Source organism: Myotis myotis, unplaced genomic scaffold (genome assembly GCF_014108235.1).
Source record: "Myotis myotis isolate mMyoMyo1 unplaced genomic scaffold, mMyoMyo1.p scaffold_m19_p_8, whole genome shotgun sequence".
Taxonomy (NCBI): Eukaryota; Metazoa; Chordata; class Mammalia; order Chiroptera; family Vespertilionidae; genus Myotis; species Myotis myotis.
Genome location: NW_023416390.1, coordinates 552,115 through 696,293, shown reverse-complemented (window position 1 = coordinate 696,293; position 144,179 = coordinate 552,115). Strand labels below are relative to the sequence as shown.

Below are 144,179 nucleotides of genomic sequence, written 5' to 3'. Positions count from 1 at the left end.
CAGACCAAACGGTGGGTGCTAGAAGTTATCCTATGAAATAGCAGAGACATTTTGATAGATAATAATATAGACTTGAATTATTAGATAAAATTGAGATAGGGCGGGGGAAATCCATTAAAGAGTACATCATCATGCCCCGCCAGTGTGGCTCCGAGTGTCCATCTAGGAACCAGGAGGTCACGGTTCGATTCCTGGTCAGGGTACACACCCGGGTTGCTGGCTTGATCCCCAGTAGGGGTTGTGCAGGAGGCAGTCCATCCATGATTCTCTTATCATTGATGTTTCTATCTCTCTCTCCTTCTCCCTTCCTCTCTGAAATCAATAAAATACACATTTTAAAAAGAGTAGAGCATCAAGAAAGTTATACTATACTAGAGGTCCGATGCCTGAAATCCATGCAAGAGTAGGCCTTCCTTCCCCTGACTGCCAGCACCAGCTTCCCTCTGGCACTCAGGACCCAGACTTCCCTTGCAGCCCTGGCTTTGTCCGGAAGGTCATCTGGAAGGACGTCCAGTCTAATTAGCATATTACACTTTTATGATTATAGATGAGAGGTAGCATAAAGCTTACGTCTCAGAATCATTCAACGGATGGAGCTCTGAGCTTTGCACCGGGTCTGCCACTCACTGGGGGGCTGGTGGGGAACGTTTCTAACTCCTCACAGTGTCCGGCTTGTCCTTCAGCAGGTGGTACGCCCCCCTTGGCAAGAGAAAGCCTTATGCAAAGAGGGTGAGTGCTGACCACTGGGCGTCACTACTAAATGCGGCCTCTTACTTATCACTGCTAGAAATATAAATGGGTTCAGATAAAATCAGAATAAATGCTAACACATAAAACCTTGAACCAAAGAAAACATATGTGTTAATGTGTGGTTTAGGTATTTTATTTATTTATTTATTTATTTATTTATTTATTTATTTAATCATCTAAAGTTTTCCATATGTCTCCTTTTCCTCCTTCCCCTCCCCCAGCCATTCCCACCCGGGCCAGCCCCCACCGTCCCAGTGTCTGTGTCCACTGGTTATGCGAATGTGCATGCATACAAGTCCTTTAGTTGCTCTCTAACCCCCCCGCTCCCCTACCATTTGTCTCTGGATCTATTCTTTTTTTTTTTTTAAATAAATCTTTATTGTTCAGATTATTACAGTTGCTCCCCTTTTCCCCCCCATAGCTCCCCTCCATCCAGTTCCCACCCCACCCTCTGTCCTTACCCCCCCCCCACCCACTGTCCTCATCCTTAGGTATATGCTTTTTGTCACCAGGTCAAAGGTCATACACATGGAAAATGTAGCTAATTCCATCCGCAACATGCCCCTGTGTTCGGAAAGGTCTCTCACAACTTGTTCATACTCTACTCAGAAAGGGTATGGAGACACATAACGGCTTTTTAAAATAATGTGTCCTCTTATGTTTAAAATGAGGATTTCACTACCAAAAGTGAGGAGAAAGCAACACTACAGCTGCTCTCGCCCCTCTCACCCTTTGGGTGATAGTTGTGCTTGGGGCTGCTCGCTGGTTCGCAGGCCGTCGACGAAGCCATCTGGGTGGCTTGTGCAGTTCCGCCAGCTTATCAGGGGCCATCACAGCCTCGCAGGGGCCGTAGCAGCCTCACAGGGGCCGTCTCAGCCTCACAGGGCCTGTCTCAGCCTTGCAGGGGCCGTCTCAGCCTTGCAGGGGCTGTCGCAGCCTCACAGGGGCCGTCTGAGCCTTGCAGGGGCCGTTGCAGCCTCACAGAGGCTGTCTCAGCCTTGCAGGGGCTGTCGCAGCCTGGATCTATTCTTGTTCATCAAATTATGTTGATCGTTATATCCCACATATGAGTGAGATCATGTGATATTTATCTTTCTCCGACTGGCTTATTTCACTTAGCATAATGCTCTCCAATTCCATCCATGAGACTTCCGGCCTTTGCTTCCTCGGAGTGCAAATCTGAGGTGTTAAACAAAGTGGCTTATTGTGATAAATTATAAATTGCTCAATGTGACAGGATATCAAGATCTCAAATTCATTCCCATGTTGCTCACCTTGCCCACCACCCCCACCCACCCACTCCTGTCCTGGGAACCAAAGGGTTTGTAGTGCGTCCATGAGACTATTACCCTGAGCTTCTGCTAGCAACAACCACTCTTGGAGTTTAGCTCTAAGCCAGGGAATCCGACTCTGAAACTTAAGGATTTAGACATGAGGTTTGAACAAAACCAGGAGAGGATTCTCTGGGACTAGCACAGGAATTTGCTCACGGGCGGGCACCTTTGGACTGACAGGAAGGGGTAACTTGCTCAGAGATGGACATGTAGGGAGAACTGCTAACACCTGCCTGTCACATCGCATCACTAAACCCAGGGCCTTCGCCGAAGTGTCGTGGGTCCCTCAGCAGACAGAGCAGCCGATGTTCCTAATTGCAGAGTTTATACTCCCTCATGTCTTGTCAGCCTGCCCTCACTTTGCCTGTAAGGAGACGCAGATGAATATTCTAAATTCGTGAGTTGTCTTAAGACCCAATCCATTTCAATGTCTTTGTAGTTAACAAAGTCATTAGTTAAAAAGAGAGAGAGACTGGTTGGTCTCGCAGTTACGGTCCCATGTGGCACCAGACATCACCTTAGGAGCTGGTTCTGTTCAGGAATCCCCCAGCATCTGTCCTGTAGAAATGGTTCCACGCGGTCATACATATGCATGTCGGCTCTGTGTCCTTAATGCTCACATGAGAAGTTGCTGGTTAAGGAGTCGGGATTTTTAAACTTTCCATTCATTCCTGAGTATCGTTATTTTCAGGAGGGAGGAGGGAGGCATATTTCTTTAGAAAGAGTGTCACTGATCGAACTTGTGAAGAATCCCTAGAAACATCTGGCCTCCATCTTACAAGTGCTCAAACCTCCTCCTTGAAGAGAGTTATCCTTCTAGAAGAGAGAGAAGCTGGTGCAATCTTAGTGATCCCCCTGGTCACACTGATCGCTGAAACGAGCATCACTGGATCACTCAAACACTTAACCAACAGGAGACAAGCACCAACAAATAGGTCTGAGCTTAACATTGTCCAGATGAGCGTTTCCCTGCAGTACAACCTATGTGTGCATTGAAATAACAACAGCTGTGACCGCGACCACTCGAGCAAGCCCAGAAGTAATTAATGTAGCTGCAGGGAAAAGCATTGATCTTGCAGTAAAGTCATTTTTCCTCATTTCAGCAACTTTAAGCCTGCCCACTGTATCTATCTGACACCTCCCTGTCAGGAAATACGTATTTCCCCTCAGGATTTTTAAATGCATTTTGCATGTTTATTCAAGTAAAGCTGTTAAACATAGTTTGACTTGCACAGGAATGCATTGCAAGTATATTCTAGTTTGTAATAGAAACATAAAGGAGACCAGAGCTTTCTGGGTGACATTCAAGTTCTGTGGGACCACGAGGGATCACTGCTGCCTTCCTTTCCCCAGGAAGCCAAGAGCTGGAGGAGGAAACCTAGGCTCACCTCTGTGAGCATGCGGACGCAGTTCATTCTTGTCTTGTTGTTTATTCACGATTGTGTTGCTTTCCTTAAGAACAGCTGTAAGCCTCCTTCTGCCCACCCCTCTATCTATTACGCACTAATTTGGGTGGCCCCGATTGCTAATGTGATGAAAGAGGTACGGCATCAATACCGAGGCCTGGGGTAGTTGTTAAGGAAGCTTGAAAGCTCTGTCTTCAGAGGGGAAAGGAGATGGAGAAAGATATTCTGATTGTGGAAGCGGAAGGCAGAAAGCTAATTTGGTGGCAGCTGAAAAAAAAAAACACAAAAATAAATGGAGGCCAGATGTTTCTAGGGATTCATAGGGACTTTTCAGGTCAGTGAGTCACGTGATGGGAGTTCAATTTCCAGACTCTCACTGTGGCTCTGGGACTCAGGGTGGGGGTAGGAACAGGGATGTAACATTCTTTCCTGAAGGTGTGACCCTTGAGGGCCATCATAGCTAACCTGGCAGTCCTCACCTGCAGGTGGGGTGTTGGAATGCAGCTGCTGACCTTCTGCAGGAACTGATGAGGGAGTGAATGGGTCGGAGGAAATATCACAGCCTGCTCTCATGTCCGCCTGGTGTGGAGCCCCTGGAAAGAGCATCATCCTTGCCCTAATGATGAGAGATGAACCGGAAAAAGGTAGCAAATGGTCTTGAAACCCTAAGAAAGCCAGGTTTGCAGGGGCCAAGTTGTTTGAAATCAAGGAGGGGAGCGTTCCTTCCCCCGAGGAGCCTCACTTCCTCAGCCGAGGGGGGCGGAGGGGAGGGGAGGGGAAGGCAGGTTAACATGGGAGCAGAGGAGACTACCAAGGACCCCATGGCCACGTGCTGGCTAATTTGACAGCACAGAAGCATGGACAAGAGAGGAAAGGGGCTCACTCCCTCACAGCCCCTGCCCTCAGACCCAACTGTGTGCTCATGAAAAAATGAAAGGCAGGCTGGCCACCAGCAAGGGCTGCCCTGGGGGGGGCAGGGACAGAGACAAGGACCAGCCCCAGAGAGTGAAGGGGCTGCCTCCTGGAAGCACTAGCATCTCAGGGAGGAGGAGCCAGTCCTGATGGCCCAGGGCACAGGGAGCCCCTAGAGATAACAAGGAAGATGAGCACAAAGTCCCGCCAGGGACAGTGCCTCAGAAATGGTCTCCCCGAAAAAAACCGGCAGGAACACAGGCAGGACTGTGGAGGTCAGCCACAGGGGGAGAGACAGAGAGGCCTGGGGAAACCACCCTGCAGGCCCCAACCGAGGCCGGAACAGCAGGTGAGTCTTCCATGGCCTCAGCAACCAGCAGAGCTTGGCGGGCACAGAACTGCCAACCTCAGAGGCTGCCACCGGGAAGAGTTACTTGTCTTAAGAGAGAGCAGGTCACGCAACCAGCGTGGCTCAGTGGTTGAGCATTGACCTATGAACCAGGAGGTCACAGTTCAATTCCTGGTCAGGGCACATGCCTGGGTTGCAGGCTCAATCCCCAGTGTGGGGTGTGCAGAAGGCAAATGATCAATGATTCTCTCTCATCATTGATGTTTCTATCTCTCTCTACCCTCTCCCTTCCTCTCTGAGATCAATAAAAATATATTGAGAGAGAGAGAGAGAGAGAGCGCGAGCAGATCTGTTATCTGTTGTGCGAGCATTTGTGGAGGATTGAAAACTGAGGATGGAGCACCCTGGGCATCCCAGCCACCCACCTAGGTTCAGGCATCAGTGGACTAATTTGCTGCTTTTGTTGCAGGGAAGGAAGACAAAACCTAACCCCAGCTCAACTCCCATCAAGGTTGATTCAGCTTCCCATCCTGCTACAGGAAGAGACCTGTTTCCTCGTCTCTTCTACTGCATGTAAGGTGTTCAGTGTTCAGTCAACATTTATTCAGTGCAGGCACACACACACACACACACACAAAACAATACACAAAACTCACTGACAAATAACTGACAGACTCATCCGCAGAGACAATCCCGGCATTGGAATCAGCAGTGCGGGTTTTAGAATAACTGTGAAGAACAGGCCTGGAATGTAGGGAAAATCATGAGCCGGGTGAGCATGGGGGAGGGAAGCATAAAAAGACAGCACGTAGAAGGTTAGGCCTGAGGATGATGATGGCAGAGGTGGAGGACTGACTGCTCAGGAGAGTCGGCAGTTGGGTAAGTGATCAGGGGCCTGGAGGGTGAGTCTCAGGAAATCACTCAGATGCATACACAAGAAGACAGAGAGTGAAAAACCCTCAGAGCCAAGCAGCTCGGGTGCACAGCACAAATCCTCTGCACTGTCAACAGTAACAACTCCTGCAGCGCATCCACAGGTAGACATGTCATGTTCCAATTAAGGAAGGCAGGACGAAGAAGAAAACCCTGAAGGCAGCCACAGAAGAAGACACGTTGATTATGGATGAGCAAAGAGACAAATATACAAGCCTTCTTGTCAGAAACAATGTAAGCTCAAAGGCAACACTGCAACAACCTTAGACAGTGGAAGGAGGAAAACCAAAACCACCTGCCATCTGCACCAAGTAAGAAGATGTTTATAACTGAAAGGAAAACAGATTTCTCTGGATAAATAAGAGCCACACGAGATTATTTCTATCAGACCTGTGCTACAAGATGTGCCAAAACGGATTTTCAAAGCACGAGGAACAATGCCAGAGAAACACGTCTACGGAGACAAATGGCATGCTCTGCAATTGGTCACAACACAGGTAAATACAAGTCCTCGTGGCTTGTTTTTAATTGCTCCAAGAGGCAATTCACTGTTAAAGACAAAAACACGTGCTGAGTATGGGGGCAGGTAACAGATATAAAAGTAAAATATGGGGCCAGGACAAAGGATAGGAGGGAGAAATCAGAAGATGCATAGACCACATATGATGTGACATAGTATCCAGGAGCTGACTGTAATAAATGAAGACACATACTCCAAGTCTAAAGAAACTTCTAAAATAGAAGTTAGCAAAAATGGATATAAAGACAACAGTGAAGATACAACGCAATAATAAATTGCACTCAATCCAAAAGCAGTTTGGGGAATAAAGAATGAAGGGCAGATTAGAACTAGAAAATTGCTACAAATGCAAAATCAAATTTGATCAATAACAATGCTAAGTGTAAATGGGCTTAACAGCTTAGCTAAAAGTAGTGATTGCTAGATTGACTTTACAAGAGATCTAAATATATTCTCTTGACAAGAAGTCCACTTCATATGTAAAGACATAGATAAGTTAAAAGTTACAAGATAATATATATATATATATATATATATATATATATATATATATACATACATATTAATTAAATTAATCAAAAGAAATCTGGAAAAGCTATATTAATGTCAGAGAAATGACTTCAGTGCATACAATTTATTGCCAGAGATAAAGAGGGATATTACATGGTGATTAAAAGGACAAATCGCAGAGAAGATGTAACAATCCTGAATACGTACGTGTGGCAGGCAGTTAGACAGACATGAGCAGAGCAAGGTCAACGGGCAGGTGTCGCAGGTCACCAGGTGGGAAGCCTGGAAGCCTAGCAAAGGTCAGTGTAGGGTGGGACCTCATCTGGTGACCTTTCCTCCCCTAGCATATGGCTGGGCATGTGCTTTGGATGACCCCCTGACCTTTCACATCACCGGTCATTTAGTTTAGACCTCCTGACCTTTCTTTTTTTTTTTAATTTAAATTCTTTATCCTTGAAAGTATTATATGTCTCCTTTCCCTCCCATTGATCTCTCCCCGGCCACTCCCACCCCCCAGCACATGCCCTCTCCTCCCTACATTTGCGTCCATGGATTATGCTCATATGCATGCATACAAGTCCTTTGGCTGCACTCTAACACCTCCCCTCCCCCACTCCCGCCTTCCCTCTGAGGTTGGACTGTCTGTTCAATGCTTCTTTGTCTCTGGATCTATTTTTGTTCATCAGTTTACGTTGTTCATTATATTCCACAAATGAGTGAGGTCATGTGATATTTATCTTCCTCTGACTGGCTTATTTCGTTTAGCATAATGCTCTCCAGGTCCATCCATGCTGTTGCAAATGGTAAGAGTTCCATCTTTTTTACAGCAGCATAGTACTCCATGGTGTAGATGTACCACAGTTTTTTAATCGACTCATCTGCTGATGGGCACTTAGGCTGTTTCCAAATATTAGCTATGGTGAATTGTGCTGCTCTGAACACAGGGGAGCATATATCCTTTCTGATTGGTGTTTCTGGTTTCTTGGGATATATTCTTAGAAGTGGGATCACTGGGTCAGCAACCAGTTCCATTTTTAACTTTTTGAGGAAACGCCTTACTGTTCTCCACAGTGGCTGCACCAGTCTGCATTCCCACCAGCAGTGCACGAGGGTTCCTTTTTCTCCACATCCTCGCCAGTACTTGTCATTTGTTGATTTGTTGATGACAGCCATTCTGACAGGTGTGAGATGGTACCGCATTGTCGTTTTGATTTGCATCTCTTGGATGATGAGTTTCTTTGAGCATGTTTTTGTATGTCTTTTGGCCTTCCTTCTCTCCTCTTTCAAAAAGTATCTATTTAGGTCCGTTGCCCATTTTTTGATTCGGTTGTTTATCTTCCTTTTGTTAAGTTGTATGAGTTCCCTGTAAATGTTAGAGATTAAATCCTTATCTGTGATAACATTGGCATTGATAACATATGTTCTCCCATGCAGTGGGCTTTCTTGTTGTTTTATTGATGGTTTCTTTTGCTGTGCAGAAGCTTTTTATTTTGATGTAGTCCCATTTGTTTATTTTCTCTTTAGTTTCCATTGCCCTGGGAGCTGTATTGGTGAAGATATTGCTTTGGCATATGTCTGAGATTTTTCTGCCTGTGAATTCCTCTAAGATTTTTATGGTTTCCCATCTTATGTTTAAGTCCTTTATCCATTTTAAGTTTATTTTCATGTATGGTGTAAGTTGGTGGTCTAGTTTTATTTTATTTTTTTGCATGTCTCTGTCCAATTTTCCCACCACTGTTTATTAAAGAGACCGTCTTGACTCTATTATATGCTCTTGCCATGTTTGTCAAACATTAATTGAGCATAATGGCTTGGGTTGATCTCTGGGTTCTCTGTTTAGTTCCATTGGTCTATACATCTGTTCTTGTGCCAGTACCAGGCAGTTTTGAGAACAGTGGTTTTATAATATACTGGTAGCTTGATATCTGGTGTTATGATCTCTCCAACTTTGTCCTCTTTCTCAGGATTGCTGCTGCTATTCGAGGTCTTCTTTTATTCCATATGAAATTTTGGAGAGTTTGTTCTAGGTCCGTGAAATATGCCATTGGTATTTTAATGGGGATTGCATTGAATCTATAGATTGCTTTGGGAGGTATGGACATTTTAATGATGCTGATTCTACCAATCCATGAACATGGTATGTTCTTCCATTTGTTTATGCCTTCCTCTCTTTTGTAAACATCCTGGAGTTCTCTAAGTGCAGGTCTTTTACCTCCTTAGTTAAGTTTATTCCTAGGTATCTTAATTTTTTTGTTGCAATGGTAAATGGGATTGTTTTTTGTTTGTTTTTGTTTTTTTAGTTTCTCTTTCTGTGAATGCATTATTGGTGTATAAAAAAGCCATAAATTTCTGGGTGTTAATTTTGCATCCTGCTACATTGCCAAATTCATTTATTAAGTCTAGTAGTTTTTGATGGAGTCTTTAGAGTTTTCTATGTACAATATCATGTCATCTGCGAATAATGACAGTGTTACTTCTTCTTTTCCAATTTGGATGCCTTTTATTTCTTCTCATCTGATCACTATGGCTAGCATTTCCAGGACTATGTCCAACAGGAGTGGTGAAAGATGGCATCCTGTCTTCTTCCTGTCCTTAGGGGAAATGGTTTTAGTTTTTGCCCATTGAGTATGATGTTGGCTGTAGGTTTGTCATATTAGGCTTTTATTATGTTGAGGTATGATCCCTCTAGTCCCACTTTGCTGAGAGTTTCTATCAGGAAAGGGTGTTGGATTTTGTCAAATGCTTTTTCTACATCAGTTGATATGATTATGTAATTTTTGTCTCTCAATTTGTTTATGTGATGTATCACATTTATTGATTTGTGGATATTGTATCAGCCTTGCATCCCTGGAATAAATCCCACTTGGTCATGGTGTATGATCTTTCTAATGTAATGGTGGATGCGATTTGCTAGAATTTTGTTGAGGATTTTAGCATCTTTGTTCATCAGGGATATTGGCCTGTGATTCTCTTTCTTTGTAGTCTCTTTATCTGGTTTGGGGATTAGGGTAATGATGGCTTCATAGAAAGAGCTTGGAAGTGTGCCTTCCTCTTGAATTTTTTAGAATAGTTTGAGGAGGATAGGTTTTAGTTCTTCTTTGAATATTTGGTAAAACTCCACTGGGAAGCCGTCTGGTCCAGGGCTTTTGCTTGCTGGAAGTTTTTTGATTACTGTTTCAGTTTCATCAGTAGTTATCAGCCTATTCAGGTTTTTTATATTCTTCCTGATTGAGTTTTGGAAGCTTGTATTTTTCTAGGAACATGTCCATTTCATCTAGGTTGTCCAGATTGTTGGAGTAGAGTTGTTTGTAGTATTTTTTTTTTTATAATCCTTTGTATTTCTGTGGGATTAGTTGTTACTTCCCCTCTTTCATTTCTGATTTTTTTTTTTTTTACTTGTGTCCTCTCTCTTTGTTTCTTGGTGAGCCTAGCTAGAGGTTCATCAATGTTATCCTTTCAAAGAAGCAGTTCTTGGTTTTATTGATCTTTTGTAGTATTCTTTTTGGTCTCTATGTCCTTTATTTATGCTCTGATCTTTATTATTTCCTTCCTTCTTTTTACACTCTCCTTTTATTATTGCTCTCTTTCTAACTCTTTGAGTTGTAGGGTTAGATAATTTATTACCATTTTTTCTTGTTTTTTGAGGTTGGCCTATGAACTTCCCTCTGAGGACTGCTTTCACTGGATTGTTGTGGTTTCACTGTCATTTGTTTCCAGGATGCTTTCTATTTCTTCTTTGATCTCTTTGGTAACCCAGTCATCGTTTAATTGCATGCTATGTAGCCTCCAAATGCTTGATTTTTTTCATTGTTTTATTGTAGTTGATTTCTAATTTTATGCCATTGTGACCTCTGAAGATGCTTAATATTATTTCTATCTTCTTGAATTTGAAGAGACTTAGGCCATGTCCCAGTATGTTGTTTATCTTTGAAAATGTGCCATGTGCACTCGAGAAGAATGTACTATATTCCATTGCTTTGTGGTTAAATGTTCTGAACATGTCAATTAGTTCCATCTGATCTAGTGAGTGGTTAAGGTTGCTATTTCATTGTTGGCATTTTGTCTAGAAGATTTATCCAATGATGCCAATGGGGTATTAAAGCCCACTACTATGATTGTATTGCTGTTGATCTCTCCCTTGATATGTTCCAGAAGTTTTTTTTTTTTATGTATTTGGATGCTCCTGTATTGGATGCATATATGTTTTCCAAAGTTATATCCTTTTGTTGTACCAATCCCTTTAGTATTATGAAGTAGCTTTCCTTATCTCTTATTATGGATTTCAGTTTGAGATCTATTTTGTCAGATATAAATATTGCTACTTCAGCTTTTTTCTTTTTTTTTCATTTCCATTTGCCTGAAAATTTTTTCCCATCCTTTCAGTTTCAGTCTGTGTGAGTCCTTTGTTCTGAGGTGGGTCTTTTGTAGACAGTATATATATGGGACATATTTTATTATCCATTCAGCCACCCTATGTCTTTTGATTAGAGAATTTAATCTATTTACTTTTAAGGTTACTATTGATAGGTACTTGTTTGTTGCCATTTTTATCATTTATGGCTGTGTTCCTTCTTCCCTTTCTATTTCTTCTTTTTACAACAGTCCCTTTAGTATTTCTTGCATTGCTGGCTTGGTGGTAATAAACTCCCCTTAGCCTTTTTTTTTTTTTTTTTTTTATCTGTGAAGCTCCTGATTTCTTCTTCAATTTTGATTCATAGCCTTGCTGGATAGAGTATTGAAATCAGTCCTTTGCTTTGTATCACTTTGTATACTTCATTCCATTCCTTTCTTTCCTGATGTGTTTCTGTTGAGAAATCTTCTGATAGTCTAATGGGAGATCCCTTGTGGGTAATTTTCTCTCTCTTGAAGCCCTTAAGATTCTTTCTTTGTCATTAACATTTGCCATTGTAAGTACAAAGTGTCTTGGTGTGGGTTCATCTTGTTTGGGACTCTCTGTGCTTGGGTGACTTTTTTCTTCCCCAAGTCAGGAAAGTAGGGAAGTTTTCTGTCATTATTTCTTCAAATAGGTTTTCTATTCCTTGCTCCTCTTCTTGACCTTCTGGCACCCCTATTACGCAGATGTTGCTTCATTTCATGTTGTTCCAAAGCTCTCTTAAACTCTCCTCCTGCTTTTTAATTTTTTTGCCAATTGCTCTTCAGATTGGGTGTTTTTTCAACCCTGTCTTCTAACTTGCTGATTCAGTCCTCTGCTTTTTCTAGTCTACTGTTGAAACCTTCCATTGTGTTTTTTATTGCAAGTTTTTTATTATTCTTCATTTCCTTTTGATTCTGACATATGTTGTTGATTTTCCTATCCAGCTGGTTTAGGAACTTTATGACCATTACTCTGAATTCTTTCTCTGGCATATTGCTTGCCTCTATTTCATTTAGCTCCTTTTTTGGGTGATTCCTCCTTTTCTTTTCTTATGGGGTTGTGTCTTTGTTTCCCCATTTTTGCTGTCTCTTTCTGGCCCTGGGCATCCTGCTTGGGGTTTGAGGTTAAAAATCCTATCAGGCCAATGGTACAGAAATCATTTGCCCAGAGGCTGGGTCTGCCTTGAGTCTCACACCTTTATTGTCTCTGCTCTGAGTTGTATCCTCTTCTCCCATGGTCTGGTCCCTCAGTTGTCAGCTTCAGATGCTTGAGATGGTGGGAGCATGGTGTGCAACTCCCTGTGAAGACCCAGAGCCCTCTGACATGCAGTTTGCTGTGTGACCCCAGTACTTGTGGCAGGATGGCACCCTAGGTCCCTCTGGCAGCACATTTGAAGTGCCATCCTGTGGCCCCTGGCTGGGCACCCCAGATTGCTCTGGGTCAGCCTGGCAGCACTCTCCTGTGGCCCAGAGTGGGGCGTGTGCTGGGTTGCTCTGGTTAGACCCAGAGGGACTGTCCCAGGAGCTGGGGTGGCACAGGTGCGGGTTACTCTGGGTTGCACAGTCTGAGCTCTCCTGTGGCCTTGAGTTGGGAATGCACTGGGTTACTCCAGGTCGCCTTGGCAGCAGGTCCCAGGGCTCATGGCGAACAGGTACCAGGTGTGGAACAGGTACCACAGTTCTGAGGCCCAGGGTGGGGGATGGGCCCAGGAGTTCCCTGGATTGTACTCAGTGAAGGGTCCTGGAGCCGGATCCTGGGACAGTGGGTCCTAGCGGGTGGTGTGGGAGGTCACTCTGGTGAGCACTCACTGCAGATGTCTGGGAGCTGCCAAGAGGTACTGTGCCACTCACTGCCAGGGCACGGTGGTGGTTCCACACAGGTTATGGCTTGCAAGTAGCATTCTCTTGGCGTCCTCTGTTCATTCTTACTTAAAATTGTCTCCACACCTGTTTCTAATTTGTGAATTCTGGGTGGATGTTCTCCAATTTAGTTTCATTTCCAGCCTGGCCCCAGAAGGAAGTGCACAACACTTCTGCCTATTAGGCCTCCACTTTGAAAATCCCTGTACCATAGTTTTTAATCCACTCATCTGCTGATGGGCACTTAGGCTGTTTCCAGATCTTAGCTATGGTAAATTGTGCTGCTATGAACATAGGGGTGCATATATCCTTTCTGATTGGTGTTTCTGGTTTCTTGGGATATATTCCTAGAAGTGGGATTACTGGGTCAAGTGGGAGTTCCATTTTTAGTTTTTTGAGGAAGCTCCATACTGTTCTCCATAGTGGCTTCACCAGTCTGCTTTCTCACCAGCAGTGCACGAGGGTTCCTTTTCTCCACATCCTCTCCTGCACTTGTAGTTTGTTGATTTGTTGGTGATAGCCAGTCTGACAGATGTCTCTTGGCCTTCCTTCTGTCCTCTTTCAAAAAGTATCTATTTAGGTCCGTTGCCCGTTTTTTGATTGGCTTGTTTATCTTCCTTTTGTTAAGTAGTATGAGTTCCCTATAAATTTTGGAGTTTAAACCCTTATCAGATGTCACATTGGCAAATATGTGCTCCCATGCAGTGGGCTTTCTTGTTTTGTTGATGGTTTCCTTTGCTGTGCAGAAGCTTTTTATTTTGATGTAATCCCATTTGTTTAGTTTCTCCTTAGTTTCCATTGTCCTAGGAGATGTGTCAGTAAATGGAACCCCTGACCTTTCACATTGCTGGTCATTCAGTTTAAGCACCCTGCCCTTTCCTCCCTGGAGATAACATCTAGGCCTCAATTGTATTTCAGCTCTAGGCCCAGAAAAGGAGCAAAACCAGACCAGCAACCCCATGGCTGACCTCAGGACCAGCTGCATTGGATAATGACCCCTTGCCCTTGTGCCAACCAATCAATCAGTGGAGACCCCAACTCTTAAAGGACACACCTGGAAAACTGCTGAATATTCTATGGAGACCCTCCCCTGAGACCTCCCTTAAAATCCTTAGGCCAGAGAACCCAGCATTCTCTCCTCCCTATAGCAGACCCTCACCTTCCCCCATTCTCTCCCCTTCCCCCCAGACAGGTCACCTTTACTTTCCTCACTTCTAAGCTCCAAGGGTCCTTCTTTTGTTGCTATAATTTGTTGCCTATGCCCATTTGTTCTGTGAATTACTTCTCCCACCTCTGTGGTTTCCTAAATAAATGTTCTCTTACAGTTTGAGTTTTGGCTCTGAATTCTTTCCCATCAGAATTCAACTATGGAGGTCGCTGAACCCATGTCCGGTCTGACCCCTGGGGTCTAACACCTGGTACCACTCCCACAGCCGCCAACGTAAGCACCTAAGACCAGAGCTTCACGATGGAGATAATATTAAGTGAGTACAGCAGCATTAGGCAGATGCACACTCTATATTAATCATGCCATTTTATTTCCTGTGTTTTTTGGATGCGTTGACATCTGGGGCCTTGCTAACTCTGGCGAGACTGTCCCTCAGGCCGGTCAGTTCCCAGAGATGGTGAATGACTTGTGTCCTGAGCACAGTTTTCACATGCAAACTAGCTCATCCAGAGCCCACACCCTCCACAGCCTCCATTGCTGGGCTCTGACACTCCTCGGGCAGGTATCGGGCAGCCAGGCAGCCCTTGTCCTCAGGGGCCCACAGAAATCATCCAAACTAACAGATCCCACACCAGTTCCCCTGCCTCCGTTTCCTCCTCTGTTCCTTCCCACAGAAACCACAGTGAGGGCTCTTGTCCACATTTTCCCTGTGCTCCTGGAGTATAAACGCTCCTCAGTGCCAGTCATGGCCTGGTCTGTGGGCCTCACCAGGCAAGAATAATAAATAATAAAACCTAAAAGCACACTTGTACTCAGTGATCTCAGCATTTGTCCCTCATGCACTGAGAGAAAGAAACAAATATGAGTAAGTCTGTAGAAGACCTAAGTGACACTGTCAGTGAACTTGTTTAACTGACGATGATAAAATACTCCAGAGGCAACGGAATACACATGCTCTTCAAGTACAAACAGAGCATTCTCCAGAAGCGTAAAACAAACCTAACACATTTAAGAGAATGAAAATCGTACAAGGTCTTTTCTCTGGCCACAGTGAAAAGTAATCAGTAATAAAACGATATCTGGAAAAATCCCCAAATATTTGTGTTACCAGAGAATTAAACGTCTGCTGTGCACCTGGCAGTGGGGTTCTTGTGATATCTTTAGAAAATGAATTTTCTGAGATTCCAGTGGGAGAAGGTGATGTGGAAGGAGGATTTATTTGTGTGACTTTACATTCCTGGAGTTCCAAAGTCCCGTCCCCCTTGAGCCAGTCCTGGAAGAGGTGCCACTGGGGTTCCAGGAGAGCCAGAGGCAGGGCCATGTCCAGAGTGTCCACTCCATGGTGCAGCTAAGGTAACTCGGCATCCAGTCCAGGTTCAGTCCACTAATCAATTGTGGGGGCCCCGTGTGGCTGTGGCCAGGTGGGCACAGGGACGTGCCCCCTGCCCCCTGGACTGGGAGTCCCAGGAGCCCAGCACCCTGGGGCCAAGAGCAGAATGGCACTCCGTTTATTTGGAAGTTGGTATATTCGGGCTTCACACACTTGCCGTGGCCACGCCTATTGTGGCCAATGACCTGTTTCCAAGTGTGACTGGCATTAAGTCCCTTCCCACATCACTCAGACTTTACTGGGCATGTGGCTACACTGCCTTTGTCCAGTCCCCCCCCCCCCCCCCCCGCCGCCCCACATCAAACAGCATTAAACGCGGCTTTAGACAAAGACATATAAATGGCATGCCTGTATCTAGTCTCCCCTGCCCTCCTTTCTTGTTACAGAATAACCAGGTAATTACAATGGCATCATTTAGAAACTAGATCATACACCATGAATTAACTCCTGGGCAAATATAGTCACAAGGAAAATTAGAAAACATTTTAATTGATCAATAAAAACATAGCATCCGCATCTGTGGGATGCAAAGCGAAGCCGTGATTAGAAGAAAACTTTGTAAAAGCACAGAAAAAAAGTTTATTGGGAGCTAGCAGAGCCCAACACTAAACACGGATTATTACAGTTGAAAAATATTTCCTGATGAAGGGGACCGGACCATCCAGGAGAATGGGGAGTTAATGGTCCCAGAGGTGATTGCATGAAGGTTACAGATTAGATAGGACAAAAATCAAAGGGCATTGTGGGTTAGAGTTTCAGGATCATGCTGAGAGCAGATTGGTCAGATGTGAAGTAAGGGCAATGAATCATTTCTTCAGGTCTTGAGGGCAGCTCTGAGGTCAAACCCGTGAGGTGTGGCTCTCATGGTTGGTTGTCGTCCCCTGCAGGGAAAGGCTAATTACTGGTTGGATTCCCAGTCAGGGCACATGCCCAGGTTGCTGGCTCCATCCCTGGTTGGGGGCCTGCAGGAGGCAGCCAATAGATGTTACATCCATGTTTCACATCCATGTTTCTTTCTCTCTCCTTCTTCCTTCTGCTCTCTCTAAAAATCAATAAAATATACATTTTTAAAAAACGAAAAAGAAGAGAGGATTAAACTCAAAATAATTTAAAGAGAGAGCTTTTAAAACATTGATTTCTACAAGTCTGGAGGTGGAAGTCCAAAACCTTTAAGGGACGCTGACCGTCCTGAGAGCCAGGAACGAGGTGCAGCCCAACTCCAGGCAGAAATCCCTGTCGATCGGGTTGGGTCAGACTTTGTTCTATTCAGGCTTTTGACACATTGTGGGGGATGATCTCTATTCCAAGTCCATGGATTTTGGGGTTTATCTCATTCAAAAATACCTTTGCAGCAACATCCAGAATCATGATGGACCAAATATTGGAGCAACATGGCCCAATCAAGTTGACACATAAAATTAATATCACACGAACACTCGGCTCACATCCTTTATACCTTACATATGAGCAATTACTCCATAAGTAGTACAATTATATTTATCTTCACATACCTGTCATTCAAATGGTATTAGCAGAAAAACCGCACCAGGTGCTCGCCTGGGTTCAGCAACCTTGGTTCTTGAGTTCTGGCTAAGAATTCAGAGACAAGACACAAACTAAAAGAAAAAGTTTATAAGTCACAGGGTAGAAGGAGTGAGCAGTAGGAGAAATGGACACAGGGCATAGTTATAGCAATGAAGGGCCCTTGGAGCTTAGGGGAGAGAGAGCACACAAATGCGATACGAGCTCCTTGAGAGCTGAGCGAAGAAACAGAGGTTGAGGGGTGCTTCAGAGAGAGAAAGAGGGTGCACTCTGGAGAAAAAAAGGGGTGGGGTTAGGGTTAGGGGTTAGGGTTAGGTGTAAGGGTTAGGGTTAGGGGTTAGGGTTAGGTGTAAGGGTTAGGGTTAGGAATTACAATTATGGTTAGGAGTCAGGGTTAGGGTTAGGAATTACAATAGGGTTAGGGTTAGGAATTAGGGTTAGGAATTATGGTTAGGATTAGGAGTTAAAGTTACGGTTCTGGTTAGAAGTTAGGGTTAGGATTTGGAGTTAGGGTTAGGGTTAGGGGTTAGGGTTAGGAGTTAGGTTTAGAATTGGATTAGGGTAAAGTTTAGGATTAGGATTAGGAGGTGGGATTAGGGTTTGTATTAGAAATTGGGGTTCGGTTTGAGTTATTGATCAGGATTAGTTTGATATTTTAAATGGGGCTTTTATCTGGTGGCCTTGGGGCAAGTTCTCAATAAAATGTTCAACATATGAGTTGGTGTCTTTATTTTTGATAGTTTTAGAATACCCTTAGGAAGAACATAAATATTTCTTTCTATGGAACGGGCCTAGACTTGTAAAGAATACCTTCTTTCCGAAGAGTACACAATCTCTTTGTCTCTTGCCCTCTCTGTACCATGTCTCAAGCTCTCTGCCTTTTTTTCCCCCTCACAACTTAAAACCCTAACCATAACCCTCAGCCAAACCCTAACCCTAACACTAAAACTACCCTACCCCTAACACTAGCCCTAAACCTAACCATAAAACTAACCTAATTCATAACCCTAATTCATAACCCTAATCCTAATTCTTAACTCTAAACCTAATTCTTAACCATAACCTAAGCCTAATTCCTAACCCTAACACTAACCTTAATAACCCTAAACCTAACCCTAATTCTTAACCCTAACCCTAATTCTTAACCCTAACCCTAATTCCTAACCCTAACCATAATTCCAAACCCTAACCCTAATTCTTAACCCTAACCGTAATTCCTAACCCTAAACCTAAAGTTAATTCCTAACCTTAACCCTAACATTAACCCTAATTCTTAACCCTAAACCTAATCTTAATTCTTAACCCTAACCATAACTCTTAACCCTAACCTTAATTTTTAACACTAACCCTAATTCTTAACCCTAACCCTAATCCTTAACCCTAACCCTAACTCTTAACCCTAATTCATATTCCTAACCCTAACCTTAATTTTTAACCCTAACCCTAATTCGTATCCCTAAACCTAATTCTTAACCATAACCTAAGCCTAAATGCTTAAACCTAACACTAAGCCTAATTCTTAATCCTAACCCTAAACCTAATTGTTATTCTAACCCTAATTCCTAACCCTAACCCTAATTCTTCACCCTACCGCTAATTCCTAACTCTAATGTTTAACCATAACTCTAACCCTAATTCCTAACCTTAACCCTAATTCTTAACCCTAACCCTAATTCCTAACCCAAACCCTAATTCTTAACCCTATCCTTAATTCCTAACCCTAATTCTTAACACTAACCCTAATGTTAATTCCTAACCCTAACCTTAACCATAATTCTTAACCCTAACCCTAATTCCTAATCCTTAAGCCTAACCCTAATACTTAACCGTAACCCTAACCCTAATTCTTAACCCTAACCCCAACCCTAACCCTAATTCATAACCCTAACCCTGATTCCTAATTCTTAAGCCTAACCCTAATGCTTAACCGTAACCCTAACCCTAACCCTAATTCTTAACCCTAACCCTAATTCCAAACCCTAATTCTTAACCCTAACCCTAATTCCTAATTCTTAACCCTAACCCTAATGCTTAACCGTAACTCTAACCCTAACCCTAATTCTTAACCCTAACCCTAATGTTAATTCTTAACCCTAACCTTAACCCTAATTCTTAACCCTAACCCTAATTCCTAACCCAAACCCTAATTCTTAACCCTCTCCTTAATTCCAAACCCTAATTCTTAACACTAACCCTAATGTTTAACTGTAACCCTAACCCTAATCCTAATTCTCAACCCTAACCCTAATTCCAAACCCTAATCCTTATCCCTAACCCTAATGTTAATTCCTAACCCTAACCTTAACCATAATTCTTAACCCTAACCCTAATTCCTAACCCTAACCCTAATTCTTAACCCTAACCCTAATTCCAAACCCTAATTCTTAACCCTAACCCTAATGTTAATTCTTAACCCTAACCTTAACCCTAATTCTTAACCCTAACCCTAATTCCTAACCCAAACCCTAATTCTTAACCCTATCCTTAATTCCTAACCCTAATTCTTAACACTAATCCTAATGTTTAACTGTAACCCTAACCCTAATTCTAAACCCTAACCCTAATTCCAAACCCTAATTCTTAACCCTAACCCTAATTCCTAATTCTTAAGCCTAACCCTAGTGCTTAACCGTAACCCTAACCCTAACCCTAATTCTTAACCCTAACCCTAATTCCAAACCCTAATTCTTAACCCTAACCCTAATGCTTAACCATAACTCTAACCCTAACCCTAATTCTTAACCCTAACCCTAATTCCAAACCCTAATTCTTAACCCTAACCCTAATGTTAATTCTTAACCCTAACCTTAACCATAATTCTTAACCCTAACCCTAATTCCTAACCCTAGCCCTAACGCTAATTCCTAACCCTAATTCTTAACCCTAACCCTAATTCCTAATCCTAAAGCCTAACCCTAACCTAATTCCTAACCTTAATTCTTAACACTAACCCTAATGTTTAACCCTAACCCTAACCCTAATTTCTAACCCCAACCCTAAATTTAACCCTAATTCTTAAACCTAACCTTAACCCAAATTCTTAACCCTAATTCTTAACCCTAACCCTAACCCTAATTCCTAACCCTAGCCCTAACGCTAATTCCTAACCCTAACCACTTTCCCTCCCTAACACTAACCTTAATCCTAACCCTAACCCTAATTGTAACCCGCTCTTCATCCCCCCGTGTGCACACTCTCTCTCTCTGGAGCCCCCATACCCCTCTTTCCTCTCTCATCTCTCAAGGAGTTTGTATCTCAGTCTCACCTGTGGGCTCTCTCCCCCCGTTAGGCTCCACTTGCTGTCACTTGCTCCCAAGCAGCTAAAGTTTTCCTCATCTTAGACTCCATTCTATTCACCTCTGGACTATGGTGGTGGAAGGGAACAGCATCTAGGAATTCCAGGCAGGACCCTCCAGCAGTTCCAGGGAGGGATGTGTATTTCTCTGGAAAGACCAAACATGTCTCATAGCCTTGGAATGCCAATGCCTGCAGCTCTGAGCGCCTGTGGAATTGGAGCGGTGACCAGGAAGAGCGGTCTGTTCTGCCAGTGCCCTCCCCGGCTCACGTTTGAGAACATGTCGTGTGTGCTGAGGTGGGAATGGCAGTCAGTATCTCTCAGACTAGGATGGAGATGTGAAGGGACTAGGGGGGCGGGGGGCACTTGAGAGCAGGAGATCCTGGTTAGGAGCCAGCACATGGGCTTCCTGGGAATAGCTGAGTCATTGCCAAGGGCAGTCGTCTGTATTCAGGGCCTGATGCTGACATGTACACTGTCCCTCTGTACTCCTCTATCCTCTCAATGCCCCAACCCTTCCATTCATAAAGGTGCAGGTGTTGCTCCTGCAAGGCATTGTGGGACAGGGTGCCCAGGGCAGTGTCACCTGTCCCATTAGCCTCTGGGTTGAGCCTAGAGAGAGAGAAAAACACATAGTCCAAGGGACAAGGCCCATGAGTCTGCAGCTCAGTGAGTGGTCCTGGAGGGAGGAGAAAGCTTTCAGCACATGGAGCAGCTTCCACACTCCCAAGGAACCACTCGAGAGATTAAAAATAATAATCCATTTTACCTCCCTAACCCCCAAACCCCCAGTTTATATGTGGGTTCAATTTAAATCTGTGGATGGGGCAATAAAGTATTTTTTCATGTAGAGAGAGCTTTATGTTTATCATCCATCTATATTCCCTTTTGAGGCCCGGTGCACAAAATTCGTGCATGGGGGCAGGGGGTTCCCTCAGCCCAGTCTGCACCCTCTCCAATCTGGGACCCCTCGGGGGATATCTTGATTGCCAGTTTAGACCTGATTGGACATCCCTCTTGCAATCCGGAATTGCTGGCTCCTTACCACTCACCTGCCTGCCTGCCTGATCACCCCTAACCACCTCTGCTTGCCAGCCTGATGCCCCTAACTGCCCTCCCCTGCCAGTCTGAACACCCCTAACTGCTCTCCCCTGCTGGCCTGATCACCCCTAACAGCCCTCCCCTGCTGGCCTGAACACCCCTAACTGCCTTCCCCTGCCAGCCTGAATACCCCTAACTGCTCTCCCCTGCTGGCCTGATTGCCCCTAACCACCTCTGCCTTGGCACCCCCCACCATGGCTTTGTCCGGAAGGACGTCCAGAAGATGTCCGGTCTAATTAGCATATTACCCTTTTATGAGAATAGATTTGCAGGCCAATCTGTATTCATGGCTGTTTTAAAACACACCCTTACGGCTAGTAAACTGGCCTTCCAGTCCGAATGTCCAGGCCAGTGCTTGCACAGAGGGGTGACCAGTGAGGGTGACTCCACGATGCAGGGCATGCAGACACCTTTCTGCAGAGTCTCCCAGGCTGGCAGGTCAGGGCAGAGACTGTCTACCCGAGAGAATGATGTGCATCTTATGAATCCCCGAGAGGCATTCTGAGCCTCAATCTTACAAGTCCATCTTTGTTTAGCGATTGGAAAGGATAATAAAGCAGCCTTCTATGCTAGCTGAGCAGGTAGGCCAGCACGCCGGCAGCTCTCGGGCGTGTAAAGTGCAATGAAAATCGCTCATGTCTAAAGGCCTTTGAAGGCTCCCTTCTGCTTCACGCCACCTGAGGATGGTGCGGCTGCTCAGAGGTCAGGTCCGGACAGTGCATTTAGCGGGGAAAGTAGGTTTCTCATGTCAGTAGGACACAGCATGGCTCTCACTTTTGTTTCAGTCCAACTGCTGTGGGGACGGAAATCATTCAATATAACCCATGACAGTTTAGGCTTATCATTTTAATAGGAAGATGAATTCCCTGCCAATATACAGAAGTTAAAGTAATAGCCACTTACACAATCATTTTGATTAAAAGAAAAATAAGTTTAAAGCAGTATGCAGATTAGTTGAAACTCACAGCATTCATCTGAATCTTCGTTATTTTGAGAAGTGTGTGGGAAATGCAATGTGGGATAAAAAATTAAGGCAGCTGAATGTTAGATTTTTAAAACGCACGCTCCTCGAGTTTACGATGTTCTAACTGGGCAGGTCCAAACCGGAGACCTGATGGGAACTTGTTAAAAAGGGGTCATGTGTAACATAAGCATTTGGGACTGACCTATGACCTCAAGCGCAGAGGTTAACTTCGATGAGCACGGCTCAGAGGGTCAGACACAGCGTCCAGCTCGCAAGGCTGGGCAACAAGAAGAGCCTGGGTCCATCGGGCAGCACAACGGGCGACCACAGGCCACAGGGCCATTTCCAGAGCACAGTGTCCTGCGGACGGCAGCTCAGAGGGAACCTGAACCTGCTAGTGGAGACGGTGAGCTAAGCAGGTGACCCAGGAGCCTGTGCGTGGAGAGGGTTTCCAGGCGGAAGCCCCGTGGAGGAGCTAAGCCAGTGAGGCAGGAGTCCTGGCTCTCGAAGGGCCTGCTGGGAATTCAACTCTGGGTACAATTCTTGGTAACATGACCTGACTAGTGAAGAGAACAGGAGAACCTACTTGGAGAAGTTCTGTCGTAAAAACTCCTTTCTTTAGTAGGTGAGCACTCCCCAAATATCTTACGCTTCCTGCCTATATGATTAAATATACAAAGAGTAAAATGAAATTAGTATTAAGTGAAGGAATTAAAATAGTCTTAGACATAATCAATGCAAATGTGATATGGAAGATAACAACACTAAACACGTATGATTGATTCAACTGAACTGAAAGGAGATTTTTTAAAAAAAATCTAAAATATACAATATTCTAAGAGTGAAGACAATGAATATGTAGAAAATATATTCCATAAAAATGTTAGGAGGCACTCTTATCAACTTAATAAAATATTAAAATGCAGCAGTTAAAATCAGAATTCTAAGTAACAATATTAGTACAATTCATATACACATATAGTCAAAATATTAGCATAAAATATCATTAGTGAAAAGAATGTGGTTATTATTAAAAGATTTAAATGATTGAAAAACTCGTCATTTTCTACCGGGAGCTTCCGGGTTCAAGTAGATCCCACAGCTCATGTCCCCAAGGGCCAAGCGCGGGCAGGTGCTTGTCTGCAAGATGCTCTGGGTCCACAACAGGGTCTGGCCCTGGCGTTGGGCTGTGAGCAGTGACGGCTGCGTGTGCAGGAGACTTGGGCCCTGTCTCTTACGAGGCAGCCAGGTGGGCGGGGGCACAACCAGGGGTGGGCAGGTGTGGGCGAGATTCCGTCCTGCTCAACACCCCACAACATGGAGGATCTGTTACTGCGTCTCTAAGCGAGACCTTGAGCCTCAGTGGATGGTAGAAGTGAGCCTAAGCCTTGGTCTGCTGTCATCTGTGAGAGGAAGTGAACGGTTTATTGGACAGCATCCCCGGTGGCAACCTTCCCTCCCAATAGTGGCTCAGCGGGCAGCCAGCAGAGGGGAAAGTAGAAACAAGAATGAGAGATGCGGCCTACAATACAGTGGGCGGAGGGGAGGGGAGGGCATTGGGGAATGCAAATTCAACCTATTTGATCGAATAACAATGAAATAGCAAGAAACAGCAAACTTTAGAGAGAAAACTGTGAGGTTATGCTCACGGGGGAGGCGGGCGAACCCACTCTACCAGGCAGGCAGACGCTGTCTAACCGGGGGGCAAGGACCGGGCAGGTGCACGTGGAGAAACTCTCTGGGCAAAAGGGTGGTGTTTCCTATTAAGTAACCACAGTCCTCGGGACACACAGAAGCACTTGGTGAATCCAAATGCCGGGGTCACGAAAAACACAGCGGATCTGGAAGGGCGTTGTGAGGACTTTGCGACTGTTCCCGCGATTTGGAAAGAGGACACACATGACCACCAGCAAGCCTCACGGAAGGAAACACTGTTTGTTTATGCTCCTTCCCGCCTCCACGTGCTCAATGAAGGGTCTAGCTAGACACAGACTGCGTCGAGGTCATTCTTTCTAAGATGTCACAGAATGGAGAGTGACTTCTGAATTAAATCTATTCCTTAAGCCGTGCTAAAATCCTTATAAATGTATATTCCCTGCAACAGTAGAAAATAAATATAGTGAAGCTGAGAATTTTAACATACAAAAATGTTATAAGAACTTACTATTTGTCTACTGGTTTTACAGTTCCTGGAAGAATACTATGTACTTTGCATAGGTTGAGTTAATTCTATCTCCAAATACAACATTATTTTCACATGAATTTCCATGTTTATTGTCTAGAGAGCCAGTTGCTCAGGACATTTAGAAAACTCTGAGTGTAACAGCATTAGAACAAACAGAAAAGCAGATGGACCCGCTACATTTATTCTGAAAGAGCGTGTCGAAGTTGAAGTACTGATTGAACTCTGGAGAGACTTTGCAGAACTCTGAGGGTCAGAAATGTCTACGGATAGAAGAAATAGTATAAGTCTGAAACCGACTGTTACTATACATTCCCTAACAGTAAAACCAACTAAAAACAAAAGTTTGTTTTACTTAAATATTTAACAAAAATTTATTGCAAGATATATTTTTCACTGAATTTCCAGTTTCAAGGAACATGGTACAAAACATAGTGCCATCAGCTTTGTCTAAACATTAAATAGGTGCAAATACACAAAGATTAAAAAAATAAACAAAAACCAAAGAGCATACTTTACAACATACATTACAGCCCTATAAATATATTTTATGTACATTATACATACTCTTAAGACATCGACTTAATATACAGCATATATTGTATTGATTTTGAAATGACTCAGTGCCTTGATAATATTCTATGTCAGAAACTAGGAACTCATTTGCATCCTTGGACTCACAGGAAGGGCTTTCCTATCCGCGAGGCATGGTTTGGCCGGCTTCTCCCCACCATTCAACGGGCAGCGACCCCCTTGGATGAGCACCCATGCACACAGCCACCGTTTTCATTGATTTCTTTCCCTTTGACGGTGTGACTAGAACAGGGGCTGGAGCGGGATGACGGCGGGGTGGGGGGCGAGCAGGGAGGGGAAGAGGGCCTGGGGCAGAGGGGGGAAGGCCAAGGGGCTGGGATGAAGGACTGAGGCTGGAATGATGGGCATCGGAGGAGGTGCGACTAACGTGGGCGGGTTCCCGGGACAGAGCCTGGTGCCCAGGGGTCCTCTTGAGATGGCAGTTTGAGGTAAGGATGTCCTGGTGAGAGACGGGACCTGGGACAGGAACCGTTGGTGCGGCTGAAGCACCTTCACGGTGCCCGTCTGATGGTGCAGGACGGTGTGGTGGATGGTGGTGACAGAGGTAGAGCTTAGGGGCTGCTGCAGAGGCAGAGGCTGCAGAGGCGTGCTGGGCGGGGCCAGGGCCGCTGCAGGGAAGGCGAGCTTGACCTTGTGGGCCAGCAGGCCTGGCTGGAGGATGTGCTGGTAGACCTCGCAGGGGAGAGCTTTGAATTTGTCAGGGGTTTCTATGGGGATCAGCAACGCCTGCTCGGGCAGAGCCAACGGAGCCAGGATTTGCTCCGTGGTGACCAAGGCGTGGCCACTGACCTGTGCTTCTTTGAAGGGCAGCGGTGGGTGAGCGTGAAGAATTCCTGAAGGCAGACACAGCCACTCGGGGGAGGCCTCGGCCGCGGCCACCTTCCCCTGGGGGAGGGCCTGGGCCAGCTCGTGGTGGCAAAGGAGCGCCTTGGGCGGGGGCTGCTGGCAGGTCTTCTCTGCAGGAGGCACCTGCTTTTCCCTGATCGGCACAGTCTGGCTTCCCTCCTGGTGCCCCAGCCGGACACCGGCCACTCCTTCCTCTGCGGGGGTGCCAGCTGCAGGGACAGAGGTGGGCTCATTGGAAACCTTGGGCCTCGAGCCAGAGGGGGCCTGGGCGACCACACGCTCAGCTCCCCCATCGCTTCCTGAAGGAAGGGGGCTGCTGGGGCGTGAGGTCAGCTTGTGTGTTACGGGGTCTGTTTGCTCTGAGCTCCTGTCGACATTTGCCATGTCTTGTGGGTTTAGTTCCTCTTTTGTGTCTGCGCTCATCAACCTGCCGGGCTGTCCTATGGGAGAAGCCGCCTTCCCGGGGGGGTCTGCTCGCTCCCTGAGCTCCAGGGCTCCACGTCTGGGGCGGAACCGGCCTCTTTTCCTCCTCCGTCTCCTTCTAGGCGCGAAGGGTGCAGGAGCTCGGGGTGGCGCCCCAAATTCTCCTGGTAAAGCATGCTGTGCATTTAGACTTTCATCCGAAGAGGGAGAAGATGAATGTGGTCTTCGTTTTCGATAACATCTTTCGGTTTCATTGACGAGAGAATTATAGCCTCGCTTGACGGCCTGGTTCGGGGGCACACCTCTGGTGGCCTTTGGAAGAAAGACGCATCCGTGGTCCTGACCACAGCTGGGCACCGTGGCTTTGCAACTGCAGGAAGTTCTGGAGGGTGTTAAACTACATTTCCCAGAATGCATCATTGTAGGACTGGACTGTCCATTTAAAACAGCCGAGTTCTTTGTCCAGTGATTTTTAGAACTGATGTCGTCCTTATGACTGTATTCGGCGTCCCATGTTTTCCACGTTTCTTTATTTTCACGTAAGAACAGAAATGCTGATGCGGGCTCTTCATCAGGCGGTGGATGTGCGTCTAACGGTGGCTCTTTAGCCAAATCCCGCTTATCTGAAATCGCTTCCAGGGGGTTTTTCTTAGCTGTGTCAGTGCAACTATCTCCTGTCTCCATTTTGAAGGGAGTTGTTGATTCTTTGGCTTTCTCCCCACGATGGTGGTGACATAACTTCCTTCGTTTTTTCTTTCTTCTACTTTTATGGAACCGGTGTTCATGCGTATCTTTCAACCTTGTTTTGTGGCATTTCTCATGAGTATTCTGTTTTGTTTGTTTTTGAATAAAATGATATCTTTTTGTTTTTCTGCTCCTACAGGAACTATGTTTATACCTCTGATCTATATTCTCATTTCTTCCAGAATCACAACCATTGGAGAGAGAATCTTCAGCCAGAAGAGGAGTGACTGGGGCAGGTTCGTTTCTGCTTTCTCCACCGTCATAACCTGTGGGGCCTGTGACAGCGCTGCCCTTGCCATCCCAAGCCGGTCTCTTGCAAACGTCTCCCCCCTTCTGCTGGGAACACAGGCCACTGCAGGGCGGCTTGTTTTTCTCCAGGTGGTTGTTCACTTTAGTGGACTTAAAGTCAAAGCAGAGAGGGTTGCAGCTGTAGGAAACGGGTGGCTGAGCAGTTGTGTAAACTAGCATTTCCGACGGCCACTGAAGAACGGTGGACCCGTCTCTGTTAAGCACAGGAACAAAGGGCTCACAGGGCCTTTTGGAGAAATCTGGCGTTTTACGTGAAGTTACAGTGCCCTCTTCAGAAAGGGAAGGGGCCAGCCTCTCAGGACCATGGGGTTCAGTTTCAGCTTCGATGGCGGGTGCTTCATCGTCCTGCGCACTTTCCGCTGGGGCCGCTGGCAAAGCCGTGCGGTCGGCAGCCCGATCTAGAGCTGCACCCCTACTTCCTGAAGACTCGGAATCGGCAAGACCCTCAGGTATGTCTTCATTCATAGCAACATCTTCCGGGGGTGCTGGATCTGCGGATGCCCCCGAACTTTGGCAATGGCCTGCATCCGAGGACAAAGGGAGCTGAAACTGGCAAGGGGAAGGTAATAAAAATGTATCTTTTTCACAAGCAACTTCTGTCATCTCTTGCGTTGGAGCCTTTTCTGTGCAATGGCATGTTCCCTCGGGTGGAGGAAGAAAGGGAGCCTTCTCCTCGGGGCTCAAGAGCACGTCTGTCGGTGAAGGCAGCTGCAGATGACAAGGGCCGGGGACAAACCGACTTCGCCTACCCAGCCCTCGGTCCAGGGAGGCATCGTCGCTGCTCTCAGCGAAGGCTGCGGCCGAGGACTCCAGCCTCAGGGATGCTTTCTTGGGAAACGCGAAAGAGAAGCCAGTCCTGTGTCCCTGGACGCCCTGGGCGCGCTCCCCGAGCTGGTGCGTCTTTGCAGAATGACGTGCACTCCCTGGGTCTGCAGCCACAGCGCTCACCTCTTCCGCAGGCTCTTCACTGGGACCCCAAGGACACCTGACATCCTCCTGGTTGTGAACTGAATCCACAATTGCTCCCTGGGGCAGGCCATTACGAGTGTCTCCCACCGTCACCGTCGTGGACTTGAACATGGGGCCACTTCCGGGAGCACTGCAAAGAGCAGCAGGCGTGTACGTTAGAGGGGGCGCGTTCGGGAAATACTTAAGCACGTTCACCTGGGAAACGTCTCTGTAACGTTTTCCCCAACCTTCTGAATCTCAGGGAAGGAATCACCGCCATCGGCTCAGGCGGCTTCCATGGGGCAATCGCATGTCTCGTCACTGTGTGGGGCAACGTGGAGGTGCTGGCAGGAAGGAAGTGGGATAGCTGTTTACAGCAAAGGCCAGCGTAGCCCCAGGCTCTCAGCCAGTGCCCTTGGCCAAGACTGTGTACCCCTGTAATCTCCTCAGTGACACTGCGAAGTATTGCAGAATTTTCTAAAATGAAATTACTTTTAATTCACAAATACTTAACATCAGTAATACTACATGGAGATTATGGAGGGAATTAAAGAAAAACCCTCCATTATGTATTTTTATTTATTTTAGAGAGGAAGGGAGAGGGAGAGAGAGATAGAAACATCAATGATAAGGGACAATCATTGATTGGCTGCCTCCTGTAGGCCCCACACTGGGGATCCAACCTGCAATCTAGACACTTGCCCTGACCAGGAATTGAACCGAAACCTCCTGGTTCCTAGGTTGACGTTCAACCACTGAGCCACGCCGGCCGGGCAAAACAGGCCTTTCTTTCCCTTTGCTGTGACTTCCCACAATTTATGAGAAGTACCTGGTAATTAAACCCCAAGGGAAGCAGGGGAATGTGAGTCTTATTCTGATACAGAAATAAATGTCTCTTTTATGTCTGTATTTTCCTCTCTCTGTTTTTGTCATTACATTTAGGAGCAGGTGCCCGCGCCTGCACACTCACCGTGCGGCTTCCTTCCTCAGCTCGGCCAGCCGGTGGAGGCGCTGGAGGGCCTTCGCCTGCTTCCTTTCCTCTTTCCTGGACTTGGAGGCTACTTTTCGAGCGAATTCCCTTTGTTTCAGTTCTTTGAGCCTCTATTGAAAAAACAGGGAAAGGCGAATAGTACTTGGGTCGACGACAATGTTCAAGTTGCTATTGTTTCTACTGTTGAACTTTTCCAATACATCACTTTGTTTCACCTCATTTAAGGAAAACACCACATTTGTGACAACCCACTTCAGACAAAAATCTTTTCTGACCCTTCCGGCTTGAGAAAATGCCCGAACATATTACTGTATTATATGAAAAGATCTCCCCAAGCCGTAGGTGAGAGGAACCGAAAACTTGCATTGCTGCTCCTTGACCGTTTCCTGCCAAGGTTCTCCACCTAATTCAGACAAACGGTGGGAATCCTGCAAACCCCTGATTATCAAACAAAATTAGCTTGTGTATTTCAGTTATAGAAAACATAGGCATCTGGTAGTTTTATATGTTCTAAAAAGAGTAAATGCCTTACATTAACTCATAAGATAAATGGCCTTTACTAAGGGCATTTAAAACAATCCTTCCTCTCACATATTAGGTATATTTCCCAAATAATTCTAGATATGAGAATAAAATTAGTAGTGTTTTGTGTGAACTCTTTTTACATTAGGTGTATTTTTCATCTGTATTAACGGGCTCATTTGGGGGGTTTAAGGCTAGAAAGAGTACGTCAACTGGAACAGAATTGATAAACAGCATGTGGCAGTATTTAAGAGACACCAAAGTGATCCCATGTCCCAAATATCTCACTACAGTCTTTCACAGTCACAGTGTATCGTTATTAAAAATGATTAAGGTACTATATCTTCTCATGAAGCTCATGTCATTATCCAATTGTGGTGTTGTGTAGCCTTAGAGTAAGACTCTAAGAGAATAAAACATATATTAATCACATTAGGAAGTGATTGAATAAAGTTTTAATAAATGCCTTATACATATACGCTGATGTGTGCCAAGGCTTAGGGCAATGCTTGGTGTATTATATGACTGCTTAATAAATATTTGTTGATTTATATATGAATCCTTTTAGATCCTTCAAGTGAGGAATTTTCTTCCCTCAACAATTGAAGTAATACTAATGAAATAATATTAGACTCTTGGGAATCCTGAATTGTATCTGCTTAATTTCACCTGCGTAGTATCTTACCTTAAGCTTCAAGTAAACTTTAATATTTAATTGATGGGATTTCTATAAGATGTGCATAATTATTTTAAAAATTATTTTAAATATTTTAAAATAATGATTTAAAAACAAAGTGTTCTGTTGATCTCAGTTTTCCTCTCTGTACACAATTCCCTCATCTCAGTGACAGCCTTCCTGATAAAGTGAAGCTGCTTCCCTCGTACTTAGGGCATAGCCAGCAACTGAGCTCATAGGCCTGTCCAAACACATTGGTCAGTTTTAGGCTAGAATTTATCCGTCTTTGTATCCTTTCTTGTATTTTTCTGCAGCAAAAATAAAGTCCTACGTCGTATTTTATATCCAGGAGAGTAATTTTGAAAAGTAAATAGTAGAAACCAAGTAAATTCTTTTGAGAGTGCCAAATAGAAAGAAAACTTAAGTTCCACACAAATAAATATACAAGATAATAGCAGTGAGGCTTTATGGAAATGTCAATGCTATTTCTAAAGCTTCCGCAACAATTTATTGAGAATCACTCAAAAGAAATCCTTAGTGATAAATGTCAAGACAGGAATGGCAGTCAGCAAGAATTAGAAAATTAGAATGCTGAGAGGAGTTAGTAGAAGGAAGTGGTCTAGCTACTGTATCACAAATTACAGTGTAATGCACACTGGCAGATAATTCAATAGATGTGCATGTAGAGAAAGGAAAAACCTAAAGAATCAATATTCTCTGGTTATGATGCCATCTCAGAAGGCCCACTCCCCTTCCCGCTGACTTCCTTCTACTAATCTTTAGAGAACCAAATGCCACAGGGCACACACGTCGTCAATCTCAAACATGGTCTCGGGAAGTCCACGGTGTCAGGTGTTGGATTGCTGGCAAAGTTATGATGGTCCTGTCTTTACATTAGACTGGCAAAGGTTTAATCAACGTAAGAAGAGGGACAGAGAGAGGCACTGACTCATTTCGATAACTCATCATTAAACTTTTAGGTAAATTACTTTGCTTTACAACTGCAAACCAGAATTTCACCAACATTCTTATGTCTATATTTTGTACATCTATTTATACCCAAAAGGTAGGTGGTTGCTACAAACAGAACTATTGGAATAAAAGTTACACATGTGCACTTTTTTAGGTTTTCCAAAATGCTGTTTATAACTTTACACCATTTTAAACTCCTCCCAGGAGTATATGAGTATACTAGAGGCATGGCGCACAGATTCGTGCACTGGTGGGGTCCCTTGGCCCGGCCTGCAGGGATCGGGCTGATACCGGCTCTCCAACATCCCTGAGGGGTCCCGGATTGTGAGAGGGTGCGGGCCAGGCCAAGGGACCCCACCAGTGCATGACTGGGGCCGCGGGAAAGCTCCAGGGCATGTCTGGCCAGTCTCGCCCAGTCCCGATCATCCAAACCACAGCAACAAACTAACCTACCGGTCAGAGCATCTGTCCCCTGGTGGTCAGTGAGCTTCATAGTGACTGGTCAAATGGTCGAATGGTCGGACACTTAGGTTATTAGGCTTTTATTATATAGACCAGTGGTTCTCAACCTGTGGGTCGCGACCCCTTTGGGGGTCGAACGACCCTTTCACAGGGGTCGCCTAAGACCATCGGAAAACACATACATAATTACATATTGTTTTTATGATTAATCACTATGCTTTAATTATGTTCAATTTGTAACAATGAAATTAGGAGTCACCACAACATAAGGAACTGTATTAAAGGGTCGTGGCATTAGGAAGGTTGAGAACCACTGATATAGAATATCATATCCAATGTTGGGTAGCATCACTGTTAATATATTTAATTGATAATCAATAAGTGATGTATCTCCCGACCAGTGTGATTCAATGGTTGTGCATCAACCTATGAACCAGGAGGTCACGGTTCCATTACCAGTCAGGTCACATGCCCGGGTTGTAGGCTCAATCCTCCGTGTGGGGTGTGCAGGAGGTAGCTGATCAATGATTGTCTATCATCACTGGTGTTTCTATCTCTCACTCCCTCTCCCTTCCTCTCTGAAATCAACCAATAAAAATATATTAACAAAGGAAGTGATGTATAATGAATACTTTGCCTATAATTCATGTGTTTAACAAGATGGAATATTTTATATACATATTAGCCATCTGTAATTATTTAGAACTGATGTTGTTTGATAGAATTTGTTAAGCAATATTATATTCATTACTTTTATTGAAAAAGAAACATATGAGCAGCCAAGCCAGCATTGCTTCCTTATTCAGAGAAGACAACACTGAAGCTAAGGACATTATAGAGGCGTGTCCTGAGCCACACGCGAGTGGTAGAACAGGCTGGGCCCTTGGTCAGGGTCTCAGCAATGCGGACCTTCACTCACCAGGGGCGACCCGCTGAGTGCCATCTGCCGGCAGCAGAGACAATCCAGCCCCACCCGGCACCATTAGTGAAGGCATCAGCCAGTCGCCCGGAGGCAGGTGATGGCATTGGGCAACCTCCTTCCTGAAAAGGGCAGCATTTTGGTCTTCCAGGAATGGACATCAACTTTGGATACAGACTTGTCTTCCCTCCATGCGATGCTTCTGTCAAAACCGCAAGCGTACGGATGGATGGAATGCCGTACCCATCGTCAGGGGGTTCCACGCACACTGCTCTGATCGAAGGGTGGGCGGTCTGACTGTGACAGTGTGAACACTGCCAACTGCCTTCCCTGATTACACCCTCTATTTCACTAATAGAACTCAAGCATTGGGGGAGAGAAAGGTACTCAACTAAAACAATAAAGATCGCAGCCGCCTGTGTAAGTAAGAGTGGCTCTGTGACCATTTTCACTAACTGAATGATAAGCAAATATTGCTGAGGCGGATAACCCTAAAAAAAAAAAAGGCAAGTCTCAGAAGAGAAATTCCCTTTCTGTTTCTTTAACCAGGTTTGCTTCCTACCGATGTGCCATTGTGAGTCCTAGGTGAGCAGCAGCCAGCTTTCTGCTGCGAGGCTGCTGTCTGACAGCGAAGGCCTGGATGTTAAGGTTGACAGAGGAAGACAAACAAACTCCCTGCAGCATCACTACAGACCCAGGCAGAAATTCGTGCACAGGCAGGGTCTCTAGGCCTGGCCAGCGATCAGGGCCGATCGGGGCCTTCCTTCGTTCCGTGCCGCCCCCTGGTGGTCAGCGCATGTCATTGTGAGCGATCGAACTCCTGAGGGGACAATTTGTTTATTAGCCTTTTATATATATAGATTGGGCTCCTGCATCAGAAGCGCCTCGTGCACTGTAAGTGCCCATGAATGCTTTTCGACTCAGTTGGCACAGGAGGGCGGTGATGAACTTTCCTATGCAATAGAAGACTTTACAAAATTGTGAACAGAAATCTCAATACGATCTCTGGCAGTTCAGGGAAAGCGAAGGACGCTCGAGTATAAGAATACTGACACTTGCTTCATCCTAGGACTGACTACCTATGTCACTTGGGAGAGAAAAATAAAACATAAGCCAGCTATACTTGAGTTTTCCCTGACTGGCACTGACTATAATCTTAACTTATATACCCACTTAGGAGATGTGAGACTAGATGATTCACTTCATAGTCTTAGACCACTTTCTCCTCCTCTGAAGTCTCTGATGTTATCTAAGTTCCTACTAATTTCACATTTTTAGATCAATGTTTCTATTGCCATCTTTTAGGATGGATTTAGTCGGTATTGAATAAAATATGTTTAGAGCAATAAGAATGGCCTTGTTAAGTGTTTTTCCTTCTACAAGTAAATTCATTATTCTTTTGAATGGTTCCAATACCTACATTTCTAGTTATATGCTTCTTAGTAAGTTAATATATTACCCGCTATTACTGTTTCCACAGGCTTGAAATTTCCCTTGAATTCCCAAGAGCTGCTTCTATCAAGAACTATTTTCCATGGCTTTTGAAAAAAATCTAAGTATGCTTTCTATCTTGCAGAGAAGTAATATCCTCAAAGAATTACAACTCAATCACCAACTCTATTTCCTGAATCAATTTAGCCTTCTTGGAAGACAGCATTCAGTGAGCGCTTTAGAATGTCAGCAAATGTATTCCTTCAGAGGAGGTTAAGGTATGCGAGTGAACGGATCACACTTCACTGTGTGATTTCCTTCCAGCCATTATCTAATCAATGCTATTATGCTGAGTGACCTTGTGGAGGACTCTTCTTACATTTCCTTTCCCATTACCATCACGAATGCGCAGCATTTGGACTTCTCTCCTGGCAGCTTTAAAGGAATCTAATCTCTTAATGCATATCAGATCTGAACATTATCTCTCCCCCAGGCCGCTCCTTCTTTAAGTTCCATTAACTCAAGTTTCTCTTTGTGGACAGAAATCTCATGCTAGTTTGAATAGGAAAGTCCTGCAATCTGTCATGTCTAGCACGGACTCTTCGGCCATTCGGTTCGTTTTCCTAAGTGCTGAGTCAGAAGCACCCCGTGCGTTGTAAGTGCCATGAATGCTCGTCAGATTGAATCGGCACAGGAGGGCGATGATGAACTTTCTTACATGATAGAAGACTTTACACATTGGCTCACAGAAATTTCAGTACGACCTCTGGGCGTACAGGGGGAGCCATGGAAGTGCCAGTGTAAGAGTATCGACACTTGTATTTTTAAAAAACGCAAAAACAACCTGAGTGGCCAGAAACTGAAGAACAGTTAAGAATTATGATTCAGTTTTGTAAGGAGGTACTAATGTGGCTGCTACCAATAGTGCTAACAGTTGTAAAATATTAGAAATATTGTTGTATTATGATAGTAATTTAAAAAATAGCATGCTAATAATTTTACAACGTCATCAACTGTACCACCATCTATAGCAATAAATGCACCAAATACATCCATAGATGCATTATCAAATGTATCTGTATCTATAGAAAAAAATGCTAGAAAATACACAAAATGTCAGTGCTATTTCTTTTTGTCAGGTAAATCAGAAGAACTGCACTTTTATTTTCCACTCTATGGTATTTTTCCATTTTTCCTTACGGGTATGTTTCTTTAAGAATTATTCTGGCATAAGAAGAGGTGTACTTCTGTGGTGAACGCATACGTCCTCAGATGGCAGTTAGCAGCCTCCTGACCCTCGCTACCTCCACTCTCCTTCCCTGGCCTCAGAGTCTAACCGGGGACACACACGTCTGCTGCGGCCACACCACACTCTGGGGTTACTATTCTTTTTTTTACAAATATATTTTTATTGATCTCAGAGAGGAAGGAGGAAGGGGGAGGGAGAGAGAGACAGAAACATCCGTGATGAGAGAGTCACTGATTGGCTGCCTCCTGCACACCCCACACTGGGGATGGAGCCTGCAACCCGGGCCTGTGCCCTGACCGGGAATCGAACTGTGCCCTCTAGGTTCATAGGTCGACGCTCAACCACTGAGCCACGCTGGCCAGGCAATTCTGTCTAATCTTTTTATATGAGAGAAGCACTTAGAACATACTGAACTGAAAATTAAATACAAACTGATTCTTTATGGGTGAGCATACAGGCCCTAACTATGCATGACACCTGCTGACACAGAATTTGTGAATCTGAGATCCAGAAAGGCCAGTAAAAGCCACCTGTCCAAACCCTCGTTTGTGATGCAGACCCAGGGCCCTGGGAAGGCAGGGATGAAACATACGGAGAGCAGAGCTGAGAGCGGAAGGGACTGGCGTTTCCAGGGCGCGGGCATGGGCTGGGCCGGGTGAGAGGGGTGAAGGGAGTGAGAAGTGTGACTGGCAGGTACCAAGTAGCCCCAGGATGTGAGGTGCAGCACAGGGCGCACAGTCACTCATATTGTGGTGACTACGGACCGGCTGGCTGGGCACTGGGACTATCGAGGGGAACATTATGTAGCGTAGATGCCTGTTTCGTCACTGAGCTGTGCATCTAAAACCAACAGAACTAATATCGAAAGAAACACACACACACAGCTTCTGCCATAGCAGATGCTCATGATGGAGCAGCCCCAGGTCCCCAAATGCTCTCAAATACACATGTAAATGCAGGTTCATACAGCTTCAAAATGGACGTGTTAAGTGTGCAATTTTAAGTATTTCCAGCTACTACAGCATCGTCTCACGTTTAATGAATTGCGCCTCAGCTCTCCACCAGAGTTCACGGTGATTTAGATGGTGTGTCTCCCTCTAAGGTCCAATGCCCCTGGGTGTTATCAAAAGTGACCTTCTGGACCAGCCTGTGTTGCTAAGTGGTGAGCACTGACCTATGAACCAGGAGGTCACGGTTCTATTCTGGTCAAGACACCTGCCTGGACTGTGGGCTCGATTCCCAGTGTGGGGCGTGCAGGAGGCAGCTAATCAATGATTCTCTCTCATCATTGATGTTTCTCTGAAAGCAATAAAAACATATAAATTTTATTTAATTTAAAGTGAGTCTCTGGACTTCAGAATAGTAGCCTAGATCCTGCCTGATGGCCCAGCTCACCTCTGGACAATCTATCGTACCCTAAACTCACGAATGTCATTGAACGGAACGGAAAAGGTCCTATGATCGTCTCAGCGAGTATGATCCTGTAGTACCTATGGCTGAATGAAGCGGAGGGTAAGCAATAGCTGGTAAGATATTCTCCAAACACGCACACAAAGGCACACCCATTTCCAAGTACCCAGTTTACACGATGAAACGTGTGTAATAATATATCTTATGTTTTCAGGTAGAGGAACAATTTTCTCAGATGTATCAACCCCATTGGAAACAACATTCCAGAATCATTTCATAAAGCAAATGCCAGGAAATGCAGAATGAAATCAATACTACTTCCTGATGGATTTTAATGTTCAAATCAAGCAGTAATATATGCATAGGCATGCCTTTTTAAGGAAGAAAATGGATGTTATTTCCACCAAAACCTTCCCCTCAACTGGTGTGCCATGGAGCTACTACCAGGAAGAAGAAAGGCCAGGCCAGCCTTTATGTGCTCAGCCAGCCACGCCTGTGAAGGAAGCAAACTCTGGGCCTACACGGCCTGCCTGAGCACAGCTGTTGATATGAGAGAATGAAAGGAATCACAGAAAATATATATACAACGGGTTCATAAGCACTTAGGTGGTCATTTCTCCCCACTCTTCTTACTTATGCTAAACAACACTAAACTGACAGTAATGGGTGATACTGGTGAGTGATGGCTATAAAGGAAGATGTCTTTAACGGATGATAATTGAGACTTCTAGGCGCTAGCACACCAGTGTGCTGCCAGCACAGGAGCACCGATAAGTGTAAAGTGGATGGGAAAAGGCAATCTGTATCAGTAACTTCACTGCTGACTCATCACTCCTTTGAACTCATGCTTGCAGAATATTGAAAAAAAAATCCACCTTGCATTTACAATAGATAGGGAAATAAAACAACATTAAAATAAACTAAATTAGGCACACATTCAGTACTCATTTAACCAATCACCCTGGTTATTTTTAGCATCTCATTCCAACCCCCTCCTCCCTGATTTATAGTAAATGCTTTATATAAAGAACTAGAAGTAAACTCATTTATATTTGATAAATATCATTAGCTAATTAAAATATTTAAACACTTGTGCATTTGAATATATTTAACAGATCCCAACCTGCAGCATATAATTTTTGAAAATACTGCCTATCACTAAAAGGCAAGTGAATGGTATCTCTGTATTAATTGTTTATTTCAGACTTTACATTTGGTGCTTTTTTAAAAAGTCTTTTACTATGTCATTAACTTATCATCCTGGACTATCTCTAAAAATTGTTTAACAAAGAAAAATAAATAAAAAATGTCTTATGCATAGAGTCTACACAATTCAAATCGTTAGAGAAAAGTGCAGCCACAGCATGTTTTTGGGCCCGTTCTCACCTGCTTGTGCGCGTGGTCATAGGAATTAATGTGATTGTCAAACTCCTGGTGCTTGTGGTACTGCTTGTCGCAGAGCTCGCAGTAGAAATTGGCCTTCAGATCCTCCAGCGCTTTGGCGATGGTGTTCTCCTTCTCCGCATAATCCTGAAACACAGTGTCAGAGGAGGAACCGTCAGCTCTCCCCTATGTTTATTTCGTTCTGATTATTGTCAACTCGTTGAGAAGAGTAAGAAACTTTACTTCACGGGCAACCAGAACAATAAAGCCAACACCAACCACCCAAATGAGAAGGAATTTTGAGTTAAAGAAAATGAAAGGTTAACAGAAGCAGCCAAAATAAGTGATGGGAAGAACAGAAGAAACACTGAGAAGAAAAATAAGCCACAGAAAGAAATGGAAGCCCTTGCTCCAACAAGTTGCTATGCTACGATAGCATAGAAACAAATGACAATCATAGAGCTATGTTGACTCAACAGTCAGTTAACAGGAAACATCTAACTAAATCCTGAACTACTCTAAAATGTGTCTTTTTTTTTTATCAAGTCCATATGGATGACATCAACATTCAAGTTTTTGTATTTGTGTTTGCTTGTTTGTCTCCTTAAATATCTATAGAGTAACATATCCATCACAACTAGATTTCATTGGACTAATGTGTTCATCTCGACTCAGGTCAATTTAGGTTGAACATTCAAATAGACTCTAGTCTTCAAGAAGTCAGATTCCTTTCTGCCAGCGCTTTACCTAAACTGAAGATGATTGAACTGTCTAAGCAGACTGCGTTCATCATAAATAAAGATGGCTCTATCACCAAACCCCGGGAACGATGAAAAATGCAGCCAGTTCTCATCCGCGTTCATTTACAGGCCAAAGATAGCACAATGTTTGACTGTGGCTTTTAGGGTTTCTTAAATCTAAATGTACTTGCTGTTTCATGCCTCCTTAAACGCTAACATTGCCAGACATGAATAAATTTTACGTGTGGAAACCCTGTCCAAGTCTTTCACTGAAGTGCTGCTATGAAGACCTAAACGTCAATCCCTACCACAGACTACATTAAACTTTTAATTTACAGATCCTCTCCTACTCAATTCCTTTAAAATCCAAAATAACATATCCCCTGGCCTGACATGCTGCTCTCGAACACTCAAGGGGGCTGGAACGCGGAGATTAAATGGCATAGTCCTCTTTGTGGCCATGACAATTGTCCTTTTTACCAAATGTAAAGGCTGGGAAAGACACATAGTTTAAATGTTTAAATTACTTCTATAAGCTCAGCTGGCATGGCTCAGTGCTGAACGTCGACCTATGAACCAGGAGGTTAGGGTTTGATTCCTGGTCAGGACACATGCCCGGGTTGGGAGCTCGATCCCCAGTAGGGGGCGTGCAGGAGGCAGCCTATCGATGATTCTCTCTCATCATTGATGTTTCTATCTCTCTCTCCCTCTTCCTTCCTCCCTGAAATCAATAAATATATATTAAAATAGGTAAATTACTTCTACAAAATTTAAAAGTGGTATACTAATTATAATTCAATTAATAACAAATTCTTGCCTTACATTATTGTACTAAGTATTTGTGTCCACATCCTATATTATAATTTCACATGTTCTGTTTGTATACCTGGTAGTAGAACTTTTAGTACCAGATAAATACATCTCCCATCTTACCTAATAATAGACAAACATTGTAACTGACCATACCTTCGCTACGCCTCCCATTGGCTAATCAGTGAGATATGCAAATTAACTGCCAACAAAGATGGCGGCCAGCAGCCACGGAGCTGGAATGAGCAGGAGGCTTGCTTGCTCCAGTGATGGAGGGAGCCAAGGTTTCCCGCCTGCCGCGGCCCGGCTCTAAGCTACACTCAAAGCAACAAAGTTTCAATTATAGAAGCTAAACAAATCCCAGATACCTGCTTTCAGCCGGCTGTGGCCACTGAGCTGGAGCCTTAAGTTTCCCCTGGCGATGGAGGAAGCCAAGACCTGGCTGGCTCTGAGCTCCACTCCAGGCTACAAAGTTTCAATTATAGAAGGTAAATAAATCCCAGAAAAAAAAAGAAAAAAAGGAGAGGCTGGGAACATCTGTCACTGGGGAGGCTTGGCCAGCCTGAAAACGACCCTCAGCCCTTCACCCAGACTGGCCAGGCACCCCAGTGGGGACCCCCCCACCCTAAAGGTGGTGTGGCCAGCCTGAAAACAGCCATCAGCCCCTCACCCAGGCTGGCCAGGCATCCCAGTGGCACCCCAGTGGGGACCCCCACCCTGAAGGGCAAACCAGCCGGCCCCCACCCATGCACCAGGTCTCTATCCTATATAATAAAAGGGTGATATGCAAATTGACCCTAACAGCAGAAAGACTGGGAATGACTGGTCATTATGACACACACTAACCACCAGAGGGCAGACGCTCAATGCAGGAGCTGCCCTCTGGTGGTCAGTGCGCTCCCACAGAGGGAGCTCTGCTCAGCCACAAGCCAGGCTGACGGCTGCCAGTACAGCGGTAGTGGTGGCAGCCTCTCCCGCCTCCTCAGCAGCACTAAGGATGTCTGACTGCAGCTTAGGTCTGCTTCCCGCTGGTAAGTGGACATCCCCCAAGGGCTCCCGGGCTGCCAGAGGGATGTCTGACTGCCAGCGGGCCTAACCCAGCAGGTGGACATCCCCCGAGGGGTCCCAGGCTGTGAGAGGGAACAGGCTGGGCTGAGGGACCCCCCACCCCCGTGCACAAATTTTTGTGCATCAGGCCTCTAGTAATCTATAAACACATTGCCCACTTTCTCACTTTAAAAACAATAATTATTGCTATATCTTACTAGTTTTATCAGCTGCATAGCAAGAGGTGATAAAATGCAAAATCACTCGAATTGTTACATAATTACATCAATTTCAAGAATTAATTTACCATTTCTTGGCAGATTTGTGGTGACTATTTTTTTGATGACTTCCCCAATATGTTAAAAATGTTAGCTTAAAAATATGAAAATTACTCATATACATGTAAACTGCTTACTGAATTTTATAAAATCTTTAAAGTATTATTTTGTGAATTAGCCAATTTAAATGAAACAAAAATTAGTACCATGACTTCATGGCTAAAATGTGCAAAGCATAGATAAAATTCCAGTCAATGTAAGTAATAATGGCAACATATTTTGGTTCAAAGCTGAATTACTTCTCCAAACAACATTCTTGAAGAGCAATTTCTTTGCAAACTCACTGATTTTCCCCATTAATTATACTTTAAGTTAAGCTATTTCCTCTCTTTAAATATTTGGTGATTGCTTTTCAGGGTGTGAGTTTATTTTTCCTCCTAATGTTGATATCCCTCCGGAGAAGCAATAATTGTTTTCTTACTTCTGTTTTTCACAAAAGCATGTGATCTTTGAATAAAGCAAACCTGTGTTCTTAGGCAAAGTGCATTCTTCAAAAATATTTGCCTCCCTGAAGCTTGTCGTCCCTGTTCAACAAAGACGCCTGTTCCCCATCAGCGACTTGGACTGAAAGGGTCCATGAGGAAGCTCAGCAAGGGCTAGCCTCTCAGAGGCCAAGCTGGTGTTTTGAACTAGATGAGAAATACGTATACAGTGGGGCCTTGACTTACGAGTGTCCTGACGAACGAGTTTTTCGAGCTATGAGCTGTCTCTTGGCCGATTTTTTGCTTTGAGTTGCGAGCTAAAATTTGGGTTACGAGCCAGCTTCAGATACCCCACCGCTAGTTGGTGCAGCGAACGTCACAGTGGATGCCACAACATCAGCCCAGCATCCCGTGTCTCACTCGTTCACTTTAAGATTTGACATACGAGTAATTTGAGTTACAAGCTCCGTCACGGAATGAATTAAAGTCATAAGTCAAGGCCACACTGTATTTCATATTACTGCATTCTGGGAAGGGTGCACCTAAGAAGTTTTGCACATTTGCTAAAAGATACACTACTCAACAGGATGGTCGTGTGGACAAGGGGTGATAAGATGAGCACCTAAGAATGTAATCTATGTATATAAAAGGCTAATATGCAAAGTGTCCCCTCAGGAGTTCAACCAGGAGACCGGGAGTTCGATTGCTCGCTATGATGTGTGCTGGCCACCAGGGGGCTGCACAGAACGAAGGAAGGCCCCAACCAGCAGCCCCGGAAGGCCCTGATCAGCCCCGATCGCCAGCCAGGCCTAGGGACCCTACCCGTGCATGAATTTCGTGCACCGGGCCTCTAGTTTATATGTATAAAAGGAAAAGATGGATTCCTAATTAACTTTAGAGGAGTTCTACTACTTTCTAAAGTCATACATTTCTGTCTTCCTTTTTTTTTAATTTCCTGGCTACAAAATGGAACTGTCTTGCTGAGAAGAAAATAAAGTAAAATAATAGCCCTTAAAACTTTTAACTTCATGCATTTTTAGAAAATACTTTCTCAGAAAAGCAAGCCTGACACTGTAGGTGTCACCTTGCAGGGGTTCCCAGGCACCTGCAAAGACGAAAATGTGGCCCCAGCTTCCACACAAGAGCAACACTGTACGGAGACCTGCTCCCTCCCGCTGGGGCCAGCAGGCGCTGCCCGGGGCTAATTCTGCTTTGTCTTCAACTCCAATGGGCGTGCTGGGCTGTGCATCTGACGTGTGGTTAGCCCAGCAGGGAAGCCCATTGGGAAATAATCATAGGTTCCCAGTACCCAAGAGAAAAGGGTATTTTGCAAAGAGAAACATTTTAACTTGAAAAATGTCGGACCAGAGTTGGGGTGGAGAAGACACCATGAGGAAGGGGGGAGCATGCACATGTTCTGTGGTCTCCTATGAGCACTGCCCTCAGCTACGTCAGCCCTGACAACACCAGTCCTCGCCGAACACGAGTAGCCTCCTTGTGACGGGGCAGGAACACAATGCTGGGGACCAGCCAGGAGGTAATAAACGTTCATCCTGCTCTGTCAGCCGTGACTGCGTCGTTCTGATTAAAGGAGGCACATGCTAACCTGCTGGGAGGTGCACGTGGACCTGGGCGCTCACCTGGAAATGCGGCCCCTCCTCCCTGTAAGGGAGCTGCCTCTGATCATGGAAAGATGAACCACCTTGTTGCAGGAACCAGAGCTGCCAGACCTTTGAAGGCCCCCAGCCCTTGCATACGCACAGGCCTTTGCAAATCTCCAGCTCCCATTACCTGTGAACTGCCCACTTGGCCTTCCCTTTTGCTACTTCCCCTGTAATCTTTGTCCTTCTACCCGACATAAGCAGCTGGCGTGTGCGGGGAAGCAGAGCAGACCTTTGTGGATGACCTGCTCTCCCACGCTGCCCGCAGGATTGGAATAAATGCTCGTAATGACTCAATCCTGTCTCTGCTTGATTGACAGGCAGCGCAGACCCACTGATTATCCGTTCACACTTTTACATACGACGGAAGCAAGACTGGAAGGGCTAGGTAACGGCTGAGGTCTTGGGCCCTTTATAGTGAGTCTGACTTTGGGGGACTCGGTCTGAGCTACCCCGTAACCCTGACAGCGTCTCCGCCAGAGGAGCCCAAGGTGGCCTAAAAGAACTCACACAGTGAAAACAAACACACACAGATTTTAAAAGCAATTAAAAGTTTAAAATAACGCATTTTTTGTTAAAATATGAACTTAATTAAAATTTAAATACAGGATACTGATAATGCAAAACATCCAAACCTGTCTTTTTAATTTAAATGTATGATTGTTGGTCGGCCTGTATATTTCAGGAAGTTGCCATTTATTTTTTTAAATATTTTTTTATTGATAGCAGAGAGGAAGGAAGAGGGAGAAGGAGAGAGATAGAAACATCAATAATGAGAGAACCACTGATCGGCTGCCTCCTGCACGACCCACACTGGGGATCAAGCCTGCAACCCGGGCATGAGCCTGACCGGGAACTGAACCCTGACCTGGTTCATAGGTTGACGCTCGACCACTGGGCCAGGCAGGAAGATGCCACTGTCAATAGTGTTGGCAGAGGCTACACAAGGACTACAGTGAAGCCACACTGAGCTGAGGGGCAGCGAGGGCGGGAGGGGCTCCCTCAGTGCGCGGCTGCACCGTGAGGTGGGCCTGCTTCAAGCAGCGGCCTGTGCCCAGCACACTCACCTGGGGGCCTTTACACGTGAAAAGACGGCGCTCAGACACAGAGAGAATCACAAGTGCATGCGAACTGAGGGCTCCGGGCGCTGCGTCCTCCAGCACGTCTTTGATTTTCCAATTTATGACATTTTAGAAACTAAATCTTCCTTAGAAATGTTCCATCCTTCTCTCTCTCTCTCAAAAGTCACTGTTAGGATTCTAGCTTTTATTGCATTGGTCTGTGCCCCAAATTATTTTAACCTTTTTATATCAAAATATAGAGTGAGCCTGGCCAGCATGGCTCAGTAGTTGAGCATCAGGGTTTGATTCCTGGTCAGGGCACAAGCCCGGGTTGTGGGCTCCATCCCCAGTGTGGGGCGAGCAGGAGGCAGCCGATCCATGATTCTCTCTCATCATTGATGTTTCTGTCTCTCTCTCCCTCTCCGTTCCTCTCTGAAATCAATAAAAATATATTTATAAAAATATAAAAAAAACAATGTGGGAACAGGTCCTAGCAAGAGGAGATACCTCGTATGTAGTCACGGAAGCTGGACAACACTGGGTGAGGCCAGGGAACAAAGCCGAGTGATGTTACTGGGGTTTAACGTACTAGGCAGAGCGTGTAAGAAAGAGAGAAGGATGGAGAGGCCGTCGAATGCCTGATCATAAAGTGCATGACCCACGGGGGAGTTTGCTGTTGTTAGATTGTTTATTATAGATGAGATGAGAGGTTAGGGACAGGGTGGCTTCTCGAAGTACTTGTAAAACTGCTCAAGCCAGAGATACAGAGAGTCTGTATCATACACCTACACGGAAAAATATTTCAAATGATCAAATGATCAATGATTCTAACATCAAATGATTCTATGATACATTTATACTAGAGTAAGTTATAAAGAATTCATCTATCAGACCTCACTTTGAGGACTCTTTTCTAAAATTTCCATACAATTCATGGATCAAGTCTGAAACCTGGGCCTATGCCCTGAGCAGGAATTGAACAGTGATCTCCTGGGAATCTAATAGAAAAACAAAATCAAGGTGTCATATAAAAAGGGATGCCTCAGTAACTAACATGTGATCCAACAAGTGTAAAGTAAGACAAAAACAACACAACCAAGAATGAAACGTAAAACAGCAGCAGCACAGACTATGCCAGTTCTGGGGAAAATGTGGCACAATTCTTGGGTGCTGCTTAGCAGTTACATTAAAAAACCATTGTCCAGGAATATCTAGTAGAACTCTATGTCCATATGCTTACAAATCAGGCTAGCCACTGTGGGGTAATAACTCAGAGAAATTCTTGCTGAAGTCTAATACAACTTGTAATAAAATTTTTGAGTGTGTGTGTGTGTGTGTGTGTGTGTGTAGCAGCATGATTTAGGAGGTGATTTAAGTATCTGCTTTTTGGGGGAGGGGTAAGTAGAATATGGATGATATTGGTGATGTGCAGCTAGACATGCAGGAACATTGAAAAGGTATAAAACAATGAATGCGGTACCATATTATTTACATATATTTAAAGCACTGAAAACTACATGTTATACAGCACATGTGTACATTTAAGAACATTTATTATATGAGGTAGAATACATGTCTTTTTGGAGTGAGGAGCAAAGATTTTAAAAAATAGGCTAAATCAAGAGTGAGGCCTTAATGAACGGATGGTCAGAATGAGCTATGAACCAGGAGTCAGAAGAACTCATCTACTGACATCTAAGTCTCAGAATTAAAAAAAGGAAAATGACCAGATCCAATATTTATGCCAGAGCAGTTTTAAAGATTAAACAACCCACATTTCTGTGTGTAGGCACTAATATTATAATTCCTGATCACATTGCAAACAAAAAAAGGGTATTTGTTTCATGGACAGAAATATGCATTGACAATAAGCATTTAAGTAACACGGCATAATAATAACTTCTGGGAAGAACTGGCATTTCTCTAAACAATGTTCTAATTACAGTTTTCCTAGTGATCTTCGGTCCCGGACAGACTTAACTAGGGTTGCATCCTAAGGGAGCCACACAGCTGTGCTTTGTTAAACACACGGCAAAGTCCTGCTGTGCCAGTAATTACCCAACAGGAGATCCCTGATACCCAAGGCCACTCGCTGGCCAAGGGACCACGTTGTGACTGACTCTCCATAAAGCTCACTGTCTAGGGTTGGATGCGTGATGATAATGTGGACTGCACAGCTAACTGGCAAAGCTCTGTACACTGTGATGTGTTTATAGGTCATCGAAACGAGAGAAGCGGCAGCAAGGCCTTCAGAGGATAACGAATCCTTGAGTGACTTTGTATCCTGGAAACTGCTTATTTTCCTACACGTGTGGTGACTGAAGAACTGAGGTTTCTCTTTCGTCAAGGGGAGCTGTCTGTGAAAAGTTTGGAAAGGCTCGGCCTGTGTGGCTCAGTGGTTGAGCATTGACCTATGAACCAGGAGGTCACAGTTCCATCCTCGGTCAGGGCGTATGCCCGGTTGCCGACCAATGATTCTCTCTCATCATGGATCTGTCTGTCTGTCTCTCCCTCGCCCTTCCTCTCTGAAATAAATAAAAATATGTTTTTAAAAACTGTAGAAAGAAGGATGGACTTCTGCAACAGCAAATCCGGGGCTCCAGGTATGTGAACTGAGACTGTGGAAAGGAAATTGTTTCCAGGGTTCTGTTCTTCCCATCCCCCCAGGTCTGCCCGCTGCCGTGGTGGTCGTGCTGTTTCATGTTTAATGGAGCGAACTTCACACACCAGGACATTCCTGTCTTCAGATCTGAGCGCGATTAAGCCACCTGGAGGCTGTTGAAGTCAGCGTGTTTCCATCCGAGTTTGCATTCAGATCACCTGCCCAGGGCAGAGTCTGAGGCAGTAGGTCCGGCCGGGGCCCGAGATACCGAATTTCTCAAGGAACAGGAATGCCACCGAAATGCTATTTTAGTGAGATATTTACATCCCTCCAACATCCAAAGTTTCAAAGATTTTTAATTTTCAAAAGGGCTTTAAAATAAGATAAAAATGCCAATTCTCCTCAGGTTAAAAATTCTGACAGCATAGCCAATAATCAGCTCTGCTCAGAGAAAGAGGAATTAAATAATCAGGTGATCTTTATCCTAAAAAAAATCTTAAAGCATAGCACAGTAAAAAGAAATGGAAAAAAAATCATTTAACAACAAAGTCTTAACACCCACAACCAGCATTTACTGTCACTAACACTGACCTTTAAACTGAATACAAGTGTGAGGATAAGATGCATCCGAGATGGGCAGGTGTGTCACGGGCGCGGTACCTTCAGAGGGAAACCTGGCTCGTCTCCTCTCAAAACCTCCTCTTCACCTCCTTTTCACCTGAGAGCAGCTTTCAAAAACGTCTGAAATACACGTTTCCCCTCGCAGTGTGTCCTGGCGACTAGAAAACCCCCCTGTTGCAGAGCTCTATTCTAGCAGAATGACTATATTTTAGCCTCTTTACCCTTAACTTACGCCCATGAATGGAGGCTGCAGTGAAGGAGAATCATATTTCATCGTTCAGGTAAGTTTTCAGTCGTAGCTGGTAAAACGCACAGCCATCCGTCCATGCAGGCTGCGTTCCCTCACCTGGGAAATGCTTTCCTCCGAGGGAAACATCTAGTCCTCTCGCAGAGGAGGGAAGGGGCTTGCCAGGAGATCCTGCCATTACAGCCTGGGCGACTAGCTATTGCAAGGCGCGCTCAATTGTGGACTAACACTTTTGTGTTTGTTTGTTTGTTTTTTTTTCTTCTTTTTATAAATATATTTTTATTGATTTCATAGAGAGAGAGAAAAGGAGGAAGAGAGAGAGAGAAACATCACTGATGAGAGAGAATCATGGATCGGCTGCCCCCTGCCCGCCTCCTACTGGGATGGATGGAGCTTGCAACCCGGGCATGTGGCCTGACCAGGAATGGAACCATGACCTCCTGGTTCCTAGGTAGGTAGATGCTCAACCACTGAGCCCCGCCGGTTGGGACTAGCAGTTTTCTTTGTAAACCCAGCTCACCGCTGGGAGCTGCTGGGTGGCTCAGTGAGGAGCCGGAACAGGAGTGGCTCTGAGCATCTACAACAGCATTGCTGCTTAAACCACCTCCGACAGAAAGAAGTCGGTCTCCAATGACAACGCATTCAGGTAGCATCAACGTAGTCCCTTCTATAGTCAATCACAGTAACGATTATAAATTGGAACCAACACTATGTCACCAAAGTCCTCAAGCTTCACCCCTGAAGAAAATCTGTTATCAAACCTGGGACTATAGTTTTGTAAGCAGATCACATATTTCTCTAGATCAGTGGTTCTCAACCTTGGCTGCACATTAGAATCACTGGGAATCTTGTTAAAATCCTGATTTCTGGGCCTCATCCTCCGGAAATTCTGTTTCTTTGTGACTAATGTTGTGGCCTCACCCCATAACAAAGAAACAGAATTTTCGGAGGATGAGGCATGGAAATCAAGATTTCACAAAGATTCCCAGGTGATTCTAATGTGCAGCCAAGGTTGAGAACCACTGCTCTAGATAAATACTGGTTCATAATAATTTTTGTTGTCGTTAATCCTCACCTGAGAATATTTTTTCCATTGATTTTTAGAGAAAATGGAAGGGAGGAGGGAGGAGAGGAGACAGAGAGAGAGGTCAAATGTGAGAGAGACGCATCAACTGGTCGCCTCCTGACCTGCCTGCCAGGGCTGGGGATGGAACCTGCAACCAAGGTTCATGCCTTTGATCAGGAATGGAACCCGAGACCCTTCACTACAGAGGCCGATGCGCCAACCACTGGGAAACTCCAGCCAGGGCTGGTTTGTAATAATTTAAGACTTGTTTCAAGATGGACGTCTCACAATGAATAAATCAGGTAGATTTCAAAACTGACCTATTATATCTAGGTGCTTGCTAAAGTTTTAGACCTGTGTTTTCCATAAAATTATTAAATATAATTTCCACTAACTAGAATTTATTGCCTTCCTCCAACTAAAGATTTATCCTAAAATCTTTAAAATAGGTTTTCCAATGAAAATCTAAAAACTGCCCAATAGTTTACCCAGGAATCAATGGTAATCCTCACCAGTCCTCCTTCACTTACCTCTTAAATCTGATTTCATGTATTTAAGCTGCTTAATATCTCCCCATTCAACTTCCTCCCCTCCCTACCTCCCTTCTGTGCCACTTCCCACTTCTCTCCTGGATTAAAGGTCTTCTAACCTCCCCTTTCCCTTCCAAACACAGTATTCACAGTGTTAACTGTGCCTTCTCTTCACTGCAAATCTCAATTATTCACTGCTCTGCTATACGCTTATAATTATCCAAACCATTTCAGGTGATTTTTTTTCTTTTTAATTACATGTATTGGGGTGACAGTGGTTAATAAAATTATGAAGGTTTCCAGGGTACAATCCTCTGATGCAGCCTCTGTATATTGCACTGTGTGCCCAGCACTCTAAGTCACCATTAGTTTATCATAAAGACCTTTTATAACCCCACCCCTCCTGGTCTCAACCTCCGCTCTAAACACTAACAACTTAGGATCCAAGAACGAGAAAGGACTCGTAGTTACTCCAGTTGATTCAAGTATCCGAGGTGCCCCTCATGGGAGAGGACTGAAGGAGAGATTTTTAAACAAAACAAAAATAAGTAAATAGAAAGCAGCACACACAGCGTGGGAAGGCACCATGGTCAAAGTTCAGTAGGAAAGGACTGTTGCAGGGTAAGGATGTGGGAGGGAAGGGAGCTTGCTGGGTAAGTAAGGCAGGCTGGAGCCCACTTACATCTGGTGTAGGCGAATCCCTTCAGAAACCAGGAGGAGTGGGGGACGCAGGCCACTTGCTAAGATACAAGCGACTATTCAGTGGGAACTGAGTAGCTGAACTTAAGAGATGGAACAGAACATGCTGTGCTTCTACCGTCTCACAGGTGCTTAAAAACCAGCAGAACCGCTTCTCAAGTCTCAAATTCTGTCACAGAGAAAGTGCCAAGTGGTCGTTCTGACCTTCCAAGGGTAGAACCGTGTTGCAGACATACGCTCGAGGCAGGACCGACCCCATTCCCTCTGCGAAAGGCAACGAGGTGTTAAAAGAGACATCAAACAGTCGCTTGGGGGAAGCGAGTGCTATCGCTGCCAAGTGGCTGCTGAATCCATCTGGGAGCCATCGCCCGCGCTGTGTTTAAGCTAATAGCGCCGTGGCCACAGCTGCAGTCCATCAAGCGTCCCTAGAGCGTCTGCCTGCCCGCGGGACCCCGAGTCAGTCGGGAGGAAAATGGGGTGGTGAGCGATGCTAGTCCCTGGCTCCCTGTTCACAGCGCGTTTGTCAAATGGCAGCTTATGTGCTGTACTTGTATGTTTCTTAAAAGGACATTTTAGAGATTGAGGGCGGCTGGTGTTTATATGTATCAGAACAAGGAACACTGACAAGGGGCCATGAGCTGGCCTGTGAGAGGGACACAGAACGGACGCCGAGCAGGCCTCGGCTTTCTTCTGCAGGCTCCCATCTCACCTCCCCACCTCGCAAAGGTAACCTGGCAGCACGCCATTCACTGCCAGGGGCTGGCTTTCTGTACTGTATGGTCGATTCGTTTAAGATCAGCCCATTAACTGTGCATAATAAAGCCTTTCTGTCCACAAATTATATATATCTCAGTCTCATGAGATCCTGGTCGCTAGCAAACTTAAACTGTATTAGTAATTTAGTCACTCCTTTTACATTAGAAATGAAATAACAAATCACCATAAACACTGATATTATAAGCTTTCCGTATTTAAAAAAAATATATGAGTTGTGAAAATAAAATCAAGTAACATATACTAGTACTATATTGTTCTTACTTTGATAACCTGTTATTGCCATTATATGAGAATCTTTAATTATGTGTTACACCAACAGATAAGAACCTGCATATAATTATGAACTCATCAAGATACCATCCTAATTTGTGCATTTTTCTCAAATACTCCATATTTTGAAATAAGAATGACTTAGGAATATCAAACATTTAGCGACTCCATATTAGGGTCTTGGTTTATCATACATTGTATGAAAAAATATTAGATGAAAAAATGTAGTATGATTAATAATTGTAAGACATTACCCCAAAAGCATGCATACACATCGAAAGAAGATAAAGACGGAGCATTATTTAGACTGTGGTAACAGATTTCTGACCTCCTTCCAGCACCTGCATTGTGGGACTCACTCCCAAACTCTACGCATTGGTAACACTCACTTTTGTGCCAGAATATTAAACATGGTACATTGCTTAGACTGGCTAATTTCTCCCTCAGCGTCATTTTAATTTTCTAAAAAGCAATTCCTATACACGCCGAGGTGGAGTTCAGCTCTTGATGGTGACAGTCTGGTGTGGATGGACTTAGACACGGCAGGTCCCTCATCAGAACAGACGCGATGACCCCTCGAGCTCCAATTCTCCCACCCAAAGGGGCTGCTCAGAGCCACACTGTAGAAGGGACAGGTATGCGAGAGCAGCCACAGGGGAAGGGAATCATTTGCATAAATCAAATTAAGTCCCTGTGTTAAAAAAAAATAGCCAGAAATGTAAATACGCTTAAACAGGTCAGGAAACTGGACTCGAGTCGAGAAGGGCCGCTCAGCCGTTAGGCCTGTGATTGTATCCCAGGCAGCTCTTGGGAGCCAGATCCACTGAATAAATTCTACGCAATGACCTTTCCGTGACAACACCTCGCTTCCTGTCTTCGGAAGGCAATTAGGTGTTAAATTCCCTGTTTGTAGAGCAAAGAAGCCACCTTTGAAGCAGAGGGTTTTCTGAAGAATAAATTGAGGAATGTGTAAAAGTAGCTCCTAACAAGTAACACGTTGTTCAGTGTCCAGCTCCTTAATGTAACAAACGAGAAAACCGACGTCCCAGTACCTTCCCTGCGTGATGAGTGTTTACAGCCATTTCGCATCGGAATAGCCTGGAACTCACAATTAAGTTCTCGAGCCAGTGAGCTTTTTATCAAATGTTAGCGTTCTACTTTCTATGATTCGAACCAGCCATTTGTCTTTCCAATCATTCGTTCGCTTAATGCCAACTTAATGATGTCCCTGAGACAAACCCACCCTCAGAACCTTGTGGCTGGGAGGGGCAGTGCCTAGCTTTCATGGGATTAACAAACACTCCGCATCCTCAAGGAGGCCACCGTGTTCAGTCAATAAAGGCTTTTGAGAAAGTCCTGGGACTCAGTCCTATCGTATGTGTTGCGCAAAGAGTACTGGACAAGACACAAGAAAGGCCCAGCTTCTCACTGAGCTTAGCCAGTCATTACAGAAGCATGACACCTGCTATAACTAAAATGTACACAACGTGTTTCAAACACACAGAGGTACAGCACCTGAAGCCTAGACAGAACACATCGGAAAAAGGAGCGCCACTCTTTCATTTTATGTTTATTATTTTTAAAAAACTCTTTATATATACATATATATGTATATATTCATTTACTTATTTCAGAGAGAAAGGGAGAGGGAGAGAGAAACATCAATGATGAGAGAGAATCACTGATCGGCTGCCTCCTGCACGCCCCCCACTGGGGATCGAGCCCGCAACCCGGGCCTGTGCCCTTGACCGGGAATGGAACCTGGGACTTTAGTCTGCAGGTCAACACTCTATCCACTGAGCCACACCAGCCAGGGTGGGAGGCTCACTCTTCATGGGACCAACAGAAAAGGCTAAAAGAAGGAAAACCTACACAGAGGCATAGCCAGGAGGAACGTCTGAGTGTGTGTGGGAACCGGTGACATCTATTGGCTGGTTAGCATTAGGGGACGTGGGGAATGCTGGGAGACAGCCCTGTGGGGCTCAGCGGGGTCGGACGACACTAAACCACACATAAGAAATCATTACAGCCCCAGTCGGGTAGCGTCCTTGGTTAGAGCTTCATCCCATTCACACCAAGGCTGCAGGCTTGATCCCCAGTCGGGGCACATACAAGAAGCAACCAATGAATGCGTAAGCAAGTGGAACAACAAACTGATGTTTCTCTTTCTCCAGTCAATAAAAAATTAAGATAAATAAAATATTTTAGCCTGGGCCGCATGGCTCAGTGTTTGAGGATTGACCTATGAACCATGAGGTCATAGTTCAACTCCCGGTCAAGGCACATGCCCAGCTTTTGAGCTCAATCAATGATTCTCTCTCAATGGTTCTCTCTCATCATTGATGTTTCTATCTCTCCCTCCCCCTTCCTCTCTGAAATCAATTAAAATATATTAAAAAAATAAAATAAAAAAAGATCCTTGATCAGTCCTTTAATTTTGCCCTTGGTACTTTTTACTATATTCATTAAAAAACTCAACTTGGGCAAAATATCACCTAAGATGGCCAGATTCTCAACTGAGATAGGCCACAATGTTTCTCCTTCCAGAAATCCCTATTTTCTGGCAATTTACATTCCGTGTTAGATTTAAATTTTCAACACCCAACTCAAATCCTAATTCTCCCGAGAAATCCTGATGGAGTGATCCCAGGATGAACATCTGACAGATTGTTTAAAGGTTTTCTCATACGCATTGACTTTACAAGAAGAACACACACCATTTCCCCAAACAGATCACACCGGCACCTGGGGTGAGGGGCTCACCTTGCACTTTCGTTTTTTATTCTCGTAGAGGCTGCTAGCGTCCCTACAATCTGCAAAGTAATTTTAAAAACTGGTCTTTCTATAACTTCCTGGTTAAGATGAATGTGGAAATGCAGGAAAACCCGCCATAATGTGGTTTTGCTAATCTTCCCTGGCAGTGAACGCTCAGAATTCTGAGTCTTCCATCCAGTTCTGCAAACGTGGTTCACCTCCCAGATGAAACGTGCAGTTCATCTGCCTGAATGTTTATACCGGGGCTGACTTATACGTTATTGGCACGGTGGAGGGGTTGCTTGATTTATAGGTTCCTCGTTCTACCCAAGTAAATGTTTCTATTACGCATTTACCTTTATTTATTGTTATGCCACTAAGGAGAGCAGACAGAGTAACGCAATGCTGTCTGCGTTTTCTGGAGAATGAGAGGGAATGTACCACAGCAACAAAATAGCCCCAAACAGGGCAGGAAAACAGCCCCATAATCAACAATGTTTTATATTCACATTTTGCAAAGGTATTGGGCATTTTAAGAGTTTATATAGTACTCCTGCTACTTCTAAAGCAAAAGATGTGAGAGTATCAGAGCACTGAATAGTCTGAATTGTATATATAAATAAACAGAGCCAGGAAGGGGGAGAGGAAGGGGGAGAGGGAGAGACAGAGGGAGGAAGGGAGGGAGGGAGATTGATTGATTGGTTGCCTCCTGCACCCATTGGATGGGGGCAGAGATGGAACCTATAGACCAGGTACCTGCCTGTGACCTGGAATTGAACCCGTGACCTTCTGGTGCTCAGGCCAAAGTTCAACCACGGAGCCATGCAGGCCAGGGCAAACATGGGCTTCTTGTTCATTGTGTTTTAGTTCTTTTTCCGAGAAAGAACAAGGCCTTAGGATGCCAAAGACATGTATGTCATATAGCCCGCAAGGCCAGTAGCTGATATTCAAACCCGTATGAAAAGGAATACAGAAGAAGTTTCCTAACCATACAATTACAGAAATGGGAGGAATAGCCATAGTCTGCCACCCGCTGTTGGAACCCAGGGGCCTTGATTGCACCTTACTTAGACGTCGGTATAAGCTGTGTCTCAACCTGCACAAAACAGCAGAACGCTCTGCCCCGAACTGCACGGCTCCCCAGCGATGGCGTGATGGGCAAGTTCTCCGCGCTTCTTCAAGACTCACAACCTGATTTCGATTCTGTGTGTGACTCTCCGCCACATTAATCTGCAGAGCGAGGGAGCAAACTCCTGAAGTGACACATGGGTTGCCATGTCGTGAACTGTTTCATTATTAAAATAGGAAGGCACAGGCTGAGATCTACAAGGATTCAGTAATACTAAACTGGGTGCTTCATCTCTAAGGCGATGGTGGCCTAACACTGCATCTCGTATTCTGCTCTACAACTTTTAGTAAAATGACAGGGAAAGGAAAGGAAGTCGATCGGAGACTAGGTGCCTAGAAAATCATGACATGCACATGTCCAGTTATATTTGACCTGTGTGGCTCAAGACTGAAAAGAAGTGGTTATTATTTTTTTTAAAGGGGAGATTCTTTTTTAAAAATTGGTTATTTTACTTAATTCTCTTTATTGTTGGCACTATTACAGATGTCCCCCATTTCCCACCCCCAGCCCGCCCTCTCCTCCCTCCCCGACCTCTGTGCTGTCTGTGTCCAAGGGCTTTCTCCGTCTCTTTGGCTAATCTCTTCCCCTTCTCTCACCCAGTCCCTCCCATCCCCCTCCGGTCTGACATCTGTCAGGCTGCTCCAAGCATCATTTATTCTTGACTCATTTTACCAATAAATGGAACCAAACAGCTGACCTGTGAGCTGGGAAAGCAGATGGCCGTGTGCCGCTGACTCTGAAGGAAGGGGGAGCCTGCCTGCTGGGCACGGGCCGTGCTGGGTCCTTTCCTGTCCACAAAGGGGATGCTCCTCACCGGGGGGCCTGGCTGAGTCCTGGCACTGACCTGGAGGCATCACTGGCCACCGCGACAGGGTGCCCTCCTCACGTGGCACATCTGACAAACGTGCAAACAGCGTCTTTACTGCAAATGTGACACTGCAGTGCCTGCCCAAGACACTCGCCGGCAGCTCCAGTGCCTCCTTCGTCGTCTCCAATGTGAGAGTCGGAACAAAGTGATACCGTGTGAGGGAGGAACTGCTGGACACGTAAGGTTTTCTTTACATATGAAGACGCGTTTCCAGAGACTTTTGCACATAAGCACTGTGTTTCATATCTTATCTAATAAAAGAGAAACATGCAAATTGAACATACCTCTGCTACACCCACAAGCCATGCCCACCAGCCAATTGGGAGTGAATATGTAAATTAACCCAACTAAGATGGTGGCGACCATGGAGCTGGAGTGAGCAGGAGGCTTGGGTTGCCCCCTGCTGCCGGGGTCCAACCCCAGCAGGTCCAGGGGTCCCCAAAGGTGTGGATGGAGTCGGCAAAGAAGGAATGACATGGATACAGCGTTCAGTTGATCAGCAGCCTAGCCAGGATCTCTAGCCAGGATCTCCAGCCAAGTTCTGGTCAGGATCTCCAGCGAAGTTCTGCTTAGGATCTCCAGCCAGGTTCTGTGTCCATGTTGTCTTGCTAGGTTCTCCAGCCAGGTTCTCCAGGTTCTCCAGCCAGGTTCTGTAGCCAAGTTCCCTCGCTAGGTTCTCCAGCCAGGTTCTGTCCAGGTTCTCCAGCCAGGTTCAGTTACCAGGTTCTAGTCAGGTTCTCTTGCCAATTTCTGTAGTCAGGTTCAGTCCAGGATCTTTTGCCATGTTCTCTCGCTAGGTTCTGTCTCTAGGTTCTGAGGCCAGTTTCTGTCCAGGATCTTTTGCCATGTTCTCTCCAGCGAAGTTCTTCTGTCTCTAGAGAACATTCTGTGTAGGTTCTGTGCCTAGGTTCTGTCTCTCTTCATTCTGTCTTCTTACATCTGTATTTATACCAGTTGATTCCAATCCTATCAATCTCTATTACAAAGGTTAGGGCGTTTCTTATCTCCATTCCAGGGAGTAAAGATTATGTAGCTTAAGCATGATTGTTCGTAGTTAAAGTGGTTAATTAATCACCTGGCACTTAGTTAAGAGGTTTTATTCCCTCCCTAACTTCAGGGGAAAATTCCTACCTGGGGAAACAACCTTTCTCAGAGACCTTGGTTAAAACACATAGTGCCAAGAAGGTGAGCAAACATATTAAGAACAGTATGCCATATATGCCAGGTCCCTTGAAACAGCAAGCATGGACCGGCTCCCGGCACCCTGCAATGGAGGAAGTCAAGCTTCCCGCCTGCCCTGCCAGCCCTGAGCTCTGCTCAAGGCTACAAAGTTTCAATTATAGAAGATAAATAAATCCCAGACACCTGCTTCCAGCCTGCGGCCGTGGCCAGCCTGAAAACGGCCATCAGCCCCTCACCCAGGCTGGCCAGGCACCCCAGCGGGACCCCCACCCTGATCCGGGACACCCTTCAGTGCAAACCAGCCAGCCCCCACCCGTGCACCAGGCCTCTATCTTATATAGTAAAAGGGTAATATGCAAACTGACCCTAACAGCAGAACCACTGAGAATGACTGGTCACTATGACACACACTGACCACCAGGGGGCAGATGCTCAATGCAGGAGCTGCCCCCTAGTGGTCAGTGTGCTCCCACATGTGGGAGCTCTGCTTAGCCACAAACCAGGCTGATGGTTGCCAGCAGAGAGGTGATGGCAGGAGCCTCTCCCGCCTCCTCAGTGGCGCTAAGGATGTCTGACTGCAGCTTAGGTCTGCTCCCCGCTGGCAGGTGGACATCCCCCAAGGGCTGCCAGGCTGCTAGAGGGATGTCTGACTGCCAGAATAGGCCCAATTCCCCAGGGAGCAGGCCTAAGCCAGCAGGTGGACATCCCCTGAGGGGTCCCAGACTGCGAGAGGGCACAGGCCGGGCTGAGGGACCCCCCCGAGTGCACAAATTTTTGTGCACTGGGCCTCTAGTTCTGGTAGAAACTCAGATAGTAGAATGATTTTTAGTATATTGGGCCAATTTTATGGGAATAGGAATACTTACAATTTCAGAAAGAAACACTGATAACGATTATCACAATGAAACAGTTATGTAACTGCCCCGATTATATGTCAAATTAAAAACAAAAACAAAAAAACACACAACAGCAACAGTGAGGCTGCCTGTTTGTGTTGATGTGACTGCATGACGACCCATTGAATGTGGGCGCTGAGGGCAAGGTACCCCGTGAGCACAGATAACTCGGGGTGAGCCTCTGGTGGTTACTGAACATTTTGGTTCATAAGCTGCGACCCAGCTTTATTATAATAACCATCTATAGCAGAGGCTCCAAACTCTGAAGATAGTAAGTGGAACTCCTCTCTGCTGTTATTGTCGGGGAAACAGCCACAGGCAGTCACGGAGACAAATGGCCATGGCTGTGCCTTAATAAGACCATTTCCCAAACCCTCTGGCAGGTTAGACGGGGCTCCTGAGCCACAGTTTGCCCATTCTGGGTCTATGGAAAATACTAATATGTGTTCACCTAACACATGACTCAAGTTGGACATTTATGAGAATTAATTGCCTTAATTCATTTTATTATTTTAATTCATAGGGGCATTTAATGGAAGAGTCATCCAAAACCTCAATGCTTTATATTCACATTTTGCAAAGAAATTTTGGCATTTTAAGAGTTTATATAGTACTCTTGCTACTTCCAAAGCAAAAGATGTGAAAGTATCAGAAGAATCAAAATACTGAATAGTTTAAACTGTATCTATATATATATAAAACCGTAATATGCAAATAGACCAAACGGGGGAATAACTGAAAAACCGAACAACTGGTTGCTATGATGTGTGCTGGCCACCAGGGGGCGCGCGTGGAACACGGTGGGCATCACCCGCAGCAGGATGGTGGAGCAGGTGAGCGGGGGCACCAGACTAAGGCAAGGCACCGGTCGTTGTCATCAGGGTGAGCCTCTGGTGGTTACTGAAAATTCATTGCTCCCGCGCACACCGCAGTCCCACCTGGCGCTCACGCCCACTGCTGGCGCCGGCCCCAATTGCTCTGTGCTGTCAGCCGATGTGAGCTGGGCCAGCGCCCTCAGCATGTGGGAGCAGTGGCAGCGGCAGACAGGGGACCGGGGGCCGTGGCAGGAGGGGCTGGGTGGGGGGCACAGAGGATGGGCCGAGACCCACCCCTGTGCCCACTGCAGGCTCGTGGCCCACAGTTCCTTTCAAGGTGCACGAATTTGTGCACTGGGCCCCTAGTATATAAATAAACAGAGCCAGGGAGAGATAGAGATAGAGAGAGAGAGAGAGAGAGAGAGAGAGAGAGAGAGAGAGAGATTGGTTGCCTCCTGCACCCATCTGATGGGGGCAAAGACGGAATCTACAGACCAGGTACCTGCCTGTGACCTGGAATCGAACCCGTGACCTTCTAGTGCTCAGGCCGAAGCTCAACCACGGAGCCATGCAGGCCAGGGCAAACATGGGCTTCTTGTTCCACCATCTGTGCATTCATTGCTATGTGCCCTGACCTGGGACCGAACCCACAACCTCAGCGGTATCAGGCCAACGCTCTAGCCAGCTGTGCTCCCAGCAGCCAGGGCTAAACCAAGTTCTTTACTAATAATGATGTGGGCTTCATGTTCCTAGCTGATTATTAGTTAAAGCTCCAAATGCTAAGTGTGTAATCCCTCCTCAGCCATAAAAGTGTACTTATGGCCAAATTAAGAGTGTTTTGAAATATAATCTACTTAAATAATTTAAAAACACACACAATGTGTGCTTTAGCACTAAAATATAACCCACAATTTCATACCTATATTATTCTAAAACTGAACATAGATTTCAGGATGATATCTTGCTTTAACTATGTGGGCTTCACATTTCTTTCTGAATATAATTTCTCTTCAAATTTTAATTATTTAGAATCACTCCTGATAAAAAATAAAATGTATTTTTCAAAAAAACCAACAGTTTTAGCTTTTCATGAGGAGGGAAAAAATATGTACTTAAATGATTATAAAGCATAGTATAACATAAAAATATAATCTATATTATAAACATGGCAAAAAACAAAAGACTATATACCTTATAACATATAGTTTTTCAAATTATTAGTCCTATTATACTTAAGTAAATTACTAGTAAAAGTAAAGAAATCTATACTGAACAACCTGTTAGCCTCATATAATCAGTTAATATTAATATTGATTTAAACTCTTCCCATACAGTTTAGGTATGTTACATTTTAATGAACAATTCTGCACTTTAAAGGAAATGCATTTTCTTATATAACTATAAATATACATACATGTATCTAATTATAGAATTCCATTTTAAATAAAAATATAAAATGAAAAATGATTAAAAGCAAAGTACACTCACAACGCCACATTCACACTGGCATTCTAAATCTAAGATTGAGTTCGCGTCTATTTTCTGCTGCTTCTCATTAAGTAATATTGATCTCGGCACGAATCTGCAAGGCCAGCAGGAGCAGCCGGAAAGCGGAGTGATTTAATAAGTGCTTTTCCTGGCTACGCTGCTATATTGGACACTTAATTACAGACAACACAGGTTATGCTTGAGCAAGCATGTCAAACTCGCGGCCCACAGGCTGCATGCAGTGACAATCCTACTCATCATCAATTGTTGCAACAGATTAAAAAAATCTGTGGGATTTTCATATCATGTTGGCTGTTCTGTATTTTGTATTTACCATTTCCAAGCCCTTCCTCCAGCTGTGCAGGTAATTAGGTACTTTTTAAATTCCTGATTGTAGAGACAAAGAAGAAATCTCAATTCAACACACAAGTATTCTGATCTACAATAGTCACACTGAGAATTATTGCATTTTTAAAATATATGTCTCCATTAATTTTTGGAGAGAGAAGAAGGGAGAGGGAGAGAGATAGATACATCAATGAGAGAGAACCATGGATTGGCTGCCTCCTGCATGCCCTCTACTGGGGATCGAGCCCACAAACGGGGCTTGTGCCCTGACCGGGAGTCAAACCTTGACCTCCTGGCTCACAGGTGGATGCACAACCACTGAGCCACACTGGCCAGGCTTTTATTACATTTTGATAAGAAGGAAGCCTTTACACGCATCTTTCAAGCATGCAGCTTTGCCCACCCCGTTCTCCTCTTCCCTTTCTTTCACTCAGAGTAAGATGGCAGGCAATTACCCCGGCTGCTGTAATTGGTGCAGCCCCACGGGAGGAGTGATAACATAATGACTTTAATAACTACTTTCCGTGTGACATGGCGACAGGTTGACACCTGAGGCTTGTGTCCTGCGATTTATTTTCTGGCATTCTTCTGCTATACTCCAGGAATAGTAATGTGATTACAGCGAATGCTGCAATGCTTTATTTGCTTCTGACTTAGATATAATATACTTATGTAGCATACATTTTCTCAAGATATTCAAGGTAAAGCATATATGACATTAGACAGGAACTTTCTAGAAAAAAACAACCCAGGTAACATTGAGTTATAAGATGACTCACACTGATCCAGCGTTTCTCAACCTGTGGGTCGCGACCCCTTTGGGGGTTAAACAACCCTTTGACAGGGGTTGCCTAAGACCATCGGAGAACACATATATAATTACAGATTGTTTTTTGATTAATCACTATGCTTTAATTATGTTCAATGTGTAACAATGAAAATACATCCTGCATATCAGATATTTACATTATGATTCATAACAGTAGCAAAATTGCAGTTATGAAGTAGCAACGAAAATAATTTTATGCTTGGGGGTCACCACATGAGGAACGGTATTAAAGGGTCGCGGCACTAGGAAGGTTCAGAGCCACTGCACTGATTCTTCCTCACTGAAAGCAAAACATACACAATAGTTGTCTTTCCCCCCGGGAAGTATGTCCCTACGTCCCTATGTCTTTTTCCTATACATCCCCATGTTAAAGTTTAATTTATGCATTAGGCATAGGAAGGAATTAAGAACAGTAACTCAGCCCGGCCAGCATGGCTCATAATATCTGATAACAGATCTGATTACCAAAAAGTCTACTGAAGCCCAGTGTGCTAGGTGTGCGGCCAGTTAAGTCCGGGAAGGACCGAGAGAGCAGCTGGGGATTGCATCCCGCTGCTCAGGACGGCCTGAGTATAAACTCATAAGTAGTTTATTTCTGGAATTTTCCATTTGATACTTTTGAACTGCAGGTGATTGTAACTGAAACCGCAGAAAACAAAACGATGGATAAGGGTGAGGAGACTACGGTAAACACACCATTTCCTTCATGACTTCTGATAATTCACTAGAATTTCATTCGAACATAAAAATGTAATAAGCCTTTAATATATTTGAGCTTTATTTTCCTTTTTAATCACTAACAATCTATGGGCAAATGTAATTTTTCATGGAGAAAAAATATATCTTTATCCATCTTAGAACTCAGTCTTAGTACAATATGTTTATTTTTAAATACTTCTTTTAAAAAAGATGCTGGCATAAAGTATGAAGATGCTAAATATTACATAATAATATATTACATATTAACATACATATCCTATCATCACATAGAGGTGATGGCACTTTGTCCTATTATCTTACCTTGCTTGAGAAAATGCTTGCTCATCATCCAACTGATGATCAATTAGGAGCACTTGTCGGACCATCGCTAAAAGTGCTTCTCTGAGGTAGACAATTTTTTAAAAACCTGTTACCTCAAAAAAGTGGATGAAATGTTTTCACCCAAATCAAATACGCAACCATGATTATTTCAATAAACTGGTACGTACTCTAATGCTGAAATTTGATTACATGCAATGTTTCCATTAATCCCACTAGAGAAATGGGCTCAGGAAAAAGGGATTGTGGTGGATGGGAGTGGCCCTCGGCCGGCAGCCCAGCCTTGCCAGCGCTGGAGACTCCCTGCTGGTTTACTCTGAGCTGCTCGGACCTGCCTCCCTATCCAGTGCCGTTTATTAAGGGCCTTTAGAAGTCGTTAGGGATGGCCTGGCCGGTGTGGGTCAGTGTTTGACCATCGACCTATGAACCAGGAGGTCACAGTTCAATTCCTGGTCAAGGCACATGCTGGGTTGCAGGCTCCATCCCCAATAGGGGGTGTGCAGGAGGCACCCAATCCATGATTCTCTCTCATCACTGATATTTCTCTCTCTCTCTCTCCCTCTCTCTTCCTCTCTGCCATCAATAAAAATATTTTTAAAAGACAGGAAATTACAAAGTAGAACAATCTTAAAACCCCAGCACACATTAGAATGACTCAAATCCTAACCGCAGACAATACCAAGAGCTTGGAGGGTTCTGAGAGAGAGGTGCTTGGATCTACTGCAGGTGGAAACATGAAATGGAACAGAAACTCTGGAAACCAGGGTGGCAGGCAATGACCTCGAAAAATCCACCCATTACCTTAGGATTGTGACATGGAATCATGCTCCTTAGATATTCACCCAATTGATTTGAAAACGTCTGTCAACTAAAGCCCTGCACGTGAATGCTTATAGAAACTTTATATATAATAGCTGCAACCTGCAGCAAACAAGAGTCCTTCGAGGGGTGAGTGGATAAAAAATGTGGTATAGCCGCACAATGGAATAGAATTCTGCAATAAAAGTAAACGAGCTATCAAGCCATCAAATAGCATAGTGGGACCTTAAGTACTCTTTGCTGAAACAGAAAAAAATGTCTTCTTAAGAAAGTCCTTACCATTCGGTTACAATTAAATGACATTTAGAAATGGCAATGCTATAGGGACAGGGGAAATCAGTGGCTTCCACTTGCTCAGAGTAAGGGATGAAGGTTTAACACATGAAACCTAGGAAGGTTTTGAGAACCGTAAAATCATTCTGCACAATAATGTAACTGTGGAGACATGGAAAAATATATATTTATCTAAATCTATAGAACTGTACGGCACAAAGAGTGAATTTTAATGTGGGCATAAAAACTCTAACTGGAGGCTGAGAGAATCGCAGTGTGGAACGTCGAGTGTAAGAAAGAAAACAACCGAACTGTAACACGGATGTGAAACCACCTCCCTGAGGGGGCGAGGGGCAGGGAACGGGTCCCAGGTGACTTTTTAATGGCGTTCAATCTTTAAGACTAAAAGCAAAAGACATGGTACACATATACTGTATTCTACATGATAAAGGTGTTTCCTAGTGGGCGATGGGCTAGAAACGCGGATCCAACTATACTTACATGTTGGAGTTGAACGAGTAAATAAACGTGTCAAGGATGGGTGTCAAGTTCCCCACGGATGGGAGAGGCCTGATCGACCTTGAAGAACGGCTCAGTGTTAGAGATGGCAGCATAGCGATGCTTAGCTTAGTCCACAGATGGATGGCTACTTACAGAAACACGTATAGATGTGTGTATATCTACACGTTAGTGCGTGCGCGCGCACACACACACACACACACACACACACACACACATTCCCTTGCTGTGTCCTCTGAGAAGGCCAAGAAGCAATGACAACCAATAGCAATGCGTACTTGCCCAGAAGGCCAAGGAGAGCTGGAGCATGCTGTAGAGACAGGAAGTGAGCAAGTGCTCAGAAGGCCAACGAAGCCCCCACAATGACTGACGGGAGCACGTCACAGACACAGCAACCAACAGAAGGGCGCCCAATGGTCAAAGTGCAATGATATGAGCAACAAAAAGAAAGACTGATTCTTACCCAAAGCACAAAATAAGTATTAATGAGCTTACGCTGCTCTAAGTGATTCAATGAGCAAATGGGGAGAAGAGACAAATCTCATGTACAGAACAATTAGCAATCATTTAGGCAGATATTCCACCCACCAGGGGGCAGAGCATAACCCCCCCCCCCCCCCCCCGCCAGTCTTTTAAGTATAGGGTGTGCCTAGTAGCTTTTTCTTTCCCCAAAGAGGACCATGTTGAAGGGCAGGAGGTGAGGAAACCTGACCATCACCACCTCAGCCAGTTCACCAAAGACAAAACCAACAGGGAAAAGTCGTAATGAAGTATGTGGCCTTGATGTGATGAAAACAGCAGGTTAGCTTGGTGGCATTTCTTCCCCAAACCCACAATCCCAGTCTAGTCATAAGGAAAACACAAGGGGAATTCTAAGACTACTTCACCAGCACATCCCAAACTGTCAGGTAATAAAACACAAGGAAAGTCCAAGCAGCAGCCACCACATATACACGTCTAAATCTATCTCTGCATACGTACCTATGTCTTTTACAACCTTTCTTTTTGTCAAGTTCAGACAGGTTTACATTAAACTTACATATTTGTGATTAATAGCTTCCATGTGGTCTGACCTTTGAAAAGGTCCACAGAGAACTCAGTAAAAGAGTAGACTTCCTTCACTTGATATTTCATAAAATATTAATACATTTCTCTCCTTCACAATAAAATCATGAGAGACTATGACGGGAATGATACATGCGGTTTTAACAGATGAAAAGCTGTTCTTATCAGGGACACGTGACACCATCGAAACGTGGTGGCTGTTTTAATAGTACTTAGTTACACGAACTGCACTTAGGCGCACTTACAATAATGAGTATTCAGCCTTGAAAAGCTCTTTTGATTTTTAAAATAAATTACTATTACATTATGCAGATTGGTATACACATATTTTGTGGCATAGCACTTGTTCAGGAATGGTATTCCTGGCAAACTTAGACAAGTAAACAGGTAAAGTGAAGATAAGGAAGCTTGGGGGTCACTTGCTGGAATGTGGGGGTGCTGTGGACTGAATGGCTGTGTCCCCCCAAATTCACAGCAGCTGCTCTGATCCCCAGTGTGCTGGTGTCGGGAGGCAAGGCCTTTGGGAGGTGACTGTGGTGAGATCAGGTCGTGACAACGGGCCCTGGTGATGGGACGGATGTCTGTAGAAACAGGAGGAGACCCCAGGCCCTCTCACCCCCTGAGGGGCAGCGAGGGGGGGCCAGGAAGAGGGCCCCCACGGGCCCCGGCCCTGCTGGCACCTGACCTGGGACTTAGCTGTGTGAAATAAACTGCTGGTTAAGCCACGCAGTCCATGGTGTTTGTTAACGGCAGCGCGAGCTAAGGCACCGAGTCTTATTTACAGCGACGGATGCTCAAGAACAGCAACGGCCAAGGACGCATGGGTTTCTGTGAGCGACAGCATCTTCACAGGAGAACTGACGTTTACACAGCGAACACCCATCACAAGGGAGGACGGCGGGGGGGGGGGGGCAGGAGAACGAACGGGCAGCGGAGCCCACCTCAGGGACCCGCTTTGTCCACTTTGCTCCACTCAGCACCCGGGTCAGGTTCAACCTCCCCCCCCCCCCCATGGAGTGCACAGGCTCCACTGCCTCAGAACTTATCATATTGCTGTTTCGAAAGGCAAACAGTCCTGACAGGGTCACAATTAAGCAGCTATTTCTTGCACATGGAGCGTGAAGGAACCAGAAATAAGTTTCAATCATTTCAGGGGGAGAAAAATGTACTGACAGCACTTCTCGCAGGAAGACAAAACTTACACAAAATGCATTCGATTCACCAAATGGTACACATGGAGCACGGAGAAACGCTCTCATCTATAGCAGTGGTTCCCAACCTTCTGGCCCTTTAAATACAGCTCCTCATGCTGTGACCCAACCATAACATTATGTTCGTTGCTACTTCATAACTGTGATGTTGCTGCTGTGATGAACCGTCATGTAAATATCTGATATGCAGGATGGTCTGAGGCGACCCCTGTGAAAGGGTCCTTCGACCACCAAAGGGGTCTCGACCCACAGGTTGAGAACCGCTGGTCTAGAGTTTGTGTGAGTCCAAACGTAGCATCGCACACCTGCTGCAACGTTGGGCAAACAGATTCTCCTGCAGCCGTTTAGTGGCTGAGAGTAAACCTATTCCCACGGCCTGAGATGTTTCAAAAGGAAAGGAAAGGAGCTTTTCCAAGATTACATGGAGAAGGAAGTGTCTGCGAGCAGATCCTTAATGCGATTTCTCCACATTTATATTATGAATGTAGGACAGAGTACAAAACATGTCTTCCTAGAAATGTCAGATTTATCAAACTATCAACTATCTATGTATTTCTGTATCTATGTATCCATCCATACAATCACCTATTTTTCTATTATCTATCTTCTATCTATATCTATCATCTACATCTATCTATCATCCATCATCTCTATGTATCCTCTATCTCTATCATCTATCATCTATCTCTATCATCTATCAATCATCTATCTATCTATCTATCTATCTATCTATCTATCTATCTATCTAGCTATCTATCTATCATCTATATATCTATATATATGTATCTATCTATTATCTATCTATCATCTATCTATCTATCTATCTATCTATCTATCTATCTATCATCTATCTATCTATATCACTTATATATACCTATCCACCTACTTAACATTTCATGCAGCAAAAATGTCTTGCTGCTAGAAATAAGCTTGAAAGGTAATCTTCTCCTAGAATTGCCATCGTAGGCATCAGATTAAGATTGCTTCCAATGCTTAGAAGACAGTGCAGCTCACCTTACCCAGTGCACTGAGCCAACGTGAGACGTGAAGCACAGTGATTTCCCATGAGCACACTGTCATTTGTGTGTCTTTGTGAACCTCTGTAATCATAAGTTTCTAATAACCAAAATGGATGATTTTATGATAAAAATGTCACTAGAAAGCAACACTTTGAAAGAGAACTGGAAAAATGACGCTCCAGTTCTGGCAACATTGTGAAATAGGCAAAACTTTATTCCACCTACAAGAGGCGATTGTTTTAAAACGACTTCTTTTATATATAGACTTCAGAGAGGAAGGGAGAGGGAGAGAGATGGAAGCATCAATGATGAGAGAGAATCATTGATCAGCTGCCTCCTGCACGCCCCCTACTGGGGATTGAACCCACAACCCTGGCATGTGCCCTGACTGGGAATCAAACCCTGACCTCCTGGTTTATAGGTCAATGCTCAACCTGCAAGCCACGCTGGCCGGGCTGAAAATGACGTCTTCGGGCAATCCAGCCTTGCTGAGGACGAGGCTGCTGTTTCAGAAACTCAGGGACCACGCCCTGCGACCCCCACGAGGCCGCTTGGAGCCCACACAGAGGAGGTCCCGTGCGATGCCATCCGTGGAGAAATGAATGGCCCTGGAGCCTAGACGTGCTGCTGCCAAGGTGCGTGGGGGACGGGTCCTGTCAGCGTGAGAAAGATGCTCACATTTCTAAGCAGGAGCTATGGGCCGACAGGAAAAACTAGAGAAGCTGATCCGGGAGAAAGTTTCCTCATCGGAGATAAACCCAAAATTCACGGGGAGAGGGAGCAGAAGATGGAAAACAGGAAGGAGGTGGGAAGGCAGGGAAATGGTCATTGCATTTAAGGGCTTTTATACAGCATTTTATTTCCTTCCCTTTTGTCTTAAAAGGGAGGGATATAAAAATAACAAAACGTACACTTTATTTCATAATGGTTGCTCTGTGCATCATAAGATTTCAATTGCTTTTCCAAAAACATTCCCTAGAAATGCATTATCTCCCATTTCCATGATGATTCTATTTTGAAAGGTACTTAAGATTTAACAAATAAAGAAGTGCCTATTTTGTATTAAAATAGAAGCCACCTTATATATTTAAAAAATATTTTGAACAGAAATTTGAAGTCACACTTGGGGAGAAAGGCAGCCCTACAAATCTGAGCATGAGCTGGAGGGCTGGCGGGAGGCTGGCCGGGATGTGGGCCAGCTGGTCAATGCAAATGAAACGTTTATGCTTGTTCTGAGCTTCAGAGAACAAGAAGAGAGAGAAGGAGGAGAGTCTGGAAAAAAGGAGAATCTTTTCCTGGAAACTCGACGTCAAAGGCTAGTTGCAGATGGGCTCTGTGACGAGCTGCTGTGGCCCCATTCATATGTTCATTTGAAAAAAGTAACAGTAAAGTGAACTACAGGCAGAAATAGAAACTTTCAGAAATAGAACTTCTTTTCATTTTGCTAGCCAATAAAGATAATCACGAAAAGAAATAAAAGTAGTAACATCATATAATAATTTTATATTTTTCTCACTTGTATTTACCACTAGAGGCCTGGTGCATGGATTTGTACACCAGTGGGGTCCCATGGCCTGGCCTGCAGGGATTGGGCTGAAACCGGTTCTCCAACATCCCCCGAGGGGTCCTGGATTATGAGAGGGTGCAGGCCAGGCCAAGGGACCCCACCCGTGCATGAAAGGGGCTGGGGAGGGACCGTGGGAGGGCTCCAGGGCATGTCCAGCCTGTCTAGCCCAGTCCCAATCAGCTGAATCCCAGCAGTAAGCTACCGTGACAGTTGGAGCATTTGCCCCTGGTGATCAGCGTGCAGCATAACAACTGGTTGAATGGTCGGATACCTAGCATATTAGGCTTTTATTATCTATCTCAGTGGTTCTCAACCTTCCTAATGCCGCGACCCTTTAATACAGTTCCTCATGTTGTGGTGACCCCCAATGTCATTGTGACAAATTGAACATAATTAAAGCATAGTGATTAATCACAAAAACAATATGTAATTATATATGTGTTTTCCGATGGTCTTAGGCAACCCCTGTGAAAGGGTCGTTCGACCCCCCCAAAGGGGTCGCGACCCACAGTTGAGAACCGCTGATCTATCCATATATATAAAAGCCTAAGCAACTGAACAACCGAATGACCAGTCAACTGGTTGCTATGGCGTGCACTGGCCACCAGGGGGCAGACACTCAACGAATAAGCTGCCCCCAGGTGGTCAGTGCACCCCCACAGCGGGAGCGCCACTCAGCTGACTGACGGACATCAGATGCCGGGCTCACACCTGGCAAGTGCCTCAGTGGCAGCGCTAGCGAGCGGCAGTGGAGCGGGTGCAGCAGGGCCGGGGTGAGCAGGAGTGGTGTGGCGCCCGGCATGGGTGTGGGCTCCTCCCTGGCCGCCTGCTGCTTCGTGCACTACTACATCCCTCGGGGGGGTCGGGCTGCCGGGGATCGGGCCGAAACTGCCAGTCCGACATCCCCCGAGGGGTCCCAGATTGTGAGAGGGCACAGGCCAGGCTGAGGGACCCCACGGTGCACAAATGCGTGCACCAGGCCTCTAGTATAGGATAACACCTGATCGTGTGTCTTTTGATTGTGTGTGTGTGTGTGTGTGTGCCGTGTAATGCATTTTGCTGGATAAACTTAATAGTTCCCAAGCTCTCACATACAAGGTTAAGGAATCACTTTAAAATGGAAGCTTCAATTAGCCTGTTCATCAATATTTACTAGCATAGGTTTCCTAATAAAAAACTCTGCCATAAAAAAATAGTCTGAGAAACCTATATGTATGGTTGTCTATTTATGTTTAGTTTCAGAATCTCAGAATGACCATCTAAGTGATGGAATGATTCTATATAAAGGCCTCAGGATGTTAAATATATTACCTATAAAGATTCAAAACCTCTGGCCATCTTATCACCAAAAGACGACTTGATATTTAAGTACAACAACAACGATTAACCAAGGGATTATTTGGTTATCAATGTAGGTTTCAGTAAAGCAAACTTAACAGGAAACTAATAAGCAAGTATAAACATGTAAATCCTTTTTAAGTGATACATATATGTAACTATGTATGATATATATAGATAAATATAAATATATATAAAATCATGGCTCACTGTTCTTTAAATTATAAACGTGCTGGCATTTCATTTCTAGAGGGAGAATTCTGACTTGCAGCTCTAGATAAATAACCTGTTATATTGATTTTTCTAAGTACAGCTTCGGTAGAAAGTGCAATGGATATATAACTCTGCGTGACACTGGTAAGTTCACGAGGAAGCAGCACTACTTATGGTGGGGGATGCGTTAGTCTCGTCAGTCCCTGGGTAGTGGTCCTGGTAGAACTGGCTGTCCTCTCAGCGTCGGCCTCCGACTTCAGCAGGGGTCTCAGCATCACGTGCCAGGTGACCCCTGCCTCCTGTTCAACCAGGAGAGCTCTGCATACGCTCCTGAGCTAAGAGACCACGTCAGCTAATTCCCAAGCGTTTCATAATTCTCTGCAAACATTTCAGAAAGCAATGGCAGTCACAAGACTATACTAGTATTGTTAACAAATATGCTGATAACATAGACATTTCTGAAATGACTCAAAACCACTAACTTTCAACAGGCAATTAAAGATATTTTCTTAAGGCAAAATCATATTTTTTAAAAATATATATTTTTATTGATTTCAGAGAGGAAGGGAGAGGGAGAGAGAGATAGAAACATCAATGATGAGAGAGAATCATGGATCAGCTGCCTCCTACAGGTCCCCTCCTGGGGACTGAGCCCTCAACACAGGCATGTGCCCTTGACTGGAATCGAACCCGAACCCTTCAGTCCGCAGGCTGAAGCTCTATCCACTGAGCAACACCAGCCAGGGAAAGATCGTATCTTTTTTGACAGTTTTTATTTTTCCTAAATAAAAACTTTACCAATTTATTCTAAGCTTTGAAATATCCTTGGAACAGTTCAATTAAAAGTGACTATCATAAATTATGTGAATTATACAATTCAGAAATTTGAAACAGCATAATTATACACACATTATTTTTTCATAAGTGATGGCATTGATTTTAATTGCAACTGTCATATTTGCCATTGACAAATGTCAAGAGAAAGATGTGGTATGAAGAAAACAGTTGCATCGCCCTGTGCTGTTAAATTGCATGGACCTATTTATAGAAGTTCCATGTCTGAGGGCGACGGAGCGGTGGCTGTGTGAGCTGTGCTGTGGGCCTTCCTCAGGGAAGCGAGGAGCCGTGCACAGGCCCACGCGGCCCACGCCACACGGCCAGCGGCTCACCAGGCGCTGCCCTCGCTGTCCCAGCAGGTGCGCGGGCCAGTCACTGGCCAGTTGCTGACGTCCAGTTTGAACCCAAAATCAAGTCCTAATTTTTCCAAAGAGCATGTCTGATGGTTCATGGCTCAAGAAAACAAAAGTTGTAGGTTCATAATGGGAAAATGAGTAACAAAATGCAAAACACTAAACTCTCCTTTGGTTAGTTTTATGAGTCTTTAATTCGAATCACCAATTTCCATGAACTTTGGCTGTCGTTAATGAGCCTGCCAAGCACCGTCTCACATAACCTCGACGAAAGATGGGCTAATGACTATGTTAGTGAGGATGCATTTAGACGTAGATCTACAAGATGAAAAAGAAAATGACATGGCTTTTATGCTTTCATTTACTCAAAAAAAGTTGTTTTGATTTTTAACAAAAGTCTTCTGTATTTAATTGGGCTTTAAACCACGGATTCAGTGACTTGAGCCATTTAAAAACTAATTGGGCGCTGATGATGTGTTTCAAGGATAAAGACGCGCAGCAGTGAAAAACAAGTCCCTCTCTCACAGGGGGACAGAGTGAGACAGAGAGTGACACTATGAAGGGCACAAGACCTGAGAAAAGGGAAGTGACAGTATTAGGTATTTAGGAAAGTTGGTCATGGGTCTTAATACCTGGTCAGTTTGGCTGGGAAGACTGATTTTAGAGGGGTTGGCAAGGGTGAGAGCACAGAAAGTCATGGAAGTGGTATTTAGAGAAGATGCGTTTCCCATGAGAGCGATAAATAGAACACCTAAGGAGCTATGGACTCAAGGTGGTCAACTCTGTGTTTTTCGTATTTTCACTTGTTGACAGTACAGCACTGATGCGAATGCAGGCTTAAGCAATAAACCATAACCTTTAAGAAAGGAAGTATAAATGTAAGCGTGTATTAGGAACTTTCCCTTTTTTTAATACTCCATTTGAAAAGTTGTTTAACTTGGTTATGGGTTATTTTATAATTTACCTATTCTATATATTGTTAACTTCTACTTTGGTTATAAACAATAGGTTTATGTTTATAGATTAAATTGTTATTAGATATACTATTATTTTTGAAATAAAATTACCATAAATATAAAAAGAAACTTTATTATTGTACTTTTAAAACTGTGAGTTCTTCATTTTGCTACATTTTCTGCTTTATAATGACATTAAGTTATGGGAAGTAATTTGTCAACTATCCATCCTCAAGCATTTTTACTGTGATTATCAATAAGTTTTACTTGCACTGGCCTTTTTCCCTCTGGATTGAGACCCTGTATTCTGACTTCTTGGTACATCCGATATCCTACTTCTCATATTAACCATATGCAGTATTTATTATTCAAGGGCCTGGAGATTATTATAAGTGAAATGTGCCAGTTAGATAAAGGCAAACACCATACAATCTCACATGTGGAATTTAATGAACAAAATATATTGATGAACAAAATAGAATCAGAGGCATGGAGACAGGAGGCAGAAAGGAGACATGAAGCAGAAGGGACGGGGGGCGGGGGGGCGAGGACTGGATGAAAGGAGGTGAAGGGATTAGCCACAGAACAACTACTCATCGCCATGGACAAGAGGACAGTGTGGTGACGGCCAGAGGGAGGGAGGGTGGTGGCTGGATGGAGGGGGACAGAGGGGAGTGATGGGAACATTCGTAATAGTGTCAACAATAAAAAATAAAGTAAAAGAAAAAAAAGCATTTCAGAAAATTTTAAACATTTTCAAATTTCTCAAAAATTTTAGACAATGTTTCTATCTTCAAACCCAATTCAGTCTTGCTATTGATCATCCTTGCCTGACATCTTAGTTGAATACAGGTCTGATGAAATTACAGCTTTATGAGCAGTCATTTTTAATTCTCCTATTTCTCTACCAAAGTACTTTGGGCAACTCAAAATAGGTAGTCCTGTTTTTAAATAGTTATGCCTTTAAGTAGTCATGTCTAAGTCAAAAGTGAAAACATAAGCCGATAAATGATTGGATACGTTAATTGCCCTTAAAAACAAAATTCTGTCGACTCGTCAGGAGTAAATTGTACCCTGTGAAATATAAGCCAGAAATAAAAACAACAGACCCTGTTCCTTGACTTTATGTGTAAGTTGTGTTACCTTATAAGATATACGTATCTGTATGCTTTTCCCACTGCCGTGTTCCCAGCACTGAGAACATGCTCAGGGAGTAGCTGGGTCTCAATAAAAATGTACGAATGAACGGAGGCCATGAGCAGAAGTTCCACTGCACACTGTTATCCACGCAGAGAGGCCAGCCTTGGGACAGGCTGTGGTTGGGACACAGCAGGAAGACTGGGTAGCTCAGGTGGCTAAAGCATCATCCCATACTCCATGGTTGCGGGTTCGATCCCCAGTCATAGCACATACAAGCAACCAATGCATACGTAAGTGGAATAACAAGTCTCTCTCTCCTCTCTCTCTCTCTCTCTCTCTCTCTCTCTCTCTCTCTCCTCTCAAATAAATTTAAAAATTAAAAGAGAGAGAGAGACAGAGAGAGAGAGAGAGAGAGAGAGAGAGAGAGAGAGAGAGAGAGAGAGAGAAAGGAGGATGGGATAGAAAGACCTCCATCCTCTTTGCACCTAAGCGGTGTGCCTGCGGTTGGGGAAAGCAGCAGCTGCACAGCGAGTCCCACTGGGTCTCCAGGACTGAAGACAGTCTTCCTGGGAGAGGCATGTCCAGAGTTAGTCTCTGATTCCAGCCTCACTGGGCCCGAGGGAACTAGCAGCCAGGAGCACGCCGGGTCCGCGTGGAATAACCCAAGTCCGTCCACGCCCTGGTGATGGACACGACCTGACACCCTCGAGCCCTCAGACACGTCTCTTGCGCACGTTCTGTACGTAAACGCTCTGCACTGTGACGCTGAGAAATGTAACTCCCAACATTTTTGCACGTTTCTGGTGACGGGCGGAGAGTCGAGAGCTTGGTTTTGTTTTGTTTTGTTATTTTTTATCATTTCCTTCTTGTCTTCCAATCCTCTGGCACAGTGATGAGCACATAAAGGATTCAAACCATTAGTGATGGATTTTCTCATTATATTTGAAAATATGTACCTGAAGTCCGGCCAGCAGAGCTCAGGGGCTGAGCGTCAACCTATGAACCAGGAGGTCAGGGCACAGGCCCGGGTTGCAGGCTCCATCCCCAGCGTGGGGCGTGCAGGAGGCAGCCGATCCATGATTCTCTCTCATCATTGATGTTTCTATCTATCTCTCCCTCTCCCTTCCTCTCTGAAATCAATAATATATTTAAAAAATAAAAAATAAAAATATGTACCTGAATCTATTTAGTAGCAAATTGCATTCCTAGCAGTGCCTTGAACATGTGCCGTGCTATTTTATTCACTTTCTGCACAGCAAGCTAACCTATGCAAGTACCTAAACACCACCCTTTATTAAAGCCTTAAGCTTCTAGGTTAAGCATTTTCTGGCTGAGCACAATTTGATTTACAAATGTTCCCTGACATTCAGAGAAAGAGACAACAAAACTGGGGAAAAGCAATTTTTTATCATCAAGCCTTACGGCATTTTTGAAATGCAAAGTAGACTGAAATATCCCGACTGTGCCAGGCTCTGTGCATAATGGCTTTATGCCACTTTGATGTTTGGCAAAATGTCTATGGAAATCACAGACCAGCTTCATCCCGACTTTCCAACGTACCTTTAGTGAAACGCGCTGAAGCAGGGAAGCTAATTTAACTTCTCCGGAACGTACTTCCAGGAAGGACTCAAAATGCAAAACACCATTCCGTTCTCTAAAGCTTACTGACTGCTTGATATTCACACAAATAAAACCAGGGTATTACTTATAGAACCAAAAGGAAAAATAATTTAAATGCGAGCTAATTTTACGGCCTCGCTAACACCTGTCAGATGTGCCAGGCGGCGAGGTGACCCTGGATGGGGCGGGGGGGGGGGTGCGGGGGGAGGCACCGCAGCTTAGAGGGGAAGGCTCACACCTGATGGGGCCACAGGGTTTGAAGTCAGGCAGCCAGCGGGGCCCTGGTGGAGGGCGGGCAGGACAGAAACACGACTAAGCGACCTCCAACCCCCAAACAGTGGCACATAAACCCTTCCCGTGGCCTCGTTCAGTCATTTCTTCGAGGGCGGGAACCTCTTCCTGCCAAGGGCCACTTGGATATTCACAACATGGTTCCAGGGCCACACAGACTTACCAGCTTAAGAATCAGCCGGCTCTATTGGTCACACATTCACTTAGCTCACCCCTAATGCCGTGGCAGGGCCAGACCAAACGATTACACGGGCCTTACCCGGCCCTCAGGCCGGACGTGCATCATCTGCCTCTTCCAAGCAAGATGCCAACGGCAGCCAACCCGTGACAGGGGGCGTCTTTCCGTTCGCTGAGGTGGGAGAGGGAGGCGGGGCTGAGGGGTACCTTCGTATACCCCAGGATTGCAAAAATGCCCTAATGTTCGGCTGTATAAATATATAGCACCACAAAATTCATACATTATGTCCACCTAAGCTTTCCATAATATACACGATGTTTTCTAAAACTCTTCCTTCGCAATAGAGACAGTACAGAAATTAATTTTTTTTCAAAGTGAAATTATCCCACTCTTTAAGGTAGTTCAGCTATATTCCCTCCAGAGGAAATCCTATACTTTATAACGACAACATACAAAGATATAAGTAAAATTTTGGACATGTATATATAACTAATTTTTGGTGGTGCATAAACTCATAACTAATTTTCTTAAATTCAATTTTATGATATATAATATTATTCATAGAAAATGAGTAAAAATTTGTTTAATATACCTGTTGCACCACATTATTTCTATCTTTTATTTCCCTCAACCATAGAAAGACTCACTACTTAGTATTCATGTTATGTTTCCTTTAGATTATTTTTGTTTTGGAGTAATTTTATATTTACAGAAAAGATGTAGTTAGCACACAGAAAGATGTAGTTAGCACACAGAATACTCTTCGGAAGTTTTCTTTAATACTAATAACTTCCATAATCGTGGCACATTGGAGAAAACTAAGAAATTAATATTAGTATATTCCTATTAACTATGGACTTTATCTGATTTTAATTTGTTTTATAGATGTATGGTGTAAATTTTAAAACTTAGTTGTTCACATTTTATTTTCAATAACAAATACTATTCTTAAGAATTAATTCCCAAAATTATGAGAGCAATACCTCCATATATATTACATAGCATATTGCATATTTACATATAGCTTATGTAGTATATGGTTTATTATATGTAAGTTATAGCTTACATGTTATATGTACTGTACTTTTTGTATAGATGCAGCACAAACAAGCATAAATATAAAAGCTGAGAAGTCAAATAATTACTATGTTTCTAACTTTGTGAAATTCATAATTTATTTTACCTAAACTCTATTTTGAAAGTTACAAACATAAATACTTAGTTTGTGGACCATAAAATATAGTAAAATGTAGATACATTCCACTTTAGTACTATATCATACCATAACACTGTTGAATGTCATAATATAAGAGCATGTGAATGAGTGCCAAGCCATTTTTAATTTTCAAAATCACTTTAAGCAAATGAGAGCGTTACTTATTCAGAAACGATTAGATTAGGTTAAAAATAATTAGGTGTAACTTTGTGGTCAAGTTTATGGACACAGAGGCAGACAGTCTGCTTGCTATCCTAGTGTTTTACTTGCAGGGAGCCTTGGAAAATCAGTTCATCTCGTTTAGCCCTGGTCTCCTTACCTGTAAAGTGGAGTTATAGTATCTACTTTATAAGGTTATTGGGAAGATGAAGTAGTGAATTCATATAAAACACTGAAAACAGTGACTTGTGAATAAGTACTACTAATTAGCATTTTACGTATCAGTTATATATAAATGCTATTAGTGATCAATCTGTTGTATCATCAGAATACTTTCACATTATCTTATTTGCTATCCCAAATATGTTATTTTCAGTCCTATGTCACAACACTAAAGGCAAATTAAATTGACATATTTAACTGAAGCTTAATATTTACATTCATGAAATTATTTAATAATCCTCTGAAATATGTACCAATATGCAAAAATCGATTTCAAATGTCTGCATAGTCGTGTTTTTAAGGACTCATTAAAATGCTTTTTTTTTAAAATTACCAATGATGATAACTTTTCCTGAATAATGCTAAGTAGGAGTATATTTCAGGCTTTGTAATGTTTAAAATAGAGTCAATCAAATAAAAGAAAAACAAAACAAAACTACAAGGTAAGGAGAATCTTCAAAACGTTTTGAAGTTCTATAATTTCCTTCAAGAAAAGCATGAAAATCCCAAATAGAGGGAGACGCGTGTTTATTCACGCTCTGGGGAGGTCAGCAAATTCATTCTGCTTACCTCAGACTTTTTGTGTGTGTTTATATTTTGTTCTTTTCCCACTTTTACAAATACTCTGAAGTGCATGGCAAGAATGAAAGAATAAGTAGGGCAACTTCGGGAGAACATTTTTTCTGAAAAAATTCAATATAATTTCAGAATAGGCTGATTTTTTGTTATTGTTTCATGTTCCACTCTTCAAACTATAACCAATGTCCTAGAGGATGACAACTTACAAATCATTTGATTGCATGGTGTCACCATGATCCATAAACACCTGGGCCATTTCAGAAGCGTGAAAGAGAAAAGCATGATAAGCCTAAAATCTTAGGATAACCTGGTCCTTAAACTAAAGGCCGCAGCGAAAAGTCACCAGCGCTAGGAAATGCGATTGAGAGGAACAGATCTCTCAAGGGTCCAGAGAGACCCCGGTGGAGGCTGTTGTGATCTCTCAGGCCGAAGGTGATGAGCAATTTAGATGTGCTGAGAGGGGACGTGGTGACCAGTATGTGTAGAAAAAGGAAAAATACAGACTATGTACAAGGATACAAGTCTGGGCTCACCTTTGATCCCGAGAGCCAAACCTGGATTTGATACTGATGGGAATTTCAATGACCCTCTGAAGATCATTTTCCTGATCTAGACCCCTCCCCCCAAAAAAACTGAATTATGAGTCGGAAGCTGTGTTACAACATTTAAGAATATGGACATGGGCTTAGATGATGGGACTGCATATTCCTGAAGTGGAAAGAGTTCATAAGACAGAGGAAGGAAGCTGTGAGCTGGTGAAGGGAGCGAGAATTTAGAAGGGACTCTGAGGGTCGGTGAACCTTTAGACTAGACTTTGAAGAAGCTCCATAAAAGAGACTGCTAAGACTGAAATGAAGTTTAAATTCATAAGTTTTATGGCACCAAGCTAAGTTATTCGTTTCCTCTAGTGTGTCCATCATACCAATTATAAAAGCAGAAAAAGTGAAGATTGTGTTCATTAAAAATAGAAAGTTAGAAACATAGACATATTACACACGTATACACAGATGTACACATACATACTTAAAAACACAGATACATGCACACACTAAATGACCCTTTAGTCACTTTCTGAAGTATTTAAAAATGTACACATGAGATAATCCACAAACATTTTAGTTTTGTTGTCCACTCTAGGGACTCCTCTATGAATATTAGGTATGAAAAACCACATGGTCTTTTAAAAAATAATTGAACATTTGCTCTACAGACCTGGGAAATTTATGCACAAATTACAAAGAAAGCCTTTAGGTTAAAGCAGTCTGCAAGTATATCAATCTGATATAAATGGAGAGTCTAAACAGTTTCATCACTAAAACAGTCATCATATGAAATTTAAGCAAATGTACCAAAATATTTCATTATATACTGAATACACAATGTCAACCAAGAAGTAAAAATTAGTTACGAAAGTGTGTTGGATTAGAGGATGGGAATAAGAAATGATACTCACCCAAACTGAGAAATATGTTTACCTTTACATTTTTGTAAGGGTTAAATACCACAAAGCAAGCAAACCTTTTATTAAACATTCAGTAAATTATTTGTATGCTATGAAGGGAATGTAAGTATTTTTATGACAACATTTAAATGAATGGCATGCTGGTGTAAATAAATCTCTCTCTCCCTACGTGTAGGATTCAGAAGAAACGGGGCCGTTAAAGCGTCTGATGCCCATCTAGAACGAAGGAGCAACCAGGAATGCCTTAGGAGAGAACAAGTCAGGGGCAGCACACAAATCCTTCCAAACGCATCAAGAATCGGTTGTTTTACATTAAATATGTACTTTTAAAATATTCATTGCTAAGAATCAGGTGTGTTGAGATTTACTTTATCCACAAATCTGTAGCTTTCGGTCAGTAAATCCGTAAGTCATGGCATTATGTCTCTCAGTAGAGTTTAAGAACACAAGAGTAACGAGCCCATCTTTACTGCCTCCGGACATCCACCACTTAAATTCAAGAAGAGAAAAAAGCACAACACAGGAAGAAGGGTTCATCCTACAGCCTCGTAAATACGTGGGGAGCACAGTCCAAAACTGACCAACGTGCTGAGAAAGACAAAACGTGACCACTGCTGCCCTGAGGGTGGGGTCTGTGGGCACACACTGTGGCCCTGGTGTTAGGATGGTGCACACCCTGTCCCCTTGGGGTTAGAATGGTGCACACACTGTCCCCTTGGGGTTAGGATGGTGCACACACTGTGGCCCTGGTGTTAGGATGGTGCACACCCTGTCCCCTTGGGGTTAGGATGGTGCACGCCCTGTCCCCTTGGGGTTAGGATGGTGCACACCCTGTCCCCTTGGGGTTAGGGGTGGTGCACACCCTGTCCCCTTGGGGTTAGGATGGTGCACACACTGTGGCCCTGGTGTTAGGATGGTGCACACACTGTCCCCTTGGGGTTAGGATGGTGCACACCCTGTCCCCTTGGGGTTAGGATGGTGCACACCCTGTCCCCTTGGGGTTAGGGGTGGTGCACACACTGTCCCCTTGGGGTTAGGATGGTGCACACACTGTCCCCTTGGGGTTAGGGGTGGTGCACACCCTGTCGCCTTGGGGTTAAGGTCCATGCTCTGTGAGTTCTGGAAGGCTCTCCAGGGCCATTTGGAGGACCAAAGAGAGACAACATTCAGCTCATAGGAAGGAGTCACATTTTAGAAAGTTGGCCAAACGGACTGCACGTCCTAAGAAGCCTTGACCTTAGCTGTAGGTCAACAGTGTCTTCCAGTGTCGGACCTGGGAACACGCCGAGACACCCCAAACCACAGTGTACGTTCCCCGAGGAGGAGGGCGTCTCGCCGGGAGGAGGGCCTCCGTGGAGGCTGAGCCTGTCTCATCTTACACTGTTTCCCTCATGCAGACGGAGGGATGGTGGCCACCGAGATGCTGCCGCTCTGAATGGCTGCTGCGGGCACATCTATGAAGATGGCTTTATTTCTATGGCTTCACTAAGGGGAGAGGAGATTTAAAAGACAAATAGCAGAAACAGGAAATGCCTGGAAGTTTACTTCTTCTAGAGACTCGTGGATGAGTGACAGACGTGTGCACGGGGCCAGAGGACGTGAGGAAGGCGCTAAGTCACCGAGGAGGGACCGTGGGATGCTTCCTGCTCAGCGTGCCCTGCGGCCTTCGGCAGGCCCTTTGCTACCTGCTCCTGCTGGACTCCCAGAGCCCAGACGCTGAGAGCTACACCCATACTCTGTGCCGCCGGAGTCCCAGGACCGGTCGATTCTGATCAATACATGTTCATAATGCTACTGATCACGTAGTTACCAAACAGGGTCAGAGGCCGTTAAACTCAATGTGAAAAAAACAAACACAAAACACAAAACTTAAACAATAGGTGGCTGTGCTGCAGATTCCTGCTATTGTTATCGAAGTGCCATGTGATCCACCGAATACCTTCTTCCCTCTTCCTCTCGGATAGGGCGTCAGAAGCAACGTTGTTCTAGCGTTTTCCCAGCCCTGCTCTCCACGTTCTCTTTTCAAACGCCCACGACACATCCAAAGGCAGCTGTCAGGTACCGCAGAGCGAATACAAAACAGTGGAGTTGAACACAAGAAAGGGAATATGTGACTTTAGACTTTTAAGCCATAAAATTTTTTCAAAATTATGGTAATTGAGACACGGCACAGGTGGAACAATGCAGACTAAGGAATAGAACAGCTTTTATCTCCTTAAGCTGATTATCATAATGATGAAAATGAATGCACAAAAATACGTGTTGTATAGTTATGTACATGATTAAAGAGAAAGGTTGCTTCTTTCAAAAGGATATGCAAATCAGTGCTTTGCATTTATGCCAACAGCGCTACTGTTTCTTTTTCTTCATTTTTTTGTTTTAAATCGCTTTTGATTGTTCAGTTACAGTTGGCATATCAGATTAGTTTCAGGCTTTAGCCCCGCGATTAGACATTACATAGCTCACTACAGACCTTCCCGATAGAGCTCACATCCATCTGACACCACGTGTAGCTGTTAGGACATTACTGGCCGTGATCCCTGTGCTGTACGTCACATCCCTGCCACTACTCTGTACCCACCAACTTCTCCTTCTTAATCCTTTTACCTTTTCCACCCATCTCCCCCCAACGCCCCTCCCATCCGGCAAAAGTCAAAATGTTCCCTGTACCTACGAGTCTGTTTCTGTTCTGCCTGTTGGGTTATTTTGTTTTTCAGGTCCTAATAGACATGTATTTATTGCCGTTTTATTGTTCACAGCAGCTTCCTGTGTTATCCAATGTGGCACATAATCAACATTCCTTCTTCTTGTTCTTAGTCCTCACCCGAGGGTATTTTTCCATTGACTTTTAGGGGGAGGAGAGAGAGGGAAAGAGAGAGGAACATCGAAGCGAGAGAAACACATGGACTGGTTGCCTCCTGCACGTGCCCTGACCAGGCCCAGCCTGCAACCAAGGTATGTGCCCTTGACTGGAATCGAACCCAGGACCCTTTGGTCTGCAGGCCGACGCTCCATCCACTGAGCCACACCAGCTGGGGCTAAAGAACATTCTTACGTTAGGAACAAGTAGAATACAGCCCACAAAGTACCAAGGAATTTTTACATTTACAAACAAAACCACTAAATCTCTAACAGGGAAACCCTTCCCTTGCCCTAACAAGCCAATGAGTATGTGCCTGAACTGAAAGCCATCTTACAGCTCAGCCCCTGAGGCCTTACTTCCGCAGGAGAAGGCGTTGGAGCAGCGGTTCTCAACCTGTGGGTCGCGACCCCTTTGGGGGTAGAACGACCCTTTCACAGGGGTCGCCCAAGACCATCCTGCATATCAGATATTTACATGACGATTCATCACAGTAGCAACATGACAGTTATGAAGTAGCAACGAAAATAATTTTATGGTTGCGTCACCACATGAGGAACTGTATTTAAAGGGCCAGGAGGTTGAGAACCACTGTGTTAGAGGCTGGCACAGAGCAGGGTGCTATGTGTGGAAACCAAAGCTTTGCCCCTGAACTTCCTGGGAGGGGAGCCCTGCCCTCAGGCAACAGAAGGTCCAAGCGCAGACTTGGCATGGAAGCCAGGAAGCCGTGCTGTCAGCACAGGGAGCTGCAGAGCTGGGGCTCAGCACCCCCTCAGCCCCCACTGCCCTGGCTGGGGACCTCACGGAGCCACTGGGCATCGCTAGCAGCACCCGCCTGGCTCTAAGCACGTGGTCGACTCCGCAGCTGCACCTGGGCCTGTTCGAAAGAAGTGACCCAGGGGGTCCTACACGCACACACACACGCAATGTCCTGACGCTTTGCTGAGGGTCACTGATCATGGCACCAACGCAGCGCAGCGTGAGACCAGTCCCTGGAAAAACTGAGATTAAAACATGTTGGCTAAGATACAGAACAATAACAAGCGATACGTCGTAGAAGAGAACTGCCTTCCACCTCCCAGTTCAGCTAATTCAAAGCCGAGTTCATTGAATAAGGAAAGCTGCACCTGGAGATGCCACGGGATGCTAGAGAATGCATTCACTGACGCTCACGCTGTTCAGATTGTGAGTGTTTGATTAAGTGAGACTAAGGAAGGACTGGGGACAAACAGGCTAACACATGCCTTTCTGGCACGTTGGTCAGTGAGGGAGGTAAGTCTGGGACACTCAGTGAAGGGAACCAGCTATTGCATTTCCTTATTGGGCAACACTGGTACAAGGAATAGTTACAAAATCGTGTATTTGGTAGTCATACAGGTACGGCAATTAATAGTCAATATTCTTAGTATCCAGGCCCTTCAAATCAGCATATAACTATCACACAGAGGAAACTGTTATTCTTTTCTGGCGAGTGCATAAATTCTCTGAGGGTACAATTATACAAGTAGTATATATAATCAAGAATGATATTAATCTAAGTGATAGAAAAACTGTCATTTTTCTGTTCATGCAAATATTTCATGTTAATCATGTTAGCTAAAATAAGATCTCAAGCTTTGAACTTTGCACAATAAAAAGTTTACTGGATCAAAATTCTTATTGTTTATAAATCAATCAAGTTGCAGAATCATGTGTAAAACTTCAGACGTATTTCTTTGCAAATGTTTATTAATGTACCTCCAAATTAAAGATAAATAAATGGAATGCTTTGATAACACGAATGTTAATTAAATTTTAATTGATAATCATTTCATTGTTCTTTCTCTGTGTCTCTTTATGTTATATCTACAAAACACACATAAAGTTAAAACAAACGCAGCTCTCTTGCCCATAGTGACTTTTTTAAAGTGTTGCTTCCATTTCTTTTTAATTTTTATTACCCTGCTCTAGATATTGTTTGGTAAATTTTTCATGAAAAAATGACTTTACAGGTACATTGGAGCCTTAGATTGAACCTGTTTTTGAATTTCACATGTTATTTGGTAGTTCTTTGAGGTACCTGCCAAAGATGGGGTCCTAGGAATCACCAGAGGATATTGAATGCAATATCCAGGGGTCCTGGACACACAGAGGACAGTGAATGCAAGAAGCAAACATTAATTCTTAGTGGATCGATGGGTGCAAAACATCAGAACACTAAGTATCATTATTTATACACGAGTGCTAATAGTATCGGCATACCTAATATATGCTATATAATTATTACATCTGTAAATACATTACTTATCATAAGTATAATGTTAAGAATATTCTAGTACTAGAATATTAAGTTCAAGCCATTTTACTTACTACATTTAGATCTAGCAAGGAAAAAACATCAGGTAAAAGTATTATCAGCATAGGGAAAGCTGGCCTCCACTCCCCCCCCCCGAGGTAATGGGTCAAGGTGACCCCACACCACCTCTGTTGTCCTAGGACCTAGGTTGTGATTTTCATGCTGTAATTTAAGACGAACAAGTAAAAAAAAAAAAAAAAAAGCCACACAGGGTGATTTATTCTTCTGTTTGCTGTTGAATAACTCAGTCTGACATATGGTTTCCATAGGCTTGGCCTGCGGATATAGTGTCTGTGTTGGCCTGACACATTCGCAAAGGTGTCTAGACACGACAGTAATAGGTGCTACGTAAACACACAGAGCTGAGGAAGAAACGTTTCCCTCACAGAATAAGCACACATTCCAGATCCACCGTGCAATCAAGCACCTCCTTTCCATCACACAAACGCATCTCCTTTCAGTTCTGCATTCAGTAATTCGCAGAGCAACCTTATTTTGAGACTATGTGGGCTTTGCCAATTAACGTACAAGGGATAACACTGGGAACACTAAAGTGCTTTAAAAATGATTTTAAAAACAAAAAGCTGAGTGGTGAATGGGACCAATGGAGTAATTTGGAGCCATGGATTCATTCCATTTTGAATGTCCTATTTTAATAGACGACTTCATTGTTGACATAAACTCATATATCTGTATTCCTTGCGAGGCTGAGATTCTATGCATATTAACAAAAGTGTAATAGGCTCATTAGACCAGACACCCGAACGACCTTCCAGATGAAGCCGGGGCTGCCAGGGCCTCTAGTGATTCCATAAGATAATAGCCTACCAAAGGGAAAGAGGGTTAACAAAGAGGTGAACACACTGGGGTTAGTTCCTATTTTTCCGCCGCGAGCTCAGTGCCTCCGGGGATGCCCAGGCCCAGGAAACACCGCCTCGTCTGCCACTCAGATCCTTTTGGGAAATTACGCTGGTCCGCGCTCCATGTCTCATTGCACAGCAGGAAGGAACCTTTCCCAGTGTCATGGATGAGTAAGAATTAGGACGGAAAGAACTCTTAGCATTTACAACAGCAGGGAGCGGCCTGGAGAGCGTCATGCTAAATGACATAAGCCAGCCAGAGGAAGACAGGATCACATGACCTCACTCATGTGGAATCCAATGAACAACATAAACTGAGGAACAAAAATAGACCCTGAGACAGAGAAGCATGGAACAGACTGTCAAACCTCAGAGGGAAGGGGAGGCTAGGTGATGGGAAGAGATCAACCAATGAACTTGCATGCATATATGCATCACCCGGGGACACAGACAGTAGGGTGCTGAAGGCCTGAGGCAGGCCGGCTGGAGGGGTCAATGGGGGAAGAGGGAACATGCAATACTTTCAACAATACAAATTAAAAACAAGAGTTAGGACACCACCCAGGGCTCCGCATCTGCACTGAAGGGCCAGAACTCGTCCTTGGAAGGAAGTGGGTCAGACTGGAAGGAATAACCAGGCCCGAGACCCTTGCACCTCCCCACCCGCCACTCTACTGAGATGTAACTGACATGCAACAGTGCACACAGAACAAGTCATTGTACAACCTAATGGCTTGATGGCATCCAGTCCCGCCCACCTGGGAAGCCAAACCAGAACCCCTGGGCAGCGAGGAGCCCTGGGCAGGGACCCCTGCACTTTCTGACATCACAGCTGGAGCGGCACGCAGAGGGGAGCACCCTGACTGCTCCTGGGGCCGGATCTCACAGGGCACAGAGCCGTGCTGCACACGGACCGATCAGCGCCCGTGTCCCCTTTCACTGCTACTAACCCATCCCACAGGGCGCAGCGGAAAAGAGCAGGTCAGCTTTCAGTACTGCACGTTCCCACATGGCATTCACAGTCGTATCGCTGATGCCTGTTCATACCAGGTGTTAAAAGTGTTTGTTGACGCGTATTCTGGTGATTTCACGTATCTTGTGTTTCCTATTCATGAGAAGAGCATATTTAGCCCTGACTGGTGTGGCTCAGTGGATGGAGCTTCGGCCTGTGGACTGAAGGGTCCCAGGTTTGATTCCAGTCAAGGGCATGTACCTTGGTTGCGGGCACATCCCCAGTAGGGGGCGTGCAGGAGGCAGCTGATCGATGTTTCTCTCTCATCGATGTTTCTAACTCTCTATCACTCTCCCTTCCTCTCTGTAAAAAAATCAATTAAAAAATATATATATGGAAGAGCATATTTAAATACTTTCCTAATTTTGTCTCTTAAAAAAACACCAACTACTAAGTATTTCTTTGTAGCATTCTATTCAAAAGTATTACTCAACCAGCACACAGGAGGAGGGGGTAGTCTGACCACTGTGTATTGTTTACTTTTCATGTCATAGCATTTGTTCTCCACAGTTGATGAGCAACCGATATTATTTTAAACATATTCTCAGTTCACAGATTGTGTTTTCCACTTACTACCTTTGTGTTCTTGGGCAGGTTATTTTCTGAGTTTCCTTTGCAAATGCCAATAACAACAAGACCAAATAGATTCTGAATATAAAGTATCTAGTGTGAGATATGACACCTTGTAGATGCTCATAAACTGATAACTCTTTTCTCATCCTATTTGGTTTTAAGTAAAAGTCTTTAGTGTAAATTACATAGACAGCCTGTGGCTTCCAAATATCCATTATGAAGTCATAAAGCATTGCCTGAAATATTTTCTTCCTGATAATGATTAATGTTATGGTATATGAAATCATTTCTATTTATGTTTAAAATATTTCCTCTGGTATATTATTACAGTCCATCTATAAAGTAGTATTAAATAGTGAATTAGAAATAATTTATCAACTATATACACAATAGGAGAATAATATCAAACTCACAGTATCTTATGCACAAGTACTTAGAATAAATTCAGCACCATGGATTATTCCAAAAATTATGAGACGTAATAAAAATTCAGATGAATACCTAAAGTAGGAGTCTATTTCATTCCTGAAGGAAAAGTCCAATGATATTTAATGACTAATATATCTAGCAATATATTAACACCTTTGACTTTAATAGCTTTGATTGAATTTTAGCCCTGAGACAATTATTTCATATTGCTTCTATTATTTACTTAATGAATGTTAGATTCTCCTGGAAAAATACATCTTCTGTGTCATATCAAGCTCTGCTGGAAAGGTTAATGCGTTATTTTACGATGCTTGAGATGTGTGAGGTGGCAGTCACGTTCTATTCAGACAAAGCAGAAATGCCAGGCCGTTTGTATGAAGACCCCGGCTGAAATGCTAACATATGTTCTAAAAAAGAAAAAAAAAAATAGTGCCTTTTAAGAAAATGCAAAGAAAATGTTATGTTTTTCTGTGCTATTTCAGTTACAGATAAGATTTGAAATTACCAAGGAAACGATTTTCTAGTTCCACATAATTCCTCAACATTAGTAATGACACAGAATCTAAATTGTGAATTTCACTCTGCCTGCTATTCTGTTATATGAACACATTTTATAGGAACGCAATTGTTCTTTTAATACGTTTTTCCCGTGGCCTCACTAAGAGTGGAATTACTCCCTATTCATATTTATAGAATATGTACAGGGTTTGTATTTAGCAAGAGTTTGTTGAATGACATACTGACCGTTTTCAACATTAATATTTTTTTTGTTTTGTTTTTTGTTTTTGGAGTTGAGTTGTTTCCCAAGGAATTTTCTTTACCTCCCATCTTGCTGTTTTTTCTGGCGTCTGTGCAGCACGGCCTGGGAATTCTCCGATGATTCGCCGATTTCCGTGACTAGGCAGCCCCAGCACATCCTATGCCCGCCTCTGCTTTGTGGGGGAAATACCATGGTTTCGAACTCATACATACTCTTAAGTTGCAGCCACTATAATTTGCTCTCCATTTAAACCGCACATCAATGCTCCTGGAGCGATCCGTGTACATGGCCCATATACCTCACTTACATGAGTTACTGAGTGTACATCTAAGTCACTTCTGGTTAAACCTTTTAAGAATTTACGCAGTTTTATTAACGTGTTTCTTCCACTGCCAGCTGCTCAAAGAAATATTATACCTTCCTGGGCCACAGCTTAGCGCAAATTTACTTTCCATGCCGTTGAGAGATTTTGAGAAAGAGGAAAAGTAAAGCTAAAACCAGAAGCATAAACAAAAAATCATGAGGGACAGCAAACGACTGCCAAAGGTATGTTGAATCACATGATCAACATTATAAACTAATTTTGTGAGTTTCTAATACCCAGGAGACAGAAGGAAGCTAGATGGTCAGGGAGGGGGCCACAGGGAGGGGATGGGGACTAGAACCTGGGGACCCCACCAAGTGTGAGTTACCAGGGCAACACAGCTGGGCGGGAAAAGGGGGAGAAGGGGGACCTGAGCTTAAACATGGATGGATGTTGCTAAGACAGGCAGCTTGCAGATAACCAATCCCAAGGATGTTGCTAAGGTAGAATTCTTTGAAAGAACTAATCAGGAGCCAGCAAAGCATATACAGTATCTACCCCTAGACAAAGCAGCACACTCTCCCCTCTCCTCTGGGCCACTGAGTTCCTGACCTTCCTGGGACCTGGGACACCCCCTCCCCTGCACCCACGTGGCTTATGGCCATGGGACTCCACGCGTGGACTAATGGGCTGTAATTAGCTCTGATGCTGGAGGTCATCTGGGACCCAGCCGCCCCTCTCCAGGGGCCCAGGACGGGTAAGTGGGTGCGGGCGCTTGCACCTGAGACACAGTCGGCTACTCACTGGGCCCCTCCCTGCTCCCCCCGCTGCGGGGAGTCCCTCCATCTACACCAGTGGTTCTCAGCCTTCTGGCCCTTTAAATACAGCTCCTCATGTTGTGACCCAACCATAACATTATTTTCGTTGCTACTTCATAACTGTCATGTTGCTACTGTTATGAATCATAATGTAAATATCTGATATGCAGGATGGTCTTAGGCGACCCCTGTGAAAGGGTCGTTCGACCATCAAAGAGATCATGACCCACAGGTTGAGAACCAATGATCTACACTAAAAAGAGAAACATGCAAATTGGCATCACTCTACTATGACAACCAGCCAATCAGGATGAGTAGGCAAATTAACCCAACAAAGATGGCAGTTAATTTGCATATGCAGGCACAGAGCGAAGACTGAAGACTGAAGAGGCTTGGCCTCTCTGCTGCGGCCAGACCAAAGGCCTGGGTCCCGGGTGCCGGAGGAAAACCGGTGCCAGCAGGAAGGAGAAGGAAGGCCTATTGCGCGAATCTTCATGCAACAGGCTTCTAGTCTCAAAAAATATCCATCCACTAAGCATTTTTGTCCACAAACTCATTTTTCGATTTTGCACACAAGGAACTAGGACCCAACCAGATGTGTTGGCATCAATACTAGGCAATGACTTATGTTCCTTTTTCAAAAGTGTGCCAGTGATGGTCTTTGCTGAATAAAAGAGACTTTAACCATCTATCGTTTACCTTTCTACCACTAAATCCCTCTAATCTGTCACTTAAAATTTTGGGGGAAAAATATGCAGAGCAAATAATTTTGTTTTGAGTATTGACGATTTCTAGACCATGACAAGCCAACCTTAGTCTTGGAAACACGACACACATTATTGTTCATCTTGCATTTGTGATGCATTGCACAATGCTGCCACTTAGACACATGGGAAGCGGCTTTCATAGCGATCAAAGTGTCCATTTCACAGAGTAATATGTGAACTGAAAGCAGTAAATAAGATGTATTTGAATAGCTTCCTTAAAGACATATCCTCCTTCTAGTGTATCAGGGATTTTAGAATTTCAAATGAAAATATTAAAGCTTAATGTTGAGAGGTGTATTATGCCAATAAACTAATGAGACTCATCTCCCTACACAAAAATCAGTATCAATATTTGCAATATTTTATGCCTCAATTAACTTTTCTCATCTGTGTAAAATGAAGAGAGTTTTTTTCCTTATGCCATAAAATTAACTTTTATGACCTATGTAAAATGAAAAGCATTTTTAATCAAAGTATACCTGTCTTAATTTCTTTATAGATGTTTCATTTTTAATCATTTTAGGATAATATTGAGCTACAAAATAACTATTTTATCTGCAGGAGAGAAAATATAAATTTTTTTAACACTTCTAAGTTCCCCACCAGGCGTAATAAAAGCCAGATTAACAGGAAAACACACACACAGAAGTTTATCCACAGGTCTACCTCCCGCATCCTCCCTGGAATGGCCCAAGCCATTGCCTTAAATACTACCTCCAGGTAAGGGCAGAGATCATGTGGGAATGAGGACCAGTTATGGAAGGTAGCAGGAAAGTAACATGCGAACTGAAACTATGGAAACAAAACCATGGCTGTTATGCTGATCTACTTTATTTTTAAAAAATAATTTTTTATTGATTTCAGAGAGGAAGGGAAAGGGAGAGAGGGATAGAAACATCAATGAGAGAGAATCATGGATCAGCTGCCTCCTGGACGCTCCCTACTGGGAATCGAGCCCACAACCAGGGCATGTGCCCTGACCAGGAATTGAACCATGACCTCCTGGTTCATAGGTTGACTAAGCCACTGATTTAAGCCCAAGTCTTCCCCATTGATAAAGAGTTTCGAGACATTTACACATCCTCTTCCTGTCCAGAACGGGAGCCGCCCTCGCAAATGGAAATTTTCTCTGTAGTAAATGCAAACTTCTCTCAGAGAAGCGAAACGCCCACTGGCTTTTCAGAGCTTCTCCTGTTTTTGCCGTTTCCTAAAAAATCAGCACCTCAAGATAATCCTTCTGGCAAGTAAATGCTTTCTCTGCAGTGTGGACAGCACCCTCAAATGCCAACCACAGTGAACTATGTGGGCACGTTGCTAAGTGCATGATATGCGTCAGAAAATGCCCTTTTTACAAATGCCTTTTATGTAGACCCTTTGCCACTTAAATGTATGATTTCCTCAACACACAGTTGTAGAATGACTTTCTATTTTCAAAGAAGAGATATTCTTTCACGTGCCAATGTACCTACTTTACCGCCCGGGCTTACGGTGACGTTACAATTGTACAGGCCTATCTAACACATGATCCGTGTTATTTTATACTTTTTCTAAAAACTCGCAGCACAACCAAGCCAGCCCCTAGATGCTGTTTATGGCAGATGGTGCCTTCACAGTCCCGTTCTTAAGCTGGACGATGACTTCATCGCCGAGCGAACTCAGGCAGCTTGGAATGGCTGCACCCCGTGAAGTTTAGCCTACACTCACCTGTGAGGTGAAGGCTATTAACATTGTTAAAGCTATTTGACGGCCTCTCTCAATGAAAGTTTTGTGCTGTGAGGAAACCTTTTTAGGGACAAAATTGCTTTTGTAGAATATCATTTCAATGTTAAATTGATGACCACATTTAGGAAAGGTAAAACAGAATTTCACCTTACTCATCCGTACAGAGGTATCTGTAACATTAAAGTTAGCAATATACAAATCAGTAGTGATCCTTTTCATCACTGCAGCATTTTATTGACGTAATGTGAAGCTCAGCACGCAATGGGAACCACGCAAACACAGCCTCCTCTCACGCACAGAGGAGACAGTGTCATACTGAGAGGAGGCTGTTCACCAAGAAGGATTCCTACAAAACTGTGGGACGAAGGATGGGTGGACCCTTTTACCAGTCATGCCTCAGTGGCAGAAAACAAAATGTCCTTTAGCGGCAGGGAGCACACAGGAAGTGGACGTGTATGAAGTGAGTGAAGCGCAGGGAGGGCAGGCTGGCCCTGAGTGACCCTAGGACCGCAGGGAGAGATGGCTCCTGGGGAGAATGGCGATCGTAGTCACAATCAAAAAGCCAGAATATCTCTTCTTTTTGATTAACCGGCGGCAGAGCCCTAGCCCCAGACCCAGCATCGTCACCCCTCAGCGTCACACGCCTATTCAGCCCTTCCCTGCCTCCTGCCTCCAAACTGCAGCCCGTGTCCGCCCCCTGTTCTTTCCAATGGGCTCTCCCGGGAAATAATAAGTGTTTATGCCTCAGGCTGCCTTTTCTCAGCAACCCAGGCTGAGATATTCGATTTGGGCTTTTCATTCTCTCCTCAAAACACTTTATTAATAAAATTCCAAACTCCTTAACTTTTTAAAAATATATATATATTTTTGTTGGAAGTATTACAGATATAGCCCTTCTAGCCCCGCCCCCCAGGCCTTCACCCTCCTACCCTCAGTGTCCACGGGTTATGTGCATACAAGTTCAAACTCCTTAACGCTTCAATTCGAAGGATTTCACAAACCAAGGACTCTCCGCCTTTATGATTTACTTTCCCACTCGCTTTCCACATGAACTTAACGCAACTATTGTTTGAGCATCTTGTCAACATACTCTGTGTGAATGCACCCTCTCCACATCCCTCCTTCCTCTCTCTCCTTTGGAAATATCCCAGATCCTTCAATGACTCACTTCTGCCCTTACATGAAGCCTCTCTGAAACTCTGTGCGTTCTCCTTTTTCCTCAAAACCCCAATGATTATTTCAGATGCGCTTATCAGCCATGATCTTATCCTAAATGTATTATCTAAGATCTTGAATGTGGGACTGATACTTCATACTTTTCACATCTTTGAAACAAAGTAGTTTATACTAAAGATTCTGTGATTTTCGAAATTGGCATGTGCTTCTGAGTTTCGTCATGATGATTATCTTACTTTATTGAGAATCAACAAATTTATCTCAAAGAGCATTACCCTGGATTATATGTAGACATTATTCTAAATGGGACATTTCCGCTCTGGCTGGAGGGTCATGGGTTCAATTTCTGTTCAAGGACATGTACCTGGATTGCAGGTTTGATCCCTTGCCCTGGTCAGGGCTCGTGTGGGAGGAAACCAATGCATGTGTCTCTCACATGGATTTCTCTCTCTCTCTCTCTCTCTCTCCTCTCATACACACACACACACACACCCTCCCTCCCTTACACTGTTTCTAAATATTAATGGGAAAAAATATCCTTGGGTGAGGATTAACAAAAAATAATAAACGTGGCATTTCCTTTCGTAAGTTAAATGCACACCTGATCTCTGCAGATTGTACCGTACATTCAACTTACACAGCTCCTGTCTGAAAGCGATTCTTCTGTCAATATATCTCAAGCAACGAGATTTTAATTCCAATGGCTTTTAACTGTGCTGCCATGTATATGTGTAATATGAATATTTTATGTAACAGTTTTCAACGATGCGTTGTTTGTGGCTGTTTATTTGAAATAAGACATTAACATGCACATATCCTATTCATACCAGCCAAGTTCCCCACAGTAAACAAAACAGCAAAAAAAAAAAAACTACGTTTTATCCACAGTGACTGTGTTCTGAGAATATATGACACCCAGATTTTAATAGTAAATAGACTTTTTCCATTAAAATGGTTTCTGAGGTAAATTCTTCGTGAACATAAAAGGAAAAATAAGCTGTCATTCCACATTGGCGTGTTTATGTGGCAGGCTCATTGCTCATCGTCAAACGGGAGCCGCAGGGAAGACAAAGAGCCAACCGAACTCTGATGCGCGCCGTACCCCCTAAGCACCGCGATTACAACCCCGGAGAGGCCAACAGCGCCCACTGAGCCGTTATGTACCAACGTGCTGATGAAACTGGCTGGAAAGAGGGAAGAGCCAAATGACTCTAAAAAGTCCTTCAGGAAAAGTATGTCCCTACACAGATGTACATACAGATGTACATACGAACCCAAAAAAGAGCCACCACCTCTGGTTTTAACTCTGTTTCAGATTGCAGTCGCTCTCATCATCTGCTCAGTGGGGTGATTTTGTAGGGTGACTGCAGCCACGGGAACTTGATTTCCACGACGACATTCCTGGCTGTCCTGACTTGGAACATCGTAGGCAGTGGTGCCAGGAGCTGGTGCCAGGAGCTGGCGCGAGCCCGCCAGGCCACGCGGGTCTGCGTCTGCTGCAGCTTTGTCTCTTCTGGGCCAGTTTCCTGAGTCACCTGGTCACTTGGATTCAGCAATTAATTTCCTCCCTAATTGCCGGGGTCCAACCCCAGCAGGTCCAGGGGTCCCCAAAGGTGTGGATGGAGTCGGCGAAGAAGGAAGGACACGGAGACAGTGTTCAGTTGATCAGCAGCCTAGCCAGGATCTCTAGCCAGGATCTCCAGCCAAGTTCTGGTCTGGATCTCCAGCGAAGTTCTGCTGCCGTTTATTGTCTTGTTACATCCGTATTTATACCAGTTGATTTTAATCCTGTCAATTTATATTACAAAGGTTAGGGCGTTTCTTATCTCCATTCCAGGGAGTAAAGATTATGTAGCTTAAGCATGATTGTTTGTAGTGATTAACTACCCGCCTGGCACTTAGTTAAGGAGTTTCATCCCCTCCCTGACTTCAGGGAAAAATTCCTACCTGGGGAAACAACCTTTCTAGGAGAGGCATCCCCTCCCTGACTTCAGGGAAAAATTCCTACCTGGGGAAACAACCTTTCTCAGAGAGGTGACCTTGGTTAAAACACACAGCGCTAAGGGGAGCAAACATATTAAGAACAGTATGCTATATACGCCAGGTCCCTTGAAACATATGCTGTGCAGATGTTTCTTTCCTGCAGCGACTGTGTCAAGCAGCAAGGATGGACCGGCTTCCGGCACCTAATCAAGGCGTCATTAAGCATCACGATGCCGAGATACTTACCTCACCGGAAGCGTTCGGGTGAGCTCCCCCAGTGCAGATCTGTTCTGTTCTTTGTAAGCCGATTCCAACAAAGGCTTAGAGGGCTGGGAGCGTGGCCAGGATCGCCCAGAATGGTATTTTGAGGACTTTATTCCAACTCCAATTAGTGTTACTTTGTCTGGCCTTATTACCATGCATGATTGCGGATTATGCTTACAACCCCATGTGGTGAGCATTGTGGAGTGGACACAGCCATTTGCTTAATCACCACCCATTCCTCTTCCCAATTGCAGGCAGGTGTCACCCACATGCACATGATTATGTGTTTCATGGAAAAGTGAACCTAGTCCAGTCTCATTGGCAGGCACAGTTGGTGCAGTTCATCCTCCTTGCTCCTGATTGGGATAAGAATTCCATGTGAGCCAACTCCAATCTATCAGACCAGACTCCCAGTCAGCTTAATTGCTTCTACAAAAATATTATCTTTTGTGAGAAAGTCATAAGAACACCTATTTTTCTCTTTATCTGTGGACATTGTTGGGTCAGAATGTGACACACTGAACTTCTTCAGACAGCTTATTACTAGCAAATGATGTTGCCAACCACGACAGACAAACTTGGGTCACACGTGACAGATCCGAGCTGCTTAGTCAACAAACCTCACAATCTACCATATCTTTGCGATTTCTGTTATGTATAGTAATAAACCCAGCCAGTGTGGCTCAGCATCGACTTATGAACCAGGAGCTCACGGCTCGATTCCTGGTCAGGGCACAGGCCCAGGTTGTGGGCTTGATCCCAGTGTGGGGGGTGCAGGAGGCAGTCGATCCATGTTCCTCTCTCATCATTGATGTTTCTATCTCTCTCTCCTTCTCCCTTCCTCTCTGAAATCAATAAAAATATTTTAAAAAGAAGGAAAAAAAGCAATGTGTAGGTATAGATGGAAACTATTGTGTTTTTTTAGGTATATTTAAAATTAAATATATGTCAAAGCTAAGGCACAAACCCACTGGAAGTCAATATGAAGCAATTCAAGTTGAGTTTTCCTCCTGGGAATATAGGTAAGTAACAGGAGTTTATTGTAGCAAACCCTGACTGTATGAATATTTATTGTGAAACCAGGTTTCAGAGAAAACAGCATATGAGTGCAACATAACCCACAGATAAATTATGAGCGTGGGGTTATAAACACAATATAAGTAGAAATACCCCTGGACTAAGAGACAAAAGATGTGAAATGTAGCTGTCATATTATTAACATTAGATTACCTTGGAAAAGCCATTATGGGCATTCACTTATCTATATATAATATGTGTATATAAATATAAATAATATATGGTTTTCAAAGACCCTCCAACTCATAAATTCTATGACCTTTTAAAAAAAATAGTTGAGAATGCCTCATTCTAATAAATTATTTTAAACCTAGATTTTCCACTGGCAATAAAAGGTATATAATAATGTGAGGAAATAAGAACCCTACATTTTAGTAAACATTTGCCAGAGAAGCAGAAATAATAAATGTGTTCTGATTCCACAGTGAATTATTATTGCGCTTTCTCTATTAATCTTTCATGATCGTACTTTTTAAAAGACATGTTATATCACATCCGAAGATTTCTACTCCCATTGGAATATTTTCATTTATTAATATGGGCGTCAGGAAGGCATACGTTTTTACAATACCTCAATAACTAAATAATTCATCCTTTATACGGTAATTATAAGGAGACAGGTATGTGTATACTTTATTATTTATCTCAAGCACACTGACTTGGGATTTTTATATCCACAATATGACACAGAATCTCAGGATGGGTACTCGCTGGCTGAAAGCCACAGAACATTCTATTATTAGGATGATACTGGTAAATCTTTAATGTGAACTTAATTGGTTAAAAATAGATGGGCTTGTTAAATGGGTCCTTCACTGAATAATTAAACACACTTATGGGAAAATCAATAAAAAGGCAGATCTGTGTCCCAGCATCCTCAGCTTTCTTAGAAGCTGTAAAAACTCAGACTGGACTGGGAGCCATGGGAAGCATCTGTGGTCTGACTCATAAATCCCGAGGCTGCCGCAGAGCCGGCGGGGGGGGGGGGGGGGGGGAGGACCCGCCAGGAGCCATGCTTCTCCGTTTAATGCTCTGCTGTGAGCTATCTCCACTGGCTCATGTCTGTCTGTGCTCACGATGAAGGCCACACAGACCGTATGGTGGTGGGCAGCGAAGCTACGTCTGTGAGCTCACTCCCCTGGGACCCCAGGCTGGACCAGAACGCATTTAGCACGGGTGCGGGCCCTAAGGGGACACACTCACCCAGGAGGGAAGGGTTAGGGCTCCCAATACACATGCCGGCTGAGTCAAGGTGTATGCGGCCTCTCTGCCATCAACTGCTGGGCCCTGGATTTACACACACACATTCACACACACATACACATATATACATACACACGCACGCACACACATACCACACACACCAATCAATGGGTATGAGATGGCATATTGTTGAACAACTGCTATTTGTCAGCTCTGCCTCCTCAAATATATTTCTGTGCCCAGTTTTTTCTAGACAAACATACATTTAGTTGAATATCAAACCTCTAGTAGGTTACATAGTTCGATTGCCTTTTTCGAGGAAGTGACGTCTAGCATGTACCTTTGCAGGCCATCTTTAATTTAGAATCAGATGATCTACTTAATGAGGTGAAGTGACTGAGAGGCTGTAGGCACCTCCAGGGGCTGCATCCGCCAAGGGTAGGACTGACACTTGGACACCAACATGCTAATTCCAAGTTTACCGTCATTTCACTGTGAGAACATGTAGCTGAATGTCATGTGAAAACAAGTCGCCGGGAATACAATGAAGAGACATACCATACTTGGAGTCTTGGTCAGTGTAGAAGGACTTTGAAGTGAGAGTGCACTGACTTCCGAAGAATTAACAGGATTAAGCAGCAGCCAGCTCTCAGCGGACAGGAGGCCTACCCCTGCCGTTGGCCCTGCTCCCCACGTGCCCCAGGGACACCGCGTTTATGTAACGTCAGCCATCGCTAGTGCACGCGATAGAACCAACAAACTCCATACACGTGCCGGTTACTGGGATAAAGATCTAGATCTTGTTCATAAAAATTAGAACGATTTTAATGTGTCAGTTATACACTTCAGTCTATGCTCCATTTCTCTCCTTTTTCTTAGAATAGGTAGATATGTAGTGCACTTCAAGTTGAGATTTCTAGAAATAGGTGTAAAAGTATCATTACGCGAGCTTTACCGTGTAACTTTAAAAAATGTTCCTTTTAGCACAAGGATCATTATTTAATTTTTCAGGATGTGTTAGCCATTAAAATGAGTTTTTCCAGAGAACAAAAACAGTTTTATACCCCTAGGCAAGCAACCATTAAAAACAGTTTTGATGCATTATGTATTTAAGAAAATTCAAAGCATGGAATTATATAAAAAAATTAAAATACTGAAATAAACGAGGAAGCAAAGTAATCGTAGCTTCCAGCTTGAGTTTTGCTGATGGGTTAGGACAGTGGTCGGCAAACTGTGGCCCCTTGAGTGTGGCTCTTCCACAAAATACCTCGTGGAGGCACGCACGTACAGTGTGATTGAAACTTCGTGGCCACACTCGAGGGGTCAAAGAGCCGCATGTGGCTCGCGAGCCACAGTTTGCCGACCACTGGGTTAGGAGACAGTCTGCCTGGAGGGAATTTAGTATCTGAAAAATCATGTTTTTAAAAAATATACCAGATATTAAAACACGTTTTGAATTTACTGTGGGGGAGACTGAGAAACAGAGAGACAGACAGACAGACACAGGATTATTCCATCGGCACATCATCTTTACCTACAAACCCTGCCCAGCATCCTCGACAGAGAAGAGGATGATTCGTCCTACTATTATATTAAAACTAGAGGCCCGGGGCATGACATTCGTGCACAGGTATGGCCCATCGGCCTGGCCTGCGATCAGGGCCATCTTCCCCAGCTGCTGGCAGCCAGCCCTGCCCTCCCACCGCCACCCACCCCCAGCTCCCTGTTCGCCACTGGGCAATCGCCATTGGGCAATCTTAGTCTGCTGGCCAGGGGGAGGGACTGAGAGGTTGGCCATTCCCGCTTGCCACAGGCCTCGCCCGCCCCCCCCCAACCCGCTGGTCGCCCTCTGTGTGTCTGGCGACTGGTGGGGTAGGAGCCTGGCCTGGCACTGCCCACGTCTGCTGCCACCCGGAGCCTGCTGGCCAGGGGAAGGGACCGAAAGGTTGCTGGCAGGCCCCAATCGGGCGATCAGGACCTGCAGGCTGGGGGCAGTTCCTGCATTTAGTATCTGCAACCTGGTGGTCAGTGTACATCATAGCGGCTGGTCGGTCCACTGTCTAGTCGATTTGCATATTTCCCTTTTATTATATAGGACTAGAGGCCCGGTGCACAAAAATTTGTGCACTGGCAGGAGAGGGGAGGTGGGGGGGTGTCCCTCAGCCCCACTTGTGCCCTCTCACACTCTGGGACCCCTTGGGAGATAACCACCTGCTGGCTTAGGCCCGCTCCCTGGTGGCAGATGGCAGGCCCGATCCCTTGGCCACCCCAGGTTGCAGATAGCAGGCCTGGATGGCGGCAGGGCAGGCGGGATGGCGCTGTCCCGCCCTGCCTGCAGTATGCAAATTAGCCACCATCTTTGTTGGCAGTTAATTTGCATATCGCGCTGATTAGCCCATGGGAGATGTAGTGAAGGTATGGTCAATTACTATGTTTGTCTATTATTAGATAGGATATTTACATTTATTGAATTTATGCTTATTGGATATATATTCATAAAGCTGTCTTCACATTTGGTATGTCTGTTTGAATATTTGTTATTGTGGTAAAGTATGCATGACATTAAAATATACCATGTTAGAGTAACTATTTTTAACACGTTAAGCCTGCTTTGTCTTCTGGGCAGAAAGTGTAGTGTCAGTCACTTGTGACTGACTGGGCGCTTAATGTGTTAAGTGTACCATTCAGTGGTATTAATTTCATTCACAATGTTATAAAATCATCACTACTCTCTATTTTCAAAACTGTTTTATATTGGGTAATAGCAGAAACTCTTAACCATTAAGCACTTCCCACTTCGGCCAGCCCCCAGTAATCTCTCATATATTGAATTTTACAATTATACCTGACACACAAAGTAGTGGGCTTCAGTCCTTGTATTAATTCCTTTAAAAAAACTTAGAATCACAATATTTATTTTCCTTTCCTCAAAGATTACAACATATTGACATCTTTCAACATTCACTGTTGCCATACCTGTTCTACTGACATGACTCTCCAGAAGTCTTTAAAAATGATAACAAATACTGAATAAATAAGGAGTCAGTACACAGGGAGGTACTGACCTTCAACAACTTCCAGAAATCTATGCACTAATCATCTACCTCATCATGCAAATACACAATAGTCCCTAATAAGAGAAATGACAGACTTCATGTGTCCAATGGGCTGTAGACTTTATAGGCCATGAGCAAAGGTCCCCAGTAAAATCATAACAAAATAAATTTAGTTTTACAATTTCAATTTTCTCACAAGGGACTAATGGCATAGTTATTAGCCATATTCTTTTCCTTCACACAAACCCAGTTTCCTCCCATAGGATGTACCCACACTTTCAGCAAATGCAGAATTCACATAGAAATGCAGGTTCTTTATTCTCAAATATCAGTGGTGACGTTCATTTTTCTACCTTTAAGGGACTAACAAGCATCCTGTACAAGCTCACAAGCATTCGTCATGCTGCACAGCCACGTCTGCAGAGGAAGCTGCTTCCTTATCAGAAAACCCCTTGGGAGCCACCTGCCGGGTATGGCTACATCTGGCCAGACTCATGCGTTACGGAACAGCTAACTCAATAAGGAAGAGCCGACCGCGCGAACAGACATTCCTGGCAGCCGGTGAAAGGTTACTGAGGAAAATAATCCCACACGCACCCGGGCCGATGGGGACAGGACGTTATCTGGAGCAGAGGACAGCGACGAGGCCCAGTGAGAGATCAGTGAGGACGCAGATGACACACACGATGTGAGCAACGACAACATCACAGATGAAATGAACTCGTCTTTGCTACGTTAAAGAAAAACTATCGGATAGCTTCTCTAACAGAGTTATTATTTACTGAGACCCGGCCAGCGTGGCTCAGTGGGTGAGCATCAACCTATGAACCAGGAGGTCACGGTTCAATTCCCAGTCAGGGCACATGCCCAGGTTGCTGGCTGGATTCCCAATAGGGGGCGTGCAGGAGGCAGCCAATCCATGATTCTCTCATCATTGATGTTTCTCTCTCTGTCTTCCTTCCTCTCTCTAAAATCAATAATAAAAAAAGTAATAAGGGCATGAAAATCTTAAAATTTAACAATGTAATAATTACTACATTTTTATCTTTAAACGATTGCTCTGAGATGCAACAATATAAAGAAATTAAGGGAATAACCACAAACAATAAAAATATATCGAATCTTCAAACTTATAACAAAAATGTTTAAGACAGTGGGAGTTAAAACTAAACTTGTCCCATTAGCATTTACACATAAAATCTCAGATCTGAATAAAACTACAATAATGTCAACAGCAGTTAAGACATTTTGCATTGTTTTAAGTAATATGTCAAAGTAAACCTATTGATTCTAGAAGAGATTCAAGCCATTCTATTACCGATTTTTCTGAGATGGTTCAATAGAGACCTTTTAAGTTATTTTCTTTACTGTCTGTCCTTGGAGGTAGTGGCAGAGATTTCGTTTTACCCAATAAAGCCATTTATTTCCCCCCCAATGGTGGTGCTACCGCTAAGTTTTCCTGTACTCATTTTTCTTTGGCAATCTATTTTACAGGTAGTAAAGCATAAAGCCATAAAGAAGCAATAATGAAGGAAGAGGCACACCAAGTAATCCTTAATGGATTGTCAGCTCAGGAAGGCAATTCACACGCTGCAGCCAAATGAGCTCCACGCACAAAAGAAATCAATACTTATCGTCCCATCGTTCCCGCCGCCCCACGATCTAGCAGGGAGCAGGACCCTGCCACGCCTCACAGGCCGAGAACACGAGCTGCTTTCACCAACAATATTTATTCGTACATGTTTCATCACAGCTGAATCTGGTTCAAGCAAAGCCAAGAATCAGGATAGAGTCAGCGTGTACACTGATTTGTGATAAAGGTCCCTGAATTAAAGACAAAGCCAATGGAGCTACGGAGACTCTAAACAACGGGAAGGGGCAGATATCCTATCTAATAACAGACAAAGATTGAAATTGACCATACCTTTGCTGAGCCTCCCATTGGATAATCAGCGAGATATGCAAATTAACCGCCAACAAAGATGGCGGTTAATTTGCATATGTAGGCGCGAAGTGGTGGAGCGAAGACTGAAGGCGGCTCCGGCCGGAGTGGCACTGGTTTTCCTCTGGCACCCGGGACCCAGGCCTATTGCACGAATCTTTTTGTGTAACAGGCCTCTAGTAGGTTAATAAACATGGGTTATCGAATGCGTTTGAATACTAAACATGAGCAATGCTGTTCTTTTTATGTGGGAGGATGTACAAACATGAGGATTACATTGGTTCTGATTTTTTTCCTTTGCTTCCCTCCCTTTCATCCCTTCCTCCTTAAGCTCCCTCCCTCCCTTCCTCCCAGTTGCTGGTTGATGAGCCATCTCTGTAGGACTCTCTGGTCTCTCTGCCTGAATCTGCAGCCAGTATGTGATTCATCCCCAGCTTCTCATACGTGGATCTAGTTTTCTGCTCTGAGCTGCTAGCACCCTAGGACATGAAAGACATGCAACCAGCAAGGTTTTCACAAAACGAGCCTTCTATTTATCTTTGCCACTGCCATTCCCACACCCTCCCAGGTGTTCCGGTGTTATCCTTGTGTCAGCCTTTGGGGACACTCATTTCCATAAACAGCTTCTTTAAAAAACAGAAGGAATTTATCCCACCCATTACAGACGCAGTATCTTACGTTTCCCTGCCTTGGAAATACTGCACAAGCAGAGGGAGCCAGGACATCCGTCAACATAACATGGAGCAGCAGCAGGACTGCAGTTAATTCTGGAATGTTCTCACCCACCTTTGTGAGTTCTAAAGGAGACAACCCTGCCTCTTGAGCAGCTCCTGGCCCCGAGTAAGCTCTGCAGGGTCACTCACGTGATGCCCCCTCCGTCTCCCACTTGCTCGGGGAACGGCCTTCTTTACCGGAAAGCTGGGTGGTGCGCACGGCCCGTTCATTCAAAGTGACTTCATGTATCGGCTTCTGCTCCACAAGCGTCATGTGCATTTCCTTTCTCGTGTCCTCTGACCCCGGAAACTCGACTTAGTAACTCAATCACTAGGATGATCGCTGACGCGAGATTTCTAGGCAGGAATATTACTTTAAAGCCATTAACTATAAAAGTTTGAAAGAACCCCTTCATTTATGTGTGAATGCTGGTTCAGCTACTTTTCGACTCCTCATGTGCCATTGTCAATGTTCCAGTGCTGATCAACTTTCATAAGGATGGTGGCAAACAGGGAAATTAGCAACTATTAGAATTTTTTGTCAGTCATACCTTACATTTACCTTAACAAATATATATTATCAAAAATATGTATGATCAATCTCACCCTATAGGAGAGAAAACGGAAGCTCAGAAAACAATGCAACATTTGTCTAAGCAACTAGAGCTAGTAAGAGAGCGTGCGATCTGAAACGGTGTCTCCTCTTTCAGAGCCCAGGACCGGGAGAGGGAAGGAGACCGTCGCTGATGTTCACTAGGTGTGGAAGAGCTTTGTTTGTCTGAAGTAATGCATGGCACCTTGTCAACAAAGACCCAGCCCCTCATGACTGCATTTCCAGAAAAATACTGCATGGGGCAGGGGAGTGGGGGGGTGGGGGGAGGGGGGGCAGGTAGGTGGGAGGGGGAGTATTTGGTGCGCCTGAGGCAACCTGCCAACAAGGAAAGACACCCAAATGACTACTTCCATAATCTGATCCCCAGTCATGGGCAATGCTCATTGCAAGGATGAGGAGTTAGATTCAAAAATTACATTAATGATTCCTGTTGACATAACATATCCTCTCCGAGTTGATAGCTGCCTTGCTCTTTAGCTATTATAAACACAGACTTCAACCAGGAAGCGCACTTGACCTTTGATCTTGGACCACCTTGATCACCGCCATCAAACAGCACAAAGTCCCACACGGCCCTTGAAGAAAGATTCCTCCTTTTACATCTCAATGACTCAAGAGAGCATATTGCATGACTCCCTAAACCTTCGGGGTGGCTCCTGTTGCTTGTAGCAACTACTAGTGAATTCCTGCCAAGCTTTCACTGTAAAAAAGAAGGAAATCATAGGTTTTCTAATGAAAACTGTTTGGTAGAGAAAGTAATAATGTTATTTCAATTATATAATCAACTGAAGGTTGATGTTCTGTTTAAATGTAATGTAGTAAAACAAAATGCCATTGGATTTTGCTTATATAACAACTTATTATAAACAGAAAATTATATCTTTGCATTTGTGTGGGTTCTCATAGATATTTTAAGTAATCTTTAATTTACACCTCAGATAGCCTCAGCCCATGTATTTCTAAAATGGATTCTTTCACCTTTTTAAACATTTTGAACCAGATAACACTAAACATTCGTACATGCTTCCAAAGGTCGCATTGCCAACGAGTCCTGATTTTAGGAATGCTTGATCTTGGATGTTTTTAAAGATAGTTTCCAATAATTTGAAAAATCTACGTGTTTTATATTTTGGTCAGATAAATTATACAATGACACTTTAGAGATTTTAAAGAATTTTCACATTGAAAATATTTCATTTAATCCTCACAGGAATTCTCTGATAATGTGACTTATGTGTCGACATAGTGCATATGACAATGCTGACATTTATATGGATCTGCTAACTGGCTTCCCTTACATTTTAAAACCAAATAAAGAAGGGATCCAACTCAAACCGTTGAGTTTAACTCTTCAATGGCTTCTCCTCCTCTACTACCTGCAGGAATGTTTGCAGGCGCTTTGCATGATGCAGTCCTCCTGGGAGGGAATGGTCCTCCACAGCATTTTGATAGCCTGTGTCCCAGGACAGCGCCTTCACACACCAGCTATTCAAACACAATTTCAGATGAGACAAATCATTCTATCACACGATGTGGGGATAAGATAAATCATTCTATCACATGATGTGGGTGACAAGCTTTCCCTAACATAAAATCTCACACTGGCTAATTGGGTCAAAGGAAGAATGGAGACCTAAGAAATAATTAATTAGCACTGGTATTTCACAAATGCTGAATGTTCATTGAATTAAAGAAATAATGTTAACAAACATCAGTACTGTAGATCTCAATCTTGAAGTGACAAAAAACAGAATATTTAACAACTAAAGATGATACTAATCTATAATAATAATAAAAGGGTAATATGCTAATTAGACCGGATGTCTTCCAGACGTCATTCTGGATGTCCTTCTTGACAAAGCAGGGGCTGGAGGGAAGCCAGGCTGGGTCCCAGGTGCCTGCTGGCAGCTGAAGGAGGGAAACCTGGGTCCCAGGTGCTAGAGGGAAGCTGGTGCCAGCAGCCGGGGGAAGGAAGGCCTACTCTTGCACAAATTTTCATGCACCGGGCCTCTAGTCAATGAATAATACAAAATAAATTAATGAGATAGGCTTAAAAGGCTGCCTTTCTTGAAAATATAGTATGCAGCCCTGCTGGTGTGTCTCAGTGTTTGAGCATCAACCCACGAACTAGGAGGTCATGGTTCAATTCCCAGTCAGGGCACATGCCCAGCTCGACCACCAGTAGGAGCTGTGCAGGAGGCAGATGATCAATGTTTCTCTCTCATTGATGTTTCTATCTCTCTATCCCTCTTCCTTCCTCTCTCTAAAATCAATAATAAAAAAAATATTTAAAAAGAAAATATAATATTCAGTGCTATAATTCAAATTATAGCCACACTCTTGGATTTCCTACCTCAAACTATGCATTTTAAGGTAAGAAAATTTCCCCAAAGATTTTGAATTATCTGCTACTTTGAATTAGCTGCCTTCCTAGACCTTCAGTGTTATAAACTTTTGAAAGTTCAATGCATCATCATTACGATCATAAACCAAAACTTATAAAAACTTATACGCAGTTGACAAAACCTAAGTTCCATGCTTCTCCTGGAACCACTTTCTTGATGGCCTGTTTCCTGCAACTCCATTTTCACTGCAATGCCCTTTGAAAACAAGTACTTTCTTCCAGTCAAAATGCCCTAAGAAGTAAATCCTGATACAGACGTAAAGAGAATCAGTAATAAATTCCCGAGCACATGCACATTATAAGGCTACTCTAAATGCAAAATCGATGTGTCAAGTTAATTTCCCTCCTTTGCCTCAGGCCAATTAGTACAAATTAAGTTTTATGCTAATCTGTGGGACACAATAGCATACAATTTGAAAATTTTGAATTTCTGCTGATCGTGGAAAAACATTCATACAACTGCTGCAATACAACATTACCACAAAATCGTTTTACCAGTTTTTCATTGTTTTATAACAGAATTAAAATTAGTAGTGTGTGCTTATAATTTTTCATCTTAGATATTGAGGAAGTGTTCATTTTGCCATTTTTACTTTTCTTTTCATTGAATGTGATTAGTAAAAAATGAGGGGACATGTATTGCATCTGGTGTGGTAGGTTATAATACTGTAATTTTAGATTTAACGCACTCCTTAGTATTTCTGTGTATGCCTTGGAATGAATCCGTTCGCCTAATTTCTGTAAAAAAAACATTTTTTATATTAATTTAAAAGACTTCTGGAAAAGATCAATTAATGATAGACAATATTGAGATTTGCAATAAATAAAATGTACATATACATTGATTATACTCCTTTATTCACTGAAATTGCTCTACGCCTGTTTGTTGTTAGTAAAGGAAACGTGAAAATAAACATTTTGTATCGTGTACAAACCTCCTTTGGAAAGTGACTGTGGGAGGTAGAATTCTGGCTTCAGTCATCTCTAACTCGGGTGTCACTCCCAGGCTTATGTTTTTATTATTTTTAAATATATTTTATTGATTTTGTTACAGAGAAGAAGGGAGAGGGATAGAGAGCTAGAAACATCAATCAGCTGCCTCCTGCACACCTTCTACTGGGGATGCGCCCGCAACCAAGGCACATGCCCCTGACTGGAATCGACCCGGGACCCTTTAGTCCGCAGGCCGAGGCTCTATCCACTGAGCCAAACTGGTTAGGGCTCCCATGCTTATATTTTAAGTTTTATGGCAAAATAGACTTTGCAGGTGTAACTACATATACTGACCAGTGGATCTTAAAATACCAAGATCACCCTGGATTGCCTGGTGGGTAACTACATGAGCCCTTATTGGTGCAACAGGAAGAAGGTAGGAAAGAAAGTCAGAGAGAGAGAGAGAGAGAGAGAGAGAGAGAGAGGAAGGAGTGGCAGGCGGGGAGTCACTAACCCCCAAGGCATGAGAAGGAATCAGGATGTGCCTTTTTCTGAAGGGAAGACAGGAACTGGCCACATGGGGAGGCGTGGGCAGTGACAGGAGCAGAGCAGCCCTTGCTGAAGGTCCCAGGACAGGGGCCTGAGTCCCTGCCAGGCCAGGATGGAATGCAGCCAGCAGCCTAGTGAGACTGAAGACAGGGCTCACTAGCTCCCGCAGAGAGAGCCCAGCAGCTCTGGGCCTGACGGTGACCTGAGACCCTGAGCAGAGAACACAGCCACGCCAGCCAGGCGTCCGACCCACAGAGTGCAAGCTGATGTGCTTTAAGCTGCTAAGTGTATAGGAATCTGTTACAGGACGAGAAAACGGAAGTGTTACTCACGTCAGTATCGCCAAAGTCCATTTTCCATCTGTATGTGTTTTCTTATAGGTAGATGATGATAGACAGATATAGATAAATATAGATATATAGACAGATGATAGATGATTGATAGATAGATGACTGATAGACAGATGATAATATAGATTAGATAGATAGATAGATATAGATATTTCAGAGAGGAAGGGAGAGGGAGAGAGATAGAAACATCAATGATGAGAGAAAGTCATTGATTGGCTGCCTCCCACCCACCGCCCACTGGGGATCGAGCCCACAACCTGGGCATGTGCTCATTCTAAGCACAGTTTGGAACCCCTGCAAACATATGCAATGGGGTGTCTACAGGCACTAATACATGCGAGTGATACATATCTTGAGCCTGTTACTTTATAGTTACCTGGGTGCCTGCCTTTCTTCTGTGAGATCGCTGCTGAAGAATATAGAGGTGAAACATGTCATCTCAAGTACCTCTCAAATGATTCTGCTACACACACATATGCAGACATACATGCAAACACACGGGAATAAAGCAAAGGTGGCACATGTTACAGACTGGGGAATCTACATTATGTGAGTGTTCACTGCATTATTCATGTAGCTCAAATTTCTTCAAAATAAAAAGTTTGGAAAATTAATAAAATGCATATTAGATCGATTTTCTACAAATGGCTTTCTAAACATTTTTCCGGAAATTTTCAAATATTATAAGGTTAAGAAAGAAATTGAGCCCAGGTGGTATGGCCCCCTGGCTGAGAAACATGTCCATGACTCTGACAGTCCCTCATTTCTCTTCCTGGCCCATCCCGCCCTGGCGGACAGCAACGCCGGGTCAGCTCTCTGTCACACAGATTACACTGTGTGTCCAGATGCTTTTTCAGCCTCATGTCTTGAGATTTATGGCTGCTGCTCCCTGCGTCTGCTGTCTGTATTTTACATCGCCAAGCGACACGGTGCCGAGCAGCTGTAAGAGTCCACGTTCCCCTTGTCCCCACCCTCAGGGGGAACCAGGCCTGCATCCTGACGCTGCTGCTGCTGCTGCCTGTGGACTAGACGCCCTTCCTCAGGCTGAGCGATTCCCCTGTGGTTTGCTAAGCGCCACTCTCCTAAATGACACTTGCACTTTGTCCAAATTTTCTTCATATTTATCAGGATGATCATGTTTTTTCTTTCTTATTCTGATAAAATGAATGAAATGGTTTTTATTTGGTCAACCAATCTCACATTCCTAAAATAACCACGTTTAGTCAGCCCTTGGTCATTGTGTGTTAGCTTTTTTATTATTTTTATTATTAATTTTTTAATCCTCGCCCGAGGGCATTTTTCCATTGATTTTTAGAGAGAGTGAAGGAGAGAGGGAAGACAGAGAGGAACATCGACTGGTTGCCTCCAGCACGAGCCCTGACCAGGGGAGGAGCCTGCAACCGAGGTACATGCCCTTGGCAGGAATCTAACCTGGGACCCTTCGGTCTGCAGGCCAGTGCTCTACCCACTGAACCAAACCACCTAGGGCTGTCTTTTTATTGTTTGGTGTATTAAACTGCTAATATTTTGCTAATGTTTGTGTCTAGGTCCATGAGAGATATTTGCCTATAGTTTCCTTGTACTGCATGTGCCTCATTTTTATACCAAGGAAACATTTACCTAAAATAAATTGAGAGGCATTTCTTTCATTTTATTTATGAAAGAAACTGTGTTGTTGCTAATATTCTTTCCTTAAATATCTGCAGAATCCACCAATGAAGCCACCCGATAAATCACTTTAAAAAGTTGGAAATCCTGAACCAAAGCACTTTGTGTGAAAGTTTAACTTTTTAATAATGGCTTGAAGGAAAGGCTGCCATCTCTTCTGCAGGAAATATTAATGGCATTCATTTCCCAGAACTGCGGCCATTCATTCGTACTGTGACACACAGTGGAGTTCAGATCCATGAAATTACCACGCAGACTTTTCATGCTCACTCAGTTATCCTGATCTCTGCTCTTCCCCCTCCCCCAAAGTAAAAATCTAACAATTTCAGCACCTAAAATACTGACGTCTATTAAAATGTGTCGAATCCGACACTTCTTGATTATGTCTAAAATATGTCCTCTCTGGTTCTTTGTCCTCCATTCACTTAAAAGCCATTCCTTCATCGCCACAGTTGCTAGAAATCTAAAAATAAATGCAACAAACACTCAGTGTCAAGGACACCAGAACCCAGTGGAGCGGGGCCGTGGAGCCGCGGGAACATTACTGTGGGAAGGGGGCAGAGCTCTGCAGGGGTATTTCTGTGTCACTGGGGAGGTTCATCTCGAATTTTCAAAGTTTGAAAACGACCTCCTAGGGGAGGTGATGCCTTAAGACAAACTTAACAGACAGGTGAAACGAAGCTGGGGAGGGTGTTTCCATGAGAAAGAACAGCACACACAGGGGTGGAAAGGAAAAGGGTAGCGTGGAGAACGCAGAGCATGCAAACAGCTACAGAGGGTCAGGGCGAGGGCTCCAGGTCTGTCAGCCGCGTGGGGGCGCCCGGCCCCCAGAAGTGAGGTCCCAGCTGATGGAGCCAGGCTGCACGGCAGGAATAGAGGATCCAGTCTCCTCAGCCTGGGGGTCCCCTGGGCCCCTGGATTGCCACTTCTTCAGCAAGCATCTGCTACGCCAGGGTACAGCTAAATAATCCTTCTTTTTTTAAAAAACAATCTATTTTTATTGATTTCAGCGAGGAAGGGAGAGGGAGCAAGATAGAAACACAAGTGATGAGAGAGAATCATGGATCGGCTGCCTCCCGCACGCCCCCCACTGGGGATCGAGCCGGCAACCTGGGCCTGTGCCCTGACCGGGAATCTAACAGTGACCTCCTGGTTCACAGGTTGATGCTCAGCCCCTGAGCCCCGCCGGCCGGGCACTAGCGGGTCATCTGTGAAGCACTGAGTCTGTCACTGGGATCGTCTCCACGTTGTCCAACAGGACAATCAGAGAGCACTGACCCCAGGGCATGGCCATGGGCATGAGCACCAGGGAGCAGAGGCCGGTTCTGTAGGCCGCGGGACTCCCATGCGGCCAGTTTCAGACGAGGGAAGTCCTACCAGGCTCTTTCCCATCCGCACAAGCCTCACTGGCCAGGACACGTGGCATCGCTGGAGGTGGGAGCCAGAGGGACCCTGTTCCCTGGTTCCCAGGGTCCAGCATCGAATGACACGCAGGAGCGCGGATCAGTGAGCCTTCCGAGTTCCGGGGGAGCCCTAGGTTAGAAGGTGGGTTTGACTCCTGCTCTTAGGGTTCTGCTGCGCCCGCTGGCTGCTGTGTCCCAGGGAAACAGGGGCCACAGCTTCGGGAAGATCACACTAAGGGTTAGTTCGGAGGACAGAGCACCGCATGGGAAGCACAGCAATGCTGGCATCCATTAAAACGCTATCTTCCAAAAACAGAGGAGTGCATGGTGCCTGCAGAGTGCTTGGTAAGACAGTAATTCTGGGAGGACGTGCACGCAACATAAATCTGTTTTAAGCGGCCGCACTGTTACCGCCCCTGCTTTCAGAATCGCCAGCACATGAGAAGCCTGACCAAAACTCATTTCCAGTGATAATACTATGTTATTCCATTTTTAAAAATATTTGGTAATAAAATGCTAACTAGTTATGAAAAATAAGCAATCTTTTTTCAGCCAATCTGGAAAAGTTTTAAATATACGTATTCAGACTTTATTAAAAATGTCCCAAGTCTCCTTCCCCAGGGAGCATCCAGTAGTCATTGCAAGCATTCTACATTTTTTAGTTTAGTCCTTCCGTTCCTTCTCCTGAAATAGCTTCCAAGGTTGAGAAAATAGTTATGCAATAATTCCCATCTTTTCTTCTCCTCATTTACTACATAATTACCATGAGTTCCAAGAGAACCACCTACAGTAGATTAAAATTGGTCTCTTAACTGAAAAATGCCCCTAATCCTAAATGTAGATTTTAATTTTAAATGCCATCCACTGCAATTAAAAATGAAACAAGACATACTTAAATAACTTGCAGGTGAAGAAACTGATATTATTTCAGAAGCTATTGATATGACATGGTTTACAGCATTACGAAACAACTTTAAAATGCCACACATTCTTTTAAAATGCCATTGCATTCAAATAGCAACAGCACGTAGTAAAAGAAAGTGACTCTGGCCTGAAGTACAATAACGTCAAAAAAGTAATACCCTCGAAAATAAACCCCATTTTTTATGTAAGCTGTTTCCTTCTGCCCTAATAGCCAAAATAATTTAAGGGTTTAATTTGGAAAGTCATGGAAAATACAGACTTTGATAATTAAAACGCCTTCATAACTAGAAGCATTACATAAATTGAACACAGAAACAAATACTGAAAAATAATAAACAAAGAACAGGTGAAGTAGAAAAACTGCTTTGGAACAGTGTGCACTAAGATTGGGGACACTCACACACGCACACACACGCGCACACACCCCACTCCTGGAGCCCTTCTCCTGGTCAGTCCTGGCCCACACACTTTGTCGGGGGAAGGAGAAAATTTGCATATTTAACCTGTCCATGTGTCAAGACCTCTCCAGTTTTCTGATACTTCCATACACACAAGACAATTTCAGTGATTAAGGAATAAAATATGAAGTCACATGATATAAAACTTCTAGTAAACACGGGTGAGGTTACACGTAAGTCAGGGAAGATAAGTGAAAAACAGAATGAACTCGGGTTGAATTATTGTTTATAAAACTGACCTTTACCAAAAGGTCAAGTATCAAAATAATGCCAGAGAAATGCATTATCAAAAGAAACACCATGAACACTTAAACTTCACGGCTCCCGTGTGGTAGAAATGGGACAAATGAGGGGAGAGAACGGGCTGAAAGGAGGCAATTATTTACCCCCAGCGCCAGGTTACTGCACACAAATGGTTTCTTTCAATCCACGGGGGCCTCTGAACATGACATGTTACAAGGTGCGTGCAAAGTAGAAAAACCTGATTTACTGGAAAAAGTCATCTTTCCGAATTAAGAAAATTTTCCAACTTGCCCCTAAATGTTTCTGTGATCTTGTTCAAATAATAGAAATGTTAAAGGTATCAGTTTCCTAATTTTATTAATGAAAAGGTTAGAAAAAGCTAAATTTCCTCTACTTACAGGACCAGCATTAAAACACCATATACATTCTAGACAAATATTATTCTTCTGTTTCCAATTGCTTATAATTAGATGGTGAATTTTACATAAAAAACATCTGCTCCCGACACCAGGGGAGAGCCTGGCATGCGCTATGAATTTTGGGACCCACGGAACTCATTAATTCCCACTTTTTAGTGATTACTGATTCATTATTGTCAATATTCTTCTTTATGTTGAGGCTCAACTTATCACAGGTTTAGTCTGTGGGAGCTCCTTCAGACTGGCCCTGGTGTCCTTGTCAGGGGCCTCTGCCACCTTTTCTGAACACTGTTATTTTCTGCCCTAATACAATATTCCAGACCCACTTCTCTGTCCTGGTCCCAGGAAGGAGAATGAAGACAGGAAGCAGGAGAGGGGGCAGGACTGGTGTAGCTTACAAGTCACTGGGGTAAACAGCGATGCTGGATACGTTTCCCGTTGGCCAAGCAGACGCCAGGGATGGAAAGGAGACTCGAGCCAATTTTCCAGAGCTCCGCCCAAGAGACCTGTCATCTCTGGCGTGGCTCAGAGGCTGAGTGCTGACTCATAAACCAAGAGGTTCCTGGTTCGATTCCGGGTCAGGGCACATGCCCAGGTTGTGGGCTCAATCCCCGGTAGGGGGCGTGCAGGAGGCAGCCGGTCAATGGTTCTCTCTCATCATTGGCGTTTCTGTCTCCCTCTCTCTCTCCCTTCCTCTCTCTCTAAAAGCAATTTAAAAAACATATTAGGAAAAAAAGATCTTCCAGAAGTAAGGTGTTTGGGGAAGGGCTCCTGGTAAGCAAAGCTGAGGTCAGGTAGAAATGTTTCAGTGCCGACCAATAAAACAACCACACCCTAACCTTTTGAAGAAGTCAGTCCTAAATTCCATATATCTGCTCCCAGAGGATCCACAGGTCGCCCCAGTCAGATGAAAAGGCTCTCTCTCTGAGCAAAAGGCTGGAACTCTGGTCAGACAAGAAAAGGAATACTTACCTCTCTTTCTTTCCCTTCCCCTTCTCCTACCTCAGTGCGATGGGAGCTGCTGTGGTTTAGGAGGAGGATATGTAAGGTAGTCTGGATACCGCATTTGGGTATGAGATTGCCAATTCAAACTCAATTGTATTTTGTGTAATAAATAGAAGTGACCAAAAGTAGAGGAATCTGCCAAAGTGGCCACTGGAGGTGAGTGGGGAAGAACATAGCAGAATACAGATGAACGTGTTGACTGAATATAAAAAAAACTATTTGCTGGAGAAAACTACTCAAAATTTGTTACAGATAGGAATTGCTGATGTAAAGTGTATGAACACTTAAAAAGTTGATAGACACTTTCTTACTTACTTGCAAGAATGCTGTGTAATTTTTACTCTGACTAACCAGCTGTAAAATTGCCCAGTTCCTGCCCGGGTTGCAGGCTTGATGCTCTCTCATCATTGATATTTCTCTCTCTCCCTCTCCCTTCCTCTCGGAAATCAGTAAAAATATTCTTTTAAAAATCTAATGCAGTAATAGGCAACTCCCAAGCTCCTGTATTTAGTTTGAAATAGATTCCCGGTATTTGTTTTCGAGTATTGTTTTGTTTTTCTGGGGACTAGGGAGCGAATGGAGGTGCAGATTGCTATCGGTGCATTGCCCAGGTAAATGCTAACATTTGTTTCACTGTCTGGAAACTCACTACAGCCAAAGAACCCAGAACTGTGTAAGGCTTATGGGTGGTTGTGGGAAATATAATGGCTGCTAGTATTTCATAAAATCTATAAACAACATATTAACATATAACCTAGCACTACATATTTAAGAGTTATCTAAAGTTATACCAAATTTGAATATGCTTTCATTCAACAGGTAGTTATTAGAAAATTTTTAACATATTAAAAACATATTTTCTTAACTCTACCACACATCTGTTAAGTCTAATCTGTCAGAAATACCATCTAATACTTCTCTCTCACATTTCAATCAATTTTAATAATCAGTAGTTTTAAAATTTATCTTTAAATAGCTATTTCATTTGTGTATTGGATACTTAAGTGCTTTTGTAAGTACTTCAGTAGCTCTTGGTAATTTACAAAAATGTTCTTTCCCACTGTACAGCTTTAAAGCACTTTGTTTTCATCTTAGAGCCTCACTCACTTCCCCCGGATCTTTAGGATTCAGCAGCCCAATTCACCAACAGCAGATTTTCAAAATGATGAATGGATCATTAGCTGCATAGCTCCCATTATCAGTGATAAATGAGTAGACTAAACCTGGGGGTTTTCTATCTTTCAAATTTTAATTTAATATTACTTTTGTGTAAGAGAGCATCTAAAGCAGTTCTTTGATAAATGAAAACGTTTTGGATATCTTTGTTTTTTAAATGTGTGACCACCACGCACAGCAAGCATTGCTTTACACTTTCTTATATTTCTGTACAATGTTCTTGGAGGAAGTAAGAAGTTGGAGGAAAGTGGCATCGATAGGTTCTTGGAAATGTCTGTGCGAGGGGCTAGCTTAGATTTCGCACCCACGTTCCCATGGCAACGGAGGAGTCCCTGGTCTGTGACCTCGTGGCTGATGACACTGGACGGGTCACATTTCTGAACAGAGGCTGAGTGTGTGACCTCACGCTCCTGTCTCGGTGGAAGGACTGTAAATCCACGGGAAGCAGAGCCCTCCCTGAGGGATGGAAACACCAGCCAGCCCCTTGTGGTATCTTAGGTTTCAACACGAGGTCACGAGAGCCTGGTGCAGTGCAGCGGGCCTGGTGGTTAAAACCAGAGACTAAAGAACTGCTCACCAATAAAGAAATGACTCAAAAAAGACGAAATGGGGTCCCAGAAGTCCCACACTGCCTTTCCGTCATTATTTCAGCCAGAGATTGCTTGAGAACTTAGTATTTTAATATGCTCACTTCAAACCAAAGGCATGCTTATCCCTATTCTGTGACTAATGTTTACTTGCAGTCCCCTTAAGAGATCACTTATTTTTAAAAATATGTTTCTATTGATTGTTTCAGAGGGAGAGGGAAAGGGAGAGAGAGAAACATCAATCAGCTGCCTCCTGCATGCCCCCTGCTGGGGATCTGGGGATGGAGCCCACAACCCTGACCAGGAATCGAACCAGTGACCTCTTGTCTCATGAGTCAACCCTCAACCACGGAGCCACACCGCTGGGCTGTCTTCTTACCCACAGCATCTAGCATCCTGCCAGGGGCATTAAGTATTCAGCAAACCGGAACAAGTAATTACACAGCACACCCTTTCTTAGACGATTTCTTCCTGTGCCTAAAGCCACATGTGCGTTCGGTAAAGGCACCCGGTATTCAGTCCAACAAGCAACTTCCAAAAACGAGAGTGCAGTTGCTACCAACAGACAGATTAAAAGTGAATGCTCTCAACTCACTGTGTCTAACATGGGAGCTTTGGCTAATCTGGTATTATTTTATAGCAATTATGATGAACACCAATAGGTTTCCCATTTCAACGGTACAGACCATGGAAACTGTACTTTGAAGTACTTGTCTAGCTTTATTTAACTGCTGCCCATCTCACAGCTCTCCGCATCTGAACTTACTCCCTCGCAGCGTCTACTAGTGTAGCACTCCGTTTCCCCAGAAGCTTCGGAAGGCGTGGGAAAGTCTCCCCGCCTTTAATTCTGGAAATCTGACTTTCTGAGTTGGCCTGAAGACCGTGGTCTAGAAATGATCCCTGGTCCGCATGTCAGATTCCGCTGTATCATCTCACACACTTGTAAGCTACACAATTTGGAACAGATGTTTACAGTTCTAGATGGCTAATGGGTATTTAATATAATAGTAAATCTTGATTAAGTTTGAGGGAGACATAACTTCTACCAAGGTTGCTTGATTACAAGATTAGAATCATAATACATGAAGCATGCCGTAAAAGCGTACACTACCTCACCGTGCTAACATCAATGTTTTCACTTTTTGTTTTCTTTTGCCAGATGATTTATAAGCGTGTTTTATATTTTATTTATTTCATTAATATGATTTATGTTAATCATCACCTGAGGATATGTTTTATATTGATTTTAGAGAGGAAAGGAGAGAGGTGGAGAGAGAGAGAGAAAGAGAAAGAGAGAGAGAGAGAGAGAGAGAGAGAGAGAGAGAAACGGTGATCTGTTGCCTCTGGTAAGCACCCCCGAGTATGTGCCCTGAATGGGAATCGAACCCCATGTACTGGATGATGCTCCAACCAATTGAGCCACACCGGCCAGGGCTATAGTTTGCATTTTAAATGTTGCTTTTCTCCTTAACACTGTATTATAAATATTATATAATTGTTTAAGTTGCCTCATATTCTTTATACATATGATTTTGATGGCTAAATTAACATTTTAATAATTGATGTTTTTAAAGTCATTTAATGATACCTTTTGGGTTGTTTCTTCTTTAGGTATGCTTATAGAGTTAATGATATGCTTATGTATATATGTATAATTTCATATTTTTTAATTCTGAAAAGTTCTTACAACTGTGGTACTTGGGTTCACAGATTGTAAAGCTGTTAATTTAAATAAATTAATAAGTATATAAAATCAACGATTTAAAAAATATTTTCCCTTAATTTTTTCCATTAATTAAACATACAGTTAAATAAGAAAAATGTTTTGTGAATATCATACAATTTAGCGTGTGACTAATTGTTCTGATTTTGCTGTTGACTTTATTCTTCACAATTTAGCTGCGACTGTATTTTTTGACAGTAACAATGGCCATTCTGTTGCATAAGACCTATTGTGGGTGGCTTCGGTAGCTTATGTTTTTAAATTTTATAAGAACTTTGTTGCCATAGTGATCATGAAATGAAAATTATTATGGTAAAAAGAATATAATACACAACCAAACTTCAAGTTAGTGCTTAAATCCTTTCTTTAAATTCACATCTTCCTCTAGACCTGGGAGCAAACCTCAAAAGTCACTCTGTAAGTCCTCAGAGAGAAATCATTGTTGCCAAGAAAACGGACTGAATTCGAAACTGTAATTTCAATAAAAATGTTTACATTACCTATTTTTAAATGTGTAGTTGTAGATTTGATAAGTGCAATAAATTCAAACATATAATTGATAAAGATTCTAGTAAAACTATTTAGTGGATGTTGTAATTCATATAAGAAAGTATAGATTTAGAGATTTGTGTTAAATACTGACAGAAATAACTAAAACACTGAATGAAGTTTTAAAAAATAGGAAAAAATGAAATCCCTTGATGAGCTGCCATGTACATAAACACACTGGAAACAGAGCTATAGGAAGCAAGCAGGCACCGACACCAGCATTCTCGCTGCGTTCACACGCAAGTTAAGTCTTGAGCTACAGATGTGAACCGGGACGGGCCACAGAAGTCAGGGACCTCCCAGGATGCACCCAAGCTGTGGACCCTGACACGAAGTCCACAGTAGAACTGGGACCGATGAGCCATCAGACAGAAAGGGGAGAGGTGTTCCCAGCCCTCACACGCCCCCTCTAACCACACTGACAACCCAGCGTGCTGTCGGTACCAGTCCTGACACTGCACCAGGAGAAAATGAAAACCACACGTGTCACTTAACATTTTAATCCTCCCCAATTCCAAAATTCACCTTACAGGGCATGTCCCAAAACTAAGGCGTTTAAAAGAATTTAACTTAAAATTGTCCTAGGTTGGTAGACAGAAGCAAACACTGTATGAACCAACCACAACCTAGGGCATTAAAATGTCCATAAACAAATTTTTTTAAAAATGAGTTCATTACACTCTGGAAGACATTAACACTGAATAAAAATACCTTTACAGACACACACGCCACATATAGAAAGGGCACCATGCATAAAAATGAATACAAACCGCAGCAGAGGTGGATATGCAAAGACTTCAGCTGCTGTGATGATCAGAAACAAATTTAATAAAATAGAATAAATACACTTTTTCTATAGAAATGAAGATAAATTTGAAAAAGAACCACCAAAGGCAATTTCTGCATCTCAAATTATAACTAGAATATTCTTAATGAGTAAGTGAAGCAGTAGCTTAGATAGAAATGATGAAAGAATCAACGAACTGGAAAATGGGTCCAAAGAAAATATTTATATTTCTGCGCAGACACTACAGAGGGATCACCCACAGCTCCGCAGAGCCCCGAGTAAAAGGAGCAAGGATGGCCAGGCGCTCCTGACGGAGACGACAGCCGGGCACGTCCAGGAACTTGGAAAGATACTCATCGTATCTGGGCGTCCACGCTTTCCCCACGGGGATCATGAATGAGAAATCCTGGTTCAGGCCTAGCACAGCAACGAGCAGAAAAGCACGAAAAAGAGATGAAGAAAAACCAGTGAAACAGTAATTAAAACGGCCTGTGGTCTGTCATTAGGAGAACAGAAGTTAGAAGACATTGAAGGACCATCTGTAATGGGATGAGAGCAATCACAGCCAAGTGATAACACTTTACATAGCAACTTATCTCTATGAATGGCAGACATACACGAGCATTTTCAGACAAAAAGTGGGGGGAAAACTGACTACTCATACAAAGACACTCAGTAAAGTGACCCTAAGAGTGTACGTCAGGAAGAGAAACACCTACAGGGCTCATTCTCATGCCCATAACCACTCAGGAATGGATGGGTGGAACACTTGGCTTTTAGGGAAAAGTGAAGCTCCGTGTAGTCACATGGGATGGCTCTGCATGTCATTCTCCACCTATTGGGGGGGAGGGGGGCGTATATTAAACAAGCCCCCTTGTCTGTATTTACTTCAGTGTCCCAGGCACACCGGCTCTCTCTGGGACATGGGACTTTGAGATGCCGCACCTCCCAGCCCTCACTCCACCTGCTATTATCCAAACTGCACTGCGGACAGAACCCTGTGGTCTCCACTGCAGCAGGTCCTCCGATGGATTCTCGCGGCCTAAACTCTCCTCTCAGGGAGCTCTGGTAACAGAGCAACGGCAGGTTTGCTTCTGCAATTGTTTGGATTCATGACTGTCTAACCCAGCGGGTCCAAACTCCATGGGGTAGGAACTGGGCCTCTCCTATCCGTGTCAGCATTTTTATCATTTTTTCCCCAGAGATGACAGCTATCTGGGGGAAGCTCGGTGTTGAATAAATATGGAATGAACCAGTTCTCCTTTCTCTGTTTTAAATCCCTCTAAACCTAAAGGATCACTTCACTATCTTACTGACTTAATGAATTAAGGATCCCTGGACCAGTAGTTCTCAAGACTTGGGTTTCCCACGTGGCTGCGATATTAACTTGAAGAGTTCGTGGAAGAAATTCATTTTTCATCTCTCCTAGCAACTTATGCAGTTAAAAGGATGCTTAATAATCAGGGGACATTTTGAAATAACAAACCTTAAGACAAATTATTTAAAGAGCATATTTCCCCTTCTTCATACACGTAAAATTTACATGGTATATTTGCTTAGATGTTTAATAATATCCAAAAAAAATGTCTAGCTCATACTATATTAAACTGGTTCATGTGGCATATTGTAGATGCAATTGATATCAAGGGAAAAATCTCTGGAAATAATACAATTAGGTTAGGGAAGAATGGGACAAAAACTTGAAAGTTTTCAGTAAAAATTGTAAAGTTTACATAATAAAATATTTGTGTATAATAAAACAGCTTCTCAAACACAAGTTAGAAAGATATGTAATTAAAATAAAATATAAATTCATTTCATTCTAGATAGCAATAGACAACATATTTATTCTTCTTCAGAAAAGTACAAATATGAAATTTTGATATATTGATTAATTTCACTGCTATTATGACTCACTTTCATGTACTGATGAGACTAGTCAAGATAGATCATCTTAATAATCAGAGTTGACAATAAAATGGTAAACAGAGCATAATTAGTGAATTCCTTATTTAGCCTTCTCTCCATTGGCGTTATACCAGACTCAACTGCTAGCATTAAGCACCATCTTAAAACTCGTGTTCTGTTTAACACTATGTCGTTGGGGCTAAATTAGACACTAGGGTAAATTACAGGTAGCTCCCACCGGAGATACTATCATTTTAACTATAAAGAAGTATACATTCAGTGCTAATGAGTTTTCATTCTTCTCTTCAGATGTTCTATAACACATATATGAATGTCTCGGAATGTCATTTTCTGCTGCTCTTCATCTTACTTTTTACACATCCAACGGTTCCGTTACGTAAAGGGTCATTTTAGGTATTAGAATATCATTCCACCAAAGTATTTTAAGGTACACTAGCTGCTTAATGTTATGCTGTGTTCTTGTTTAAAATATGACCTTTCAGCCCTGACTGGATTGGCTCAGTGGATAGAGCGTCGGCCTGCGGACTGAAAGGTCCCAGGTTCGATTCTGGTCAAGGGCATGTACCTTGGTTGCGGGCACATCCCCAGTAGGAGATGTGCAGGAGGCAGCTGATCAATGTTTCTCTCTTATCGATGTTTCTAACTCTCTATCCCTCTCCCGTCCTCTCTGTAAAAGTTCAATAAGATATATTTTAAAATATGACCTTTCAGTAGAGACGAGGCTAAGCAGTCACAAAAGTGACAAATCCATAGGTTTCTTACATGACACTGACAATAGGACAGCCAGAACAGATGAGCATCTCGCCTCTGATTTACTGAGCATGTATTCTGAACACTGGAGGTGTTTGATTTCTATGTAATTCAGATGCAGAAATGTTTATGATGAAATGTACACCTTTCTTTGTACAGCTAAGGGAAAACCATCTTCCAAGCTCCTTAAGTGTAGGATGAAATGGTGGATTTTCACTTCTATCAGGAAGTATATATTCAAAATAGATGTTAAAATCCCAGAGGTATAAATTCTCTCAGTAGTTTTTGATAGAACTTAAAGCAAGACGTAGAGATTTTTCAAATGAACATTCTTACTCCATCCACAATGCTGTATAACACAACTCAGTCACAACAACCCAGACTAGGAGATTATAATAAAAAAAACTGGAAAATTACCCTGCCCTCCAAGTTATTAGATATTAAGATATCCTCATTGTCTGTTAATTTTTCATTTTCTGAATTTTCAAATAAAATAAATTGTTTCTAAGTTTTTAAAATATATTTTTATCGATTTTAAAGAGGGGGAGGAAAAGGGATCCAAACTCCATGGGGTAGAAACAAGGTTAAGAAAAGGGGGATAGAGAGGGGGAGAGGGAGGGGGAGAGGGCAGAGAGTGGGAAGGGAGAGAGGGGGGAGGGGGAGAAGCGGAGGAGGGAGGGGGTTAGGGAGAAAGACACTGATCAGTTGCCTCCCACATGCAATGCATCCCGACCGGAATCGAACCTGCAGCCTGAGCATGTGCTCTGAGGGGATTGAACTGGTGACCTTTTTAGTTCACAGGAGGCTGCTCAACCAACTGAGCCACACCAGCCAGAGTGTCTGTAATTTTTTAACTTAAATTCATCTCTAGGAATAATATTAATTGTAAAATACTAACAATGTTGCTTCAAGTAAATTAATGAACTAACATATTACTAATTGTTAGAGTGGTAATAAATAATGTAATATAAATTAATTTATTCCACTCATCCCTATAGTATAAAAGCTAAAATAGATTAAAACAAGATTTGTGAAAATTTGTTCACGTTAAATGTCACCTTTTGATTTAGTCATTTATCCACCTCTCCATCCATCTCTCTTCTAAGTTTCATTATAAATAACAATGTTATACTATTATGAATTCATGCACCGGTGGGGTCCCTCGGCATGGCCGGTGATTGGGGCCAATCAGGGCCTACTGGGGCTGGCCGGCCGGGGGGAGGGACCGTGGGAGGTTGGCCAGCAGAAGGAGGTTGGCTGTGGAAGCAACCTGACCACCAGGGGGCAGCTCCTGCATTGAGAGTCTGCCCCCTGGTGGTCAGTGTGCATCAAAGCAACTGGTCGACTGGTTGTTCAGCAGCTGCTTAGGCTTTTATGTATATAGAATCTTGATGCAATAAAACTATTAAGCCATTTCCGCAGATCATTTTCATCGTACGGATCCAGATGGTTACCTGTGTTTATAAACTTGAATGTAAAAATTATATAAAAACATTAAAGTTTACATTGACTGTAAAATGAATTTTAACACATAGAATTCTTTGTGGAAAATAGAAAGAAAAGCAACAATAACGTGTTTAATTTTTAACTGGTAACTAACTTTTTTAATTTAAATTTTAAAATTATCTCCTTCATACTGTATCCTTTGGAGTTGATGCTTAGCAGTAGAGGACAGACACGTCTATTATTATGTCTGTCCTTCCACCCACACCAGCTGAACACTTCATATTTCCATTCAGGTGACCTAGAATTAAAAACTCTGACATCGCCGAAACCGGTTTGGCTCAGTGGATAGAGCGTTGGCCTGCGGACTGAAAGATCCCAGGTTCGATTCCGGTCAAGGGCATGTACCTGGGTTGTGGGCACATCCCCAGTGGGAGATGTGCAGGAGGCAGCTGATCGATGTTTCTCTCTCATCGATGTTTCTGACTCTCTATCTCTCTCCCTTCCTCTCTGTAAAAAATCAATAAAATATATTTAAAACAAAAAACAAAAAAACAAACAAACAAACAAAAAACAACTCTGACATCTGAGAGAGGGAACTGCTCTGATAACACCACGGGTTTCTTTTGGGTATCCTGAATGTATCCTGGCTTGTTTTTTGTTTGTTTGTTTGTTTGTTTGATAATCCTCACCTGAGGATATTTTTCCATTGATTTTTAGAGAGAGTGGGAGAGAGAGGGAAAGACAGAGAGAAACATCCATGTGTGAGAAACACATCGATTGGTGGCCCCCTGCACATGCCCCAACAGGACGTAGACTGGGGAGAAGCCTGCAACCAAGGTAGGTGCCCTTGACCAGAACTGAACCCAGGACCCTTCAGTCCACAGGCCGGTGCTCTACCCACTGAGCCACACCGGGTAGGGCTGCCCTGTTTGTGTTAATGACCGTGAGTAGTAGGTGAGCCTTCCCGGCACAGACCGAGCCGTCTTCTATGCATCACTCAGAGCTTGGGAAAGGGTGACACCCAAAAGGCAGACGCGGTGTGCACGCCATCCCACCCCCCACTCACCAAGTGGCACACTCTTCACACTTCATAACTTAATTAACGCGGCCTTACTTGTCATCAAACCACCGGATCTGCTCCCTACCGATAAAGGGCACCACGGCGCAGAAACCAATCCCAAGCAGTAAAGGGAAGTGTGGTCCGACGGTGGCCCCCCTGGAAGAAGGGAATCTGCAGTGACCTAGTGGCTAGAACACGACAGAGAGCTACGATTTTATTAGCTACAACCTGCAACCGACGTGATGAGTAATCGAAACTTTCCAACATTGAAAGCGTTTGTCTTCTCCACACTGTAAGGCAACCAAGTAGGCACACGGATGCAGTCTTTGATGTTCACTGCAGGTTCTCTGAGAAAACATCATCAGACACACTGCACCCCTCCCACGCGGACGCACTGGCCCCTCCCACACAGACACACTGCCCCTCCCACACAGACGCACTGCATCCCTCCCACACAGACACACTGCATCCCTCCCACACAGACACACTGCCCCTCCCACACAGACACACTGGCCCCTCCCACACAGACACACTGCCCCTCCCACACAGACACACTGCATCCCTCCCACACAGACACACTGCATCCCTCCCACTCAGACACACTGCATCCCTCCCACACAGACACACTGCATCCCTCCCACTCAGACACACTGCATCCCTCCCACACAGACACACTGCATCCCTCCCACACAGACACACTGCATCCCTCCCACACAGACACACTGCATCCCTCCCACACAGACACACTGCGCCCCTCCCACACAGACACACTGCATCCCTCCCACACAGACACACTGCATCCCTCCCACACAGACACACTGCATCCCTCCCACACAGACACACTGCATCCCTCCCACACAGACACACTGCATCCCTCCCACACAGACACACTGCATCCCTCCCACACAGACACACTGCATCCCTCCCACACAGACACACTGCATCCCTCCCACACAGACACACTGCGCCCCTCCCACACAGACACACTGCGCCCCTCCCACACAGACACACTGCATCCCTCCCACACAGACACACTGCATCCCTCCCACACAGACACACTGCATCCCTCCCACACAGACACACTGCATCCCTCCCACACAGACACACTGGCCCCTCCCACACAGACACACTGCGCCCCTCCCACACAGACACACTGCATCCCTCCCACACAGACACACTGCATCCCTCCCACACAGACACACTGCCCCTCCCACACAGACACACTGCATCCCTCCCACACAGACACACTGCATCCCTCCCACACAGACACACAGCATCCCTCCCACACAGACACACTGCATCCCTCCCACACAGACACACTGCCCCTCCCACACAGACACACTGCATCCCTCCCACACAGACACACTGCATCCCTCCCACACAGACACACTGCATCCCTCCCACACAGACACACTGCATCCCTCCCACACAGACACACTGCATCCCTCCCACACAGACACACTGCATCCCTCCCACACAGGCACACTGCATCCCTCCCACACAGACACACTGCATCCCTCCCACACAGACACACTGCATCCCTCCCACACAGACACACTGCGCCCCTCCCACACAGACACACTGCATCCCTCCCACACAGACACACTGCATCCCTCCCACACAGACACACTGCCCCTCCCACACAGACACACTGCATCCCTCCCACACAGACACACTGCACCCCTCCCACACAGACACACTGCATCCCTCCCACACAGACACACTGCATCCCTCCCACACAGACACACTGCATCCCTCCCACACAGACACACTGCATCCCTCCCACACAGACACACTGCATCCCTCCCACACAGACACACTGCATCCCTCCCACACAGACACACTGCATCCCTCCCACACAGACACACTGCATCCCTCCCACACAGACACACTGCATCCCTCCCACACAGACACACTGCATCCCTCCCACACAGACACACTGCATCCCTCCCACACAGACACACTGCATCCCTCCCACACAGACACACTGCCCCTCCCACACAGACACACTGCATCCCTCCCACAGACACACTGCATCCCTCCCACACAGACACACTGCATCCCTCCCACACAGACACACTGCATCCCTCCCACACAGACACACTGCATCTCTCCCACACAGATGTACATGTACATTTTCTTGGAAATACTGGAATTAGGTAGTTAAGATTGCATGTGCACCAAAGTGAGATGAGAAACTGTCACAGAAGGACAGAGGCACTGTGCTTGCAGCTACATTGTAAATGTACAGCACATACTTGTAGGACTATTTTTTATTGTGGTTAAATATGCATAATGTAAAAAGTACCCATTTAATCATTCTGCAGTGCATTAACATTGTTGTGTTCCCATTGTTACGTTATTTTTAATCAACAACTGGATAAAATGGGGCCAAAACTCTACTGACAATTTAAAAGGGATCAATGGGCCAGCATCATTTTAACTGCTCTTATCAATCAGCTATGAGGAAACCCTGACATGTTTGTTAGACTTGGAACAGCCAGACATATCGAATAATCACCACTTGGCTGATTGTCCAAATAAATATTGACTTCTTGATGCTGTTCTATAAGTAGCTCTAGGTAATGCTTTTTATTTAAAATCAGAACATTTACTTAAATTTTGGTGCCTAGCAAAATGTCATAATTTGATTTAATAAAATGATTTTAATGCAACTTACCCACAAGATGTCATTCATAATCTTACCATTGACATTTGCCATGTACTATAAAAACTTAATATGGTTTTGATAACTATTAATTATTCCACTAACTCTTTACTGAGGAATAATATGGTGTTTCTGTAAATGGTCTTAAAGGTCGCTCTCCAAGACAGCATTATGTAATGTGCTACATCTAAAATTTTATTAATATCATTCTACCTGCAAAAAAACCTTGTGAGTTTTTGAGTACCAGCAGGTATCATAGTATCAATTCCTCCAATTCCTGATCCATAAAAAATCGCATCTTCCTTGTTGCACCAATAACTTCACAGTAATTAGTAATACAAATAGAAGAGTTGCATTATTTTATTCAATCTGCACTTTTCCCCTAAGAAATCTAATTCCAATGTCTATGGAAAAATTTTCACTAAGTTTTAATAAAACTTGGAAATTTGAGCCTCAGATATTTTACAACTATTTTTCTGTAATATCACTTGTGGCAATCATGAAAATAGGGTTGGATTTCAAAAATTTAACATTATTTTGTGTTTAGCTCTTCTTGTTTCAACAAATATTGTCATCACGGCCAACCTTTTTTTTCCCTTAATAATATAGTCCATAAAAATGGCAATCAAATTTAACTACAAATGATGACATTAAAATTGGGTATTATGATCCACAAAACTAGTAGAGTGTAGGTACTCAAAGAACCTAGAAGCATCACTGTCGATAGTGAACACTGACAACTGTACAGCCAAGAACGACAGTCTAATAACGTTTAGCTGGGCACCAACTCTATGTCAGCTCCGCCTTCCTAATGCACCACCCGTGACTGAGGTAGAGAAAGGCCAAGAGCAATTACTGGGTGAAGTATGCCAAGCAAGGACACAGCAGACACCTCAGTACATTTTCATACTGACCTATTCTTGCTCAGTGACATTTTAAGTGATTCTTAGCTAAGAAACATGCAACTGTGGTAACTACTTTATTAATCCTCGAAAGTTGACTACACCTGTCTCTATGACAGCAAGAGGAGATGCTATGCCGCCCTCTAGTGTAAATCTTCATTTTGTAGCGTCAGAAGCAGAGACCCAGGAGCTGCGGGGGAATCACAGCTCTGGGCTTATTAGGGAAGAGAGGCAATGGAAACGCTAAGCTTCCCCAAAGAGCTAGCTTTCTAGGGATACAGAGCGTAGTTCCATGACTCCATGAGTCAGAAAAATGATACCTGAATTTTCCATAGAATTTTTATTTTTTAAAAAAAATGTATTTTTATTGATTTCAGAGAGGAAGGGAGAGGGAGAGAGAGAGAGATAGAAACATCAGTGATGAGAGAGAATCAGGGATCGGCTGCCTCCTGCACGCCCCCCACTGGGGATCGAACCCGCAACCCGGGCCTGTGCCCGACCAGAAATCGAATCCTGATCTAGTTCGTGGGTTGATGCTGAACCACGGAGCCCAGCCGCCTGGGCTGGGTACTTCTTCTATGACGGGCATGAAGAGGGCAACATGGGTGGGCCGGGCCACCTCTGGTCGTGCTAACACTCTGCGCTCCAAGTGGCTGAATGCGGAGGAAGCCGGCACACTGGGCGTCACCGGTCCCTCTGCCAGGACACGTCACCGTCACCGGGGTGAGGAGAGAGCGCTACGCACAGGAGTGGAAGGTGATCCCAGGAAAGCGGAATGCGCTCACAAGTCCCCACCCTCTGCCTCCTCCACCGCCACCTGCGCTGGGATGACTGGCACAACTTCAGCCAGCATCCTGCACCCCAGGGTGCCAGCTGCTCCAAGAGCCCAGGACTCCCGAAGGCTCCCTCATTCCCTGGACTCAGGCTGCTCTGCCTGTTGCGCCCTTTTGTCATGATTCCCTCACGTCCTAAAGCGCTGGGTCTGTGTCCCCTTGAAGTCAGAGTTTTCCGTGACCGATGCCGTCTCTGTAAGTTTAGGCTTTTCACTGGAGTTTGGCCTCACCATTTCGATAAACTGAATCGGTCTCTCTTGGAAACATCGCTGCACTGAGCCTCTCTCTAGAGCTGGGTTCTACCTCGAAGGCCTCACCTCCACGGCCAGCTCATCGCCCGTGTCCACTGCCCCCGGCCCTCCTTCTTGTCCTCCTTCCTCTCTCACCCTCCGACTCCCAGTGTTGGGTCTCAGTTCCCTTACGTTCTCTGCTCTGAAGGCCATGTCTGCCTCCTGCTTCACCCAACCATTCTCCCGCCGTATCTGGGGAAAAGCCGCCCCTGAGCACCACACCCAGGAGCTGCCTGCATCTAAGAGTAGGACTGATGTTCCCTTTCCCAACAGGGGCAGCTCCCCGTCCACTGACCTCGGCGAGGTCATCGACCAGATGACGGGACCGGAAAGGTCAAAATAAAATGAGACCTCTCTGCCATCACGGCTGAGCACAGACAAAAACAAAGGCCTTGCACTTGTTCCCCCACAGCCGTCTGCCTGGGGACAGCCTTACCCCCACGCCGTTCCTCTCGCTTCTTGACCACACGTACTGAGATGACTGATTACAGAACGTGTACATTGGAGAAGTACATGGCTTTCCTCTGATGGGGCCAGACCCTTGGGAAGCAGTGCAGAGCAACATCGGATAATGGGCTTTGTTTGCTTTGACAACGGGAATGGAGTTTTCATTATTTATTACCCATCCGACCCCATATTGTGCTAGGAAGCTGACTGTAATCCTGTATCATGAAAGCCTAATATGCAAATCAACCGAATGGCAGAACGACCGGTCGCAATGATGCACACTGACCACCACAAGGCAGACGCTCAACGCAGGAGCTGCCCCCACCCCACAGGCCCCAGGTCACTAAGGCAGGTGCTAGTGGGGGCCCCCGATCACCCCACAGATCGGCCCTGATTGCCGGCCAGGCCTAGGACCCTATCCATGCACAAATTTCGTGCATCAGGCCTCTAGTATATGCATAAAAATAATGAAACCTTGCTAGTTGAAAACACCACCACAGAATAGCATATATGGTAAGAATTTTCTCAGTGGCAAAGCGTCATTTAGAATGAGATAAAAGAGGTCAAATGGTTTTGGGTTAAAATGTTTACAAAGGAAAATTAATAAAATTATATTTCTTACTTTTTGTAGTTAGCAATTTATAAAAGTGATAAATCAAGACACGGAATTTCTGCATGAATTTTGACTTCAGTATACCACAGATCAAAACTGCTATTTTTTTCTTCCTATAGCAGGAGCACTCAAGTTCCTAGTATATAGTAATTGACTTCTATAGTAATATCTCAGTAAAACAGGGTCATTGGAAGAAATTATTTCGACATTGTATTATCATTACAATCATTTAAAAAATTATTTCCGCTATGCATTATATTTTAAGAGAACTGTTTTCATATATGCTACATGTACTAAACATATTTACTAGAATTATAAATTAAGGAATACAATAACATTCTAAAATTTATTTTTTAAAAGACCCAAACAATAAGAAATTACCTAAAATACCTTTGGCATGAGCGACAGTTTGCCATTTTCAAATGCAGAAATGCGTCACCCTCAATCTAATTTTTTCTGTATTATTGTAGCATTTCTAGCTATAGGATCTGGAGAATACTGTTAGTCAGTTCAACCAATTTATAGAAAAATACAAATATGTCAAAAACTTAAAAATACTAATATCTACCTAAAAGTTGGTACAATGTGGGGCCACATGCAGCATCGTGAAAAGGATTCTCTCTCCCAGGTGTAAAATCTGGTTCTCAGACTAAACAAGGAGTAGACAGCGTGCCTTCGTTAGTCGGGAAGGAAATGCCATTGGGTGAAACCCGATATAACAGTGAAGCGAGGAGGAGTGCAGGCTGTAGCATGCGGTAAAGGGCCTTCCTCCTTGACTGGCATTTAGACCCAGATATCTTACAGCACATGTTCCAATTAAACGCTCACGAAGACCAGCCTGAAGATGTCCCTGGCCAGGAAAAACACACCAGTCCAGTCATAAGAACATTTGATTTAGCTTATTTTGCAGGACTAACCTCACCCGGGTCATAGCTTGCTTATGCCCCTGGAAATCATAAGCAAATTGAACTGTTACCCGAGAATGACATGAGGCAATCAATGAAAATTCTAATCTTCAGCCAATCACTGTGAGGCTAGCCCAGCACTGCCTTCTCCCTAAGCTGCTTTACAGCAGTATCCCCGAGCTCATGCCATGTGCCGGTCTGAGTGATTCCCGTTTGCAAACTGTCTTTTTGGCTGTGTGCACAACGCAGTTCTCCGAATTACCACTCCCAGACTAACTGGGTGCATCAGTTCTAGTTTCCCTCCCTCCCTCCCTCCCTTCCTCCCTCCCTCCCTGTCAATCCTCACCCAAGGATATTTTTTCATTGATTTTTAGAGAAGTGGAAGGGAGAGGGAGAGACAGAGAGAGACACAATGATTGGTTGCCTCCTGCACACATCCTGACCAGGGTCAGGGACCCAGCAACTGAGGCCCCTGCCCTTGACCGGAATAGAACCCAGGATGCTTCAGTCCGCAGGCTGGCGCTCTATCCACTGTGCCACACTGGCTAGGGCTCACTTGTTGTTTCTGAACTTTGACAGTTCATGGCATCAGAGTTGGGGTCCAAAGAAGACGCCAGTGACTCTGAGGATGGTGAGCAGCCAGGTGTTGTACTCACAGAGCCCTTTAAACTCACTGCTTTCTTTTTTTTCTTTAAATATATTTTTTAGTTTTTTAGAGAGAGGAAGGGAGAGGGGGAGAGAGAATCTTGATGATGAGAGAGAATCATGGGTCGGCTGCCTCCTGCACGCCCCCTACTGGGGATCAAGCCCACGCCCGGGCCTGTGCCCTGACCAGGAATCGAACGGTGACCTCCTGGTTCATAGGTCAATGCTCAATCACTGAGCCACACAGGCCGGGCTGAGCGCCCTGCTTCCTCACCCACCTGGAGAGTGAGGGCGGGCGCCCCTGCACCAGCCCTCTGCTCTCTGGTCCGAGCTGCACACCTGCTTCCTGGTCCTTCTGTGGGAGCTCCTTGGGGAAGCACCTGCTCTCTGAGCGGGGAAGCTGGCTCCCTGGGTTTACCTTCCAGCAGGATCGCCGGCTCCTCACAGGGAATCTCCAGGCAGAGATGGGCTCCCACTGGCCTCCACCTCCTCCCGTCCGGCTCCCGCCCCTGCGACGCACACGCACTGTGGGCCAGGACCGGTGCCCTGTGAGACACTGGGTGGCCTTCCCGATAATCTGCAATTGTAATGGCCACTGTGAGGCAACTTTCACTTGGAGAAGTCCACCTTGAAGGGCCCTTTGGAGGAGAGACTCCCAAACCCTCAGAAACACGGCCATGCAGACCCTTCTAAGGACAAGGTGACTCCACAGAGAGCTCTCAGGGGCCCAGGCACCAAGCAACCCAAAGAAAGCGTTAGTGCAACGCCGGCCCGCTCGGCAGGTCACCCCGACTTCGTCCACCTCCTGAAACACAATTCGGACCCAACCATTCCTGTGAGGTCTGTACCCGAGACCTGGCTAAAATGTTTAAAACAAACGCGATGAAGGCTCTATGGGTGTCTGTCTGTAAGTTTATGTATGTCTGTGTATGCACCTTTCAGAGATATGGTATCTTTCTACCTTCACAAGGTATTCCCAAAATTAATCTGTAAAGAGCACTAACCCTAACCCCCTACTGGGGATTGAACCTTTAACCCAGGCAAGTGCCCTGACCTCCTGGTTCATAGGTCCATGCTCAAGAACTGAGGCACACCGGCCAGGCTGCTTGCCTATTTTGGTAAAAGAAAAAAAAAAAAACTGCGTAATGTTGCCCTAAAGTAAACTGATCATTCCTGAATAAAAAAGGAAAGAAGATAGAACATAACCCAATTGGGTACAGAAAGGTACAGGAGGGTTCTGCAAAAACAATCTGGATGAAGGAATTCTATGTGTGGTCAAATTTACTAAGATTGGTTTTATTTAAATTGAAAAGAAAAAGAACATTTTAAATATAAAAAAACACGAATGCAAAATTAACATTTTGTTTTCTCACTGTTAAAGGGAAACATTTTCTGATTATTATTCTGCTCTTACTAAGAAATTATAAACAAGGGATTTTCTTTACCAAAATCATCTTCCTAGAAAATAATAATTGATTTTGTCTTTATCAGTCTTTGATTGCTTAAGAACACTGATTTTTCTCTGTTGAAAGAGCTTAGTTCTTTACAACTACGTAGCTTTCCATCTGTGTTAAACTTCCTGGGAGGCAACTGTCCAATGAGAAGAGGCGCTCAGCTTTCTCTAGGCCGATGTGTGTGACATTCCTACAAATATGACATGTCTGGTATAATGGTTTCAGTCAGAGTTTTGAAACATATGTTAGAGAAACAACCAAATTCCCTTTTGAATGGAATTATAATAAGTTCACATCAGATGGCAACCACAGCCAATTTTTTAAAAAGTTTTTGTCATTTGCAAACAGTTGTCTTATTCTGATGTTTTTGCAAAAATGTTCCTGCAAAATTACTTCGATTTAAAGAGATTCATGAAAAAGATCCTGGCAAGTACTCTACAATGCAGGTTTCTGATACTTTTGAGTCATAACAGTGAATTGGGTAAGAATTCCTAAAATCTGATGAAAAACGGATAAGCTCATAAAACTGCTAATAAAAGATCCAGATCAACAAAGATGAACCACAACAGACTAAACCCACTGACGCAGTGTTTAGGGTTCATTTAAAACACTGCAGGCACTTTAATGTTTTGTTTTCCAGATTTAAAGAACTTCCTTCTCTCCTCGCATTAAAAGGATCTCTAACAGTGACTTGGCAAAGTAGTTCTTTCCAACGGAAGTTGAAATATCTCTTCTCTCCCTACCTGATCCCTCTAGAATTCAGAAACTTCTATTAAACACTCTTATTTTTCATGACAATATTTTATTTGCATAACTTCAATAAGAATGTGTTCTCTTTGCCAAGGGGACACAAATGGAGAACTCCTTGGCCTGCTTCCTAGCCTCAAGTGGCTTCTGAAATCAACCTGAGATACTGGTATATATTTTTATTGATTTCAGAGAGGAAGGGAGTGGGAGAGAAAGCTAGAAACATCACTGATGAGAGAGAATCATCAACTGGCAGCCTCCTGCACGCCCCCTACTGGGGATCAAGCCCACAACCCCACAACCCAGGCACAGGCCCTGACTGGGAATCAAACCAGTGAGCTCTTGGTTCCTGGGTCGATGCTCAACCACTGAGCCACACCCGTCCGGGCAATCTGAGATTTTTTATGAAAAGTTCCAGCAAAGCAGATTTAAAACAGCTGTCATGGTCAATCACTACTCTTGCTGCACTTCTGTAAATAATCAGGCCAATTCCAGTAAAACTAGACCATGTGTAAACAAGTTCACCGGATTATGGTTATCTTTGATAGACATGGGGATCCTTAGAGAGAGAAAAATTACGTTTCCATAATACAGCTTTACGGACACCAGAGTCCAGTGCTGCTCACTGTCTTCAAGGTTTTCCTTTCTACCTGGAAACTGGGCTGAATCCTAAATTCTCCAGGTTTCCTCCAGTATTTGGCCAGAACTCTCCAAACTAACATTTCCAATTCTCTCCACTAGTTTGATGGGGAGTTGCTATGACACTGAAGGTGTCTTTTCCTCGTAGCCACACAGGCTAAGGCTGGGCACCTGGATATGAACCTCCGAGAGGTCACCGCAGCGGCTGGTGGCTGGACCGGCTGTGGGGGGACCGGCTTCCGGCCTGTGGTTAAGTAGCCACTCAGATCACCGCCACATTCGCACTACAAACCAAAACATCTGTCCCAGCCACGCCTCCCTCCCTCACTCCACCTGAAAATCGTTCCAACCGACAGCCAGAAATATTCTCAACTGGCTGATCTCCAAACTAAGAAACTGAATTTGTAATTCGCTCAAACTATTAACCTTTCTCGTCTGTTTCCACATAAATGCCTGTCATTAAGTTACCCGACTGCTCATACCAGTGGTTCTCAACCTTGGATAAGGATGAGGCCCAGAAATCAGGATTTTAAAAAGATTCCCAGGTGATTCTAATGTGCAGCCAGAACCACTGGGTCACACCAACAGAGGTCTAATTTAGGCCGAAGCTCACCTGCCTCCTGAAATCAAGCATCGCCATGTTCACTCCGTCCTCAGGAACCGTGAGGAAGCCTGCTTGCCAACCCACCTATATAGTTGTGCTTATGTAAACAACTTCTAATTGATGGAAGCCCACCTGTACGTTATCCAAACAACTGCTGACTGACTTAGAACGGCAAAACGTGAATCTGATTATAACCCACTGGAGTTACTGAATTGATTAAATCTTGGCGCCTGGGAATTTCTACTTTGGGGAATTTGTCAATACTTGTTTATGGTTCTCCTTATGTCTGATGTTCACCTCTCTACTGGGTTGTATACCCTCCAGGGATTTAAATGCTTGTTGGTAAGCCCTCACACCAAACCTACCATCAAGATCAGACAATCAGAAGGAATATGTTCATAGCAGCACAATTTACAACAGCTGAGATCTGGAAACAGCCCAAGTGCCCATCAGTAAAACTGTAATTGCCATCATCAACAGCCTGGAAAATATTGGTGCAGAACTGAGAAGTGGAGAACAGGCATGACGTCACTATCTGAATTTCAGCTTCAAAAATCACTCAATGTTGCATGAACTAACAGGGTATGAGGCAGCCTTGGGTATTACTTGACAACATTTGCCTTAAAAACCTGCTTGCATTTTTTCAGTAAGTCATAGCATAAATAATTCAATTATAAGTTATGTCCCTCACTTGAACAATGTGCTCTAAAAATGCCTGAGTTGTAAAGTTTTGCTAGAATAAAAACAAGTACAGCAAAGCATATATGACACCTTGTCTTCGGGAAAAAGACAGGGATGGTCTCTAATACTGAATGTGTAATAGTTTACAAGGAACTTGGAAGAACAGATACCTACTGATCATGTGAACAAGTCTATAAAGCAAGGAAGCGTGAAGATATATAAAAGTATCACCCTAACCCATCCTGCCGGGAGCCAGTCCATCCTTGCTGTTTCAAAGGACCTGGCATGTATGGCATACTGTTCTTAAAATGTTTGCTCACCTTCTTGGCACTATGTGTTTTAACCAAGGTCTCCTCTCTGAGAAAGGTTGTTTCCCCAGGTAGGGATTTTTTCCCTGAAATCAGCGAGGGGATAAAACTCCTTAACTAAGTGCCAGGCGGGTAGTTAATCACTTTAACTACAAACAATCATGCTTAAGCTACATAATCTTTACTCCCTGGAATGGAGATAAGAAACGCCCTAACCTTTGTAATAGAGATTGATAGGATTGAATCAACTGGTATAAATACAGATGTAACAAGACAGCAAGAGACAGAACTTAGAAGACAGAACCAAGAAGACAGAACCTACACAGAACCTAGAGACAGAAGAACTTCGCTGGAGAGAACATGGCAAAAGATCCTGGACAGAAACTGGCCACAGAACCTAGAGACAGAACCTAGCGAGAGAACCTGGCTGAAGAACCTAGAGACTGAACCTGGCTAGCAAGACAACTGGACACAGAACCTGGCTGGAGATCCTGAACCAGAACTTCGCTAGAGATCCAGACCAGAACTTGGCTGGAGATCCTGGCTGGAGATCCTGGCTAGGCTGCTGATCAACTGAATGCTGTCTCCGTGTCATTCCTTCTTCGCCGACTCCGTCCACACCTTTGGGGACCCCTGGACCTGCTGGGGCTGGACCCCAGCACCATCCTCAACCCTGACCTTCCTTGAAGATATTAATCTAACAATGACACTTTCTCATCCGCGCTGATTCAGAAATTGGTATATTTAATGTACAGTCTTCAATGTGCCACCCAAATGAGACTCCATGAGTGGAGAAACCTTTAAAATTACATTCCCTTGGACAGTGATGGCGAACCTATGACACGCGTGTCAGAGGTGACACACAAACTCATTTTTTTGGTTGATTTTTCTTTGTGAAATGGCATTTAAATATATAAAATAAATATCAAAAATATGTCTTTGTTTTACTATGGTTGCAAATATCAAAATATTTCTCTATGTGACACGGCACCAGAGTTAAGTTAGGGTTTTTCAAAATGCTGACACACCAAGCTCAAAAGGTTCGCCATCACTACCCTAGGAGATACAGATGTGTAAGGGAATTACATGAAGAATAATATTATATTAGATAATAACAACTAGAACTAAAGGCCATGGAGCCTGTTTCAAAGACTTACCTAATTTCAGGAGTTCCTGTATTCCCCAAGGAAAACCCCAGAATTTCTTCATACTTTTCAAAATGAATGCTTATGAAAATATTCTGAGTGACAAGAAAACCTGTGAATATGTCAAAATATGTGCGTACTTTTCAACACGTTGACAATGAACATGAGCATCCCGAAAGCACCTCAGCACATCCCACAGCGTGTGACACTTCGCAGAGCCTGTGGAGCCTGGAACAGCGGTGTGCATTCGAGGCATCTCAGTACATATGAATGAACCCAATCATAAATCAACTGTTTTTCTTGCAAAACCTGGTACCTAGTATATTGGAAATGGAGGGCAGCCGATAGAAATAGGGCTTGGGCCAGACAGGAATCATTGATGTTTTCATATTGGAAGATGAGAAGTAACATACATTTGAATTCAAAGTATTCTGTGAATCTGGCACTATTTTTAAATGCCTGGAGTCAAATGGACAAGTCGAGTCTCTTCAAACAATGGATACCTCCAATGTCATCACTTTATTAGTATGAATATTATCATAGCAATTCCTATGGATTCCACGACTTAGCATGCCAATGACAAAGGAAATATGTCTGGAGTCAGGAAATCTCCATTATATTATTGGCTCTCTGCATGGCCTCTGAACCACCACTCATTCCTTCTGAATTCCGTCATCAGTAAAACAGACCTAGATATCTCATGAGACACAAACATGCTCATCACCTAACAGAATGTAGTGAATAAATTAGTAACGATTTCCAAAGTTCCAAAGGCAAACCCCAGACTCTGTATTAAAAATGATAAAATTCTATTTAACTTTTGTATAAAACGCATAACATATATTTAAATGCTTAAAAATATATAATTAAGGCAAAGAAATTTTGTGGATCAGTTGCAAAGCGTAAGCATAGCCAAACGTGCTCATCCAATAAACACTCACGTACCACATGGTGGTTGGGGAGCTCTAGGGGAAAGAATGAGTAGACATGAAGGTAAACTTAATCCATGGTTATTAAACCATATAACTCATTCATGATATTCTGGAACACTAGTTAAATAGTAGCTTATTTCTTATTCCATGGAGTTAAAACTATACCACAGATAGGATGCTACTTATACCAGAATTCACGACCGGCATCATGACCATTCAGTGCAAATTAGAAATCTGTATGTTTTCAGTTAAAAGTGTCAAGAGAAATATATTTAAAATTTCAGGAATAGGGTCAAGATTGACAATAGATTTAATCTGTACAAACCTTCTAAAATTTGATGTGTGCATGGCAGACTGTGACCTATGGAACGGACTGTACATGTGGGTAACATGCTCAATATGGGTGGCAGGATTTCATTCTGGATTTAGCACCACAACACTTCACCACTGTCACTGGAACCCGAGTTTTATTCTATAAGCAATTTTGTTCTCTAAGTAACCTCCTAATTCATAAATATCACTGTTTTAACAGTTACAGGTTAACTTACATCACTTCAATGATTTTGTCTGAAGATGTGAAATCATTTTATTTAATTTTGAATTTTTCAAGTGTTCAGAATGTCCATTAGTTATCCAGTGATTGAAAATAATTGGAAATTCTTTGCAAAAATCAAAATACCTTTTCTCTAAATGGTTTTTGGTTGTAAGTTGTACTTTTCCTGAAAACACACACACACACACACACACACACACACACACACACACACACACAGGACCACTGGAGATATTATTAAAAATCCTTTTAAGTTAATGCACATTTTGAAATGTAAGAATGTAATGGTTTCTTAAAGGGAAAGTTAATAATATATCAAAATCAAATAGACAAAAAAGTAAAAACGATCCCATAAATATTATTCTCTGAAACTGGGATTAAAAACATGATAATCATAAATTCTTACTTGAAAATGTTCAAAATGTAGCACATACACATTTTTAAGTTAGTATTTGTGTTTCTTATAAGGTCGCTAATTCTGAGATGTTTCAGGTTCATTTTTCTGGTTGTAGCTTATAGTAAGTTTTCCCTTATAAGTCCTCATGGCATCCACGTGCTGTAAATAAGACACTTTAGGCAACTATAAATGTTAACAAAGAATGTTTATAAAATACAAATGTTCTTTAATATAAATGCACTGTGACTATATTTAGAATCTCTTCTCTTATACTTTAAAATAGGCATAAATCTCCAATTTCAAATATAGCTGGACCATACATGAAAACCTACATCATTTCTATCCATGTAACTCTCTTACACAAGAAATACAGACTTGAGCAGCTTATGAACATAACCTGAAAGGACTAGCTGTAAAGTCCCTATAAGTCCTTTCACTATAACTAAAAGAAATATGGTAGGAGCTATTTCTAAACCTTTTTATTTGTTGCTTGAGACACGTGTTTATATTTAGATTTATTTACCTCACAAAGATCCCAAAGTTACACTGGCAAATCTGGAATTTAACCTCTTCTTGGCTAATACGAGTGGTACAGAACTTGGCTAATACGAGTGGTACAGAACTAGTCAATTTCAAACTCACAACAAACGAATCAGCAAAGGCAAGGTCAAGCATTATCAGAAATCCAAGGTTGACTTACACATCCAGATTACCATAATATTAACAAATTGAGATGTTCCAAGTAAAATTTTGTCTACGGATTCTATTGTGAGGTTTTATCACCACTGGAATGAGATCTTATTCAATAAGTTTGCCTTTTCCCAAAAGTGAAACTTGATTTTTAAAAAGAAGCCAGAACATACTTTAAAATGAAGGGCTCCCTCCCCCACCCCCCCACCCCCCCCACCCCCCGCAAAAAAATTACCTTCCATGGCTGAGTTCTCTCCATGGAACTAGAGTAACCTTAAGGAGCCCCTCAGTGTCTGCCTACTGCCCTGAGGAAGACCACAGAAGAGCAATCGCTTTCTTTTCTTCAACAACCACCACCACCAACCTTACCCAGAACAGTAATAAAAAGCAACAAACTAACCTGCTTCTCTGATTCTTAAATGAGCTGAGAGGAGTGGTCCAATAGATTCATGGGGGGGAGGGGGGGAATCAATGTCAAATTCACTTAAAACTTCCAATGAGAACTTTTTATTTTTGGAAAACACATCACAGCACATTTTTTTAAAAGAAAAAATGTGTAGAATCATTTTTCTAAGATGCACAAAGAAAAGTAGATGAAGAATACTGTATTTGCAGTTGGACTAACCGAATCTGTCCATGAACTACTGCTCTCCAGGCTGAGGCTAGGTAATCGCTTTGTTAAAAAATAAAATAAATAAAATAAAATAAAATAAAATAAAATAAAATAAAATAAAATATAAAATAAAATAAAATAAATGGGGGAGGGGTGTTGCTTGCTACTGTCATGGTCCCAGACTTCGGGGATACGCACATTTGCATATCCTCCCCTTCTGGCTCTACTCTGCAGTTCTCTGCCTAATGAGTCTTCCCGCTACTTTTTCTTTTTTTTTCTTCTTTTTTCCCCTGGATTGAATGAAGCGCGTGCTTCTCAGGAGACCCTGATACCTGGGAGCCCGTCCTGCCGGGAGCTGTGTTGCTAAGGGGGTTTGGGAAGAAAAAGGAACCGCTACCATCACACTGCACCATCCGGACGCTCAGCACATCCCCGTCCACCAATCAGGAGTGACCTTCCGGCGAGGCTGCGGCAGGACCGGCTCTGTGGTCCAGGGAGGACCCCCGGGCGCCGCAGGGTCCCGTCCGCCGGTCTCCTCGGGGCTCCGTCTACCACGCGCCGCCCGCCCCCCGCGCTCCCCCAACCCCATCTCGGGAGCAGCGAGCAGGCGCCCCCGCGGGCCCGGGGCCCCCGGAAGCTCAGCGCCAACTCCTCGCCAGAGAGAAGTTTGCTCCCAGTCCGTGGGGATCCGCCGGCACCCCAACTCCACCAGGGACCCCACAGGCTCGGCACCCGAGACCCTCACACACCCCCGCGCTCGCTCCATCCACGCGCCCGGCGCCCGCCTCCCCCGGGGACCCCGCAGGCTCAGTCCCCGAAGCTTCCCGAGCCCAAACGTGCTGCGGGGTTACTTGGGGTTTGAATTTTTCTTTTTTCCTTTTCTTTCTTAAAAAGAGACCTGCTGACACCGTGTGCTTCCGACCAGGGACCCAGGTCATCGTAGCGCGATGCGGCGCGGCCAAGGGTCAGCCCGGCCCCGGTCCCGGCGGCTGCCGGCAATTTCTCCCCCGCATTCTCCCCACGCGCGCGGACAGATCCCCCCGAACATCGGGGACCAGGCGGGATCGCCTCCCATCCTCCCGGTAACCCCGATCCTGCGAACGCCCTCTGGGACCGGAGGGGGGTGGGAGAGAGGTTTGGGGGGCAGGAACCCGAAGCCTTACCAGGGTCCGGTTCCCGCTCTTGCTCAGGGGGCCCCGGAAGACCCCCTTGATGTTGCGAAAGTGCCCGTTGCTGAGGCGCGTGGAGCTGATGACAATGTAGTAACACTCCATGGGGCAGCCGCCGCCGCCGCTCCATGCGCCGCGCGCGCCCCGCCGCAGCCGCAGCCGGAGCCGGAGCCGGGCTGGGGACCCGGGAGGAGCCGGGAGGCGCCGGGGAGGCCGGGCTGGGGACCCGCGGGCGGGAGGGCACCCGCCTCCCTGCACGCCCTTCGCCTCCGGAGCCTGGCTCCCTACTCCCCGGGGCCGTGCGCGCCCGGGCGCCTCCGCCTCCGCATGCTCCGCGCGCCCCACGGTCTCCGCTGCTCCCCCGATTCGCTGAGGGGCGCGGCGCCCCGGGACCTCGGGCGGGGGGCCGGCGGGAGGCCGCGCGGAGTCGGTGCGGGCGGAGCGGCCGCGAGGAGTCAGTGCCGGGGGCGCCGCATCCCGCGCGGGGCCCGCGCTCGGAGCCGCCGGGCGGGCGGGCGGGCGGGAGCGTTAATATAGCGCGTGGCGCCCCGTCCCCGCGCGGAGCCAATGGCCGCGGCCGCGCCGGAGCCGGAGCCGCCGGAGGAGGCGCCCGACACGCCCCCGCCTCCCCCCGCGCCGGGCGGCCTCCCTCGCGGGGCCGACGCCGGAGGAGCGCGCGGGGCGGGCGCGGAGGGACGGACCGCGGCCCCGGCGGGAGGGGGCGGCGCCGCCGAGGAGGGGAGACCCCGCCAGGTGGGGCGCGGGGGGCAGGCGCGCGGACCGAGGCTTCTGGCTGGGAGTCGGGGCGGGGGGAGAAATGAATAATTCAGCGCCCGAGCCGAGCCCTCCCGCCGCGCCGCCTCCGGCCAGAGCTGCTTCCGTCTCCAGACAGCGGCTACCCATCGGGTTTGGCTTATTCGGTTTTATTTGTTTTCATGCATTTTTGTATTTTTTTTAGTTGGGAGGTTGGATCCTGTTCAGAATCTTACGGAGAGAAAACGTGACCCCCTCCCTGCCCCCGTCTCCCAAGGGTGGACGCCCGAGCGCTCCTGTGGGTAGTTAGGGGGAGGGGGGATGGGGGTGGGAGGGGAGGAAGCGTCTTGGCGACGCGAATGCCAGCGGACGGCAGGTGAGAACGCGGGCCCCTGGTTTAGGGGCTGCGCGCCCGAGTGGCGCCTCCTCACACCTTCCCCAGAACCGCGGGTTCCCCCTCCATCGCCCAAGCGGAGGGAGCGCGGTGCTTTGCCGCAGAGAAGCCGCTGGAGCTGGCGGTGCCTGCTCCCCAGTCCTCCCACCACAGCCTGGGGGGATGGGGGGTACAAAGGGCGCCGGGGAGCGCCCTGCGTGGGAGACATGCACGGAGCCCGCGGCGGCCTAACGCGAAGGGAACGGGGTGGGGTCCTCGCCGGGTGGTTAAGGGGCCAGACCACAGCCCTGGGCCTGGGCGCGCCCTCGCCCTCCCTCTCACCAGCTGGTCTCTGCAGGTTCCCATCCTCCCAGCTGTGGGTGGGCGCGCCCCTCCAGGTGGATGCGCACAGGACCCCTTAGTGCGCGCTCAGGGAAGATGATGAGCAGACGGTGGCGCTGGGAGGGGAGCCTTCAGGGATTTGCTGAAGGCTTTCTCCTCGCGCCTGGTAGGACTTAATTGGTGATTCTAATCTAGGGCCTTCCGATGCGTCGCGTCAGAGCAAATGCACTTTGAAATAATGGGTTTACCTTTTTCACGTGGAGGTCAAGGTTTCAAATGTTCCATCCACGGTGTCCCGACTACAAGATGGTATGCAGCAGCAACTCTGCAAACCATGATATGGTCCTTAAACGAATCTGCCAATTCGACTTTACTCTTTTTAAAAAACTTATATTTGTATTGATTTCAAAGAGGAAGGGAGAGGGAGAGAGAGAAACATCAGTGATGAGAGGGAATCATTGATCCGCTGCCTCCTGCGCGCCCCCTGTTGGGGATGGAGCCTGCAACCTGGTCATGTGCCCTGATGGGAATCACACTGTGACCTCCTGGTTCATAGGTCGACACTCAACCACTGAGCCACACCAGCTGTGCTGATTTTACTCTTTGAAAGAAGAGGAGGAAGAGAGACGAAGGTATTTATTTATACGGGAGGCAACATTTATGTGACTCGATTATAATTTATGGGGGTTGGAGGGGGGTGCTGGATCCATGTCAGGGGCATTCTGCGGCCATGCTTCCAGGTAAACAAAGACCAGGAAGCTAGTGGGATAGTCAGCGCTCACTGGGAAATGCCAGCCTTACTGAGAGGCACCTGGCGCCCTGGGCAAGTCGGGAAGTCTTGGGAGGAGGAAGCAAGGATTTAGAAGCTTATCTACCCTGAGGGTCAGATCACCTGACCGTTT

At 44.3% G+C, this 144,179-nt stretch overlaps 1 protein-coding gene across 1 annotated transcript; it reads right to left on the bottom strand.

Moving 5' to 3' along the window:
* Positions 1 to 23,303: 23,303 nt before the first annotated feature.
* Positions 23,304 to 142,289, bottom strand: ZNF804A (zinc finger protein 804A). The gene is made up of 4 exons (XM_036318545.1): positions 141,804 to 142,289; positions 38,473 to 38,616; positions 29,425 to 29,555; positions 23,304 to 28,605 (listed from the first exon to the last, which is right to left on the bottom strand). Exons 1-4 carry the CDS (start codon positions 141,912 to 141,914, stop codon positions 25,407 to 25,409), a joined length of 3,585 nt encoding a protein of 1,194 aa, XP_036174438.1. The 5' UTR covers positions 141,915 to 142,289; the 3' UTR covers positions 23,304 to 25,406.
* Positions 142,290 to 144,179: the final 1,890 nt, after the last annotated feature.

Bases quoted from the DNA above. Each gene is read 5' to 3' on its own strand.
- ZNF804A (XM_036318545.1), bottom strand. From the start codon at position 141,914: ATGGAGTGTTACTACATTGTCATCAGCTCCACGCGCCTCAGCAACGGG. The intron at 38,617-141,803 runs GTAAGGCTTCGG...ACTGTGTTTCAG, and splicing joins AGAGCGGGAACCGGACCCTG to GATTATGCGGAGAAGGAGAA. The intron at 28,606-29,424 runs GTGAGTGTGCAG...TGCTCTTTGCAG, and splicing joins CTGAGGAAGGAAGCCGCACG to TGCTCCCGGAAGTGGCCCCA.